The sequence below is a fragment of the Bos indicus x Bos taurus genome, chromosome 16 (assembly GCF_003369695.1).
Source record: "Bos indicus x Bos taurus breed Angus x Brahman F1 hybrid chromosome 16, Bos_hybrid_MaternalHap_v2.0, whole genome shotgun sequence".
In the NCBI taxonomy this organism is placed as follows: domain Eukaryota; kingdom Metazoa; phylum Chordata; class Mammalia; order Artiodactyla; family Bovidae; genus Bos; species Bos indicus x Bos taurus.
In genome coordinates, this window is record NC_040091.1 from 28,836,827 (window position 1) to 28,958,722 (window position 121,896).

Here is a 121,896-nt window from a genome sequence, read left to right on the forward strand (position 1 = left end):
TGCCCACCTGATCATGCCTATATTCAGGCCCAGCAACTCCTGGGAGCTTGCCACGTGACACCCACTGTGCTAGATCCCAGGCTTCAGAAACGAACACTACAGGCTACATACTAAGTGCTATGCAGAGCTTAAATAAACGAACGAGGTACCGGCCATTCACCCCTCCCTCCCCTCACACCAGCCCCTCTGCTATCTTGCGTTGGGATACCCCTACCTATTATGGTTTATGATCCTTGTTCCCACATAGAAGCTGAGAGAGAGGAGGACCCATGTCACACAGGGCTGGTGCCTACACAAAAAGGCAAGGGGCTGTTGGCAAAGAGGGGGCTTTGACCCTCCCGGAAGGTGATCCATCCTCGGGGAGAGAGGGCTCTTCACGGCTGAGGCAGGGGGTGGTACAGCAGGGTTCCTGAGCACAAGCCAAGGACAGGCCACTAGTATCTGGGTAGGGTTGGGGCTAGCCTGGGGGTGGGGGTGAGCAGGTTCTCTCTGCCCTGAGGACAAGAGGTCTACGGTTCTTTGGGTGACAGCCAGACATTCACTTCATGGAACAGGCTCTATCCATGGGATTCTCCAGGCAAGAATACTGGAGGGGGTTGCCATTTACTACTTCAGGAGATCTTCCCAAGCCAGGGACCAAACCGGTGTTTTCTGTGTCTCCTGCATTGCAGGCAGATTCTTTACCCACTGAGTCATGGGGGAAGCTGTTTCAAATGGACACTTACGTTAGAGTTGATTTTTTTTTTTTTTTTTTCTTTTTGAAGAGTTTTTCAAATGCACATACTTTAGTGGACCATCTCATCTGTCTTCCCATCTACCTACCTATCTAAGGTTCAAGGAGGGATCATGACTCAGATCTGGTCACCCTGCTGAAACTGACAGGGTACGATCTGCCACGTCTGAAAGAATAAAAACCGTATGCCTGGCAGCACTGCACTTATAAACTCAATGTTGTTGTTGGTAATAGGGATGAGAAAGCTTCTTGTACCTTTGAAATGGAGATAATTACTTGATTTTCTAATACTGATAATTTGTAAAACAATACTTGTACCCGGTGCCTGAGGCTGAGGTCACAAGTCGACCACATCCTTTTAGAGACGCCCGCGTCACGGCCTGCCTGTCCACCTGTGTCCTCGGTGTGGTGCACCCGCAGGAAGGCAAGCAAGATGGCCCACGTGTACACAGAGCCGGTCTGCTTCTCCCATGAGGGATGTAAATAGATGAGGCTGCATTTTCTACTTGTCAAGCACTAAAGCTTAATTGGGCCAGAAATACTCTCTTGGTTCTTGATTCTCGCAGACAGATCTCAGCCTTCACTAAGCATCTGTGGTGCCCGGAAGGGACGAGTGAAGTTCTGTAGGCTGGAGGCTCTGAGAAGGAGATTTTTACCTCTGTGCCAATTATGTGCAGGGCGTTTGGTTTTCTTTGTCTGAACCATCACGTCTGAACCTCTGGCCCCGGGGCTGACATTGGTGTACATCTTAGGCCCCAGAACTGCTACTGCTGTGTCCCTAAGGGAAGCCAGTGACTGAAGCCTGGTCCTGCAGGCATTAGAGTGAAGAGGGGGCTCAGAGCTGGGGAGGCCTCCAGAGGCAGGTGAGGGGAAACCTGAAGAGGTGACGATCTTGGATCTTGCAGGGAGGTGGAGGCAACAGCGGAGCCATGAGCACTGAGGCACGGGGTTATCTGTGGAGGACTCACTGTGTATTGCAATGATCAGGGTGGACCCTGATCCTGCCGTCTGAGAGGGTAGACAGACGGATAGCAAACTCACAGACTTGGTGGTGTCTGGTGGTGAAGTGGGCTTTGAAGAAAAATAAAAGAGGGTAATAGGAGAGAGAGGGAATAGGAAGCTGGTTTGGAGGTGGCAGAAATAGTGGCAGGCCTGAAGGGGGCTGCCAGACTAGCAAGGTGTTTGGAGGACAGGGGAGGGGGCGGTTAGCAGGCTGTAGTTCTGGGAATGGGATATAGGCTGTAGAGTTATGGGCTTGACGGGCAGTGTGGGGTCCTTACTGACGTTACCCACAGGCCAGGGAGGGTAATGCCAGGTGTTTGGATGAGCCCTCTACTTTGTGAAGGAAGTGTTACTTTATTCCACCCAAACCCTCCAAGTCAGCCCAGAGGTGTCCATCTATGACAGCATCTAATGAGCCTACCACTATTTAATGGAGGAGCGAACTGAACCCAGAGAAGGGAAGTGACTCACTCAAAGCCACTGGCTCAGAGAGCTGCCTTTGCCCCGGGGGTGGGAGAAAAGGCTCTGCTGGCCTCGCTCATCTTCAGAAGGTGGGGAGGGAGGGGAGTGGCTGTTCTGGGGCCTGGGGACAGTTTTGGATGGGGGTACAGCTTGGCGTTGCTTGGGGTGAGCTTCCCCATTGGACAAGAGGACCTTCCCTGGTCACCTGCCCTCTGACCTTTGACTTCCTTAATTCTTGCCTTTTCCTCTTCTCTCTAAAGCCCCTTCCTGCATATCCCACCTGAGCGCCCATGGGTATGGTATGGTGGGTCCAACACGTGACTGGATTCCCTTGGTCCCTCTGTGAGGAAAGTCCCAGATTCTGGGACTTTTCTGAGGGGAGGGTCTGCCAGGAAATGCCAGCCCCACCCTGGGCCAAGGAGGAGACTGTCCCTGGCGAGTCTGCAGCCCTGCGTGAATGGTATAGAGTTCCAGGGGTGTGCATATTCCTGGCAGGTAGAGGATTAGACTTTTTCTCTTTATTAACTCCCACGGGGGCCATTGAACAGAAGACCGACTCTGGTAGAAATTGCCGGTGTCTTGAAGGGCCAAAGAATTGATGCTCTTGAACTGTGGTGTTGGAGAAGACTCTTGAGAGTCCCTTGGACTGCAAGGAGATCCAACCAGCCCATTCTAAAGGAGATCAGTCCTGGGTGTTCTTTGGAAGGACTGAAGCTAAAGCTGAAACTCCAATACTTTGGCCACCTGATGTGAAGAGCTGACTCATTTGAAAAGACCCTGATGCTGGGAAAGATTGCAGGCAGGAGGAGAAGGGGATGACAGTGGATGAGATGGTTGGATGGCATCACCGACTCGATGGACATGAGTTTAAGTGAACTCTGGGTGCTGGTGATGGACAGGGAGGCCTGGCGTGCTGCAATTCATGGGGTCGCAAAGAGTCGGACACGACTGAGTGACTGAACTGATCTGAACTGAAGGGCCTTATTGATGCTGCCACAGGCCAAAGGCAGGCAGTCACTGGCATTGTAGCTGCCCACTGGGGTGATCCTTCAATCCACATGAAAGTCGCAAAGCCTCTCCTTTGAGACATTCATTAGCCTTCCATTAATGTAAGACAGAAGCTCACCCTGGAGCGAGCAGGGTTCACTTGAGATCTGGAGCCTGTCCCTCACCCACATGCAAGGGGCCCAGCGAATCATGACAAGGTCTCAGTCCTTCCTTATCAAAACAGCCACATAACTGAATGCCAAACTTAAAGGGCCTTTGGAGGTTCATTTACGTCTTAGGCCTGTCATTGGAGAGTCCTATCACCGTGGCCCAGCCGTGTCTCCGGCTTTATCCCCGCTCCTCATTGTGGCCTCACCCCAGCACGCAGACAGTCCTCCTGTGCAGCAGCTCAGGGCTTTAATTAGCAGCTCTGGAACTAATTAATGCAATGGAGATGGCAAGGTTTCCCTAAGAATTATCCTTAGCGGATTGTACCAGGGTATCTGAGGTGAGTGGTGCTGTTGCAGTGACCTCTCTGTCCCCAAGAAGAGGACCTTGCTGGCCAGTGTAGGCAGCTGGGGTGTGAGTGGGGAAGAGAAACCAAGATGTGGTTCCTAAGTGGGCTTCCGTTCACACCTCAGCAGCCCTGGGGTTGTGAGATACTAGGGGACGAAACAATGAATCAAGTCGCCATTGAGGAGGGCAGTCAGCCCTACTCAGAAACGACACGGGGAGGCGGAGGCCGATGGCAGAGCCTCATACCACCTCTGCTCTGGGAGGACAGGATGAAGTCGGCCAGCTCACTCAGCCCTTCTTTCTCTTTATCTCACCCCAGGACTGTGCTCTCAGGACCCCGGTCTGCCGGGGTGCAGGGAAGAGGGAGCAGGAGCCCGAGATTCTGTCTCCACTGTGGACAGAGGTGCAGCGCATGTTCTTTCCCACCGGCTCCTGTCCCAGCAACCCAGACGGAAAGAGGCTGTGGGGCGGGAACGGGGCAGGGCCTCTAAACGCATTAATAGTTAAAGGCATAGAAGTGGGAATGGGAAAAAGGAAAAGGCCAGGACAATGAAAGGACAGGGTGTGTGTGAGACCACATCCTCCCGCCCCGACTCTCACTAGCACTCCAACACGCACACGCCCGCAGCTGTGCACACACTGCATACATGGATGTGCACATGCGCACGTCCTCAGATACAGAGAGGGGGGAGGGAGGAGTGCGAAAAAAGACAGGAGGAGGATGGAAGGCAGCATGACGGGAAAACACTTGTTCCTCAACAGTCACTCAAGCTCCAAAAACACAGCAAATGTGGCCCCTTTATCAGTGCTTTTGAAATATGATTGTAGGTAGCAAACATCAGGAGTCTTCTAGGCTGGCCTGCTAAGAGCTGGGTAAAAGAGAGCTGCCCTGAAGCCATTTGCAGTCTCTCTGGGGGAGAACTGTCCGTGGAGAGTTAAAACAAGTCCTCTACATTCGAACAAGTTCCCATCTGAGTCCAGCTTGTTTGTAAGTGCAACAAAGTTACCTTAGATACCCAACTAACACCATCTACTATATAGTATGGTATTGTAATAGGTTCATAATCGTCTTCACACAAATAATACATAAAAACAAACACGAAAAATGAAGAAAACGTTTTAAATTTTACAGCACAGTACCTTGAGAAGTACGGTAGAGTACCAGTTACATCACTGATGCTTTTATGCTTGCTTCCAGACATCCTAGGCTTGAAATAAAGATACTGAACTCTATACAATACGTATAGTAAAGCACACAAAGCACAGCCACTTGTAGAGGATGCACATGTGTGACACTGAACGCCAGACAGGTGAACTAACTTACTTGATTGGACGTGCATCTTTGAAAGTTCTCACCTTGAAGGTTCGTATATAGGGAGTTTATTGTCTGTTGAGTGCTGAACAAGTGAGGCTTAATCAACTGAAATCATGACTTGTGCATTGAAAAATAGCTTGTCTGTTTGCATTTTAATATTTGTGGCATTTAGTTTTGAATTAGAGATTTATTTTTCAATTGAATTCTAAAGAAAGGTTTGGGTTTAGGTAGTTTTCTTGGGCTGGGAGAGCCTGGGGCATTTCCCTTATTGTCATAACACTGCAGGTGTCTCAAAGCCAAGGACAGGGTGGGGGGAGTTGGGGGGGTGGCTGGGCTGAGTGTTCTCTGTCACCACCTTTAGGGTTCAGGTCATTGGTGGCCCCAGAATTTGAAAAGGGAAGGGGAATCACCTCATTTAGAATTACCTCCACTTTCTCTTATCTTGCAGCCAGATAATTTAATCCCCCCCCAATTATTTCATCTCTTAAATACTGTCAGCATGGGACTTCCAAACAGCTTCTCATCTTACAAATACAGATCCCACAGCACTTAGGCAGTCAGCCTTATTGCTCAGATGAAGTGTGCCAAATCTTGTGCAGGCTGACTGGAGGACATTTCTACTATTTAAAAAAACCTGGGAGTATATAGTGATGCTGCATGTGCAAGAAGCTATGTGAATAAATCATAAGAGATTTGCAGATTACGAATGTAATAAACACAGATTAATACATACATTTTAAATAAATTCAAATACATTTACAAGTGTAATAAAGAACCCTAGTTAAAACTAGAGTTGGGATAAGTCTGTAGGGATGCTCTCACCCCTCACCATGCATCCTCAATTACTCCAAACAGGAAGAGATGTACAGTTATGTCACACAGGAAGGTCTTGCCTACTTTACTTTCTAGCAGAAAGAAGACAATTTCTCTTCACTGGAGGACAATCAAGCCAATCAAAGACTGCAGCAGTCCAACCAATGGGAATCCTGCATACTTTGGACTCCTGTCTCCTCCAATGGACCCTTTGGTTATTACAGTCTCTTCTAAACTCCTGGTCTCTGTATAAAAGCAAGCTCCCCTTCCTGTTCTCTGGGTTTGTCTATGGTCCGCCATAGTTTGTTCTCTGGCTGTTTGTGAATAAGCTCATTTTTCCTGGTGAAATAACTGGCTTCTGTATTGTTAAATGGGACAAAAGCAATGCAACAGCATTATTCTAACACGTATTCAATGATGTGTGTGTGCGTGTGTGACCGTAATAGAAAATTTCATGTGTTTAGTTCAGTACTTTAATCCTCACCCTAGGGGTCATTTAGTCTCCTTCACAGGTTCCTGTCATGCCCTACCCTCTGGGCTTGATCTGTCTTGTTCTGGGTTGGGGTGTGTCTAGAGCTTGGATGCTAGTGCAGGGACCCCCCTCCAAATTGGATCCGGGTTCTGGAACATGCCCCCGCTGTTCCTGAGCTCAGGGGTCTCTTGTAAGGTGAGTTAGTAGTTAATTTTCATTATTGATGAAATTGTCTGATAACCTTGTTGTGTGGCAGTCCCAGGGCAGAAGCCTTTCTGTTTTTTTTTTTTTTTAACAACTAATTTATCTTTTAATTGAAGGTTAATCGCTTTACAGAATTTTGTTGTTTCTGTCAAACCTCAACATGAATCAGCCATAGGTATACATATGTCCCCTCACTTTTGAATGGGAGGAAGCCTTTCTTCTCTATTGCCAATCCCTTGCTTAGTCCTTAAACACCCCTCTTGCCCCCTCCTCAGTCCTGAGACCCTGTGGCCAGTGGAGGACAGGTTTCTTCCCTGAGGATGTCTGAATGTTGCCTCACCTCCTGGAGGCAACCCCATGCCTGTTCACCTACACCTGTTTGCAGTGACATTATCTTCATTTTGGGGGATATGCCTGCTTGCCTGGGCTCTGCTCTGTGCTCAGCAGCTGAGCTGGGCTTCTTTTCTCTGCCTGTGCTTTGACCACTGGGCCTAGTCCAGTCCTCTTGGGTGGTACCTGATCCAGCTTTTGCAAGTCCTTCCTTCCCGGAGAATTAGATGCCACCTTCCTCATGCCTGAGTCTGCAACTCGGGTCTGATGGTGGTGACGATGGCAACTACCACTGTGCATACATCGATTTGTTTTTCATTCTCTTATGAAAAAATTTTAAAAGAGAGAGACTAGTAACAAACAGCCGTGTGTCCATTACCTAACTTCAACAGCTATCAACTCATGGACAATCTTGTTTTTATTCTGTTGACTTTGGTTGCTTCCTCATTTGTTTACTGGCATATTTTAAAACAAATCCTAGGTGTCACGTCATTTCAGTCATAAACAATTTTAGTCATTTTGAACTGATTTTATTTTTGTTCAGACACCAAATTGTGTCTGACTCTTGCGACCCCATGGACTGCAGCATGCCTGGCTTCCCTGTCCTCTACTATGTCCCACAGTTTGCTCAAATTCATGTCCATTGAGTCAGTGATGCTATCTAAACATCTCATCCTTTGCTGCCCCCTTCTCATCTTGCCTTCAGTCTTTCCCAGCATCAGAATCTTTTCCAATGAGTTGTCTCTTTGCATCAGGTGGCCAAAGTATTGGAGCTTCAGCTTTAGCCTCAGTTCTTCCAATGAATATTCGGGGTTGATTTCCTTTAAGATTCACTGGCTTGACCTCCTTGCAGTCCAAGGGACTCTCAAGAGTCTTCTCCAGCACCACAATTTGAAAGCATCAGTTCTTTAGTGCTCAGCTTTCCTCATGGTCTAATTCTCACATCTGTACGTGACTATGGAGAAAGCATAGCTTTGACTATACGGACCTTTGTCAACAAAGTGATGTCTTTGCTTTTTAATATGCTGTCTAGGTTTGTCGTAGCTTTCCTCCCATAGCGTCTTTTAATTTTATGGCTGCAGTCACCATCCAGTTATTTCGGAGCTCAAGAAAATAAAAGTTGTCACTGCTTCCACTTTTTCTCTTTGCATTTGCCATGAAGTGATGGGACCGGATACCATGATCTTAGTTTTTTGAAAGAGATTATTATATATATGAGACTTTATATACACATATAAAAATATATCCATCATGTCCTTATCACAGCTAGCATAGTTAATTACCTTTCTATGATTATCTTTAACCAGTTGGTTTGTCCAAATCAGGAGCTATGTGGTCTGCATATTCGTCCATTTAGTTAAGTCTCCTTAGATGCCTCCATTCCTCTGTCTGTAACAACCCCCTTTCCCTTCCTTCCATGCTTTTGGTTGCTAGAGAACCTGGGTGATTTGTCAAGTAGAACGCTCCTTATTCTAGATTGGGATGAATGCTTCCTTATGATGTCATTTAATTTGTTCTCCCATATTCTGTATTTTCTGTAAACTGTTATTTATTCTACAAACTTGATTCGTTTCAGGCAATGGTGTATCAAGGACAGAGAACCATTAGGAACAGACAGCTGGGAGGAAAGGGATATTTTATCACTGACACTGTTTCAAATTGCTGATGTCTGGCAGTCACAAAAAGCAGACTGACTTTTAGTTGGTTTTATTATTGGTTTAAAATTCTCTTCAAAGTAACACTGCACACAGGTGGACACTTGCCTCTCCCAACCTCTTCTTTGACAGGCCACTGGATTCCTTTTTTTAGGCAAAAATATTTCAAAGGTGGTGCTCTACACTTAAAATTGCATGACTGCATTAAGGCATCGGGTCTGGTTTGTTTCTTTCTGTTACCAAGTGGGTTCAAGTGGTGCAACCTGATTGTGGTAGCAGGTCAGATTCATTATTTTAAGGGTTGTGAAGTAGTGATTTTTCAATTTTATCATCTCTTCTGATTTATTATCTAAGAGTGAATGTCGACATTCTAGGAATCAGCGAACTGAAATGGACTGGAATGGGTGAATTTAACTCAGATAACCATTATATCTACTACTGTGGGCCAGAATCTCTCAGAAGAAATGGAGTGGCCATCATGGTCAACAAAAGAGTCCGAAATGCAGTACTTGGATGCAATCTCAAAAACGACAGAATGATCTCTGTTCGTTTCCAAGGCAAACCGTTCAATATCACAGTAATCCAAGTCTATGCCCCAACCAGTAACGCTGAAGAAACTGAAGTTGAACGGTTCTATGAAGACCTACAAGACCTTTTAGAACTAACCCCCAAAAAAGATGTCCTTTTCATTATAGGGGACTGGAATGCAAAAGTAGGAAGTCAAGAAACACCTGGAGTAACAGGCAAATTTGGCCTTGGAATACGGAATGAAGCAGGGCAAAGACTAATAGAATTTTGCCAAGAAAATGCACTGGTCATAACAAACACCCTCTTCCAACAACACAAGAGAAGACTCTATACGTGGACATCACCAGATGGTCAACACCGAAATCAGATTGATTATATTCTTTGCAGCCAAAGATGGAGAAGCTCTATACAGTCAGCAAAAACAAGACCGGGAGCTGACTGTGGCTCAGACCATGAACTCCTTATTGCCAAATTCAGACTTCAATTGAAGAAAGTTGGGAAAACCACTAGACCATGCAGGTATGACCTAAATCAAATCCCTTATGATTATACAGTGGAAGTGAGAAATAGATTTAAGGGCCTAGATCTGATAGATAGAGTGTCTGATGAACTATGGACGGAGGTTCGTGACATTGTACAGGAGACAGGGATCAAGACCATTCCCATAGAAAAGAAATGCAAAAAAGCAAAATGGCTGTCTGGGGAGGCCCAAAAATAGCTGTGAAAAGAAGAGAAGCGAAAAGCAAAGGAGAAAAGGAAAGATACAAACATCTGAATGCAGAGTTCCAAAGAATAGCAAGAAGAGATAAGAAAGCCTTCTTCAGTGATCAATGCAAAGAAATAGAGGAAAACAATAGAATGGGGAAGACTAGCCATCTCTTCAAGAAAATCAGAGATACCAAAGGAACATTTCATGCAAAGATGAGCTCGATAAAGGACAGAAATGGTATGGACCTAACAGAAGCAGAAGATATTAAGAAGAGGTGGCAAGAATACAAGAAGAACTGTACAAAAAAGATGTTCACGACCAAGATAATCATGATGGTGTGATCACTGACCTAGATCCAGACATCCTGGAATGTGAAGTCAAGTGGGCCTTAGAGAGCATCACTATGAACAAAACTAGTGAAAGCAATGGAATTCCAGTTGAGCTATTCCAAATCCTGAATGATGATGCTGTGAAAGTGCTGCACTCAATATGCCAGCAAATTTGGAAAACTCAGCAGTGGCCACAGGACTGGAAAAAGTCAGTTTTCATTCCAATCCCAAAGAAAGGCAATGCCAAAGAATGCTCAAACTACCGCACAATTGCATTCATCTCACACGCTAGTAAAGTAATGCTCAAAATTCTCCAAGCCAGGCTTCAGCAATACGTGAACCATGAACTTCCTGATGTTCAAGCTGGTTTTAGAAAAGGCAGAGGAACCAGAGATCAAATTGCCAACATCTGCTGGATCATGGAAAAAGCAAGAGAGTTCCAGGAAAACATCTATTTGTGCTTTATTGACTATGCCAAAGCCTTTGACTATGTGGATCACAATAAACTGTGGAAAATTCTGAAAGAGATGGGAATACCAGACCACCTGACCTGCCTCTTGAGAAATCTGTATGCAGGTCAGGAAGCAACAGTTAGAACTGTACATGGAACAACAGACTGGTTCCAAATAGGAAAAGGAGTACCTCAAGGCTGTATATTGTCACCCTGCATATTAACTTATATGCAGAGTACATCATGAGAAACGCTGGACTGGAAGAAGCACAAGCTGGAATCAAGATTGCCGGGAGAAATATCAATAACCTCAGATATGCAGATGACACCACCTTTATGGCAGAAAGTGAAGAGGAACTAAAAAGCCTCTTGATGAAAGTGAAAGTGGAGAGTGAAAAAGTTGGCTTAAAGCTCAACATTCAGGAAACTAAGATCATGGCATCCGGTCCCACCACTTCATGGGAAATAGATGGGGAAACAGTGGAAACAGTGTCAGACTTTATTTTTCTGGGCTCCAAAATCACTACAGATGGTGACTGCAGCCACGAAATTAAAAGACGCTTACTCCTTGGAAGAAAAGTTATGACCCACCTAGATAGCATATTCAAAAGCAGAATTATTACTTTGCCAACAAAGGTTCATCTAGTCAAGGCTATAGTTTTTCCAGTGGTCATGTATGGATGTGACAGTTGGACTGGCTGAGCGCCGAAGAATGGATGCTTTTGAACTGTGGTGTTGGAGAAGACTCTTGAGAGTCCCTTGGACTGCAAGGAGATCCAACCAGTCCATTCTGAAGGAGATCAGCCCTGGGATTTCTTTGGAAGGAATGATGCTGAAGCTGAAACTCCAGTACTTTGGCCACCTCATGCGAAGAGTTGACTCATTGGAAAAGACTCTGATGCTGGGAGGGATTGGGGGCAGGAGGAGAAGGGGATGACAGAGGATGAGATGGCTGGATAGGATCACTGACTCGATGGACGTGAGTTTGAGTGAACTCCGGGAGTTGGTGATAGACAGGGAGGCCTGGCGTGCTGCGATTCATGGGGTCACAGAGTTGGACATGACTGAGCAACTGATCTGATCTGATAAAGAAGGATTTCTCTCCTTTCAGTCAGTTATCTGAGTAAGGAGTTGGTGCCTTGAAAGTGAAAATGTTAGTCGCTCAGTTGTGTCTGACTCCTTGTGATCCCATGGACAGTAACCCACAAGACTCCTCTGTGTATGGAATTCTCCAGGCCAGAATACTGGAGTGAGTAGCTCTTCCCTTTTCCAGGGGATCTTCCCAACCCAGAGATCAAACCCAGGTCTCCTGCATTGCAGTCAGATTCTTTACTATCTGAGCCACTAGGGAAGCCCAGGAATACTGGAGTGGGTAACCATGCCCTTCTCCAGGGGATCTTCCCGATTTAGGGATTAAACCCGGGTCTCCTGCATTGCAGGAAGACTCTACCATCTGAATCACCAGGGAAGCTCTGTGCTGGATTAGAGAGGCAACAAATTCTTTGTTGCTCTCCCCATTGAGAGATGAAGTGTCCTCCCACTCCCCTTGGACTTGAGTTGATCCTGTGACTGCCTTAACCAATAGAATGCAGGGGAAGTGACCCTCTGCCAGTTCTAGGCCTATGGGGACTGTCAGCTTTCATTTCCTCTTTGGCATCTTCACCCTTGGGATTTAGGATTCAGTTGCCAAAATAAAAGTCCAAGCCAGTCATGTGGAGATCGAGAAGTCCAAGCCCCTTATCCATCCCACCAACACTAAACATATGAGTGTGGGACATCTTGGACCATTCAGCTCAGCAGCCATTTGACTGTGGCGGCAGGAGAATCTACCTCCCTCCCCTCCACACCTCCCCCACCCAGGAAAAAAATACAGAAGAATCACTCAGTGAACTCACAGATTCATGAGAGATAATCTAATATTTGTTGATGTGTTAAACCATTAAGTTTTGGGAGGCTTTGTTGTACATTAGTAGATAACCTCCTTGGAAGGAAAGTTATGACCAACCTAGACAGCATATTAAAAAGCAGAGACATTACTTTGTCAACAAAGGTCCGTATAGTCAAGGCTATGGTTTTTCCAGTAGTCACGTATGGATGTGAGAGTTGGACCATAAAGAAAGCTGAGTGCTGAAGAAGTGACGCTTTTGAACTGTGGTGTTGGAGAAGACTCTTGAGAGTCCCTTGGACTGCAAGGAGATATAACCAGTCCATCCTAAAGGAGATCAGTCTTGAGTGTTCATTGGAAGGACTGATGCTGAAGCTGAAACTCCAAAACTTTGACCACCTGATGCGAAGAGCTGACTCATTTGAAAAGACCCTGATGCTGGGAAAGATTGAAGGCAGGAGGACAAGGGGACAACAGAGGATGAGGTGGTTGGATGGCATCACCAACTCAATGGACATGAGTTTGGGTAAACTCTGGGAGTTGGTGATGGACAGGGAGGCCTGGTGTGCTGCAGTCTATGGGGTCGCAAAGAGGCAGACACGACTGAGCGACTGAACTGAGTAGATAACCAAAATATCTTTTTCACGCAGAGGAAGCATTCTAGCTATGCTACTTTGCACCTTGATTTAACCATTTACTGAATGCTGCGCATGCATGCTCAGTCGTTCAGTCGTGTCTGACTCTTCGTGATCCCCATGGACTGTATCCCACCAGGCTCCTCTGTCCATGGGATTTGCCAGCAAGGATACTGGAGTGGGTTGCCATTCCCTTCTCCAGGGGATCTTCCCAACCCAGAGATTAATCCCATATCTCCTGCATTGGCAGGTAGGTTCTTTACCACTGAGCCACCTGGGAAGCCCAATGAATGCTAGATATCACTATGTATCACTTACATTGATTCTTATCTTTGTGATGACTCAGCTTGTGTATGGAGATCTGAGGTTCCAAAAGGGTGAATGACTTGCCCAAGGCTGCACAGCTATTGTATTAGTTTGCTAGGCCTGCCATGACAAAATACCCACCAGCCTGGGTGACTAACCAACAGCAATTTATTTTCTCAGTTCCAGAGGCTGGAAGCCCAGGTCTGAGGTGTCAGCAGGTTTTCTTTCTCCTGAGTACTCTCCCCTGGCCTTGCAGATGGCTGCTTTTCCCCATGGTCTTTCCCGTGCATGGGCACATCCCTGGTATCGGTGTGTGTCCAAACCTCCTCTTCTTACAAAGACATCAGTCATATTGAATTCGGGCTTAAACTAATGACCTCATTTTAACTGAATCACCACTTTAACAGCCCTGCCTCCAACACAGTTACTTTCTGGGGAACTGGAGGTTAGGAATTCAACAGGTGAATTTTGGGGGGGACATAAAAGTCTGTCCAAGAATTTGTGACCATCTTCAGTCTGCCACATTGGGTTTAGACTTGCACATTTGCATAAGACCTGCTTTTTGTGAGGCTATTGGAGATATTAGAGAATGAAATTGTAATCTCTCAAAGTAATATGCTTATGATGCAAAAGAAGTCAAATAATAAAGAATTGATTCGGAAAGCATGGGAAGAGAGAGTGAGAGACTCTCCCCTCACCATATGATAATAGTTAAAGAGAATGAATTTCAGGGAAAACTTACCTGGGAGGTTAAGAAGGACAGTTTCACTGAGAATATCTCTGTGTTGTGATCCTTGCCATTTTACTTAACACCTATTTACCTCTATCCTCTTAAAGCAGAAGAAAGCAAAAGATGTTAAGTGGGGCATACGTGTTCCCCAAAATATTAATGTCAGTTGTCTCTGAGTAGTCAACCTCGGGTAAATTCTTTTTTAAAACTTTCCTGTACTTTTCCATGCTTTCTCTGAGTATTTCCTTCTTCCATAAGGGAAAAAAATAAACATCACAGACGTGTTTTGAGACTGATGGGACCATTCCCTTTGCCATTCTTTTGTGCTGACGAAGTCTGCTGAGAGAACCCACAAATAGCACCTGGCCCACAGCGTATCATAAAACCCCAGGGCCAGGGTGACTGTGGTGACGGGGAATCCTGGTCAGGAAACCAGGGCTGTGACGGATGCCTTCATGGAGGGAGCTAGTCGCGCTTATCCAGCACAAAGCAGCCTTGGCCGTCCCAGGGAGCGTGTCCAGGGCCCCTTGCTTTGTGGCAGCTCAGGGCAGCCCGCGGCCAGGGCGTGGCATGTCCACTGAGCTGCCAAACGTTAACTGGCTTTGACCCCTGCAGCCAGCTTGCCTTCCCACCCTCAGAGCTGCCTCAGTTTCCTCAAACTACCCTGACTCCTGAATCCTTCCTGTTTTCATAGGAATTCAAGATGCAGGGTTTTATTTGCTTGACGTTTTCTCCCTCCCTTCCTTTTTCCTTCCCTCTTTCCCCTGTTCCCACTTCCCTTTCGCCCTTTCTCCTTCCTTTCTAGTGGGGAAGGAGGGAAAGGAGAGAGAATGGGTAAGCAGACAAAGCACAAACCCTTTCTCTGTAGGGAACTGGCCATCTAACCTTACGATCCCTCTGACCCGGTGCTCAGACATCCCTTAGGGTCTTGTCGAGAGAGCTTCCCCATGTTTAATCCAGAGCAGGGGCTGGCTGGCCTATCCAGCAGAAGGGGCCTCCGTGACTTTCCCCGTGGGAGCCAGGAGGGGCCCCATGTGATGGCGAGGCAGCCTGTCCAGTTCAGGCCCGTGCAGCCAGAACAGGAAAGGAGCAAAGGCAGGGATGCTGTGCTGGGAGGCACCAGGTGCACAGGATTTCTTATTTTTGAACTTCGCAGCTGGACCTCACTCTGCGCCGAGGGGCTCCTGGAGCCCACCTGCTCACTGCCGGGAGCAATGGAGGAGCTGGGCTGGGAGGATGAGCAGAGCACGCTGATGGAGGTGAGGCCCTGCTGGAGGGGATAGCTGGCCACGAGCTGCTCCCGCCAGCTGTGACAGCGATGCCTTGCTCCTGAGAGGTGCTGCCTGGCCATCAAGGGCTCTCACATTGGGCTGCCTGCCCAGAAGCAAATCTAGAAAGTTCTGTTTGAATGACAACATGAGTGCACTCACCAGGAGTCCACAACTCATGATGTCTTTGATGTAAAATTTTTCTAAGAAACTTGGGAACTTCTCGGGCTGTGTAGAAAGCACGTGTCACACACCTGCTGGCTTGGGCCTCTCGGGAGCCACATCCTTGGTCGTGGGCAAGGTCGTGGCAGCACAGGTGTGCTGGGGGCGCCATGGTCCAGGCCGTGAGGCAGGGTTGCAGGAGCACAGGTGTGCAGGGGGCACTGTGGCCCACGGACTCTGAGGAACGGGAGCAAGCAGGGAAGGTGCTGGAGGAGTGGAGCCGGGCAAACCCATCCAGCTCTTTTTAAAGGGAAAAAGATGGATTTTAACATCTACATTGACTACGATGTCAAGCCACAAGAAAATGCTACCAAATATTGCTAAGTTAGTTGATTTTTTTAAAGTACTTAGTGGGTAAAAATCAGTCCTCTCTAGGTACCACTAATTAATAAAAATAAGCTTTCAAAGATTTCTGTGTAAAGATGTTAAAGCCAGATTACAGCATCTTCCTTTTCCAAAACTGATACCAAAACCAAAGATTTTATCAGGAATGAAAATCATGGGCCCAGTTCACTCATGAATACAGATATGAGAACACTAAACAAAATACTGGCAAATAAAATACCAGCAGGGCATTAAAAAATGCCACATTTAGTTGGGTATAATGGCAGATGTTCAGTTCAGTTCAGTTCAGTCGCTCAGTCGTGTCTGACTCTTTGCGACCCCATGAACCACAGCACACCAGGCCTCCCTGTCCACCACCAACTCCCAGATTCACTCAAACTCACGTCCATCGAGTCGGTGATGCCATCCAGCCATCTCATCCTCTGTCGTCCCCTTCTCCTCCTGCCCCCAATCCCTCCCAGCATCAGACTCTTTTCCAATGAGTCAACTCTTCTCATGAGGTGGCCAAAGTACTGGAGTTTCAGCTTTAGCATCAGTCCTTCCAAAGAACACCCAGGACTGATCTCCTTTAGAATGGACTGGTTGGATCTCCCTGCAGTCCAAGGGACTCTCAAGAATCTTCTCCAAAACCACAGTTCAAAAGCATCAATTCTTCGGTGCTCAGCTTTCTTCACAGTCCAACTCTCACAACCATACATGACCACTGGAAAAACCATAGCCTTGACTAGATGAACCTTTGTTGACAAAGTAATGTCTCTGCTTTTGAATATGCTATCTAGGTTGGTCATAACTTTCCTTCCAAGGAGTAAGCGTCTTTTAATTTCATGGCTGCAATCACCATCTGCAGTGATTTTGGAGCCCAGAAAAATAAAGTCTGACACTGTTTCCACTGTTTCCCCATCTATTTCCCATGAAGTGGTGGGACCGGATGCCATGATCTTAGTTTCCTGAATGTTGAGCTTTAAGCCAACTTTTCCACTCTCCTCTTTCACTTTCATCAAGAGGCTCTTTAGTTCCTCTTCACTTTCTGCCGTAAGGGTGGTGTCATCTGCATATCTGAGGTTATTGATATTTCTCCCGGCAATCTTGATTCCAGCTTGTGCTTCTTCCAGCCCAGAGTTTCTCATGATGTACTCTCATATAAGTTAATATGCAGGGTGACAATATACAGCCTTGACGTTCTCCTTTTCCTATTTGGAACCAGTCTGTTGTTCCATGTACAGTTCTAACTGTTGCTTCTTGATCTGCGTATAGGTTTCTCAAGAGGCAGGTCAGGTGGTCTGGTATTCCCATCTCTTTCAGAATTTTCCACAGTTTATTGTGATCCACATAGTCAAAGGCTTTGGCATAGTCAATAAAGCAGAAATAGATGTTTTTCTGGAACTCTCTTGCTTTTTCCATGATCCAGCAGATGTTGGCAATTTGATCTCTGGTTCCTCTGCCTTTTCTGAGACCAACTTGAACATCTGGAAGTTCACGGTTCATGTATTGCTGAAGCCTGGCTTGGAGAATTTTGAGCATTACTTTACTAGTGTGTGAGATAAGTGCAGCTGTACGGTAGTTTGAGCATTCTTTGGCATTGCCTTTCTTTGGGATTGGAATGAAAACTGACCTTTTCCAGTCCTGTGGCCACTGCTGAGTTTTCCAAATTTGCTGGCATATTGAGTGCAGCACTTTCACAGCATCATCTTTCAGGATTTGAAATAGCTCAACTGGAACTCCATCACCTCCACTAGCTTTGTTCATAGTGATGCTTTCTAAGGCCCACTTGACTTCACATTCCAGGATGTCTGGCTCTAGGTGAGTGATCACAGCATCATGATTATCTTGGTCGTGAACATCTTTTTTGTACAGTTCTTCTGTGTATTCTTGCCACCTCTTCTTAATATCTTCTGCTTCTGTTAGGTCCATACCATTTCTGTCCTTTATTGAGCCCATCTTTGCATGAAATGTTCCCTTGGTATCTCTAATTTTCTTGAAGAGATCTCTAGCCTTTCCCATTCTGTTGTTTTCCTCTATTTCTTTGCATTGATCACTGAAGAAGGCTTTCTTATCTCTTCTTGCTATTCTTTGGAACTCTGCATTCAGATGTTTGTACCTTTCCTTTTCTCCTTTGCTTTTCGCTTCTCTTCTTTTCACAGCTATTTGTAAGGCCTCCCCAGACAGCCAGTTTGCTTTTTTGCATTTCTTTTCTATGGGAATGGTCTTGATCCCTGTCTCCTGTACAATGTCACGAACCTCCGTCCATAGTTCATCAGACACTCTATCTATCAGATCTAGTCCCTTAAATCTATTTCTCACTTCCACTGTATAATCATAAGGGATTTGATTTAAGTCATACCTGAATGGTCTAGTGGTTTTCCCTACTTTCTTCAATTTAAGTCTGAATTTGGCAATAAGGAGTTCATGATCTGAGCCACAGTCAGCTCCCGGTCTTGTTTTTGCTGACTGTATAGAGCTTCTCCATCTTTGGCTGCAAAGAATATAATCAATCTGATTTCGGTGTTGACCATCTGGTGATGTCCACGTATAGAGTCTTCTCTTGTGTTGTTGGAAGAGGGTGTTTGCTATGACCAGTGCATTTTCTTGGCAAAACTCTTTTAGTCTTTGCCCTGCTTCATTCCGTATTCCAAGGCCAAATTTTCCTGTTACTCCAGGCGTTTCTTGACTTCCTACTTTTGCATTCCAGTCCCCTATAATGAAAAGGACATCTTTTTTGGGGGTTAGCTCTAAAAAATCTCGTAGGTCTTCATAGAACCGTTCAACTTCAGCTTCTTCAGCGTTACTGGTTGGGGCATAGACTTGGATTACTGTGATATTGAATGGTTTGCCTTGGAAACGAACAGAGATCATTCTGTCATTTTTGAGATTGCATCCAAGTACTGCATTTCGGAGTCTTTTGTTGACCATGATGGCTACTACATTTCTTCTAAGGGATTCCTGTCTGCAGTAGTAGATATAATGGTCATCTGAGTTAAAATCATCCATTCCAGTCCACTTTAGTTCGTTGATTCCTAGAATGTCGACGTTCACCCTTGCCATCTCTTGTTTGACCACTTCGAATTTGCCTTGATTCATGGACCTGACATTCCAGGTTCCTATGCAATATTGCTCTTTACAGCATCGGACCTTGCTTCTATTACCAGTCACATCCACAGCTGGGTATTGTTTTTGCTTTGGCTCCATCCCTTCATTCTTTCTGGAGTTATTTCTCCACTGATCTCCAGTAGCATATTGGGCACCTACTGACCTGGGGAGTTCCTCTTTCAGTATCCTATCATTTTGCCTTTTCATACTGTTCATAGGGTTCTCAAGGCAAGAATACTGAAGTGGTCTGCCATTCCCTTCTCCAGTGGACCACATTCTGTCAGACCTCTCCACCATGACCTGCCCGTCTTGGGTTGCCCCACGGGCATGGCTTAGTTTCATTGCGTTAGACAAGGCTGGTCCTAGTGTGATTAGATTGACTAGTTTTCCATGAGTATGCTTTCTGTGTGTCTGCCCTCCGATACCTTCTTGCAACACTTACCATCTTACTTGGGTTTCTCTTACCTTGTACGTGGGGTATCTCTTCACGGCTGCTCCAGCAAAGCGCAGCTATTGCTCCTTACCTTGGATGAGGGGTATCTGCTCACCGCCACCCCTCCTGACCTTGAACGTGGAGTAGCTCCTCTTGGCCCTCCTGTGCCCGTGCAGCCACTGCTCCTTGGATATGGGGTTGTTCCTCTCGGTTGCCGCCCCTGACCTCGGGCGTGGGGTAGCTTCTCTCGGCCACGATTCCAGATGTTAGGGATGTCTTTTTTACTAGAACATGGCATATACAATTTATCATATTAACAGATTGAAAGAGAAAAACCATCTAATCATCTCAAGGGGTGCAATAGATTTAGTTTTGATGAATTTGAGCACTTTCAAAAGGCAATGGCACCCCACTCCAGTACTCTTGCCTGGAAAATCCCATGGACAGAGGAGCCTGGTGGGGTGCAGTCCATGGGGTTCCGAAGAGTCGGACACGACTGAATGACTTCACTCTCATTTTTCACTTTCCTGGATTGGAGAAGGAAATGGCAACCCACTCCAGTGTTCTTGCCTGGAGAATCCCAGGGATGGTGGAGCCTGGTGGGCTGCCATCTCTGGGGTCACACAGAGTCGGACACGACTGAAGTGACTTAGCAGCAGCAGTGGCAGCAGCATGTTAAAAACTGTTTCTAAAGTAAAGACAATTTTTTTCCTGGAAATAAATATCCATGAAAACTAAACAGATAAAATCCTAATATAGGAAATATAAGAAGCACTTCCTTTTAAATTGAAGTATTGTTGATTCATAACGTTGTATTAATTTTGGCTGTATAGCAAAGTCACTGAGTCCACTTCTTAAACATCTCTCAGAGCTGCCCTCCCCAGCTTCTCCCCCTTGCCCCCTGCTATTCAGGGCTGTATCATCTTTTACCTGGATTTTTGCATGATCCCTTACCAGACTTCCTGGCCTCTAATTTCTGCCTTTACACTCTCTTTCCCGTGTTGCCATCTGAACTTTAAAATTTTTATTTTATTTTATTTACTTACTTGGCTCCATTGGGTCTTAGGTGCAGTACATGGGGTCTTGCTGCATCATCTCAGCTCTTTTGTTTTGGTACATGGACTGTAGTTGTGGCATGCAGGCTGAGTTGCTTTGGGGCATGTGGAATTTTTCCAGACCAGGGATCCAACTCTTGTCCCCTGCCTAACAAGGTGGATTCTTAACCATTGGACTACAAGGGAAGTCCCACCATCTGAATTTTTTTTAAATGTGCATCTGGTTAAGGACCATCTGCATCTATGGAGTGGGGATCCATTGTCCCTAAAAGGGACAGGGAAACATGCTAGGAAAACACTACAGTTCACAGCAGAAGGAAAGAGTCCTATATATAGTGGAATATTATTCAACCATAAAAAGAATGCAATAATGCTACTTGCAGTAACATGAGCGGACCTAGAGATTATCAAATTAAGTGAAGTGAGTTAGACAGAGAAAGACAAATATCATATGACATCATTTACATGCGGAATTTTAAAAAATGGTACCGAAAATTGGTATACTTACAGAACAGAAATAGATTCACAGACAGATAACAAACTTATGGTTGCTAAAGGAGAAATGGGACAGAGAGGGGTAAATTAGGAGTTGGGGATTAGCAGATACACACTACTATATATGTAGCAGATAAACAACAAGGGCCTACTGTAAAGCGCAGGGAACTATACTCACTGTCTTGTGCTAGCCTATAATGAGAAAAAAAGACACACAGAGACTGTCAGTAGGGAGCTCTCAGAGACTAGAGACCACGTGAAGATGAGAAAGTCAAGGAGAAGCCTCCTGTCTTGCTTGAGAAGTTCAGAGAATGACCTATAATTTTATAGCCCTTTCTTTTCTACCTCCCTCTTTGCTGTTTCCATCGGCTTCCCTGATGGCTCATCAAGTAAAGAATTTGCCTGCAATGCAGGAGACACAGGAGATGTGGGTTCAATCCCTGGGTCAGGAAGGCCTCCTGGAGAGTGAGATGGAAACCCACTCCAGTATTCTTGCCTGGAAAATCCCAAGGACAGAGGAGCCTGGTGGGGTATAGCCCAAAGGGTCTCAAGACCAAGAGTTGGACAAGACTAAGTTTGCAGGCATGTCTTTGCTGTTTGTTTCTGAGACATTCAGTTCTAGTTAACCTTTCTGCTGGGTGAAGGGAAAGTGAGAAAAATGGTGGGGGAAAAAAAGAATTAAGTTAATTAAGATCGGTTAACTAGGATAGCCATCATTAGAGGGGCTTTAGAAGAGTTACTGTAGCAGCTATTGCTAGATGTGGAAAGCTGGAGGGTTCCAGTCCTGGCTTCGCTGTGGACCCTGTGGCCACCAGATACGAAGAGCCCACTTGTTGGAAAAGACCCTGATGCTGGGAAAGATTGAAGGCAAAAGGAGAAGGAGTTGGCAGAGGATAAGCTGGTTAGATAGCATCACTGACTCAGTGGACATGAATTTGAGCAAACTCTGGGAGATAGTGGAGAGAGGAGCCTGGCATGCTGCAGTCCATGGGGTCGAAAAGAGTTGGACAAGACTTAGCAACGGAACAACTACAACCGTGGTCTTAGGAGGGTGCTCATCCACTCCTATGTCCCCGAAGATACTTGGCCCTTCCTTGCATCATCAGCGAGTCCGTGAGAAATGAGCATAGATGGCTGTTACAGTCTTCCTGTGAGGATGTTTTTGAAGCTTTACTTTCAAAAGCAAAGCATTTGGAAAAAAAATTTGACTCTTATTTTTTTTAGTAAAAATATCATAACATGCCTGGGTCTGGGACTCAGAACAGAGAGTGACTTGCAGTTGTTCATAGGGATCTTTTCCAGGTAAGGACAATGACCTAAAATCCAATCGTGGTGACAGTTGCACAATTGTTACTCAAAGCCATTGAATACAACGCAAATGATACTTCTACAAAGCAGTTAAAAATGATGACAAAATTCTGGAAACATCGACCTTAAATGACTCGATTGCCTTACAGATAAGGCAGTTTGTGGCAGGCGTTCTGGGCAGGCAGTGCCAGCAGACTGTTAAAGAGCTGGTCAGTTATCCCGGGAAGGGAGGGGGCGTGAATTGCTCTGGCACATGAAGCATGTGGTTAAATGGGACCAAAGAGGTGAAAATCAGGAAGAGGGCCTTTAGGAGGTTTTGATGGGATATGGGATCCAAATGCAGACAAGAATGCCAGGCTGATCATGTGAGGGGCTGGAGACAGAAAAAGGAGGACAGTCACACACAGCCCATAGAGAATCAGGAAAGGCAGGGCTGGGGGACACCTGTGTAGGTTAGATAGTCCCTCCTCCTCAGCACCTGGTGACCCAGCTGGAACAGATGGGCCCCGAGTGGCCACGGGAGGTCACACAGTCACTGGCCATTTGGAGTGCCTGCAAGGCTGGGCTTCAAAACAGGACGGACCAACACAACATGCCTGTGTGCTAAGTTGCTTCAGTCGTGTCCAACTCTGCAACCCCATGGACTGCAGCCCACCAAGCTCCTCTGTCCATGGGAATCCCCAGGCTAGAATACTGGAGTGAGTTGCCATGCCCTCCTCCAGGGGATCATCCCAACTCAGGGATCGAACCCACTTCTCTTATGTCTCCTGTATTGGCAGGCAGATTCTTTACCACTAGTAGCACCTGGGAAGCCCAACCAATGTAACATTTTAAAGCAATTACCTTCCAATTAAAAAAAAAAAAACTGGGGAGGATGCGGTTTTGCCACTTACTAGCTGCTGCTGCTGCTAAGTTGCTTTAGTCATGTCCGACTCTGTGTGATCCCATAGACGGCAGCCCACCAGGCTCCCCCGTCCCTGGGATTCTCCAGGCAAGAACACTGGAGTGGGTTGCCATTTCCTTCTCCAATGCATGAAAGTGAAAAGTGAAAGTGAAGTCACTCAGTCTGACTCTTCGAGACCCCATGGACTGCAGCCTACCAGGCTCCTCCATCCATGGGATTTTCCAGGCAAGAGTACTGGAGTGGGGTGCCATTACCTTCTCCATCCCTCCTGCAGGCTGTCCTTTCTCTTATTTACTTGAAGAATTCTCATTCCCTTATTTAGCATGACGACACACATTGACTACATTCTAGAGTCAGTGTTCAGTCATGGCTCGATGTTCACACTTATCCTGGAACTGGCGAGGGTTCCCAGACAGGGGTACCAGTGTTGGGCACAGCACTCCCCTCTCCTGGGTATTCTGGGGAGACAAATTGGGCAGGAAGGCCTCGGACGAGCCCACAGGGATCTGGAGAGCGGTGTTACACCCCCGCTTCATGTGAGGGTCACGATTTGTCCCTCGCTTATCCTCATGTCCCTGGCACCTGACGCAGCACACCTGGAGCCTCTATGAGTGAAGCAGAGTGGCCAATGGGAGAGGCTGGTTCAGGGAGATGCCCCCACCTCATTCATACTCCAGAGCAGCTCAGCGGCTGTCTCCTGGGCTACATAACGCTGCTCAGCTGGCACCGAAACAGAGAAAATTCATCCCTGCTCTCTGCATTCTAAAATCCTATGTCGGGAGATGAAACTCAAAATGCAGGCCATTCAGTCCTTTACAGGGAAGTTTCCATGGTGACGGCAGTCCTTGCTGAGTCGGGGCAGCCTGCCTCCCTGGAGCAGGCCTGAGTCCCACCTGTGATAGCAAGGGCCCCCTGTCTCTCTCCACTAGGGCAGGTGTTCACACGTTTCCAAGTCTCTTGTCTCCTACTCCACACACTGAATAGCAGTTAAGACCGTGAACTTCCCTCCAGAGTCGAGAGCTTGGGACAGGGTGGCACTAACCTTGAGAGACAGGCCTGCCTCCACACACACTAGACTCCCGGGCTCTTGTTGCAGCGCCGCCTTCAACACCATGTGACCCGGCTGGAGCCAGGGGTCGTTCAGCCTTTTCTTCTGTGATGTGTCAACCTAATTTTCACATGTTTCGCACCTCTAGCCCATCCCTCTGGGACACGAGTGAGCTCTGTGGAGAACTGGCCCTTTGGGGTCTGAATAGTCTCATCTGAACCTTAAAAGTGTCAGACGCAATGTTAGCAAATTGTAATTACACTGTATTTCCATGTCTGCCAGCTCCCTTTCTACCTCCCTTCCTCCCCACGCTGCTCCCTCCTCTTTACTGTCCCTGCTTCCCCACGCCCAACCTTCCTGCCCATCTCCCTTTCCTATCCTACTGGCTCCAGGTGGCCCAGACCTTCTAGTTCTGCCCACTGACCTCCCAGCCTCTCAGGAGTGAGATCCTGGGAGTCTCTTCGTCTTTCTCCTGGGTGTTTGGACCCCAGTCCATCCTCAAATGAAGAAGAGGCTAAGGGAGGACAGTGAACAGACCAGGCTGGTACCTGGCCAAGGTGCCCACCAAATTATAAAGAAATCTCTCAAGGTGCCTGCCCCTCAACCCCAACTCAATTACGCCTCTTTCTCTTGCCTTTCTCCACCATCTCCTGTCACAGCGTGCCCTACCTGCAGGCTCTCTTGCTGGTCATTAATTCCGCAGGGGCCAGCTCAGCACCCCTCTCTCAGGGATGTTTGTCCTGTGAGTCTGGTTGCTTTCAGTTCCTACCTTACATGGTCTAAGAAGATTAAATGCAATGTTGCTTATTGGGTGCCAGCTCAGGGCTAGGGAATGGAGCCTGGCACTCAGTGGACAGGAGCTCTCACTATTTGGCATCCTCTTACAGGTAGGTTTAAAGCTTTGGTGGAAGAGCATGTCTCAGACCACCCTGCCACCCCCCCACCCCAGGGCCAGGAAGTCCCCCTTGAAGACCGTTTTGGGGATGGAGGCTGAAAGAGAAGCGAAGGGCCATGGGGCTGGGGGACAGGGGGCAAAGGCAGACACAGCCAGGATGCCTGAGATGGACTTGAGCCGCTCTATCTCACCATGGCTCTGTGTGACCTCTGGGCACTGTATCTTCTTCCTCTGTAGAAAAAGCAGATATACCCACTTCACATTGTTGTCTAGACAGAGACTTAACAAGATGACAATGAGAAAGCACCAGGCATAAAACCAATGTCTGAAGCCCAGCTTTTAAACTTCTTCTCTGAGAGGAAGGTTTCAGAGAAGACATGAGCCAGGGGACACCCTCAGGGGCTCAGCAATTTCTCCAGCCCCAGGGGATCCCCCAGCCCACGTGGAGACCCGGCACAAGAGAGAGTGGCAAAGCAAAAGCCAGTGGCCCTGAGTGAGAACCGGGGTGGCCCCCAACTTGGAAATTCACAGCCTCCCGCTCATGTCATGACTGCTCAGCTGTCTCTTGTTCAGGTCTTGTCCACTCTGTAATGATTGGCTGCTCCAGCCTCTCCCACAATTATATCCCATTTCACAGCTGAGCAAACCGAGGCACAGAGAAATTAAGTAACTTGCAACTAGTAATTGGCAGAGCTGGGATTCAACCAAGTCTGTCTGATTTCAGCACTGACGATCTTAACCACTATGATATTTTGCCTCTGCTTTAAAAAAAAAAAAAAAGGCTAAAAAGAAATTCCCTTTTCCCGGCTTCATCCCTGAGTCTCTTTTCCTTCTCTGACTTTCCTGCTGGTTCTCTCAGCAGAGGCTGGCTGAACTTTCCCTCCTCCAGGCTTTGCAGTTTGGGGACAACCCATGACCTCTGGCGAAGTATATGGCAACCCACTCCAGTATTCTTGCCTGGAGAATCCCAGGGACGGCGGAGCCTTGCAGGCTACGGTCTGGGGTCTCAAAGAATCAGACACAATTGAGTAACTGACAACCAACAACCAACGTGACTTTCCTGAATCAACTCCTTTGAAGGATATTCAAAGTCTTTTAAAGTCTGCAAACTGCAAAACCCAATGGTTTTGCTCAGTTCTCATCCTTCCCAAGGAAGTGGCATCTTCTTTGCCTCACCCAGCATTGTGTAAAAGAGCTCGTTGGACTCCGAGAACATGCCCACATGCTTTCTGGAATATTCTTGCTGCTATCCTCTGCCATGCATCCCTCACTCTCTTCAGCATGGTGTTTTCTCTGGAGGACTATATCCTAAGAAGCCCTGCTTGCTCTGGCCCACAGAGACCCCCCAGCTGACCAGCAAGGACAGTATAAGTTGTGGTTCCCAGTGCTGGAGTGAAAAACGGCTGCTTTTCCTGTTTCCATGACATCAGAGTCATCACAGACTAAACTCCTTCTCCTCTTCGTCCCCCTCCTCCTCCTCCTCTTTCTTCTTTTGCATCCTGGGATATATTTACTCAGAACAGGGTGGTTTCTTTCTATCCTTATCTCCTCCTTGAGCTTTCCCTTTTGTTTGTTAGTTTCAAAATAATGAATCAGTTTATTAGCATCCTCAGCGGATAACCAATGAGTTTCTCTTTTTAAAAAGATATCACTACAGACTCGAAGACTTAAATATATTTTACTTGTTTCAATCTCTCAAGGTCACTGTCCTTACTGACACACACTGTTGTGTCTCTGCCAGAGACAGCCTTTCAGCCTGGCTTCCAAGTCCTTCAGCCCTGGCTCTCATGGTCTTTGTTGCTCAAGGCTGCATCATTTTCAGGGGCCTCTTCTGCCAGTGATGGTGGGAGGCACCTAATTGAGTTTTCAAAGGAGTTTCTTATAACATTCTTTCCCCTGGGGGCAGGGAGAAGGGATTAAAAAGTGGGAAGAAAATATCTTTTGTGATTGAAACTTACTCAGGAGATTCAAGCTGAGTTCCTTTGGGTTGGAGGAGGGGCCAGAGCTGATGCTAGGAAGGGTTGGTCCAGAAGGAGGTGAGGAAGTTTCCCCAAGGAAGGTGAGGGGCTGTGTTTGGGGATTTCTGAGGGTGGTGGGGAGCAAGGCCTGCTCCCCTTGGAGTCTGGGTGCTGTCAACCTCTGCAAGGGAGGCTCACGGTTGCAAGAGGCTGTTGACAGTGAGCTGTGGACCTAGGCTTCTCCATGAGCATCCTCGTTCCCAGGCTTTGCTGGGCAGAGATGAAGCTGCCCATGGACCATGCCAGCCTGGCAGTGGGCATCTCAGATATACTACCTCAGTGGAAAGCTAGAGTTCTTGCTGGTTTTCTGCAAGTTCTGTTCTCTAATTTTTTGCCTCCCTTGGGAAAGGGAGGTTGGTGACACAACCCTGGAAAGGGGCTCAGAGCTACATTGAATGCAGCTTAGAAGTCATGAGGGCAGTCATCTGTGTCCAGGTCTCCAACTTTGAGACACACTCTTTGACTTTGGACTTTTTGTTTCTGAGAAATGGACCATTTCCTGCCATATCAGAAAACAAAGGATGTCACATGCGTGCATTCATGCTAAGTCACTTCAGTCATGTCCGATTGTTTGTGACCCTAAGGGTGCATCAGAAATTGCAGTCACCACAGAAGGTGAGCTGGTGAGCCCTGGGGGGAACTCAGGAAGGAAAGAAGCCCTGCTATCTAGCAGCTGTCAAACTGCAGCCATTCCCTACGGCAAGCCCCGAGGAAACTCAGAATGTGAAAATCATAAGATACTGGCCCCAGATAGCTGAGGTGCATATCAAAGGGATGATTTCAGTGAGTCCAGACTCTTGCATCTTCCATATCTGTTAGGACTTGCGATGCTGCAACAACATGTCGCTCAGTCGTGTCCTACTCTTTGCGACCCCATGGACTACCAGGCTTCTCCGTCCATGGGATTTTCCAGGCAAGAGTGCTGGAGTGGGTTGCCATTTCCTTCTTCAAGATTCTTTTATCTTCCATATCTGTTAGAACTTGTGATGCTGCAACAACAAAACCAATAAGTAGTTTGAATACGGCATTTATTTCTCTTGCACGTGAAAGAAAGTACATGGGGGGCTACATGGGAGGCTCTCCAGGGCCAGCCCAGCTGCCTCACAGTTGTCAGTGGCCCAGACTCCTTCTAACTTTCCGTTCTACCATTCTCAGCAGTTGGTTTTCATCCTCAAGTTTGCTTGATGGTAAAAAATGGCTGCTGGGATTCCAGCCATCAGGTACATGTTCTGGGCAGGTCCTAAGTGAGACAGAATTTCTTCCAAGAATCTGTATAAACTTCCATTTCTATCTCATTATTCATTACTAGTACAAGGGAGTGTTTTAGCTGGACACGTTGCACACCATGACAAGGTGATAGTCTAATCATAAGGACGTGACGGATGGATATTGGACAGGAACTAGTAATCTTTGCCACTCAACATTCTTTCTCTTTGTTCAGCTATCCTATTGACCCTTTGTTCTCAGCTTAGGTAGAGCTTCTTTAGGCGTCAGCCTTCTTCTAGCTGCTTCCCCAACCCCAACTCACCTGTTATCACACCACACTGCATCTGCTGGTTCACCTGTCAGTCTTTCCTCTCGAATAGAGAGCTCTGGGAAGGCAGGGACTATAGGTGCTCAAATAATGCTTATGGAGTGCATGGAGGTTGAGGAAGCGTTCATTCTAGAACATTTTACCCTGATTTCCCCTATTCAGAATGCTGTTATAATCCCCAATTGATCTTGCTGTTTTTTTCTACTTCTAAGTCATTACCACAACATGTACCCAAATTGCTTTTTTGGAAAGAGAAGGCATTTCTTCCCAAACCACTGGGGATGGCACATGATTTGCACCTTCACAGCTTTGGAAAGAAACTGGCGTATCCAAAACAACATTCAAGCCTGGCTGGATGGCGGTTTGGAAGGTAATAAAATGAAAAGCAATTTATAAGTGGCAAAGAATTTGAGCCGAAACATAATTCCATTTTGTGCAGAAAGCCAAGCTGTTCTGTATAATTTGTCATCCAGCCAGGGCTCTCTGACTTGCTCAAACCAAAGGCTCCTACTTCCTCCCCTCCTCTGACCTGTTCCTTCTAATTTAATTCCAAGTGGCAGGACTCCCAGTATTCCCAGTGAAGATGCTTGTTATCTCGTAGCTGAGCCAGCTGGTCTCTGTTCTTTGTAAATGTCTGACCTGGGATGAAGAATCTTGGCTATTCTGTTTCAGAAACTTATTCCCAGAAAAAGCCTATTGGTGGTTTTCAGTTACCTCTCACTGCATAACAACCACTCCAAAAAGTAGTGGCTTAAAGGAATGATTTATTATATCTCACGGTTCCGTGGGTTGGCTAAGCTCAGCTAGGCAGTGCTGCTCCATGTGTCCTGTTTAGGTCACTCATGTGGTGGCACTTAGCTGGATGCCCACCTATGGCTGGAACATCCAACGTGGTGTCCTGTCCTCCAGAGCTTCTCTCCTCGTGGCCTTGCGTCATTCAATAACCTATCTTGTGCTTCTGTCAGCGTGGTAGCTGGCTTCTAAGAAGGAACTTTGTAAGAAGGCAAGCCCCAATTTGCAAGCACTAATCAAACTTCATGTAGCTAATATCTCAATTGGTCTAAGCAAGTCACATGGCCAATCTGAGAGTCAGTGAGACAAGATGTACCGGCCACGGATACTGGGAGATGTGGTTCCTTGGGCCACCAATGCACCAGTCTATACAGATGTCTCTGAGGAGAGTGGTGTAGGAGAGGAACAGACTGCCCTGAGTGAGCTATGTTCCTCTTAGTAAAGGTTACATAACTTATTCTTTGAGCTCCAGATGCAGGACCATTGGGGGAGTGGTACAGGGAGACCAACTGGAGTTTTAATAGGAGCTGCCCAACAGGGAGATGCCTGCTTTGTGAGATAGTGAACTTCCCATCATGGGAGGTGTCCAAAGAGAGTCTGGCGGGGATGTATAGTGAATTCTTTCCTGAGTTGGGAGTTGGGCTAAGTAATCATATGCTTCCTTCCAACTCTGAATCTATTTAAAACTGTCCTTGGCAGGTCAGGAAGGACATTTGTCTCATAGATAACAAGTTCAGGTGTCAGGCCACCTGTGAGGCAGGTGAGGGGACAGGGATCATAATCTTCCACATGAAAAATACCTTTTTTTAAAATTTAAGTATAGTTGATTCACAATGTTGTGTTAATTTCTGCTGTGTGGCAAAGTGATTCACTTATATATGTGCGTGTATGTGTACATTTTTTCATATTCTTTTCTATTATGGTTTATCCCAGGAGACTGGATATAGTTCCCTGTGCTACACAGTAAGCTCTTGTGTTTATCCATTCTTAATGTAGTAGCTTGTATCTGCTTACCTTAAACTCCCAGTTCATCCTTCTCCCTCGCTACTCCCCCCTGGCAATCACAAGTCTGCTCTCTATGGGTCTGTTCTCTCTGTCTGTGAGTCTGTTCTCTCTGTCTATGAGTCTGTTCTCTATGTCTGTGAGTCTCTTTCTGTTTTGTAGAAATGTTCATTTCTGCCATATTTTAGATTCTACATATAAGTGCTAACATATGGTATTTGTCTTTCTCTTCCTGACTTACTTCATTTAATATGATAATCTCTAGTTGCATCCATGTTGCTGCAAATCGCATTATTAGGTTGAGTAGTATCCCATTGTATATGTATACTACCTCTTCTTTTCCGTCCATTTGCTGATGGACATATGTTCTGGCTATTGTGAATAGTGGTGTTATGAACATAGGGTGCATATATTTTTTTGAATTACAGTTTTGTCCGGGTATATGCCCAGAAGTCGGATTGCTGGCTCATATGGTAATTCTATTTTTAATTTTCTGAGGAACCTCTAGAGTACTTTCCACAGTGGCTGTACCAACTTACATTCCCACCAGGTGGAAAATATCTTAATGGCTGTTTATTTAGGGACTCAGTCTTTATGGACTGGGAACGTTCTTTGTGTTTACTGATTGACAGTTGTCCTGGGGATGAGAGGGTGGAACTTCCTGTCCTGGCCAGCCCTGCAGAAGACAAACAGGGAGTCCTGACTGCGTCCTGGGCAGGAGGGTCTAAACAACCTTCCAAGAAGCACTTCAGCTGAAGTTGGGGAGGGGACAGGACTGTGTGTGGCCTCTACCCACTCACCTCCCTTCACTCAACCAGAGTTGCTCCACTTTTGTGTCCTTGAAGACTGAGTTTTCTAGTATGATTTTGTGTATGTGTGTGGAGAAAGGCTTCTAAGGCTAAGAAAATAAAAGCTTAAAAATCACTCAGAGAGATTTCGTCCATAAGAAATATGAAGTCAGGTCAAGGGCAATGCTGCCTGTGGGGACACAGGATGGGGTGGTGTCATATTCAGGGTCCGGCGTGGGAAGCAGGCTGCACAGGTCTTTGCCATGGAGGCAGGGAGGGAGGCAGCTGAGGTGAGCAGGGTCCAGTGTCAGCTCCAGAACCAAGGCTGAGGGTACAGTCTCCGTGACTTACCCAGGGGTTAGTACAGGGGGACTTACCCAGGGGTGGCCTTGTGTCTACCTAAAGGTGGTGTGAGGTCTCAGGTGACAGAGCCCCAGGCCAGCATTGCTAGGATGACCACTCCCTGGGAGCACGGACACGGAGGGAGGCCACTGCCCTGGGACCAGGTCTGACTTGGAGAATGTGTAGCTCCCCCTGAGCCCCCAGCACCTCCCTCCCTGGGTGAGCCTGGCAGTGCGGGCACTTTACCTCAGAGCATTGGGCTTTCCCTCAGAGCAAGAGGTATTGGCGGTGTGACTTCGGGGGCCAATCTCCTCATAGCAGATTCAGGCAAGGGTCCTTAGAGGAGCAGGCCCCACAGACACGGTCCCTTTCCATCTCAAGTCAAAAATAGAGTGGGGCCAGGAAGGTGATCAGGGTTCAATATCTTGGCCCAAGCTGGCACTTCTTGGAGTGTTACAGTTGGAGGCTGTCTTCGGCTCCATGACATTTCCCTCCGTGATGTTAATTTTCTGTCAACCATCACAGATCACACAAGTTTAGCAAGATGAACAACACACACTACTCTATCACAATGTTCATGGCTCAGGAGGCTGCATGTGGCCCAACTGGGTTCTTTGCTCAGGGGGCCCATTGGGCTGCAACCCAGGTGTTGGCTGGCCTCATTCTCCTGCAGAGGATCAACTGGGGAAGAACCCACTTCCAAGTTCACTTGAGCTGTTGGCAAGGTTTATTTCCTTGCAGTGATATGATCGAGGCTTCCTGCTTTTTGCTGACTTTGCAGCCTGCAGGCCCTAGAAGGTCAGCTCCTGCCACGGTGGCCTTGTCAACTTGGTCACTGACTTCACCTCCCCAGGCTATAGGGAGAGCTCTCACCTCGCTTGGGCAGGGCCCAGTCCCCCTTTAAGGGTTTCCACCTGATTAAGTTAGGTTCACCCAGGACAATCTTCCTTTTATTCAAAATCAACTGATTTGGGACCTTAGTTCCATCTACAAAATCCCTTCACCTTGAGCTAGAATAACTCACAGTTCTCATCCAGGCTCAAAGAGCAGCATCAACAGCAGGGGGCGGGAATCATGGAGGCCACCCTGGACTGTGTCCCCTACACCCTCTTTTGGAAACTCCAGGCTCCATGACTTAGCTTGCTGGGATCCATACTCTCCCCACCCCCAACTCTACCCCCACACCCACCCCACCATGCCCAACTCCAGACCTGCTCTTCTCAGCTGGTAATCAAAGACTCAGCCCTCATCTTAGTCCAGCACAATTTTTCTCCCTGCTGCCTGACTAGGCATCAGTGATCAGATCAAAGATGAAAGTCCCCCAAAGATGACTCAAGGCCTTTTCTTTGTCTGGGGATCTGGACAAAGATCCCTAAGAAGTGAACTGTGATGGACATTTTAGGGACCCATGACTAGTGAATGATAAAGATGGTTTATTGAGATGCCGGGAAGGTCACTCTTAATTACTCGCTTAGATCACCACCTACTTTGCTACTTTATAGGATCATCTCTTATAGGGTTCTATGGTCATGTCTCCCTCCTCCCACCTCTCGAGAGGACAATGGGCATGATAAATCACCTGGACTTGTGAGCTTGTATTTTGGAAATAGGATGACTAGCACTAACTGGTATCTGTCCCTCCTGGAAAGTGTCAGTAATGATAATAGTAATAAATACAATTTATCGAGCACTTGCTATGTGCAGGCGTTGTGCTAAGCCTTCTTTCTGCAGCCCTCGGGGCAACCTTATGAGGTGAATACTATTACTGGCTCTGTTTTACAGCTGTGGAAACAGAGTCTCTGAGAGTCTGTCTCTTGCTGTGAGTTGCACAGTTGGTAGGTGACAGAGGTAGGGTTGTCCTTCCCTGGAATGTCCAACTCCAGACCCCATGGGACAGTGCCTCTCAGGGACTCTAGCATGTCCCTTCCTGGTATCTGGTGTGTGTGTGAGCCTCCCCTGGGGCTCTCCAAGGCTCCCCCGGGGCCCTGGGAGAGTAGGGGTGGGGAATAGGGCCCAGGCCTGAGGGCCTCCTGGGGCTACTCTTTGTAGCATGAAGGCAGCACTGCCGTAAGTGCTGGGTGGTTTAGGGAGAAACAAGGCAACCTACGCCCAGGAACTAAGTGCAGAGGGAGACCAGCCTGTGGTGCCTGCCAGAACAACAGAGCTTCTTGTCCCCATGTGTCATCACAGGAAGCGTGAGACCAGGCAACTGTGCAAAGCAGCCTGGGCCCGGGGAGGGGTCCCTCGAAAGGGAAAAGTGGGCAGTGGGGAGCGGGAGCCGGCCAGCTGGGCTGCTGGTGAGGGGCTGCTGGGCTCGTCCTCCCAGGTTTAGGGCTGAGGGAATTCAGTTGACGGGCATGGACGCAGCTCGGTAGAAGACACAGGGTCTCTACCTGGTATTGCGTGTGCGTGGTTTGAGGGTGTCCAGGGCTGATAGTGCCTGCCTGGTAGGTTGGCTGGACTTTGGGGTTGTGTTCCTCTGTTTTGTTTCCTAGTCTGTTACTCTCTTAGTTGTGAGTATAAGGGCACACGATTCACCCTTTGCCCTGGCTCAGCTCACCTTTTAGGTGAAAGGCAAGATCTCTCCATCTCTGTCTCACCTTTCCTCTCCAAACCCTCCTCTCTCTTCTTCCCTTTTTCTCTTTTGATTCCTCCTGGTTTCTCATCCTTTAGCAAGTTATCAGTCCTAGGACTCCTACTGCTTCCGAAAAGACATCAGTGAATTGGGGAATGTCTGGGACAGCTGAATAATAAAAACTGCATGTGGATATATGAGTTGATCAGCGCCTGAATGAGTAGGCGATTCAATTCGCATTGATTGAACACCCAGGATGCACCAGCCTCTGTATATGGGTGTGGGAGGGTATTGCAAGGAAGAGGAGTTGCGGGTGGGGTGGGGGAGGTGAAGGCTACCGAAATCTAAGCTTGATGGTGAGGAACCTCACAGGACGTGGGAAGAAAGGCCAGCATCCCTGCCTGGACCAAGTCCTCTTGCGCCAACCCCGCTTGGGCCCCTGGAAAGAAAGGAGAGGCAGATGGATTGTCAGTCTCCAAGGCATCTCCACCACCTGGCAGCCTAGCACCCCTCCCCCATCTTTGGTCTCCACTGTCACGCGCACTGCTGCCTACCATCTCCTTCTGATTCTGCCAAAAATAGCCAAAATCAAGTGCAGAGTTTCCAGACTAGTTAGGGGACTGACACTCCTCAAAAAGACCCCCTCTCTCCCACTTTACCCAAGTGTAGGGAGAGAAACCCCAGGAAACTAAAGGAGGGAGAAATTACCCAGACCCACAGGAGGAGAGAGGATGCGTAGTTAGATGAGCGCTCTGGAAGATTCTTGCACATCTTGCAGACCCCCTTTTTCTGTGACCTTCAGGATCTTGACCTCCAGCCCAAGGTCAGAGGTCTGGTCTGGATCTCACACCCTCAGCCTTGGGGATGGGGGGGAGGGGTGCAGCAGCGAGGCAGGTCATCTGTGGTTGGGGCCTGGCCGGATAGACCACAGGAGAGGAGACGCAAGGTGTTTTGAGGTAACCCCATTCTTTCTGTCAGTCAGTTTGATTCATTGCCTAGGTCTTCAGCTATAATTACAGAGAAACGCAAACCTAATCCCCACCAGGTTTCCTCAGGAGAGCTGATATACAGATTGATTACAACTTCACAGATTTATTAGGAGCTGAGTGAAGCCAGCCTGTTACACTGGGAGACAGAAAAGAATAACAGCCTAAAATCCAGGGGAGGGAAGATGGGTTAGGCTGGGAAGAGACAGGCAGAGAAGAGAATCTGAGGAGAAGGAGAGACCTGGGCTGGTGGGGGAGAGGAAGAAGCAGGTGAAACTTAGTGACTGTGGGGAGAAAGCTTTCAGGACCAATGCAGTCCAGCTCATTATTCAACTTTTCTGAGTCACCATGTCCTCATCTGTCATATAGGTACAATTAATACCTCCCTCACAAGGTGGCTGTGATGGTAAAATGAGATTGTGTATGTGAAATTGGGGCATATGGGGCCTGCTGTGTAGAAGGGGGTGCTGCAGGGAGTGGGGTAGAAGGAAGAGGGAGGAAACAGGAAAGAAGGATGGAGAACAGAGAGAAGGTTACAAGAAGGAGAGAAAACTGGAAGAAATGGATTCCAGGGTTACTCACAGAACTGCCACGGAAGAGATGGCTACATGCCCCCAACATCCATGCACTCTTTCTCTCATAAGAATAAACTTTTAATTTTTGACCAGAATAGAATTTCCCAGCTTCCCTTGTAGTTAGGTGAGGCCATGAGAAAAAATGGGGCCAATGGATTAAGTGGAAGTGATCGATGCTGGCCTAGGTGATGCCTTTCAAAGGATGGGGATGCTCATCCTCATTCCTCTTCCCCCGCTGGGGCACGGTTCTCAACCCTGTGGACCAGGAAACACCCTGCTGTGGCAGAGCATCAGGATGGAAGGATCCAGGGTCCCTCACTCTGTGGACACCACATGAGCATAATCAGTCTTGATGACTCTGGGGAACTGAGCTACGTTACTGACATAGAATTTTATAAAAGAGGGAAGTAGGTGGGGAAACAGTGGAAACAGTGTCAAAAATTAGGGTTAGGGTTAGTGAACTCCGGGAGTTGGTGATGGACAGGGAGGCCTGGCATACTGCGATTCATGGGGTCGCAAAGAGTCAGACACGACTGAGCGGCTGAACTGAACTGAAACTAGTATCTTGGTTAAACCACTGGGTGTTCCATCTTTTAAACATTCAGCTCAATCCTATTCTAACTCAGTGCTGTCCAAACTTTCTGGGATGAGGAAAATGTTCTCTAGCCACATCATCCAGGTGGCCATTGAGTACCCAAAATGAGACTAGTGCAGCTGAGAAACTGAAGTTTAAGTTTTGCTGAATTGTAAAGAGCTTTAAGTAGCCACAGGTAGCTATAGCTCCTATTTGGGCAGGATGTTAGCTGTTTCGTGTCTGAGGTGGGCTCCAGGTTGCTCAGTCCTCTCTGGAGAAACCTTTTTACCTTTACAACTACTTCCCCATGTACAGAAGAGGTCCCTGGGGTAGGGTTCTCTCTTACTCTTGTGGTTCAGAATTTGGCCCATTTTTCAGCGTGCAGGAGTCTAGGAGTGCTTGGTTCTTAAGAGGGTGTAGATCTGCCTACTTTTAGATCAGGAAGGCCTTTGCTAGCTCTTCTGGTCTCTCTCTTAACAGCATTCTGCATTTTTCTTAGTAACCTGGCCTGCAGCACAGCCTGACCAACTTTAGAAAACTGTAAAAGTGTTTGCACAAGAAATAGGACTTGCCAAGGTAAAGCTCTGGCTACAAGTGTCTGCTGAGGACTCTTAAAGAGATATGGCAGTCTCCTTAGGACTTCCTTGGTGGCCCAGTAGTTGAAACTCCACGCTTCCAATGCAGAGAGTGTGGGTTTGATCCCTGGTGGGGGAACTAAGATCCACATGCTGTGTGTTGTGGCCAAATTTTTTTTGTTTTAAAGAGAGATAGCAATCTGTTCCCTCCCCAAGTCTTGATTGAGTTCATCTTAACATGTTTTTTTTTTTTTTTTCAGATCATCAAGACTCTAAATTCAATTATGATAATAATTCTTCCCTTGATCCTTAAAGACTGTGTAGGGCAAGGAGCAAGATTGTTTAACAGTAATTCTGAGTTCCAGGTCCTTCTTTCCCCACTTGGAGATGCTGTACCCAAGCTCACCTTCCCACCTGGGGGATAAGTAGCTTCTGCCATGCTTTACCCTTCCCTGTGAGAGGGTGACTTCCTAAGAGCACTAGGTTTCCAAATTTTGTAAACAGTCTCCAAATCTAGACAGCCTGGTCTGGTTATCCCTCCATGGTCAAAGTTTCTACTGTTACCCTTTTAAATAAAAAGAATACCCATGATGGGGTGGACCCCTCCACTAGAACAAGAACCCTCACTGGATCCCAGCAGAGAATACTGCTTCCAGCATGGGAAGATGGGAGAGTGGGGAAGCCCATGCCCCCACTTCTCTGTTTGACCTTGGCATTACAAACATTCCTTTTCTCTCATTATGTTCCTTTGCAAACATTATACCATTATGGCTTCAGGGGAGGAGTAGGGAGGGCAAATGTCACTTTAGGAAGGAGGATGAGAAGTTCCATCCACAGAGGAAGCAGGGAAGTGATCCACCTGATCCCAAGACTTGAAATACTACTGCTGTTCCATGCCTGGTCTTTTAGAGTGAGAAAGGTGGGCATGAATATTCCTATTCAATAAATGGGTAAATGGAGGCACAGAGAGATGACCTGCTCTGATCGAGAGCACATGGTTGGGTAGAAGTACAGTTATGAGTAGATGCCAGGCTGGGCTCTGTCTTTAAGACCACACGTCACAGGAGTGTATTGTGCCTGGGAAAAGCAACAAGAAGTGTCAGTGGAAGTCAGCTTGTGGATGGAAGTTCAAACACATGACTCAAGTAGATAAAGATCAGTGATTTAGAAGGCTCATCACCAAGAATTCCACTAACCATCTTTGTGGTGGGCTGTGGTTACTACAGCTATGTTTGTCTAATAGGCATCCCCAGACACCTGTTCTGGTTACAGTAGCACCTCTTTTAGGGGGAGGTGCTTCTACCCACTCTTTAAGGCTTGCTGAGAGAATCCTACCTCTCACAAGCCTGGTCAAATTTAACACAGTATCCTGGCAACAGTGACTAATCCAAGAGGTGGGCCAATCAGAACCCCTTCTGTGGGAAAGAAAGAAGTGTCTTTCTGCTTGGCTTGATTGGGAAGATGTGACTGTAAAGCGTTCAGAGGCCATCTTCCTCACCACATGGGAAGCACCAGCCTACAGAATGAAGCCCCCTCACACGGAGGGAAGCAGAGCTGAGAGATGGAGGGGGGTGGGAAATTGATTAGATGACTCATTGTTATAGTTTGAGTCCTTCTCTGGACTTCCTAGACTTGCAATCCCATTTTATCAGTTGGGGTTCAACCAGAGAAGTAGAACCAGCAGAATCATAGATGATTGATAGATAAAGGATGTAAATATGGACTTATTACAAGGAATTGGCTTGCACAGCTATAGGGACTGTCTAAGCAAATCTGGTAGATGCAGGTTCAACCCCTGGGTCGGGAAGATCCCCTCGAGGAAGAAATGGCAACCCACTCCAATATTTTTGCCTGGGAAATCCCATGGGCAGAGGAGACTGGCAGGCTACAGTCCATACAGTTGCAAAGAGTGGGACATGACTGAGCACACACAAGCAAATCTAAAGTCCAGGCAGACAGGGAGAGAAGATCACAAGCAAGAGCTGAACCTTGATGTTCACAGGTTTCAGTCACAGAGGAGGATCTAGAAGGAAGGGAGAGCAATTGCTGCCCTAACAGTCACTGTGAGTTTCTCCCTCAGATGAGGCCTTAAAGCACTTGTAATTGATGAAGTCAGGCCCAGCCAGGACACTCTCTCATAGATTAACTTAAGGTTGGCTGATTAGGGACTTTAATCACATACGCAGAATTCCTTTATCACAACACCTAGATTAACATTTGATGAAATGCCTCAGAGAAGGTGCGTGTATGGTATGAAGTAGCCACTGACTGCTTCTGTCCTTCAGTTCTTGAGAGAGTTCATCACCTTTAATCCACTCTAAATGGAAACAAATTAGAAAGGGAATTCTGGAAGCTGAAATTCAGCTTTGCCAAATTCATATATCAAAAAGCCATCATACCCATAAACACCTTGCCTTCCCTGTAAGCTAAATTTGAGTTAGGATTTTCTATTTTTGCTGTTTAGTGGCTAAGGTGTGTCTGACTCTTTGTGACCCCATGGGCTGTTGCCTGCCAGGCTCCTGTGTCGATGGGATTTCCCAGGCAAGAATACTGGAATGAGTTGCCCTTTCCTTTTCCAGGGGATCTTCCCAACCCAGGGATTGAACCCTTGTCAGCTTGGCAGGCAGATTCTTTACTGTTGAGCCACCAAGGTATTCCTGGGAATGAAAGGCTTCTGACTCAGTGGCCATTTATTGAGTAGCTTGCACATATTTTCTCCCTTAATCCTGACATGTACACCAATGAGATAAGTATTATTTACAATTGTGGAGACCGAGGCTCAGAGAGGTTAAGAAATCATTCAGACACAGAGCTCCAAATAAGGTCTGTCTTTCTACTGCCAAAGCTACAATATAATCTTTGCCAAAAGGAGCCATCCTGGTTGATATATGAACTCCTTGTACAGTTTGGAAGCTGACTTAAGCAAAAAAAAAAAAAGTTTTTGGCTAAAAAGAGGTCCAAAGCTGAAGTACTTTATTCAGCTGATGACAGAACAAGGCCAAACAACAGATTTTATCTTGATGACCCAATGCCTGGCCCAGATATATCTGGCTGATGCAATCAACTGATTTTTTTCTGTTGTTATATTTGTGTCTGATTTTGGGGGGAGATAATTTTTTAAGGTTTTAACCTTTTTGGAGACCTCTTCCTACGTGAAATAACTTAGATCTTAAACTCTGCTTCAAATACAAGTTGTGGTCACAATGTCAAACAGAAAAATCCCTTGCAAGAGGGATTAAGAAAAAAGAGAAAGCACAAATATCAGGACTGAAAGAGGAGACATCATCACAGATTTCACAGACATTAAAAAGACAATAAAAGAATATTATGAATAATTTTATCCTAGCAAATTCAACAGTTTAAATGAAATGGACAAATTCCTTAAAAACAGACACAGTGGGTGAGATGTTAGAGTTGGGATTCCAGGGAGCTGAACCTCCTAACTGCCAAACCCCATAGGTAATTTTGAGGTCTTCCTTGGTCCTTCCATGGCATTTGACACTGCTGACCACTCCTCCTTAAAAATCTTCCTTTTTGGCTTCCATGAAACATTCCTAGTGTTTCTTCTTTAAAAACCTTCTCCTTCCTCCTTCCTTTCTGCTTAATTTCAGTAACTTCTGATGGCTCTCCTAGGTCCTCCACTCTTCTTACTCCACGTCTGTTTTACTCCACAGGGCTTTAACTGTTATTCGTACGCTGATGGCTCCCAAAGCTGCAACCCAAACTGCTTTACTGAGCCTCATGTTGACTGACAGTCAAGACAGCTGGTTATTTAATCAGCAAGTGCCCACCACCCCTTGGCCGCCCTCAGTCCCTCAAACTCAACTTTTCCTTTTGGTCTATTAATAAAAACTATTCCTGCCCTATTCACCATAGGGGAAAGGTCGGGAAGAGTTTCCCCTCTCATTGAGATCTAATTTTACACCGTCAAATGAAAAAAAAAAAAAAAAAAGAACCTCAACCAACCAAACAACAACAACAACAAAAAAAAAAAAAACAAAAAACGGCACAACCTGAAAGTTGAGAGTTGTGTTGTATTAGGGGACTTTACTGAGAACTAAAACCTGGGAAATAACCTCTCAGATAACTCTGAAAAACTGTTCCGAAGAGGTAAGGGAGGAGCAAGGATATATAGGATTTTTTGCTAAATAAACAAATGTAGTTGAACATCAAAAGATTATGGCAAATCACACACACACACAAAAGGGATCTAGAGTTAATAATTTTAGTGCTTATCTATATATGGAAGATGCAAGAGTCTGGGTTCATTGAAATTACTCCCTTGTTATGCATCTTAACTATCCAGGGCCAGTATCTCGCTTTTTCTTGATCCTGAATCCTCAGGGCACACCATCAGGTCGCTGCAGTAGCTGCCCACTTGATGGAGATCAGCGTTTGTTGTTGACTGAAAAGGCAGGCAACATTTTTTTTTTTTTTTTGTCCACAATCCCCTAGAATCCAACCTCCACACAGTTGACTGAGCAGTCCTTCCACCAAACCATATCTCATTGGTTGCTCTTGTTTAGTCGCTAATTCATGTCTGACTCTTTGGTCTGCAGCACGCCAGGGTTTCCTATCCTTCACTGACTCCTGGAGTTTGTTCAAACACATCTCCATTGAGTCAGTGATGCTATTTAACCATTTTACCCTCTGCTGCTCCCTTCTCCTTCTACCCTCAATCTTCCCCAGCATCAGAGTTTTTTCCAATGAGTCAGCTCTTTGTACCAGGTGGCCAAAGTACTGGAGCTTCAGTTTCAGCAACAGTCCTTCTAATGAATATTGATTTCCTTTAGGATTGACTGGTTGGATCTCCTTGCAGTGTACAAGGGACTCTCAAGAGTCTTCTCCAGCACCATAGTTCTAAAGCATAAATTCTTTGGCACTCAGCCTTCTTTATCATCCAACTCACATCCATACATGACTACTGGAAAAACCACAGCTTTGACTATACAGAACTTTGTCAGCATATCTCATTAGAGTGGCTTTCAAATCAGGGCTCAAATTCTTGACGTTACTCCATTGAGAGGTGGGGTGTCCTCCATTTGAATCTAAGCAGGTTTGTGACAGCTTTGATGAATACAGCCCATAGAACTGATGCTGCGTGATTTCTGATGTTAGGGCACTGGTCCTGCCATGCCCTTTCTGGGGAAGTTTCCTCTCAGAAACCAGGCTCCACATTGTGAAAAGTCCAAGTCATGTAGAAAGGCCCTGTGTAGGGGCTCTACAGAACAGCCCCAGCAGAGCCAGCTGTCAAGTCATCCCAGTCAAGATATCAGAGTTGAGGATCCTTTTGGAAGTGGATCCTCTAGCCATGGCTATTCCAGCTGTCACTGTTTGAGTCCTCTCAGCTCTAGACATATTTTAAAGCAATGAAGAGCTGTCTCAGCTCTGTTCTGTCCAATCTGACCCAAAGAATCTGTCATCATAATGAAATAGCTGTGTCTGGGGGTAGTTTGTTACATAGTAACTGTAACACTCAGGTCATGCCACATGCCTGCTTAGAATGTTGCACTGATTCCATACAATCCAAACTGTTGGAGATCATTACTTAGTTCTTGCCCATCCCGCACCACCATCTCCAGCCCCTGCCCACGCCAGTCCTCGTCCTGACACACTCCTATTTCTGGAACGTTCCTACAAGTCTAGGTTTCCATGCTTTTGTACATGCTGTTGCTCTATCTATATATCTTTCTGACATCCAGATATTAAGCACATCATCTAGAAAATCGGAAGATGTAAATCCATTTCCCTCCCTGAAATCCTTTCAGTGGCCCTCAAACCATTCAGGTACTCCGTGAAAAAACGTCCAGAGAATCCTTACTTAACCTCTCTGTGTACCAATGACCCCACTGGTAAAATGGGGTAATGAATAATACAAGATAGAGTGTGCTGCTGCTGCTGCTGCTAAGTTGCTTCAGTCGTGTCCAATGCTGTGCGACCCCATAGACGGCAGCCCACCAGGCTCCGATGTCCCTGGGATTCTCCTGGCAAGAACACTGGAGTGGGTTGCCATTTCCTTCTCCAATAAGATAGAATGTAGTAAGGCTTACATGAGTTAAAATGTGTAAAGTGCACAGCGCCTGGTAGAGGGCTTGGATAAATGTGTTTGTTTAAAATAAAATAAATGTCCTGCAAGCAATTAACTGTAGTCATTTCGCAAGTCTCATCCACTATCACCTTCTTTGGGAGATATTCTGACGCCTCCCTTCTCTAGCTGGTTTCACAGATGGGTCCATGTTTTCTCAGCACTTTCTGCTTAACGCAGCTACAGCACTCATCACCATCTATAATTCTGCCCTTGTAGTTGTTAGTATCTGTCAGTTCATCTATTAGACCCTTGAAGTCAGGGTCTGGGTTTTACCTCTCTCCAGAATCCAAGTCATATTAGACCCCTGATAAATGCATATTAAACTGAATATTGATTTGAATCACAGTAACTCAAGCCCATAAAAAGCTTGATGAGTTCTTTTGAGTCATACAGGTAGTTAGTGGTCAGACAGAACAAGTATTTCAGTTTTGTTTACTTATGATTGCCAGGCCTAACTAGTTACTAGTATGTGCTCACTAGTATCACCACTATCCCCTGCTGACCATCTGCTTTTAAAATTATTCTATTCAGGGACTTCCCTGGTGGTGGTCCAGTGGCTAACACTCCTCCTTCCCAATGCAGGGGGCCCGAGTTCCCTCCCTGGTCAGAGAACTAGAGTCCATATTCCACAACCTAAGATCCACTCCCAGTCGACCAGCCCTCCCCGCCCGGCCCCAACCCCTCACGCCCCCTACCCCGCCCCACTGCAACTAAGACCTGCCCCAGCCAAATAAATATTTTTTAAAAATAAAATAAAATAATTTAATTCAGATACCTCCAAAATAATACACGGTTTTTTAGTATCCTTCCTCAGAGTCTCTGGGCTGTTTGGGGATTATTCAATCACCATTTTTCCTGGAGAAAGAGGGTTGCTGGGAAGCAAGTGGATTTGCATCCTTCCAATTATTCAGACGATTTGCTGAGTATCAGGATAATTCTGATGCATTGAATCCCTCCCTAACGTAAGTGGCGGTTGCTTGCATCCCTTCACTTTTTCCAGGTGTGGAGGTGAAGGGGGCGATATTCAGAAAATCTGATTAAATATGGGGCCTCCTGTTAACCGCTTGCACACGGCTGGCCAAATCCCGCTTCTACCAACTGCTGCATGTCAACACCAGAGGGCGCTGTGTCTTCGTTGGCTTCTTAACCACCAGGCCAGCTCACAAAAAGCCCAGGTTTTCCCCAGAACTGCTCGGGGACAGTTCCCAACATCCCCCCTTCGAGCAACAGGCTCATTTCTTTTAGTTTTCGCGTCTCTCCCTCCCTCTCTCTCTTTCTGTGTGTGTGTGTGTGTGTGTGTGTGTGTGTGTGTGTAAGGAAGGGTTCCATTTTAACTAGCCTCATGGAGACCTGTTTGAATAGCTGGGTCTCCTGCTTTCAGCTCGATCGATCCTAAAATCGCTTTTTCACTGACTTGAGATCCATTCAAATCAGAATGAATTTAAAGCACAGGAGGCAGCAGGCGCGGCGCGTTCCTTGCCTCCATCTCCCTAGCGTTAAAACACAACCTCCAGATTAGAAGACTCAGTCTCGAAGCCTTTCCCCTCCGGGCCAGCCAAACGCACGCGCCCAATTCACGGTGTCCTCGGCGGAGGTCCCCGCCCCGTTCACCTGTCTGGGGCGAGAGAGGTGTGTCCATGCCTCCCAGTATCTGGACAGCCAGCTCCCTCCGCGGTCCTCTTCTACTTGCTTCCCTCCGCCCAGATTTTAATGGTATTTGGGGGGCGGGGGGATGTGGGGGAGTGGAAGGGAGGGCGGGGAAGGGGCCTCGCGGGGAGGGGCGTCGGAGCGCTGTCAGCGGGTGTCACGCCGCCCTCCCCGCCCCTCCGCCGGGGGCGTGGGAGCGCAGCCGAGCGCGCGGCAGAGGGCCGGGCGCTTGGGGACGCGGGCGTGCGGGGTTCCGGGCGAGCCGCGCCGCACCCGGAGCGCGCTGGCCGCCTGAGCTCGGCGCGGATCCCAGTGCCCGGAAAGCCGCCCGCCACCCGCCCCCTGTGCATTGGGCGGCAGCCCCGGCCGCGGCAGCCCGGCTCCCGGGGAGGGGAGCGCGCCCGGCCATGGAGCCTTCGCACAAGGACGCCGAGACGGCGGCGGCGGCGGCGGCTGTGGCTGCGGCGGAGCGGGGGGCGTCCTCGTCCAGCGGGGTGGTGGTGCAAGTCCGCGAGAAGAAGGGCCCTCTGCGCGCCGCCATCCCCTACATGCCCTTCCCGGTGGCCGTCATCTGCCTCTTCCTCAACACTTTCGTGCCGGGACTGGGTAAGACGCGACGGCCGCGACCCCTTGCGCCCCGGGCCCCGGGAGCTGAGGACGGCAGGGGAGGGGTCAGGGAGGGACCCTCGGGCCGCGCCCACGGGCTGCAAGCGCCGCGCCGGCGCTCCTAGCGCCCTCTGGCAGGTGGCAGAAGCGCGTGGAGGGGGCGCCCGGAGAGAGGCGCAGGGCTCCCTGACACTCCTTTCACCTTCTCCGACCTGGGAGCCAGATGATCCGGCCTCGAGGAGCCGGAAACTTTGACGGGAATGTTGGAGTCTGCCGGCAAGCCCCACGGGCGGCTCTCTCGGCCCCGGCTACTCCTGCCTCTTCTCTCCGCCGTGCGCGCCCTCCCACGAGCTCCATCCTCCGAGGGGCGCGGGGCCCCAGCAAGACCAGCGTTGGGGCCGCCAGTGACCAAGCTCCTGGGCATTGGAGAAGTCGGTCGAGCTGGGGAAAAAAGAGAGATGAGTTGGGACAGAAGACACCCCGCAGCCCCGCCTGCGTTCTCGCAGTGAGGGGCGTGTGGAGGCGAGAGCTCTTTAGCCAGAGTCTCCTCCACCGCCTTCCGGCGTGCCAGCGATTCCACTAGCACTCCCCGCAGGACGCCGAGGAGAAGGGACGATTTTATTAGTTTAGATGCCTGTGGGTTTGAACCGCACTTGGCCAGAGCTGACCCCATAACTCCCCCCATCGCTTCCGTTCCTGAGAACGTGGAGTGCCCGCGGGTGTAATTCTGTGTTGGACTTTGGCGGCCTGGACGGTCCCTGATGGCACCTGTGTCCCAAATTTTAAAACAGAGGCCCATCACAGAGATAGGAGTGCCCAGTGGGGGCATAAAGAGAGGAAATGCGAAGTTTTCTTGACCCTCCCTCTCCTAACCCCACACCCAAATATGTCTGCATCCCCTCCCCGCTCACTCCCAACTTGCCAACTTGGCACCGGCTCTTCTTCCGAGTTAAGAGCACCCCACGCCCCAATTCCGCGTGGGACTGGAGAGGCAGGCACCTCTGTGCCCAGGAGAAAAGCTTGCCGCTGCAAGGCTCCAAGTTCCCAAGAACAGAGGTCAGCTAGAAGTGGCTTTCTGTTTTGCTTTGGCCTTTCTCACGCCCCGCTCTTAACCAGCTTTGCAGGGGCTTCTGGGGTGCTGATAGGTAAGATCGCACCCATCCACGCAGGTCGGGTTCCCTTTCCCCTTCCTGCTCATCTTTCTGCCCCCTAGGGGGAGGTGGGGGGATGCTGCTGGAGAAGTGTATGTGTCTGAGCAGAAAGCTAGGTGGCCTTCAGGTGGGCGTCCCCTTGTCGTGCCTTCAGCAGCCTGGTAGGTGTCCTCAGGCCGGGTCTCTCTGCACATGTGGACCCTGTGAGAAGGCAAGCCGAGGCCAATGTAGCTGTGTCAGAAATTCCCACCTGCTGGAGTGAAAAACTCACTGCCTGTCCATCTCCCTGGGGATGTGAAGATCACCGGCAGGGATGTGTCTTGATTCTCCTTTTCTTAAGGTGGTGAAGTAAATGCCATCTTATGGTCTTTGAGGAAAGACGCACATTGTTTGCCAGGTGGGCAGAGCTACACCGAGTCTCTGCTGGGTCAGCCCCTGTTCATCTGGGCACCTCCTAGGTCTGCTTCACTAGGTCCCTTTCTCACCCTTAGGCCCGCTGCCACACCCCCTGCCCTCCTGCCAACTCCTCCCACCTTCCCCCAGTTTTTCTGTCTTTACATAGGTGGCTGGGTGATAAAGAATCTACCTACCAATGCAGGAGGCACAGTAGATGGGGTTCCATCCCTGGGTTGGAAAGATACCCTGGAGGAGGAGATGGCAACCCGCTCCAGTATTCTTGACTAGAGAATCCCATGGACAGAGGACCCTGGCCAGCTATAGTCCAGAGGGTCACAAAGAGTCAGACATGACTGAGCATGCATGCCCATGCCCTTTATAACATTTTGTTGCTGTTATTGTTAGATCAGAATCCTATGGGATTTTTGTAAGAAACCTTTCTAAGAAGACAGAATAAAAGAAAGAGAGAGAAAAAAAGCAAACTACAAAAGTAATAAAACAGGCTGAGGTGAGCCATGGGTACATAGACTTCTGAATTTTCAGTGACTGAAAATCCAGGCATTTTATTGTTTTGTATTGGCTGTCATTGTACAACTGACTGGGTGCATGGGCTCCTGCCTCCCACCCCCAACCCTCCACGCCCCCACACACACTGAAGGGAGTTCTTGATCCTTGCTGGTATTTCTCATCTGTCAGTCAGGGATGCCTGTCCCTCCGGGATGCTGGGAGGATAAAATGAGATTACATAAAGCTTGGGGTCTGGCCATTAGAGAGTGTTGTGGAGACCGTGGGTCCGTCTTGCTCTTTGACCCTCTGCAAAGCTGAGCCCTGGTCCCATCTCTGGTGTATTGGGGTGGGGGGCTGCCCTCTGGGACCTTTCTTCTGAGTATGTATTGACCTCTCTGCTTCCCTTGACCTGCAGTGGAATCCTGGACAACAAAACAGCCCAGGCAAAATCTCCAGGCTTTTTTTTTTTTTTTTGCCACCCACTCCCCGCCCTGCCCCCTGCAACTGACCCTGTTGGGGTTTGAATGGCCCCAGCACTTAGAAAATTTTCCCTTAGCCCAGATCCACTTCTCCAGGTCCTCCAGCATATCTGATGCTCCTGTGAAAACTGAATATTCATGTCTGGCCCTGCCCTTTGAGGAAATGAAGCTTCTTTTAATCTGTTCACTCTTTCATTCAACAAACACAGAGCACCCACTGTGTGCCCGGCACTGGGGATGTGATGATGAATAAATCAGTCAAGATGTCATGTATTGTTAAGGAAAATTGATGCAAACGTTGTTTAAATTTGTTATTGCTATAATGGCAGCAGGAACAGTATTTGAGCAGTAATTGATTCTTCCAGGGCTGGGATGGGAGTTCAGAGGATGCCTCCCTGAAGGAGTAGTATTAGGTTAGACCCTGCTAAAAGTTTCCATCATGTGGCTCCAAGCACTTGCCATCCTCACATCACTCCTGCTCTCTGGAAACTGGTAGCAGCACGGGCCCAAAGAGCTCTTCTTTTTTCTGGAAACTTCCTTACCTGCAAGTGTTCTCCTCATTCGCAAATGGGATGGGAGTGCCAGTGCTGGGCTGAATGAAGGCACCATTTTTCTCTGACAGCACTTCAGGTTCATCCAGTCTGCAGGACCCACCATGGAGACGCCCAGTCCTTACAATTCCCTGGTGCTGCCTTGGTCCAAGCAGAAGGGCTGTTGGGGTAACATACCATCAGAGGGATGTTTCCTCTCTTGGGGAGTCAATGGGAAGGGAAGTGATTTATGGTCATTCTGGATCCTCATTGGAACAATACAAAATGAACTCGAATAATGGATGATGGTAGTTTCCTGTTCAGTGAAACTCTGCTAACAGAGACCATGGCCAACACTTTCATAGTCCAACAGGTATGGCATTTATAAGTATACACAATTACTTATACATGTAGTGGAAGTTCACTGTTATGCCCCAAAGTGGCCAAAGGGTTTATCTATTTGTTATGAGAAAAACTATACTTTCATATTTGAAAATTGTTTCTATCTTGATTGACTTGGTGAAATGAAAATGTTGATAACTCTGTGGCAGGGAAAGTGGGACAGAGGAGAACTTTCACTGACTGTTAACTATTCCATCAGATTAATGTTGGCTATTAATCTACTGTTGAATATTCATAAATAATTAATCCCCCCCTAATATACTGCCTGCTCTTTGGCACTCAGCTAAGATCTCCTTTCCCTGGTCAGCACATCACAGGCTGGCTCAGCTTCTCTCTCTTTCCTTTAAGTCTGAGCCTCTAGTTGATGATGAATCATGCCCTGCCTTGTGGCATCTTTTGTATTGTTGCCTTTTTATTACTGTTACAAGAGTTTATTCTTTGTCTATCCAAGTAGATTGTAAGTTCCTTAGAGCAAGAACCATTTAAAGTCTCTCCTTGATATAGGATACTATTTATAGAATGCACACTGACCAACAGAATTATATTCCTTGAATAGGCATTAGAGATCATCTGGTCCAAGGCCTTTATTCTATATAGAAGTGAGGCAGTCCTAAGGGTGAAAGAACCAATAACGTTTACATCCTAGTCCGTCTTTTTAAGGAAATCATTTGAGGATGTATCTCAGCAAAACAAGAGAGTAAACCAAAAAAGAAGGTATGAGATCCAGGGAATAGTATATCCAGTTGAAAGCAGCCATGAAAAGCAACCCAGGATAAAATTGTTCAGCAGGCCTGGAGAGCAGTCAGTCTTCATTACTATAGGAGGGTAGAAGGCTCCAGGAATGAGGTTTCTGAGGAAGTTGGGAGAAAGGGACATTCCACAGAGTAGAGAGTATTATTGGTACACTGTAAGAGATTAAAGTGGTGATACAAAACAGAAAGCAAGAAAAACAGAAGGCAATTAGTAACTGCAGTAAAGACAAAAAGCTGTGTAAAAGTGTTAAGATCTCCAAATGAAGCAAACTATCCAATTATATCAGGAGGTCAGTAGGCTTCAAAAAGAATAGAGGATTCCAAACACTAAATGAAAAAGAATTTGAGGATATTAGGGATGTGTGTAGAAGGCAGATGTTTCTTCTATCAACAATTTAAAAAAAGAAAAAAGTAACAACTTCAGGAAAAACAAAAAACACTGTATTAAAGGTATAGCTTAAATAGGAAGCAAATCAAACTGTGACCTGGTTTTAGGCAAGTGGTGGAATATAAGAAAAGCTCTTTTAAGTGCATAGAGTCGGTCTGTGAATAGTGGTGCACAATATGGGTCTCTTTGATTCTGTAGTGAAGAGTATTTGCTTAGTCATAATGATATAAATGCATCTCAGTGGTTTTTAGCTTCTAACACCAACCACAGGCAAAGCACTGAAGACTACTTAATAATAGCTATAAAGGTGGATATAAGATTTTTTTCCCTTGGCAGTATAAAATTAAAAAAAAAAACAGCTTATAGAAATTGACAGGTAAATTGTGATAGAATAAATTGTTATTTCCATTTATCCACTGAAAGATAAGCTATGACTTTATGGATAAGCTATGACCAACCTAGACAGCATATTAAAAAGCAGAGACATTACTTTAACAACAAAGGTCCGTCTAGTTAAAGCTATGGTTTTTCCAGTAGTCATGTATGGATGTGAGAGTTGGACTATATAGAAAGCTGAGCACTGAAGAATTGATGCTTTTGAACTGTGGTGTTGGAGAAGACTCTTGAGAGACCCCTGGACTGCAAGTAAATCCAACCAATCAATCCTATAGGAAATCAGTCCTAAATATTCATTGGAAGGACTGATGCTGAAGCTGAAACTCCAATACTTTGGCCACCTGGTGCAAAGAACCGACTCATTGGAAAAGACCTTGATGCTGGGAGGGATTGAAGGTGGGAGGAGAAGGGGATGGCAGAGGATGAGGTGGATGGACAGCATCAGCGACTCGATGGACATGAATTTGAGTAGGCTCTGGGAATTGGTGATGGAGAGGGAAGCCTGCCTGCAGTCCATGGGGTTGCAAAGAGTCAGACAAACTGAGCGACTGAACTGAAAGATGATGTCACATACCCACTTAATGCCATGATTCCTGTGGGAGGAGACTATTTCCTTCCCTGCCCAACGTTATCAGGCTTGGCCATGTGACTCATTTTGGCCAGCTGAGTGAGTGGAAGTGACATATGCTGGGCCTGAGCAGACATTTTCAGAGGCTTTGTGAGGTTCTGCCACCGTTCTTTTCTTTCTCTCATGAGAACGGCAGGTCTCAGATGTGCTCTTCTACCTGGTTCTCAGAATAAAGAGAACAATGGAAGCAGGGCATGACATGTCACACGAGTGAGAAATAAATCTGAGTCATTGAGATTTTTCTGCTGTTGTGTTAGTGTTATTTCCCAGCACAACCTACCACAACTGACTAATTTGTAGAGGGTAGGGTAGAGGTGTGAATACCCTCCTCGTGTGAAGTAAGTGATCAAGACATGCTGTCTGAAGTTGATAGACCAAGAAATAAAGGCTACCAAGGAAATCAGCAGAGACACTGAGATAGTAATGTATCAGGACAATGGGGTCATGTTGAGATAAGAGTGGAAAGAAATGATGAATGATAAAAGTAAGCTAGCTCTTACGCATCATAACAAGAGTCAATAAATGACATCTGTAGTTGATAAGACAGAAAACGCAATATAAGCATACTCTGGAGATTAGGAAAACACCAGAAGAGTTGCCACTCTTTCTGATATCATCGGTTTTCTTTTGTTGAATGACTCATTCTTAGCACATATACATGCTAAAATTGTCTCTCATCTTTTTAAAATGGGCTCTCTTGACCCTACCCTCACCTCTGCCCGTTGCCCATTGCTCTGTTCCCCTTTATGGTGCGGCTCCCTGGGTGGGTTGTCTACATTTGTTGTCATCAATCCCCCTTCAGCCCACTCTAAGCATGTTTTTACCTCCATCACTTGCCTAAACTGTGTTTATCAGGATCGCCAGTCTCCTCCAGATTTGCTGAATCCAGTGGTCAGTTCTGTCTTCAGACTTTGCAGTCGCTTTGGACACAATTGCTCACTCCTTCCTTGAAAACACTGTCTTTACTTGGCTTCTGGAACACTACACTCCCTAGTTTTCTTTATACCTTGTGAAGCCGTCTCCGTTTCCTTTGCTCATCTCATCAGTTTTTTAAACTTGGGAGTTCCCCAGGCACTCGATCTTCTTGATCTTGATTTTCTCTTTGATCTTGTTCTCTTTTCCGCCCCCACTCACCCCTCTGATGTTCTCGCTCAGTCTCCTGGCTGTAAATTAAATCCTCGTGATGATGACTCCCAGATCCAGATCTCCAGCTCAGACTCTCCCCTGACCTCCAGACTCTTATATCCAACTGATTTCTTCTCAACATCTCTCCTTGGAAACCAAAGGGCATCATAGACTTAACTTACCCAAAAACAGCCTTCTGATTTTCTTCCCCAAATCTACTCCCTCATCTCTCCCCATCTTAGCAATGGCATCCTTCCAGTAGCTCAGGCCAGAGTCTGGGATTCATCCTTGACTCCTCTTTTTCTCACACCCCACGCCCAGTCTGTCAGGAAATACTTGGCTCCGTTTTCAAAATATAGTCAGTATCTGATCACTTCTGCCTACCTTGGGTCTGCCTTGCTGGCCCAATCCTCCATCTTCTCCAGAATGCAATGGCCTCTTAATGGGCTGCTTGCCTTTATTGACCTTGTTCATAGTCTGTCCTCAGTATGGCAATAAGAGTGATCCTTTTAAAAACCCAAGTGAGTCAGATCCTGTCACTTGGAAACCCTTCAATGGCTGTCATATCATTCGAGTAAAAGCTCATGTTCTCATGATGACCCACCAGACCCTGGGCCAGAAATTTTCAAAAGAAATACAACATGAGCCACAAGTATAATCTAAAATTTTCTAGTGCCTATGTTATAAAAAAGGAAAAGGTGAAATTAACTTTATTAGTATATTGTACTTAACTGAGTGTATCCAAAATTTTATCGTTCAATGTATATCAATATAAAAATTATTGACAAGATATTTTATGCTTCTTTTATTGTGTACTAGGTTCTCAAAAATCTGTTGTGAATTTTACACTGGCATTGAATCTCAGTTTGGACTAACCCCATTCAAGTGCCCACTAGCCACAGTGGCCATCATATTGGATAACACAGCACCACTGTGGGCTGGGGGACAGCATCTCTCCCACTGTCTTTCTGATTTCATCTCCTCTCCTTCTTGCTTACTGTACCCCAGCCCACTGGCCTCTTCATTGTTTCCTGACTGTTCTGGAAGCATCTTCTCACCTCAAGGCTTTTGCATGTGCTGGAGTACTTGTTCCACAGACATCTGTGTGGATTCCTTGTTCCTATCCTGTACTTTGCTCAAGTGTCACCAGCTCACTGGGCCTGTATTGGTTTGTTAGGGCTGCCATAACACATACCATGGACCAGGTGGCTTCAAGATGAGAAATTGTTACAGATCAAGGTGTTAGCAGCACTGGTTTCTCCTGAATTCTCTCTCCTTGGCTTGTAGGTGACTACTTTTTCCGTGCGTCTTCACAGGATTTTCCTTTTGTGTGTCTTTGTGTCCACATCTCTCTTCTTATAAGGATACCAGTCATATTGAGCTACAGCCCATCCTAAAAGCCTCGATTTCAGTTATTTGCCTCTTTAAAGACCTTATCTCCAAACACAGTCATGTGTGGAGGCACTGGGAGGAGGACTTCTGAGGGGACACTCTTCAGCCCATAACACCTTCCAGATGATCTTAAGACTGTGGCTTTCTCCATCCTCCCCAGACTTCCTTTCTTTGGCGAGTTTGTGTTCCTTAAGAGGACTGTCTCTGTCAAACATATGGTGTACAGGGACCTCATCTCCTTTGACTTTGCATCTCAGCTGGAGCACAGACCTGCCAACAGCAGGAGGGGCGTGCTGTAGAAGGCAGCGCGTCAGTTCTCTGCTCGGCACGCTCCTGGGTCTACGCTGAGTCTGACACCAACTTCCTCAGGGTCACCTGCTGGCTGACCGTGGCTGCTCCCCACAGCAGCTCCAATTCTTGCAACATCTCAGAAGATATGTGGATGCAATTCATGTTATTGAACCTAACCTGGTCACTCCTCAGTGTCACTGCCCAGGCTGTGACCCCACTCACGAAAGGATATGTTCCACGGGAGACTCGCTGAACAGGTGTCACTTGACACAGTGACTTTTATACATTGGCTTGTAAGTGGTCTTGCAATGCACAGGTCGAGGGGGAGGGTGAATACAGTGGGTGACCTAGAGGGCACTGGACTAAGTCACATCTCTAGTGCATCAGATTCACAAAGCCCCAGGGAGTTAGGAGGCCCCAGAGCTTGGTCTGGTTCTTCACATGTGTGTAGTTCTGAGCCCCTTCCTCTCTGAGCCTGTTTCCCCATCTGTGAAATGGAAATAACTCCTGCTCTACCATCTCATAAGGCTACTGTGTTCTGTTTAACCACGAAGCACTCCACGGTCAGAAAGGGGGTTATCACTCCCAGTTAACATGAACGAAATTTCCTTTGTTTCCAAGATCAGTCCTGGAGTTTCCCTCTCAGTGTCATTAAGGCGGGCAGCAGAGCCCTAAGCAGGGAGGTTTTTTCAGCCTCTGGTGCCACGTAGCTCAGAGCCAAGACCTGGGACCTCCTGCTGGGCCCTGCCTGGACCTCACACACTTGACATGCTGGAGGCGAGGGAGTGCCTGGCCTCTAGGGCTTGGTTTACCATTTATGAGAAGGTTCTGCCATTACAACCCCCAAACCCTGGGCCTCTGCGAGGGATATGTCTCTGAGGACAACTTTACTGTTTGCTAAGAGGCTATAGGAGCATCAGGTTGGTGTGTGAGTGTGCATGCAAGTGTGCGCACACACACAGGCACACACACAAATGCCCTTTAAATTTTACCTGTCATTATCTTACTACAAAAGTTAGGCAGTTCTTAGGTTTGTGTTTGAACTTCCCAGCTCACGAGTCCAAGGAAACCATTCATTCATCTTGGAGGCCATACTGGTGGTTTGTAGCCTTGAAACCCCATCACCTGGGCAAAAGGTGGGCTTGGCCTTGGGAGAGTGTATTTTTATTGAAGTATAGCAGATTTATAATATTATATTAGTTTCAGGTGTACAAAATAGTGATTCAGTGTATTTATAGATCATACTCCATTTAAAATCATTACAAAGTGTTAGCTGTATTCCCTGTGCTGTACAACACATCCTTGTAGCTTATTTTATACATAGCAGTTTGTATCTCTTAATCCCCTGCCCCTATCTTGCCCCTCTCCCTTTCCCTCTCTCCACGAATAACCACTAGTTTGTTCCCTCTGTGTTTCTGTTTTGTTACGTTCATTCATTCCTTTTTTTAGATTCCACATATAAGTGATAATCATACAGTATTTATCTTTGACGTTTCACTAAGCGTAATAACCTTCAGGTCAGTCCACACTGTTGAAAATGACAGAATTTCATTTTTTAAATTAATTTTATTGAAGTATAATTGATTTACAATGTTGTGTTAATTTCTGATGTACAGCAAAATGATTCAAGTGTGTGTGTGTATATATATATATATTCTTTTTTCACATTCTTTTCCATTATGGTTTATCAGAAGATATTGAATATAGTTCTCTGTGCTACACAGTAGGGCCTTGCTGTTTATCCATCCTATATTTAATAATTTGTAACTGCTAACTCCAAACTCCCAAGCCTCTGCACAGCCCCCAGGAAACCACAAGTCAGTTCTCCGTCTGGTGGATATGTCTGATAGATACGTTTATTTGTGTTGTATTTTAGATTCCACATATTAGTGATATCATATGGTATTTGTTGTCCTCTTTCTTACCTACTTCGCTTAGTATGACAATCTCTAGGTCCATCCCTGTTGCTGCAAATGGCATATTTCATTCTTTTCTTGTGGCTGAGTAATATCCCTTCCTATATATATACCACATCTTCATCCATTCGTCTGTGGATGGATACTTATATGCGTTTATTTTATGAAAGGTCTTAAGTTCATTGAATAAGTCATTTTTCTTGAAAAGAATAAAATAACATGAGACCAGGGCTGTCCTAGAACCTGGAATGTGTAGGGTCCATGGCCAGGCCTCCTGTAGGCTTTGATCTTCACTGACTGAGAAGTTTAACCCTGAAGCCAAGAATGATTTGGTGCTTGCAGAGAAGAGCCTGTCACTTGTCCTGAAACTTCAATAAAGAAAATGGTCCACCTTTCCCAGGGTCAGGAAGCTTTAGGGCCATCTGACGACTTCATTTTACAGAGAACAGGCCTCCTCCAGGACCTGAGGCTCTTCCCCACAACCTCACATCACTTTCCTAGCCCCAGACCTTCCACCCTGGTGCCTCGAACTTGTGTGTGTGTGTGTGTGTGTACATGCACGCACGTGCTCACACGCTTGTTCAGTTGTGTCCAACTCTTTGCAACCCCATGGACTATAACCTGCCAGACTCCTTTGTCTATGGAATTTTCCAGGCAAGAATACTAGAGTGGGTCGCCATTTCCTTCTCTAGGAGATCTCAACCCAGGGATCGAATACACGTCTCCAGAGTCTCCTGCATTGGCAGACAAACTCTTTACGCTGTACCACCTGGGAAGCCCTGTACTAGAGGGTTAATTACTTATTTGTTAAGTTAAACGACTGTGCAGGTATTATATAGACTTGATGAGGGCTGCAGGGGACACCACGTGACTCATCAGTGACCACATCCAGTCCCATCACCCAGAGTCCCTTCTTCTCACGGCCCCAGCCTTCCCCCTCATAAGCTCTACTGAGATCTAGCTACATACCATAAATATCACTTTCAGAATGCGCAGCTCGGTGGTGTTTAGCAAATCCAGAGCCTCTTGCTCCTCTTCCTGCCCTGCCTTCCAGCCTCAGCATTTGGCCACTTTCTGTTCAGAACCTCGGGAGCTTCCTGTGACAGGAACACCTTCAGGCAGGTGCTTCTGAGGAAGGGAGATTGTTGGGGCACCTTTTGATCACGACTGCCTCCAAGTTCTGCTAGTCAGGGATCTGCGTCTCAGAAGGCGAGGCCCAGATGGGTGAGATGCGAGCCACCTGGAGGCTTCCGGAACAAACATTGTTTGGGAGGTTGTCATGTTTTATTTTCTGTTTTGTTTTAAAAAGAAACATCTCAGCAAGAAGGAAAACTTTCTCAGTGAAAACACAAAAACATGGCACTGGTGGTATAAGCTGAAATGTGGGCCATTTCTGAGGTGGAAATGTCCCCTCTCCCTGGGGACGCGTGGCCCTGGTCGTGGATATTGCATAGGCCTGAGAGTCACCCTTCGGCCAGGCGGCAGAAAGCCACGCCCATAGCACCTCAGATGGACGTGGGTCTTCTGGGCTACAGCTCAGTGCTCCTATGGTTTTAATAGAATTTCCATGTTAGCAGATTAAGCCCATCTCTGCCCATAGCTCAGCTCTGCTGATTTCTTTCTGCTTCTCTGAAACCTGCAATAGCTCTCTATTGTCCATGGACTAAGCTCACGTTCCACATTGGACCCACCAGGATTCAACAAACTTCGCTTCTTCTTTCCCTCCCTTTAATTTAGTCGAACTGAAGCACATGGTTTTATGGTGCCCCTCTGGATCCCTGCCTGGAGCATCCTCCTGCACCATCAGGTCTAAATCCTGCCCACCTCCCAGGCCCATCTCCAAGGCCCTGCTCTTCCAACCCCTTTTTGACCATTCCCATGTGGAGCACCTTCCAGGGACTGTCAGGCCATTTAGGACATTTCTCTTGTTTTCATTAAATTCTGTTCTTCTGTTGTCTTAATCTTTGTACTGGAATCATCTCCTTGAAGGGTGGGGCCATGCTACATCACCTTCCACCTCCCACAGCACCTGGCAGGGTCCAGTAGGCACTTGTCGGGGGGGAGGTGTGTGTGCAGCTGACTTCTGGTTGTGAAGGTGGGGTCAAGAGCACATCCTTACTCCCTTACCCTAGTAAGTGTGTCCCTCAGCCGAGGGACACAGCGTTCATGTCAGTTCTTAGCCTTCCTGACTCAGTAGGAAGGGATTCCGTTCCCAGGTCTGAGACGGCACTAGAGCAGGGCTGTGCCACAGCAAGGTGTCTCTTGAGGGTCCTTGGTGTTTCAGCTCCTCAGGAGAGGGATGTGGGGCAGAGGCAGGATGTTGGCCTCCCCATCTGTGGGCCAGAGGGCTTGCTCTGTGGCGGATTCATTGAGGACAGCCACCGTGGGACTGGGAATAGCCAGGTCGACAGCCAACAACAGCTAAGTGTAGGTGGGGATGGAGGGGGGAGCAGTGGAGGCAAATCAATCTTAGTAAACCATTTTAATAAAGATTTGTTTGGGCAATAGCCATCAAATTAAATCTAGGGGGATATTTTGATGAGAAGCAGGATATCTGCATGATCTTAAAGTGTTTCTCCACAGAATGCTTCTTAATTGCAAGGGGAAGAATCATACAGTGGAGAAACCAGACAGCCTCTTGGCTGGGTGAACAAAATAACATTACCTAGACCTTGAAAACCTGCTAGAAGAAAGAAGCCAGTCACCAAGAACCATACACTATGTGATTCCATTTGTATGATATGTCCAGAATAGGCCAATCCGTAGAGACAGGAGATAGTTGTGGGGGAAGAGTGATACGGTTGGGAGGTCAGGGGGAATAATTGGTAATGAGCATAGAGTTTCTTTTGGGAGTGATGAAAACATTCTAAAATTGATCAGTGGTGATGGTGGCACCACCTGAATATGCTGAAAGCCATTGCATGATTAAATGGGTGAACGCCACAGTATGTGACTTATATCTCAATAAAGCTGTTTAAAAAATTAGCATCATCAAGGATGGACAGACAGACGTTGCATGCCTCTGGACGTGATATCTTGAGAGGGACGCAACATTACTTTTGTGGTATTCTAACCAGGGGTGTATAATCTGAATCTATTCATGAGGAAATATCAGATAAGCCCCAAATTGAGGGACAGTCTACAAAATACCTGTCATGTGGTATCATCACAATATCATCATTGTGAAAATTAAAGGATACAAAAAAGCATGATCATTAAATATAAAGTATAATCTTAAGGGTATTGGATTCTGTACTGGAGGGAAAAAGAATACCAATAAGGACATTAGTGGGACAATTGAAAAAATTGGAATGTGGACTGTAGATTAGAAAAAAACATTGTATCCATATTGTGTTTCCTAAAATGGGTAACAGTGCTGTGGAAATGTAAGAGAATATTTTGTCTTTGGAAACACACTGAAGTATTAAGGAATAAAAAATCATGATGTATGCAGCCTGTTTACAAATGGTTCAGAATAAAAGATAATAATATGTAAAGATAAAGAGAGAGAAGGACAAAACAAATCTGGTCCACTGTTAAAAAACTGGCAATCTGGGTAAAGGGTAGACAGGATTTTTCTGTATTATTCTTGAAACTTGTCTGTTAGGTTTGAAAGTATTTTAAAATCAGAAGTTAAAAATTATATGGTTAAAAGTCAAAAATTCTGAACTCATAGTTTAGGTATACCTGCTGCTGCTAAGTCGCTTCAGTCGTGTCCCACTCTGTGTCCAGCCCCATAGACGGCAGCCCAGCAGGCTCCCCCGTCCCTGGGATTCTCCAAGCAAGAACACTGGAGTGGGTTGCCATTTCCTTCTCCAATGCATGAAAGTGAAAAGTCAAAGTGAAGCTGGTCAGTCCTGTCTGACTCCTAGCAACCCCATGGACAGCAGCCTACCAGGCTCCTCTGTCCATGGGATTTTCCAGGCAAGAGTACTGGAGTGGGGTGCCATTGCCTTCCCAACTGCACCTAAATCCAAGTGGCTACACCCAATGTAAGTGCTTTCCTATCACTTGAGGTCTACCAGCTCTACCTCAGTCAGGGACCACCTGGGGACATGGGAAAAAAAAAGTCATGGTATAAGGTGGCATTGGCTTGCAGGGCCCAGACGCCCAAGAGGGATTTTCTCAGGAATGCCAAACATTAAAACCCCAAGGTGGTGCAGAAGCTTACTGCAGCCATTTGGAACTGTGAACCATTTCTCTGCTCCATCAACGTATCTATCAAAAAATACAGGCTAGATTATAATGAAGTGAGTTTCTGGGGAGGCTGAAGCCAGTGGGCAGTGCACATAACTGGCCTGCCCTGCAGTGGCTGATTGAGACTGACCCGGCTGCCTTCCCAGCCTTCCCTGGGGGCCCGTCAGGCATCTGAATGCTTCAGCCAGAGCTGGAGTAGGTCCCAGTGCTGCAGAGCTATTTTGGAGAAGTCTTTCTGGTATTGGTAATTCCTCTTTTTGACATCTCAGAGTCAAGTTCAAGAATCACTTGTGGGCCTCAAAGAAACCAGCCTCAAGCCAACAATCAATGATTGCACCATGCTGGGAGGGCATGGGAGAGCCGCCCTTCGCCCTTCGGCCTGGGCTGCTCTGAGAGGTCATATGGATTGAACCTAGAAGTGGAATCTTTCCAGGGATCGCGCTGTGGCCTGACTCAGAGAGGAGAAAAATAAACATAACCATCTTAGGTCCTATAGCTGGGGTTCTGTGGTTCGAGGCAGAGAGGGGGACAAGTGGCTGATATGCCAAAACTCCCAGGTTGGGCATGGCCAGGTTTCCAAGGTCTGGGCCCTCAGTGCCTGTGGCTGGACTCTGAGTCCATTCCGAGGAGAGGTGTCTAACCCTGGGGCTTGGGAATCGATTTGGGGTAAAGGAAAGCAAAGAAAAGCCATGACCTTGGCAAGATCCCTGATTGCTTGGGCCCACACTTGGATGGGATGGCTGTGCGTTTTATTTTCCCTGCCGGCTTCTCCTCTGAGCTTAATGCAGAACCTCCCACAAGGTACCATCAGTGTTCCTGTGTGGGCTCCCCTGAGGACTGAGAGCTGGTCTTCCCTGTGCCAGGATGTAAGGACTTGGAGGTAGACTCACGCGCTCCTTAAAGGTAGACCCAGGAAGGAAGGAGTGAGCAGTTACATCTCCCCAATGCTGTTTGCGTCCCATCATTTCATAGTCTGCATGGAGTCCCTCACCCACCACCCCTAGGCATCAGGGCATTGGCACTACCACCAACCGTGGGGGAGATGCACGTGGTTCTTACTGTAAGTCTGGAGATGGTGAACACAGACTGGAGGGAGAGGATAGGGTTGACGGGTAGAATATGCATTAAAATCGAGAATTTATTTACTCTTTTGGACTTCCTGGCCTACCCGTCACTCAAGCTTTGGGTTTTTTAATCTATCACATGCCGACATAGTCAAAGCTATGGTTTTTCCAATAGTCACGTATAGATGTAAGAGATGGACTGTAAAGAAGGCTGAGTGCTGAAGAATTCATGCTTTCAAACTGTGGTGTTGGAGAAGACTCTTGAGAGTTCCTTGGACTGCAAGGACATCCAACCAGTCAATCCTAAAGAAAGTCAACCCTGAATATTCATTGGAAGGACTGATGCTGAAGCTGAAGCTCCAATATTTGGCCGCCTGATGTGAAGAACCGACTCACTGGAAAAGACCCTGATGGTGGGAAATATTGAAGGCAAAAGAGAAAGGGGTGCAGAGGGTGAGATGTTAGATAGCATCACCGACTCAATGGACATGAATTTGAGCAAACTCTGAGAGACAGTGGAAGACAGAGGAGCCTGGCATGCTGCAGTCCATGGGGTCACGGAGTCAGACATGACTTAGCAATTGAACACCAAGAAATCTATCACATGGGTTAGTCTTGTCTCCTCAACTACTCCTCTCTTGTGTCCCCTGGAGTGTGGCCCAGCCCACAGCATGGAGCAGGAGCCCAGCCACACCTGCTGACTGATAATGAGCTGGGAAGGAGCATGGCCCCTGCCAGGCTGCGATCCCAAATCCTGGCTTCTGGTTCCAGACCTGTGTAACAGCACCCTTGGCCCAGTGGTCTTCACCCACCCACACCCCACCCTCCCCACCACCACCATGGGCCCCACTTTGTACTCATCCAAAGGAAAGTGATTATTGTTCTTGCCTCCTTGTTTGTGCTGAGATAGTTAATGAAATAAGATCAAGCTCCCACGACCATGTCCCTATCAGTCAGGAAGTGAATGGGGGCTCTGTTCCAGCAGCTTGTCTGGCTCCTCTCACTCCTGCCACCTGGCTCATCTCCTGCTTTCATGCTCTGAGGGCCTGAGTGAGGCTTGCCCTTGCTGAGGTGGGCAGGAGGGGAGGCTACCCCCTCCTCTTCCCCCACCCACCATCCATTCTCCACCCATCCCTGGCCTGGAGGCTGAGCTCCATGTGACCTCACCTGCTCCAGGTGTGTCGGCCAATGGGAGGCACTGGCAGAGGTCAGAGGAAAGGAAGAGAGAGGTTGGGTGTTGGCCCTTCCAGCTCCTTCTGGCTTGGCTGTGACTGCAGCTTCAGGCCAGTACTCCCTCTTCCTGCACCCAGCCCTCTCCAGACTCAGACAACACCGCCCTTCCTGCTCCTTCTGTTGCAAAACGTCAGCATTTCACTCTCCCTGGTGGTCCTCCTGGTCCTGCCCAGACCTCTGTCAATAGTCACTGACCCCGACTGGCACAGAGACCCCCACCTGGGCTGTGGAACCTGTACCACCAGCTTGGCACCACTACCGCCTCTGTCCACACCCCGCCCCCTCCACAGCCCAGTTTTGCTAAGAAGTTGGTTTCTAACACAGTCTTCCTCCTGGAAGCTCTGGAACAGCCAGTACACGAAGCCAGAAAAGAGTGGGCGTCCAGCTTCCAAATGGCTCTCGTGCTCGTGAGATGCCACATTCCTGAGAGTGCCGGGGGAGGGGGTGGGCCAGGGAGGGGATGCTGACACCGTGCTGAGCGGCACCCCCCCACCCCCACCCCAGGGCCAGGAATCTTCCTTCTGTGTTTTCCTTTATGGGATTTCATCAACAGACACCAGCCCCAGCTCCCTCCTGGACAGTCCCGGGCCCTGGTTCAGAGATCTCTGGGCTGCCCCTCCTTCCCCAGTGGCAGAAGCCAGGGTTCTACCTTCCCCTCACCCCCACCTCCCACCCCTCCCCACCCTCGGTCCCCTTCGCAGACTCTGATTGCTGGAAGCATCATCGCTGCCTCGAGAGCCACCGCCCTCCTTCACACTGGAGCCTGTTGGCCACTCGGCCCGCTTTCTCTCTCTCCCTCTTTTCCTGATGTGAGTCTGAATACCGTCTGCCTTTTAAGAACTAGCTCCCATTCACAAGCAACTTTTTGCTATTTCTCCATCTTTATGATCACTTTGGAAGTTGCAGCGTCAGGCCAGGCTGTTGTAACAGCTATTTTACCTCACTGTCCTGTGAAAGTCGTTCAGTCGTGTCCGACTCTTTGTGACCCCATGGATGGTAGCCCGCCAAGTTCCTCTGTCCGTGGAATTCTCCAGGCCAGGATACTGGAGTGGGTAGTGATTCCCTTCTCCACTTTAGGCTTCACGGAGAGCAAATGTGTGTTCTGCTCTGGAAGACACATCATCTTGCTTTTGCCCACCCCCCTCACCTCACAATTTCCTTTGTCTATCCCTGCTCCCCTCCACCACACTTTGGAGGATGAGACCAACTAAAGAAAGAAGTTGTCAGGTACATGGTTTGATTGTTCTTCCTCCACTCTCAAAAAGAACCTCCACTGTTTGAGTTGTTAAAACCCTCAACGATTCCTTGTTATGAGAAGAGTCATCAAAATACGCCTATTGCGTTTTAAGTCTTTACAAAAGACTCCAAAAATTAGTGCATCATCTGCTTAAAAGGATCCCCTTTGATAGCCATACCAATTACATTTTTAAAAAGAAAAAAGGTTTTGGTTGGATACCTCTGAATCTGGTTTTTTTATCCCCTCCTCCTCTGTGATTTGTGTGCAGACTTTTGAGAAGCAGGTTTTATAATAGAGATTCAGCCAGGCTAAATCACAGCGGCAGAAGCTTATGCAACTGTTAAAAACCTATGAGTTAAAAATGGAATAGTCTTGCAGAGTGGGGAAGGTAATAATATCAGTGATGTGAAAATAGAAAGTAAGAAATTAGTATTTCAGCAATTCAGATCTGTTACCCATATTTTTCTGCACCAGAAGATCTTGGTGTTATTTTCCAGAATATATCCAAGGTGCAACCTCTTATTAGAAAAATCAAACTTTGCTCTCACAGATCTCACAGATCTGTCCCCAGTTAATCCAAGATCAGGAGCACTTTTTACAGACATTCGGCCATCATGTCACAAAACACATTTGGTATTTGTTAGAATCTGTGTGTTCACTAATGCCCATCAAGGAACAGATTTTAGATTTTTATGAGTGGGTTTTGTTAATTTGCTATTTTAAAAATACTTGTGAGACCTTTACAGTTGCCATGGCGATATAATTTCCATAAACATGATTTTTTGTGGAGATTTTTGCACATTGAAGGCTGAGGTTGATATGGCTGGGGGAAAGTAGGAGGTGAATTTGGCAGCCACCGGTGGCTGCTCCCTCAAATGCTACAAATCTGATTCCAAGAATCCATGTGATGGCAGAGACCTGGGTCTCTAAACAATGCAATTGACTTGAGAGGCTTCTGGAAAGTGGATGTGATTAGCAGAAAAGGAGGCCAGTCTGCTCTCCAGATGAAACCAGTGCAGTGCCGGACCGTGGGCATGGTCTCTGCTAGTTAATGGTCCTGTCCGGGTCGCACTGACCTGCAGTCTCTCTAAATGTGGATTTCATAAAACCTTTAAGAACTAGACACTCTGGAGCTGCCCAAGGAATGGTGAAGAGCCTGAGGGCTCTTTTATTCCTTTTAATCAGATTTGTTAAAAATAAAAAATCCCATTTAATGTATAATACTGTTAAAATGCTGAAGTCTGTAATGGAAAATAGTAGGAAATCAAAGCAATATTCCTGTTAAACAAAAGAAGAACATATTGAACCAGAAATAGTTTTATAGTCATCTTGAACACTAGCAGTTAAGGAAAAGCAGATTTAATTAGAAGAAGAGGTAGAGGGTCCCAGTGGCACCCAACTTTTTACCAATAATGCTAGATATTTGTTCAGTTCACAAACGGAGGGGCTTCTCAGTGAAACTTCATCTCCCAGAAAATGAAATATACAAAGCCATCGAGGGAGAAGCAGAATGAATAAGAGAGGATTTTCTAGAAACTAAAAATATTTTGGAAGAGAAATGACCAGTAAGAGGAGTTAAAAGTGGAAGTGTGTCAGTGTGAGATGAATTCCACTGAGGGCTCTCTAGTGAGCAGGCTGGGCACTCGGTGCCAGGAGCCGCCTAATCGAGCACCTGGACACAGCCGAGGGGTTTGAATCATACAGAATTATGAATCATAAGAAATTATGAATTACTAGAAAGCCATTGTGTTGACTGTTATTATTTATGTAGCACCGGAAATACGAACAGGGCCACCCAGGGGACGTGCCAGACTCCCTGTCTGGCAGCATGCTGATCTCCATTCCTTGAAAGTGAACTGTGATACCCGGAGGGGGCTATGTCTGCTCATCCAGCGTGTGCACACGTGAGTCTGCACGGTGGTGCCCCCAGTGTGCAGAGGACAGGGGCACATTCCGGTTTGCACAGGTTGGAAAGGTGCGGAGCCCCAGCTACACCACTCATAGTCTCCCCCTCACCCAGTAGACCGTCTGTGTAGACTGGAGATAGCAACTGCTGCTCTCTTGCTGTTAAGGGTGTTTATTGAAAAAGAATGTGAAGGAGAGATGTGAGGCGCCCTTTGGTGCTTCTAGAGTAAGCGAGCCTTGGGGCGAGGCTCCTTCTGGGGGTGACCTGGGCTGGGTCCACCTGTGGATGCCAGGCGGAAAGCTGGCACCTTTGTGGCTGGGACTTTCCTGTCGGGTGCCTGGGATGTGTCTGGCCATCAACCGTGGGTGGAGTGACTTGTTTAGGACCAGGGGAGTCTCCTGCAGTGATGCCTTCCAGGACTGCCCAGAGGGCTTCCCAGACATTCTTATTTGCCCTGAAATAGCCTAGAGGAATTTGGCATAGAGAGTGCTGGAAAGTGGCTCACTGCCCCGTCCCATCCAGAGTAGGAATCAGAACCAGGACGGTGCCCGGAGCGCTGTTCCAGCCTCTTCCCTTAGCATATATTTAATTTAGAGGTTTTTTTTTTTTTTTCTTTTTTCTCCTTTTCTTTTAACAATGCATCAGTAGCAGGCAGCATGGCAGGGGCTGGTGGGCGGCTCGGAGAGGGTAGGAGCCTGCTGAGCCAAGAACACAGCAGCCGCGGGACCTGAGCCTTTCTGCCTGTGGCCCCCTCTAGCGGCTGCTGCCCTGCTGTGGAGTGGAGGCCCAGGTGTGCACTGTAGTGGGGAGCTTTGCCCTGGGGCATTGCCATCTGAGATGCTCAGGGTGCAGGAAGGCCAGGCTGGCCCTTACTCTCCCTGCCAGGAATGGGAAGATTTCACTCTCAGGGTGCGAAAAATAAATTAGAAGCAGAACCACCTGCTACACTGCCCAGAAATGGGGGTGTGGGAGGGAGAGGCCCCCTTTGGGTTTGGGAACAAGAAGGGCATTTGATGATGGGGAGTTGGGGATCCCCAATTTATTGTGTGTGCTTTCCCGAATCCCAGTGATCCTTTTCAGGGTATTGCTTCTTTATTTTGCTGAGGGCCAAGATTCCACTCTACCATGTGATAGCTGTGTGACATTGAGCAAGTTACTTAAAGGCTTGTGCCTCAGTTTCTTCATCTGCAAAATGGGGATAATCATAGTACCTACTTTGTAGAAGATGAAATGAGCTATAACATATAAAGTCTTAGAACTGTGCTTGGAACACAGTGAGGATTACATTTTCCCCCAAGCTATAAAGGGATTAATGTCTTTCACCTCTCCTTTTCTCCTATGGCCCAGGCTTTGGTAACTACCATTCTACTCTCTTTTACTAGGAATTTGGCTTTTAGTTTTTTTGTGATTCCGTGCGTGAGACCATACGACATTTGCTTTCCTGTGTCTGGCTTATTTCACTCAGCATAGTGCCTTCATGTTCCATCCATGTTGTCACAAATGGCAGGATTTCCTTCTTTTTTAAAGGCTCAATAACATTCATATATATGTGAATATATATATGACATTTTCTCATCTATTCACTCACTGACAGACATTTAGGCCCTTTTCATATCTTGACTATAATACTGTGATGAATATGAGAATGCAGCTATCTCTTTGAGATAATGATTTTATTTCCTTCAGATAAAAACACTGAAGTGGAATCGCTGGATCATATGGTAGTTCTATTTTTAATTTTTTGAGGAACCTTCATACTGTTATCCCTAGTAACTGCACCAATTTATATTCCCAAGAGTGATCGAGGGTTCCCTTTTCTTCACACCCTCTCCAACACTTGTTATCTCCTGTCTTCATGATAACAGACACTCTGACAGGTGTGAGGTGATATCTCATTGATTTGCATTTTCCTGATTATTAGGGATGTTCAGCACTTTTTTGCTGTACCTGCTGGCCATTTGTTTGTCTTCTTTGGAGAAATCTCTATTTAAGTTTTTTTGCCTATTTTTAAATTGCTTAACAAAATAAATATTATCGTCCTTGGAATTTGTACTGGGATGAAGCCAGTCCTCCCATTCTAGCCCTGAGAGGACCGATGCTGTGTGAGCCAGCAGGGCCTCTAAATTGTGAGCCTATTGAACATAGAACCAGTCTTCACTCAGCTCTGCCCTCTGGGGCTGGTATAATGCCCGGCTCCCAGCAGGTCCTCAGTAATTTAATATCAGGACAGCCAGCTGGCGACATGGCTGGTGCATGGTCTTATACGGTGGTTCTTCAACTTCAGGGTGTATCAGAAACCCTGCAAAGCTTGTTAGCTGTCACATCCCAACTCTTATTCCCAGAGAGTTTTCGTTAGTATTAGTAGGAGTCGGGTGGGACTGGAGAAGTTGCATTTTTAAAACAGAACCCCATTGATAAACTCCTGCTGCTAAGTCACGTCAGTCGTGTCCAACTCTGGGTGACCCCAGAGACGGCAGCCCACCAGGCTCCCCTGTCCCTGGGATTCTCCAGGCAAGAACACTGGAGTGGGTTGCCATTTCCTTCTCCAATGCATGAAAGTGAAAAGTGAAAGTGAAGTCGCTCAGTCGTGTCCGACTCTTAGCGACCCCATGGACTGCAGCCTATCAGGCTCCTCCGTCCATGGGATTTTCCAGGCAAGAGTACTGGAGTGGGGTGCCATTGCTTTCTCCGTGATAAACTCCTGGGCAGCCTCAATCTGTGGTGTCCCCAGAGCCAGGCCTAGGGGAAAAGAAGGGAACCAGGGGTGACCACTACCAGCAGGGCCTGCCTGCGGGGCCTCCCTGCTTTTGGGGCTGGGAGGGGAAGGTGGTGTCCCTTTCTGGAGCCCTTGCTCTGTGCTGGCTGGTGGACACACCAGGGAAGACTGGAGCCTTCCAGGTAGAGAGAGGCTTTTTAAGTTGAAACTGCTCTGCAGGAAATGGTGAGGTCAGGGGTTTCTAGAAATCCTAAAAGGAGCCCCCAGCATGTAGGTGGGTATGTGGGTCCCTCAAGGCACTTCTGCACGTCATGGCCCTGTTTGTCCCTTCAACCTGTGCTGATCCCTCCAAGGAGACCTTCCTTCACCAGCTGCCAGCTTGGAGTCTGCAGGAAGCTTTGGCCAGGGTGGTGCCCTCCTTTCTGCCCAGGGCCACCACCCCGAGCACTGAACGCGGCCCCCCTGTTGGGTCATTGGAGCAGTTCAAAGGGTTATCCTTGAGGCTCAAAATGAAGCCTTTGGAAAACAGCTGCTAGTTGAACCTAAGCAGCCCCGAGAAGAGACACCCTGGAGTCGAGCAAGGAGGAATGTGCTTTTACGGGGCTGTGTGTTTAAAGATACCTCTGGGGTTTGTTTCTTAGCAACAGGGCTCATCCAGAACACGCTGGCAGTGTCAGAACATCCAACGATGCCCACAAGCACCGTAGAAAACACAATAAAAATCTGTAGAGTACACGAGAAAAGTCTGAGCACAGCACCTCCAGTGGGCAGAGAAACTCGGAGCCCGGAACAGACGCAGCAGCCCTTGGTTTCGATTGGAGAGCTCCGAGGGAGAAAAGTTCCTACCCGGGGACACCAAGCCACCTTCCTCCAGGCCGCTTCCTTCTGGGCATTGGAACAAACATCACCTGGGAGGCTCGCCTCTCCTCACACCTCCCTCCTTCCCCGCCACCTGGAGACCCAGCATCCAGTCAAATGGCCTTCTATAGTGTGTAATTGGAGAGTGGCAGATTTGCGCCTGGAGGGGATATTAGACCCAGATCCAGGGGTTCTGAAGCCATTGGACCCTTTAGCAGTCTGGTAAAACCTTCGATTCCCTCTCAAAATAATTGTAATACACTTTTAGTACGCAGACATATAAAGAAAACAGTGATATTAAAAAACAGTTATCAAAATATTAAAACAAATCTGTGTAGAGAAACAGCATGCTTCTGTATTAATACACTAAATAAAAAGATCCAGCAGTGAGTCTAATAAGGGCTATAACTTTGAAATAGTAATAACTGTCAGTGATAGTTTGAAAAATCTACTTCTCAGCCTCAGTGTGGTATGGAACTATCCGTGATTTCGATTGGTGATGAAGACCAGGTTCTGCTAATATTATTGTAGCTGTCACCTACGTTTATAATGAAAGGAAAAGCTAAAATTAAGTTAAAGGTTAGTGAAAATAAAGAAGTAAGTTTTTCCAGTCCTAGTTCATGGATCCCCAGAGGGTTTGTAGCCCCCAGTTCACCCCTGAGAACCTCTTCCCTTTCTAATCTTCCTACTTTGCCCTTCTGTGTATAAGCAGCAAGACACTTAAACAAACAGTGAATAAGTAAGTGTTGATGTCATGGCGGTGTTAGGGCTGCTATGAGAACCTGTGACCTGTGTCATCACGGAGGCCGGCGCCCTCACTTTCCTCTACCGAGGGGCATTTGCAGCACAGGTGTTCCGGGTCAAGGTCATTGGGATGTAATTTGACCTTGGAAAGAGGAGAGCTTTTGACTATGAGATTCTTGAGGGACAGGGTATGGGGCTTTTTCAGTTTTCTCTAATATTTACTATATGCATTTAACAGTTTTGAATATGTGTGTATGAAGTGCCAAAAATTTAGTCACTCAAATAATTCCTGGGTCTGCAGTGCTGGTCTCATGAGACCAGTGCTGGTCTCATGAAGCTAGGTTTCAGTTCTCCAGGGGATCTTCTTCTTCAGTGAATCCTCCTGACTCAGGGATCAAACCTGTGTCTCTTGCATTGGCAGGTGGGTCCTTTACCAGCTGAGCCATTGGGAAGGCCCCTGGATTTCAGTGGAAACCAGGAAAACCAAGGTGGGGAGGTTGACAGCACTATGCGGCCACGTGCCACCAGGAGATGGAGAACACAGCCAGTCAGGAGGCACCGGCATCAGACCCTGCCCACGGCAGAGCCCCTGACACCTCGGGGTCAGAGGGGGAGATGCTCTCTTTTGGGCCATGCCCAGTGCACAGGCCTGCAGGCAGGTTAGGTGGGCAGGGAAACCTCTCCGTGTTCCCAGAGTCCCTGAGTCAGCCACTGGGCAGAGTTCCTGGGGCCCAGGTACTCTCTGCCAGCCACAGGAAAAACCCACATGTAGGTAACCCCACCAACCTCTGAGAAAATGTGCAAAAGCACCCCTCCCCACCCCAGTGGTTCTGCCCCATCACTCAGAAGCAAAGTCATGGGCCCCATGCTGTCGGTTCTGCCAGAACAGCTTTCTTCAGTTTCACAGGACCAGGGCCACCGAAGTTAGACCTGAAAGGGTTCTTGGGGAACATGCTGTCCAAGCATCTCAATTTACAGACTCAGACACCAAGGCTCAGAGGTGAGAGGGACTCTTCCAAGCTGTGGGGCAGTGGCAGGAGGCAGGGAGAGAGCCCAAGGCCCCTGACTACGAGCCCTGAGCAGTGTGGTGTGACCACATCTTCCTTCTCTTGCCCCACAGGGATGCAGGATGGAGGTCATGCCTGAGTCCTGGGCCTTTTGAAGGTTATAAAGTTCAGCTTGTTGTTCTAATACAACTATCTGAGAGTCAGTTCAGCACCCGCAACACTGTTACGTGGGCAGTTCTGATAAGGTGATCTGGATTGCCACCTTGGTTACTTATTGCATACTGAGGTTCTCCCAAGTGGTGCTTCAGCCCTCCATTCCTGACTGCTCTTCCTAACCTCATGCGGGTCAGTTAAGTTCTTTGTGCCTCAGTTCAAACAACTTGATGTTACTAGTACCTACGTCATAGGCTTCGTGTCATACGTGAGGTAATACACATAGAGCTCTTGGAACACATGGTGGTGGGTTACTATCTTTCAATCAGAAATATCAAAAAGCCAATTCAGCTGGCTTAAGAAGAAGAGAAAATGTGTTGCCTCGTAGAACTGTGGAATCTTGGGGTACAGTGGATTTCAGGCCTTGTTGGATCCAGGTGCTCAAAGATGTTCTCAGGACTCAGTTTCTCTTCCCCACTTTGGCCCTAATTCCATTCCTCTATGTTTGATTTTTAGGTGGGTTCTTTCTACACGGTAGCTCTCGGTTTTCCACATTGATGTCTTTTACACTAGCAATTCCAGTCAAAAGAGGGTTTTTTCCTCCCGGTTGGTAGTAATCTCCTGGAACTGAATCTTATGGACCTGGTTTGAGTCATGTGCCCATCTCTGTAGCCCAGGGAGTAGAATGTCTGGATGGTCCAGCTCTGTAACACCCTTCTGCCTTGGGAGTTTGGGAGGGGTAGTCAAGGTTAGTCCCATCCTAACTTCAAGGCCTGAGTGTAGGAGAGAGGAAGGCCCCAGAGGAAGCTATGGGCACTGTTTCCAGAAGAGGAACTGATATGAAGTAGGTAAAAGTTACAGATGAGCCAACAGGTGAGGGATGTTGCGACCTCACAGAAACATGTTCATCTCGGGGTGCGAGGGTGGGGACGTTACCACTTGCAACATTCAGAATGGAGAGAGCTGAGTGGAAGAAGGGGCCACAGTGGCTGCAACCGACTTGCAGGCCAAGCCAAAGGACAAAGTATTAGAGAAATTGCCCCTGATGTAAACCCGAGGCAAGGTTGAGGGTTTCCTTGGGGAGTTACTCATGTTGATTAGTAGATTTGGGTCCATAAGTCCGGTCCTGTCTACCAGTCTGTGCCCTGTGTGCCAGGAAGCACCTTTCTGGAGGAGCTATGGGGCAGGCAGCCAGTGGGGTGTGCTTCAGAAATCTGTTATGGAGTCTGAAGACTAAACATCCCCAGGGCTGCACCTGAGCTGGGGCTGCGAGAGGACCCCTGAAGCCCAGAGCGGGTAGGAGTCAGGCTCTGACAGTGAATGAGTCAGAGAAATGGAAGGGGGCACCCGGCTGGGTATCAGGGGACCCTGGGTCTGCAGATCTCATCACCCTCCAGGGGAAGGCCTGCCGGGCACTCACAGGGGACAAGCTCACAGAACAGGTATGGACTGTCACCCCCCATCCCATGTTATGAGCAGGGTGGAGACTGTGCCAGGCCTGGCTCAGGTGAACCCCAGGTGAAGGTGAGCACTGCCCTACCCCATTGCACATGGGATGGGGAGATGCAGGAAGGGCAGCAGGAAGTTAGCAAGCACCCCGGCTGGGAGCTGAGGGTTCTCAGAGAGACAGATTGGCCTGGCCTGGGTCTCTCACAGGCCACTCTCCAGCCCCCACCCCAGCAGTGCACTCAGGGTGGGTAGCATGAGAGAGAGGCAGGACAGAAGAGAGCCAGGCCCCTGCACTCAGCTGCCAGGCCTGGCTGGCCCTTGGGTAGCAAAGTAGGGATGGCTCAGAGGCAACAGGGAAGTTTGGGGCAGCGGCCTTGGGCCAGCCTCTGCCTGTACCACTCCTGCTGGGGAGATGGAATGGGGATTCCTGGGAGTCCATCAGATACAAAGTTTCCCAAAGTGCTAGTTCGGAAGGAAAAAAGCAACCAGCTGTTTCTACAGAGCTGTATGCCTTACTCACCCGTTTTCCAGCCCCCTTTTAGGTGACTGGGACCTACAGTGGCTAGTTTGAACTTCCAAAATATCAGAGGCAACTACATTGTGACCACAGATCCGGCCTTTCACATCTGCAGAGCCTTCTTGCCCTAATAGGCAAAGTCTGGTGGTGAGCTCTCCCCAGAGCCTGCCTGAGAGCTGGCCTGGGGCCGAGTCCCACCCCCCAGCTCCTGGGCTGCCAACTCCATCATTCTGCTTGTTTAGACCGGAAAAGAGAACCTTCTACTGAGGATGCAAAGCCGCAGATAAGACTCCTTCCACATAATGACTTTTGCTCCCAGAAATCCATGAGCTGTGGAAGCAACTCGTCTGACCCTGTGCTTCTCTCCTTGGCTCGGTAGTCAGACGGGGATCACCGGAAAAGAACACAACTCCTCTCCCAGCCGCCCTTGGCAGGTAGACTGATGGTCTCTTCTTACCCCGGGTCTCAGAAGCACCTCATTAAAGGGAGTGACGTTCCGTCTCCTGGAGCCTCTGAGTAGGGTGACTGCAGGGGAAGAGTTAGAGGGACTGCGTTGTACTAGGGGGCAGGGGGCAGGCCGTATGTCCTGGGGTCCCCAAGCTGTGAGTGCCCCTATCTAGGGGCCCTCATTTTGGCATTCACATGCTGCCTCCCTGTGGGTTGGGCCTCTTTAATCAGCATGGCATTCAAATCAGAGAAGAAAAAGGGGTTCTTCCCGTATGCCCAAAGCCGTAATGAAGTTAAATCATGGCAAGATTACACAGGATCAAAGCTCTCAAGTGGTTGCTCTGTGGGGTGTGAATGTCCTTGGTAAAGACTCTATTCTCACTAAGGCTGCCAGCAACTAGTGAGTTAGTAGACATCCAGAGCGCACTTTTCTTGTTCTGGTAAAATATCCATAAGATTGACCATATTAACTATTTTTACATGTACAACCCTGCAGCAGTAAGTATATTCACGATGCCCTGCAACCTTCACCGCTCTCCATCTCTAGAACTTTATCATCTGAAAGCGAAACTCAGTCTCCATTCAACAGTTCCTCCCCATTCCCGCTCCCTCCCCTCCCTGGTAACCTCTGTTCTACTCTCTGCCTCTGTGTGGAATCATACCATATTTGTCCTTTTGCAACTGGGCTTCCTTAGCGGCTCAGACGCTAAAGGATCTGCCTGTAATGCAGAAGACCCGGCTTTGATCCCTGGCTCAGGAAGGTCCCTTGGAGAAGGGAATGGCTACCCACTCCAGTGTTCTTGCCTGGAGAATCCCATGGACAGAGGAGCCTGTCGGGCTGTAGTCCACAGGGGTCACCAAGAGTTGGACACCACTGAGCGACTAACACTTATTCAACTTAGCATGATGTCGTCAAGGTTTATCCATGTCATAGCACGTGTCAGCATTTCCTTCCTTTTTAAGACTGAATGACATTCCACTGTAAATACTCCACATTTTGTGCCTCCATTCATCAGTGATGGACACTCGGGCAGGACATTTTTGAAATGCAGTGGTTGTTCTGAGGGACTCTCTAGACATTCGGCTGTGACATTGCTCCCAGTGGTCTCTGGGGTTGATTTGGAGCATCTGGCTGCCTGGGAGGAGGTATGCCCAGAGGTGAAGAGGAGAGAGGCCCACTGTTCCCAGGTAAAGGCCTAGTGTGATGGGCAGGAAGGTTGACCCCGAGCATCCTTTCCACCAAGATGACTCATTCAAAGCCAGTTTTGTGACTCCAACCTCTTATGGGTGACTGGTTCAGAAATTGACAGGTGACTCAATGATCATTAATCAGGGAAGTGTTTCCTCATGCCTGAAACAGGGCTACAGGAAGAGGCTCTCTTTATTCTTGCAGACATTATCATGTCTGGATGGAGATTCCTGGAACTGCTACAGCCGTCTGGGTATGGACTTGGGTTAAAGTGTGGCCGTGCAGAGATGGGAAGAGCCTTGGGGACACAACTGAACTTCTTTGGACTTCTTATCAGTTGCGATGATGTCACTCAGGCTAGTTTGAGTTGGCTTTGTGTCACATTCAGCCCAAAGCAAATCAAGAGGTACCATCTCTGGTATATGAGATGTTCCTCAACTAGACTTTCCAAGTGGTTATCCTTGGAAACAAAGCATACAGGGAAATTTACAAGCCTCAAGAATGACATGAGCCTGCCATTAACTGTTCAGTTCAGTTCAGTCGCTCAGTCATGTCCGACTCTTTGCGACCCCATGAATCGCAGCATGCCAGGCCTCCCTGTCCATCACCAACTCCCGGAGTTCACTCAAACTCTGGTCCATCGAGTCGGTGATGCCATCCAGCCATCTCATCCTCTGTCGTCCCCTTCTCCTCCTGCCCCCAATCCCTCCCAGCATCAGGGTCTTTTCCAATGAGTCAACTCTTTGCATGAGGTGGCCAAAGTACTGGACTTTCAGCTTTAGCATCATTCCTTCCAAAGAAATCCCAGGGCTGATCTCCTTCAGAATGGATTGGTTGGATCTCCTTGCAGTCCAAGGGACTCTCAAGAGTCTTCTCCAACACCACAGTTCAAAAGCATCAATTCTTCGGCGCTCAGCCTTCTTCACAGTCCAACGCTTACATCCATACATGACCACTGGAAAAACCATAGCCTTGACTAGACGGACCTGTGTTGGCAAAGTAACATCTCTGCTTTTGAATATGCTCTCTAGGTTGGTCATAACTTTCCTTCCAAGGAGTAAGCGTCTTTTAATTTCATGCCATTAACTGCAGACATAGATATACTGTAACAAATAACCACTTGTGGTTGGTACCTCACGTTGCACTGTCTGCCCACTGTGGTATCCACAGGACCTTGGCTGGTGTGCCTGCCATTCCGTCAGCCTGGGTTGGATCCCTGGGTCAGGAAGATCCCTTGGAGAAGGGGATGGTTACCCACTCCAGTATTCTTACCTGGGGAATTTCATGGACAGAGGAGGCTGGTGGGCTTCTCTCCATTTGCACCTGCTTCTCCCAACCCTGTGGAGGTGGGCTGGATCACTGCAACAGGTAATGTCCTGGGTCTCGGAGTGCAGTATAAACCTGACTCTGTGCTGATTTCACCTCTAGAGATGAGGTGGGTGATGCTGAAGTTGGCAACTGCCCTTCAGCATCCAAATGTCCAGGTGCCTGTCTCCGCTGATGAAGCACAGGAAAGGGACATAAGGGAACAGGACTGCATTTTTAACCAACACTTTGTGCTCTGCTTTGGGACACCATTGCGTTTGAGGGGGTGGCTGGGAAGTGAAATACGTTCTTCTTTGTTTATGGGGGATTCTCTTGTCCTGCATGTCATCGATCTCCGTGGGGTGGCTGCCGCTCAGAGCAAGCTCATCCCCAGGGATCTGCTCTTCAGGTCACAAGCACATTAATTTTTTTTTTTTTAATTTCAAATCACTCCCAGAAAGCACACTCAAAGAGGGTGAAATTCATTTCTGGAAAGAGCCAATTTGCAGCCCAGTGAATCAGTGAATAAAGCGGGTGATGGAACCAAGTACCCTGACTTCTATCAGGGTGAACTGTGGCCAGGACCCATGCGTCTAAATCCCGATGTGGATTCTGGGGGTCTGCTGCTGCAGAGGTCGCGCCCTGGCAGTGTGGGTGCAGGAGTCACAGCCTTGCAGGGGAGGAAACACGTCCTTTGGGGCTACTGTCTATGTGGCATGGTTGTTCACATATCTTGAAATGTTCCTGGCATTTCATTGGTGGGAGGGGGCTGTGGTCCACTAAACCCTTTAAGGACATTTTTCCTGATGTGTGCTTGGGTCTGTTTGTGTTCACTTTGGGGGTGTGGGGTGCTCTGGGACACAAACTCCTTCTACTTCTCTTGTAGCTCATTCTCAACAGGGCTTTGGTCTCTTGTTGTCAGGCTGTTCCCCGAGGGCTTCTGTCCTTTCCCTGTTCTGTTCTCAGACCCTGATGGGTCTGCAGGAAGAATGGGAAGATACTTCGTGAACTGCACAACCCCAAGAAGCTGGGTCGTTTCCGTTTCAGAAGGCAAAGTGTTTAGTGTCCTGGGGACTGAATCCTGCAGGTGCCAAAGACAAGAACATCAGTAATAACAACCACCCCGAGAGTGGAAGGGTGCTCAGAGACAAGAAGTGCTGGCTGAGGTCCCACAGTGAGTGCTAAGTGCCCAAGCAGGGCTGGAAGGCCACAGTATGACTCTGCTCTCCTTTACCACTTGGCCTTTCCTAAGGAGTTTGGAGCACGTGTAGGCAGCTGCTTTGTCTTCCCAGGACCTCAGCCTATCTCTTATCCATAGGGGCTGTGAAAGGCAGATCTGTCTCCTCGGCTTGTGTAACCATCAGTTTCTCAGCTAAGGCGGTCCTGCAAGGGCTCTGCTTTAATGTGAGCTGTGTACACACAGAAGCAGGTCAGGGTGTGGGATGGGAACCCAGTGCAGATGGACTTACCTGTAAGCTAACCACCCAGGCTTGCCCTCAAGCAGCTCATGGTCCATTCAAGGTCAACCACATGACCCCTGAGAAAAGACAGGAGGGCAGCAGAAACAGCAGAAATCTACAAACACACCTTGCCCAGTTCTTTAGACACACGTCTTTGGGCCTTAGTTGATGCCTCTGTGGAGATCTATTTATGTAATAAACTCTTACTAAAGGCCTGCCACGTGCCAGGCATTGTACCAGTGCCTGGAAAATAGAGGGGAGAAAAATGCAAACCCTATTTCTAGTGTACTGATAGTTACAGCACTTTCATAGCACTTACTGGAGCACCACAGAACTGATGCTTTCAAACTGTGGTGCTGGAGAAGACTCTTGAGAGCCCCTTGGACAGCAAGGAGATCCAACCAGTCAATCCCAAAGGAGTCAACCCTGAATATTCATTGGAAGGACTGATGCTGAAGCTGAAATGCCAGGACTTTGGCCACCTGCTGCGAAGAACTGACTCATTGGAAAAGACCCTGATGCTGGGAAAGATTGAAGGCGGGAGAAGAAGGGGGTGACAGAGGATGAGATGGTTGGATGGCATCACTGACTCAATGGACATGGGTTTGAGCAAACTCTGGGAAATAGTAAAGGACAAGAAAGCCTGGTGTGCTGCAGTCCATGGTGTCGCAAAGAGTCACACATGACTAAGTGACTGAACCACAGCAATGAGTGGGTGCCCTGCACTGTTCTAAGCACCAAACGCTTCCTGTAAAGTTGATGACAACACAGGAGAGGTAGAGATTATTGCTCTCATTTTCAGACAAAGAAACTGAGGCCCAGAGAGGTTAAGAGATTGTCCAGGGTCACACTGGTGGTAAGGGGCAGAGCCATGGCTCAGACCCAAGGAGGCTGGGTTCAGAGTCAGCTTTCTTACCTTTTGGCTACACCCTTCAAAATGCTTGTAGCTTGCGCAGGGGGAGAGTGTACCTTCCTAGGACCACTCTCCACCCAGGAATTGTCTTCCATTCAGATTCATCAGGTACTTGAGTACCTGCTATGAGCCGATTATGCTTCTAGGCAATGTAGAGACCTCAAAGGTGGACGAGACGAGGCTGGGGCCCCCGAAGGCCTTTCACTGTGGCGAGAGAGCTACATGCAAGTAGCACATAGTGGCAACCAGAGGCCCGTGGGGGCCTGGGTGGAGCATGGGCTGGCACCGCTGTGCTCCGAGCTGGAGTGCTCGGGGAGATTGTACAGCAGGAGGGAGCGTAAGCAGAGAAGATGGTCGGGGAAGATGGACAGCCAGCTAGTGGGCGGGTGAAGAATAGGCAACCAGCAAAATCAGATGAGAAGAGGTGGCTGGTGAGTAGGAAGCGAGCATGCGGGGAGGAGCCAGTGCTGCGGGGCTTGCCACCCATTAGTAAGTTCCCTCCTGAGCCTGGCCTGGCCCCCTCCGGTCACAGTGGCTTGGGCAGAGCCTTCTCTGGACTGATCACGGCCAGTCTCCTGGTTGGTAACATGGACATCCCCTCCACAGCTGCTGAGGTTTCTCTGAGATTCCACTGAAATCTCATTTCCATTTTCAACCTCCTAGCTCCTGCCTTTCCCTCCCTCCCCACTCACGTGTCTGCCCCATTGAGCATCACAGCTTCCACGTCCCTTCCCCATGCCCCCCCTCGGCTGAGTCAGCCTACAGCCACCATAGAAGTTCCCAACCTTCTCTTGGAAGCTCTGGTCCCAGGGGTGCAGCTGCAACCCCACTTATACCAAGGCTGCAGCTGGGACGACTATGTGACGCCTTGCACTGCAGGGGTCAGGTCCAAGCCTCCCAGACCTACAGGAAGGCCTCCATCAGGCCAGCTGGTTTAAATTCTTGGCCCTTGCCTGAAATAAGTAGATTTATCAAATCCATTGTGCTCCTTGCCCCTTTAAGAAACTAGCAAGTGGTACAAAGTGCAGCCCCAGAGGTAGTCTCTCTAGAGAATGATCCAGGGGGAGGCTAATTTTCTGGAAAGGCTTTCTCAGGTCCTAGGAGAGGGTCTGCAGCCAAAACCCGAATCCAATCCCTCCCTCCTGTTCTCTTGATGGAGTGAAGGGTCTCCAGTCCTCCAGCCTCTCATTCCCCTTTCCTGGTAGCCACTGGGTTTCTGAAAACAGGCCCAGTTGGTGTTTAGCTAGCTTTTGCTGTATAAGAAACCTCCCCTAGATGTAGTGGCTTAAAACAGCAGCCTGTGGGATGTGATGTGGGCTGGGTTCAGGAGGGCTGCATGGCTGGAGCCTCCTCCATGTGCTCACATCCCCCAACAGATGGGCTGGGCCTGTTCATGTGGTGCCTGGACAGAGCTGTACGAGAGCAAGTGCAGGCGCCTGTGGTTCTTGCTCTCGGCTCACAACTGGTATGATGCCACTTCTAGCACATGTATCGGCCCGTGAAAGTCACAAGGCCAGTCTGGATTCAAAGGGTGGGGAAACAGGTTCTTTTCATGGGAGGAGTTGCAAAGCACATTGCAAAAGACATGGGTTCAGAGAGAATTGGGGCCCCTCCACTGCTGAGGTGTCTCTGAGATTCCACTGAAATCTCATTTGCATTTTCAACGCCCTGGCTCCTGCCTTCTGCAGCTGACTACAGTTGGTTGTGTGTGTGTTAGTTGCTCCCAGTCGTGTCTGATTCTTTGTGACTCCATGGACTATAGCCCACTGGGCTCCTCTGTCCAAGGAATTCTCCAGGCAAGAACGCTGGAATGAGTTGCCATTCCCTTTGCCAGGGGATCTTCCCAACCCAGGGATCAAACCTAGGTCACCTGCATTGCAGACAGATTCTTTACTATCTGAGCCACCAGGGAAGCTCGTCTACAGTTGGTTAATGCACCTTTACTCTAGGTCCTGTCTGTTAAAAGAGGATAAAGATGTGGATTGTTGTGGGAATCGGGTGAGGTAATACAGTAAAATGTTAATCTCTAATGCATGCTTGATACATTATAGATCCATCATCAGAGCCATAGTAATGAATGTTGGAGGGCTGGGAAGGGATCTGTCTTTAGACGTCAAGCACACATGTCTGGCCGAAAGGAAAGTAGAGGCAGTTCTCTCTTCTTCCCCCTCCAAGCTTATTAGTGTGTCCTTGTCCACCTGGAGTGGTCCTCAGGGAGCCCCTCCTCACTGGCCCCTTCCTCTGTCTTTCCCCGTGGCCTTGTGGTCACCATAGTCCTCCTCTCTGTCTCTGACTCAGCCTGGCATCCCTCAATGGGAGGTGGGACAAGAGACATTAGTTCTGTGTCCAGGAGGCACAGAAGTCAGATGGCCCTGCTACAGAGCCAATGAGCCTTTCTCGTCCTAGGCTGCTGCCTCCAGTTGTGTGGGTCAAAGGTGATACCACACGTGGTTGGCAGCTCTGTGCTTTGATAATAACATGTTTTGTTGGCCAGCCACAGAGCACAGTTTAAGACAAAGGAATGTAGACCTCCGCTCCTTGATGGAAGAATGTCAAAGAATTTGGGGCTACCTTTTGAAATCACACCTTCATTTCAAAACAGATGGTCCAGTCTGTCATTTCTCTGCTGGATTTTGTAACACATTTCTCCTCTGTTAGTGAACATCATGGACAATTTACCAGCCCCATATTACCCCTTTTTCACTCTCTGCCCCCAAACTAAGATTTTCACTCAGGAATCCACATCCCAATGCAATCTGGGCATTATAAAGAAAGCTGACCCTACTTTTGGCTCCAGGGGCGAGCCCAATTGCTTAAGACAGCAAGTACCTTCTGCCAAATCGTTGGTTCAAAGGCAGGCATGTGACAGCCCACTCTGGGTTAATCTCAGGACTCTTGATTGGAATAGTAGGATGGAAATGTTCTGTCTTCTCTGGACAAGTGCTATGTGGACGTGAAAACCGGAACTGCTACGATCATTTTGTCACCATGAGAGAAGTAGGTCTTGTGATAAAGCTGATGCCATGGAAGACAGAGAGGTGGAAGACATTGGGTCTGTGTTGAACCATTGAGTCACGGAATCAAACTAATCCTGAATTCTTATTAATAATAATACAGTAAACAGTGGTTAAGGACTTAGTGTGTTCCAGGCACTTTAAATGCATAATTTCTATTAAGCCTTACAAAGAGCCTGCATAAGGGTATTATTATAACTCCTACCTTACAGATGAAGAAATAGGTCAACAAATTTTTGATGAGGAGACAGGCCTCTGGAGGCAGAGTAATTTGCCCACGTCCCCACAGCCAGTAAATGATAATCAGGAATTGCGCTCAGCAGTCTGACCCTCGAGCCCACTTTTTCTAACCACTGCCCACACTGCGTTTCTGAACTTTTCCAATTTATGTGAGCCAATGACTCCCTTTGTCATTTGAGCCTATTGAGTTGCTTACTTCCGAAATGAAGAACCGCAGCAGACACCCTCTCTCTGCAGGTGTGGTGTGCTTCCATGACATGAGCTGCAACATCAGCCCTGCGTGGAGAGAGCCAACCTGAGCCCAGCCCCAGGAGCTCCAGTAGGAAGCTGTCCCTGGCACGAAGCACACACTGGGGCCACTCCACGAGGCCTGGCTCCAGGAAGGAGCAGGTGTGTCTGACTGCCGGGCCTATGGGGAGGCCCCAGCCAGACAGGGAGCACCTGAGCACCAACCCCAAACAGGCCTCCTGCTGCCCTCCCTCCTCCTCCCTGGCCCTCTGGGAGGCTGGGGCACCAGCTCAGCCACCTCCTTTTCCACTGTTACTGTCGTGTGACTGCTGAAGCCACCATGGCTTCTCCAGGTCTCTTGGGACTAGAGTCCTTTCCTGGCTTCCAAACAGGAACCCTCAGCTTCCTCCTTCTCCTCCCACCTCCAACAAGTGAGCCCGACCCTCCCATCTAAGAATCCGGCTTTGCCAGCTTCACTGGGAAAGATGCTCTACTGGGGGCTGCATTCCAGAGATGTTCCTGGATGTTCAGGGACTTTTGTTGCAGCCCAGGTGTTGTCACACAGCATCATTTCTTTTCTGTGTTAGGTGTCTGCATGTCATCTGTCCTCTGGTTTGATTGACTGCAATGTGATTTTCTCTGTCACCAATCATGTTAGCGAAGGGAATATGTGAGGTCTGGATGCTTGCTGTTCAAAAGCCAATAAACAGGCCAGGTTGGTGGAAAGGAAAGTTCACTTTACTTCAGATGCCGGCAACTGAGTTGGGGGTAGAGAATGGTGGACATCTGCCCGAAGGCCGATTCTCCCTGCACACCACACTCCCACCACCTGCCACAGCAACCAGCGGGGCAAGAGCTTTTGTAGACAGAAGTGGAGGGGGAGACTACATGCAGAAACAATACAGTCATCTCTGACCATCATCTTCAAGTTGGTCATCAGTGGTCTGACCAGTGTCATCTTGATTATTTTAGATACAGTTAATCTTCAGTTCTAGGGCCCGTTTGTTCCCATGTCTCTGAGGCCAATTCTCAGAATTGTGGCAGCTTATGTCATGAGTACAGTCTGATCATCATGTAGTTAACTTCTCCTGGTGTTTTAGTATCTGTAAGACAGCTCACAGGATATGGCTCAGAATATTAGCTATAGCCCTTGAGAGCTGAAGGCCCTTGACTGTGCTTAATGACTACATTTTTATTATTATTTAGTCTCCTTTGACTGTTTTCTTTGTTCCGTATTTCTCACTTCTCGGTTAAACTTGTTCTTTGATTTAAGTGTTCCTCAGGCAAAAGGCAGGTAGATGATATGGAGGGATTGCAAGGACCATAGAGCCCTGCTCCGTTTCAGTAAGATGCTGTTTGGTGGGCCACAGAATCGGATCTTAACAGGTGCCTGAAACTTTTTCTAACTGAAAAAAGGATTTGTTTTTAATTATTTATTTTGGCTGTGCTAGATTTTCATTGCTGTGTGTAGGCTCTTCTCTAGTTGCAGCAACCAGAGGCTACTCTTCATTGAAGTGCTCCGACTTCTCATTGCAGTGACTTCTCTTGTTTCAGAGCACAGACTCTAGGCATGTGGGCTTCAGTAGCGATAGCACACGGGCTCAGCAGTTGTGGAATCTTCCCGTACCAGGAATCCAACCTGGGTCCCCTGCATTGGCAGGTGGCTTCTTATTCACTGAGCCACCAAGGAAGTTCCAAGAGAATTTGGTTTTGAAAATAGAGAAAAAGTTACCTCAAATTCTTCCATGGGCTTTCTTGGTGGCCCAGATGGTAAAGAATCCACCTGCAATGTGGAAGACCTGGGTTCAATCTCTGGGTTGGAAAGATCCCCTGGAGGAGGGCATGGCAACCCACTCCAGTAGTCTTGCCTGGAAAATCCCCATGGACAGAGGAGCCTAGTGGGCTACAGTCCATGGGGTCTCAAAGAGTCAGACACAGCTGAGCAACTAAGCGCAATTCTGCCACAGCAAAACAATTCCCATCTGCTTAATACACTCCAATCCTTGTCCACAGATGTGAATATTTTTAAATAGTCCGCTGTACAGTATACATACTATTTTTGTAGTTTCACTTAAAGCACTTGTCTGGCTTGCTGCAGAGTCATCATAATTGTAATTTTACTGGCCGCAGAGTACTATGACATATGGATGCATACAGAGCCTCCGTCTCCATGAGGCTGACATAGTGAACTTAGAAGTTATAATAAATCGTGTTTTAAGGTGGAATGAAGAGTAGTACCATTGGCTACAAGCCACTAGGAGAGCAGGATTCATTTAGATTTTCAGCTTCATTCATGTTCAAGAATAACTCTTTGTTCGTCAGGATTCTGCTCTGGCATCACCTCCTGGGGAAGATTCTCTGGGTCTCCCTACTTGGGGTGAAGGTTCTCCCCTTGCTCCCATGAGGGCTCCCTGTGTCCCGTGTACTTTACATGCTCGAATTCAGTCCTCATGTCCCTGTGAGGCAGTCTACTATTGCTACCTTAGCTTCACAGATGGGGAAACTGAAGCCTAAAGAGGTTCAGTCACTTGTCAGGATCTCATGGCTTCTTTGGGGGGCGGGGGTGGGGGTTGCAGCCATTCTGGCTTCAGAGTCCCTTTTATAATGTGGGGTCCCCTCCCTTGGCCCTATCCCCCAGGACTGACCTCACGGATTGTTCATGGCTTCTGTCTCTCGCCACCTTGTGAGATTCTTCAGGGCTGGGACACTCCTGTTTGTTTGGTGCACCTGGTTTTAGCCCAGTTCTTGGCACCCAGCAGGTGCTTCATAAATGCTGCCTGAATACGTGGAGGCAATGAGTGGATGAGATGAATCGGTGTGATTTTAAGGAAGGGGCAACTTTGCACCCAGGAATGCATACTTCCAGGCCTGGGTGTTCTGATGGGGGCTGTTCCGCCACCACCTGTGGTGCACAGGTCGGGGGTCCCCAAGGCCTCTGCTGCCGAGGGCTTCAGGCAGGGTGCCAGGCCGAGGTGCCCTCCCTCCTGCCCCGTCTGGGGGGCCACCACTCGGGGCACCTGGGTCAGCTCCCCCAGCATCCCAGCGATGAGCGCCCTCGGGTGCTGGCACACCTGGCCTCCCACTCACTTGGGTGCCACAGGTTCAGGGCAGCCTCATCCTCTCACTTGTCTCAGTGAAGAGAGAGTGACTCCAATTCAAGAATCTCAGTGCAAGCAGATGGCAGCCGCTACAAAGATGTTACTTGTCATTTGGGTGATCGAATGAGGGTCAGTCGCGAGCCCAGAGGCCTTGCCCATGTGGGTGAGACGCCCACTGGGTTCAGGGGTGGATGCTGGGCTCTAGTTCCCGAGTCTGTTGCTGCAGCAGTGTCCCCAGAGCAGCGCCTCGGGTTTCACCTCATTGCGGGTTCTCACTGCAGTGATCTCAGAAGGGCTCCCCGGAAGCTCTGACCTTGGGCAGAGCCCCTCTCTGTTTTTAATCTCAGTGTCTACCCATCCATGGAAATTGCATCTTGTCAGGTTGCGAATTCTGAAGAGATGGAAGCGGTGTTGTCTCCTCCAGCAAATGTCACTGCTGCTGCCCTTGTCCGTCTGTCCACCTGACTGACCACCCTGAACGCTGGACCTGCTGGAAGGCAGGAGGGACGAAACTTGGTCCCCTGGGGCCTCTGTGCCAGCTTGGGCTCCTTGCCCTGGTCAGTACACAGCCGCCTTCCTGGTCCCATCCCCACTTCCTCGGTTTATCCTCTGCCATTTAAGGCAGAATCTGTTGTGACAGGGCTCAAAACTGAGGAACTGAGAAATTGCATGTGTTTATATTTCTGTTCGTAGAAGGCAATGGCACCCCACTCCAGTACTCTTGCCTGGAAAATCCCATGGACGGAGGAGCCTGGTGGGTTGCAGTCCATGGGGCCACTAAGAGTCGGACACGACTGAGCGACTTCACTTTCACTTTTCACTTTCATGCATTGGAGAAGGAAATGGCAACCCACTCCAGTGTTCTTGCCTGGAGAATCCCAGGGACGGGGGAGCCTGGTGAGCTGCGGTCTATGGGGTCGCACAGAGTTGGACACAACTGAAGCGACTTAGTAGCAGCAGCAGCAGCAGCATATTTCTGCTTAGGCTGAAGATCTGCCCCAGGCTTTCCTGGGGCCCCCGAGAGTCCAAGGGGTCCAGTTCAGTCCTGCAGCTTGTCCAGGGCTGGGAGTGTGTTTTGGAGCTGAGAGCAGAGGAGGTTTGCTAACAAGCACAGGGAGGCTGATGCAGTGCCCATTGCCATTAAATTATCAGTTGCAGTCAACCTGCCCCCTCACCCCCATCAGCCTGATGTCACAGTGGCCGCAGTAAGAGGGACAGAGGAGGGAGCTGGTCTTGTTTTCTCTGTCCTCAAAGGAAGGACGACAGATTTATTCGTGGTAGCCATGGGGTCTTCCTGTTCTCCTTCCTTGAAACCATGGAGCTGTTTCCATTGGAAAATCTAAGGCCCCACAGTGGCTGTAGTCTCGAACCAGGACTGTTACCTGCGGAGGTCTCACTTGTAAACCCCCTTATCCACCCGAAGGCTTCTTCCTGGCTGCCTTTCCTGGAGCTCCTCAATCCTTGAATCCCTCAGTGACTCCTCAGAGTTTGCCTGAGGCCCAGGGAGGAGTACAGAGTGGGTGTCCTAGTCCTTTCTGACTAGGGAGAGGGGAGAGGAGAGGGGCACCGGGTGTGGGGTAGCAGTTGGGGCTGAGGGCAAAGTGGTTCTGGGTACCTCACACCTTCTCTTTACTGGGGGGACAGAAAGCTCACCTGTCCACCCTTCATTATTTTTCTTCCTTGAAATTGATGCTCAGAAAGGTTTAAGTTGTAATAAACTCACTTTCCCATCTCTAATTGGTCAGAGATGGATAGAATGTCTGCTCAGAGCTGCTGACAACAGGAGCACCCCTCGCCCCCCCCACCCCGTTACTGCACTGAAATGATGAGCTTCCAACTTATAAGCCACCTTCTGATGAACTGCTGCCACCTCATTAGGGGTCTTTGTGCTGTCTGGAATGGTGAGAACAATTCATAAAGCCTTTTGCCACAAGTCCAGGATCGATGGGGCAAAGACACTGGCAGATTTTTTTAATGTATTTTTATTTCTGTTGTATTGAGATATAACTGACATACAGTACTGTGTAATGATTTGACTTACACACATCATGAAATGAACATCCATCCTCTCATAAAGAAACAAAATTAAAGAAATAGGAAAAAAATTTCCTTTGTGATGAGAACGCTTAGGATTTATTCTCTCAACAACTTTCATATACAACATGTTGTTGTTGTTTAGTCGCTACGTTGTGTCCAACTCTGCAATCCCATGGACTGCAGCCCACCAGGCTCCTCTGTCCATGGGATTTTCCAGGCAAGAATACTGGAGTGGGTTGCCATTTCCTTCTCTAGGGGATCTTCCTGACCTGGAGATGAAACCTGCTTCTCCTGCATCTCCTGCATTGGCAGGTGGATTTTTTACCACTGAGCCACATGGGAAGCCCCATATATAACATCAGTTCAGTTCAGTTCAGCCGCTCAGTCGTGTCCGACTCTTTGTGACCCCATGAATCACAGCATGTCAGGCCTCCCTGTCCATCACCATCTCCTGGAGTTCACTCAAACTCACATCCATCAAGTCGGTGATGGCATCCAGCCATCTCATCCTCTGTCGTCCCCTTCTCCTCCTGACCCCAATCCCTCCCAACATCAGAGTTTTTCCAATGAGTCAACTCTTCACATGAGGTGGCCAAAGTACTGGAGTTTCAGCTTTAGCATCATTCCTTCCAAAGAAATCCCAGGGCTGATCTCCTTCAGAATGGACTGGTTGGATCTCCTTGCAGTCCAAGGGACTCTCAAGAGTCTCCAACACCACAGTTCAAAAGCATCCATTCTTCGGCGCTCAGCTTTCTTTATAGACCGACTCTCACATCCATACATGACTACCGGAAAAACCATAGCCTTGACTAGATGGACCTTTTTTGGCAAAATAATGTCTCTGCTTTTCAATATGCTACCTAGGTTGGTCATAACTTTCCTTCCAAGGAGTAAGCGTCTTTTAATTTCATGGCTGCAGTCACCATCTGCAGTGATTTTGGAGCCCCAAAAATAAAGTCTGCCACTGTTTCCACTGTTTCCCCATCTATTTCCCATAAAGTGATGGGATCAGATGCCATGATCTTCGTTTTCTGAATGTTGAGCTTTAAGCCAACTTTTTCATTCTCCTCTTTCACTTTCATCAAGAGGCTTTTTAGTTCCTCTTCACTTTCTGCCATAAGGGTGGTGTCATCTGCATATCTGAGGTTATTGATATTTCTCCCAGCAATCTTGATTCCAGCTTGCGCTTCTTCCAACCCAGCATTTCTCATGATGTACTCTGCATATAAGTTAAATAAGCATAGAGCAGGGTTAATTATATTTATCACATTGTACATTGCATCCCTACTACTTATAACTGACTGGAATTTGGTACCTTTTGACTACCTTCATGCAGTTCCACCTTCTCCCACCCTGTCTCTGTAACCACAAATCCCGTCTCTTTTTCTGTGAATGTGTTTGTTTTTGAAGTATAATTGACCTATAACACTATGTTAGTTCCTGTTACACAACATAGTGATTTGATATTTCTTACATTTCAAAATGATCATGGTAAGTCTAGTTACCATCTGTTGCCATATAAAGATATTATATAATTACTGGTTGTATTACCTACAATGTACATTTCATACCAATGACTCACTTATTTTGCAACTGGAAGTTTGTACCTCTTAATGTCCCTCACTTATTTCTCTCCTCCCGCTCTGGCAACCACCAGTTTGTTCTCTGTATTTTTGTCTCTGTCTCTGTTTTATTATGTTTGTTCATTTGTTTTGTTTTTTATATTCTACATATAAGTGAAATCACTCAGCATTTGGCTTTCTCTGACTTATTTTACTTAGCATTAATACCTTCTAGGTTTATTCATTTTGATACAAATGGCAAGATTGCATTCTCTTTTTATAGCTGAGTAGTATTCAATTTATCCATTCCTCATCCATTCATCTATTGGTGGACACCTAGGTTGCTTCTTTACCTTGGCTATTGTAAATAATGCTGCAATGAACATAGACTATATCTTTTCTAATTAGTGTTTTCATTTTCTTCAGATAAATACTCGTAAGTGGAAAATATGGTAGTTTTATTTTTAAGTTTTTGAGGATCTTCCATACTGTCTTTCACAGTGGCTGTATCAATTTGCATTCTCACAAAGAGTTCATGGGCGTTTCCTTTTCTCCACATCCTCACCAGCACTTGCTTTTTTTTTTTTTTTTTCCTGATGATAGCCATTCTGACAGGTTTGAGGTGATATCTCATTGTGGTTTTGATTTGCATTTCCCTGATGGTTAGTGATGTTGAGCATCTTTCCATGTGCCTGTTGGCCATCTGTATATCTTCTTTGGAATTCAATCTGTCCAGGAATTTCCCAGGTAAGAATACTAAAGTGGGTTGCCATTTCCTGACCCAGGGATCGAACCCACATCTCCTGCATTGGCAGGTGGGTTCTTTATCACTGAGCCACCAGGGAAGCCCTACTTTGAAACTATCTTGATTCTGTCTTCCTAGGGCTTTTGTCCAGTTTCCAGTTGAAATGATTGCATAATGATGAAAACTTGATGACTAGACTGGCTGAATTAGAATCTCAGTGTTGTTTGACCCAGGAAGATGTATTTTTTAGTACAATTTCCATTGCTTCTTATGCCACCCCCCATCAGGTTTGAGAAATGGAATCTTATAGAACTGAGTTTGACCCTGAACGTGATCTCCCATTTATCTCACTCTGGCTCTGACTTGGACACAGTTAGCAGTGGGATGTGTTCTGTAAGGTGTGGCTTGTCCTGTCATTAGGCTGTGAAGTCCAGACCAAGGCTTCTCTTACATTTCCTTCTTGAGACTCACACTCCTAGAGGAGTGATGGAGGGCATCCAGGTGTGAGTCTCAGCCACTGATGAGCAGCACATCTTAATGACCACAGAGGCAGCTGCAGGTGATGCCTGGAATCCAACTGGACTGCCTGGCCTTCGTCCCAGGGGAGCACATTTTCTCTGGAGCAGCTGCTTCAGAGGAAAGCTCTACCCTTCTCCCTGTTGTGACCCTCCCCATCCCCCCCTCCCCTGCCTTAAGCTCAGAACCTTCCACTACTCCCTTGTGAGTCAAGAGAAAACCTGAGCCGGAAGGGGCTCGAGAAGGATGATTTCAGCCCTCAGGCTCTGTCCTGATGGGAGACTGCCAGCTCGCGTGTTGCCCTGCTTCTCCTCCTCCTGTCCCCACCACCTCCTCAGGACCCTTTGGGACATCCAGGATGGAAGTGAAAGAGTCCTTCCGCTCCCACTGCCCGTTCCTGGAGCCTCAGCCCTAGCTCCTTGGGGAAGCCAGTGACCTCAGCAGAGCCCTGGTGGCCAGAGGGGGCTGTGACTGCAAAGCCCTCTGGCGTCTTTGCTGTAAGCCTCTGTGGGGTGGGGCCAGGGTCCTCCTCAGGCTTCCCCTGCCCATCTCTCTCCCTTGGGGTCATAGGGACACAGAATGCATATGTCTGCACCTAGGTCCCAGGTGTCTTTCAGCACACTGATTATGGTAGTTGACAGTTCAGTTCATTACCATCATTTTGTGCCAGTTAGTGTTTGGCTGAACCTTGTTGCTGTTTAATCAGTCAATCACGTCTAACTCTTTGTGACCTCATGGACTATAGCCAGCCAGGCTCCTCTGTTCTACGGGATTCTGCAGGCAAGAATACTAGAGTGGGTTGTCATTTCCTTCTCCTGGGAATCTTCCCAACCCATGAATCGAACCTGCATCACCTACATTACACGTGGGTTCTTTACCACTGACCCACCAGGGAAGCCCTGATTGGACCTTGGCCCCCGCCAGAAACATTGTGGCCAGGCCCCTGCCTCTCCTGTGGAGGACAGCTTCCCTGACTCAGCTCTAAGTCTTGTGGGGGATGCTATGGGACAGAGTAAAAGGCAAGAATTGTGGGCTAATTTCCTACAAGGTTGTGTGGTTTTCTGGTTCTCTATCTGAGAGGCCAATCTCTCCACCTATCAGAGAAGGATTCTCAAGCCTGATTGTGTGTTAGAATCAGTTGGGGGAATGTTTCTTTTCTGTTTTCAAACAAGCAGTCCTTGGACCCATCCCTGTGCCTCTGGTGGCCTGGAGGTACCCTGCAATCTGCATTAGTATAAACCTCAGTTCAGTTCAGTTCAGTCACTCAGTTGTGTCTGAACCTTTGCGACCCCATGGACTGCAGCACGCCAGGCTTCCCTGTCCAACACCAACTCCCAGAGCTTGCTCAAACTCATGACCATAGAGTCAATGATGCCATCCAACCATCTCATCCTCTGTCGTCCCCTGCTCCTCTTGCCTTCAATCTTTCCCAGCATCAAGGTCTTTTCCAATGAGTCAGTTCTTCGCGTCATGTGGGCCAAGTGTTTGAGTTTCAGCTTCAGCATCAGTCCTTCCAATGAATATTCAGGACTGATATCCTTTAGGATGGACTGGTTTGATCTCCTTGCAGTCCAAGGGACTCTCAACAGTCTTTTCCAACACCACAGTTCAAAAGCATCAATTCTTCGGGACTCAGCTTTCTTTATAGTCCAACTCTCACATCCATACATGACTACCGGAAAAACCATAGCTTTGACTAGATGGACTTTTGTTGACAAAGTAATGTCTCTGCTTGTTAATATGCTGTCTAGGTTGGTCATAGCTTTTCTTCCCAGGAGTAAACATCTTTTAATTTCATGGCTGCAGTCAACATCTGCAGTGGTTTTGGAGCCCCCCAAAATAAAATCTGTCACTGTTTCCATTGTTTCCCCATCTATTTGCCATGAAGATGGGACTGGATGCCATGATCTTAGTTTTTTGAATGTTGAGTTTTAAGCCAACTTTTTCACTCTCCTCTTTCACTTTCATCAAGAGGCTCTTTAATTTTTCTTCGCTTTCTGCCATAAGGGTGGTGTCATCTGCGTATCTGAGATTATTGATATTTCTCCTGGCAATTTTGATTCCAACTTTTGCTTCATCCAGCCCAGCATTTTGCATGATGTACTCTGCAATTGAAGTTAAATAAGCAGGATGACAATATACAGCCTTGACATACTCCTTTCCCAATTTGGAAATAAATTTCCTAGTTTGAAATACATAAACCTCAGTTGGAGAATTCTAATGTGCAAACCAGTTTGGAAAATCTGCAGTAGATCCCCCTACCCCTCACCTTCTCGAGAACCTTGCTACCCGCATCCTCTGGTCTGGTTATATCCTCATCCTCTCCCTCCCTGCTGGCTTCTCCTCAGCAACCAAACAAGCTTGAGTTTCTCCCAAGGAGAGAGGGGTCCTCTCCCATGTGCTCGAATCCTCACCTCTTTCTCTCCCTGAAACTCTGATGTCCTGCTCCCTGCTCTCAGCCCCTCAGCTTCTCAGACTCTCCCCGAGGCCACTGGTAACTTAATTCATCCCAGGGCCTGCCTGTCCCCACTCCATCTCTGCAGCAGGTGACCCTGTCCACCAGCTCCTCTTCCCTGAGACTCCTCTGTGTCTGGGACACACGCTCTCACCTCTCTCTGATTGGCCCCCCTCTGTCCCCTTTGTGGCCTTGATGTCCCCTGGGTCTTCCCTTGAATTCCACCCCCTCCTGGGTGACCTTATTCACTTTGACGACTTCTGCTACCTGCAGGCGACCCTCCTGAGCCTGTCTCCAGCTCGGCTCTGCTCAGCCCATGAGTACCACCCTCACTGGGGTCCCCACCTGGTCTGTGGCTCCACATTCACCACATAGTGTGGGAAACCAGATACCCAGAGCCAACTGTGCCCCCTTCTCTCTTCTCTGAAATGAACAGGCCCCTCAATCTCCAGGACACCCTGCCCCTCCTCCTGGGGTTCCTTCTCTCCCCTGCACCCACTACCATGCTTCCCTGCCTGCCTCATCTCATCTCACCTCCCAGACTCTGCCTTATCCCTTGTGCCCTGTCCTCCCCTTGGGAGTCACAACCCTGACCTGTGATTCCCCACTGAAACCAGCCTTCCCAGGGGCTGCCTGGTTGCCTGGAAGAGGAAGCCAGGCCCCATAACAAGGCCCTCAGGGCCCCCCCTAGTCTGACAGCTGCCCACCTCCAGCCCCGTTTTTCATCCCTGCCCCGCACACGGCACCCTCAAGGTCCCCTGCCACCCTCTGGGCTTCTGGACGGACATTCTAGGTTGTCTTGGGGATGTTCTTCACCCCCTCCCCTTGACTATTTCCCATTGGCTTTCTATACCTTTCCCCTCATCACATTTGCTTCTGTGAAGTCTTTCCTGATAAACCAAACTTGATTCGTCACTGTTCTTTCTGGAACCCAGTATCCCCACCAGAGCATGAGCTCCCCACAAGGGACCCAGCCAAGTCTCCACCACCAGCCTGCACTCTCTGTTTCAGGGCCTGGCACTGGCTCAGGGTTGGTGCTCATGGAATAACTGGTTGGACTGGTAGGACTAACTGGTTGCTGTTGGGAGTGGGGGCTCTTTCTTTAGCAAGTAAGACTCATTTAAAATAATACCTCTTCATATGCAACTGGAGAAGGAAATGGCAACCCACTCCAGTGTTCTTGCCTGCAGAATCCCAGAGACGGCGGAGCCTGGTGAGCTGCTGTCTATGGGGTCGCACAGAGTCAGACACGACTGAAGCGACTTAGCAGCAGCAGCAGCAGCAGTGCTAAAATCATTTTTTAAATTTCCTGTTGAGTAGATTAAAACGATGTCTGTATATTATAAATCCATTCACTTGATGCTTACCTTCGATAGCATGTGCGGGCATGTGTGCCAAGTCGCTTCAGTTGTGTCCAACTTTGCAACACTATGGACTGTAACCCACCAGGCTCCTCTGTCCATGGGATTCTCCAGGCAAGAATATGGCAGTGGGTTGTCAAGCCCTCCTCCGGGGGATCTTCCCAGCCCAGGGATCCAACCCACATCTCTTGTCTCCTACACTGGCAGGTGGATTCTTTACCACTAGTGCCACCTGGGAAACCCTTCTGTGGCATATATTACCTTATATGGCAAAAGGGATGACATCACTGACTTGGTGGACGTGAGTCTGAGCAAACTCCAGGAGATGATGAAGGACAGGGCAGCCTGGTGTGCTGGCAGCCCATGGGGGTCGCAAAGTGTTGGACATGACTGAGTGACTGAACAAAAACAACAAATGGCTAAAGGGACCTATCACCACTGTTTCCTAGTAAATGAAATTATTTATCCAAATTAACAACTAATTTGTAATTTATCCAGATTGATGCAACTGCAGGTAATATATGTACCTATTGTACAGGTTGGTATGTGACTAATGTGCTTTTATTTTTATACATGTCTTAGTTTGTCAATGTGGGTAAAAGAATAGTGCCCGAAAGTCCCTCCCACACCACACGCATGTTGTCAGCCCAGCTTCCCCAGCAGGTAAGCCTTCCTCTTTGCTGATGTTTCCTGTCCCCAGAGCAGCAGGCTGGCTAGGTCTCCCTGCCTCCCTGGCAAGCAACTAGATGCATGAAGAGGCTCACTGGCCTCTAATCAGTTTGGTAATTCTGGTGATATGCTGTTTTTGGGCAGAGGATGGGTTAGTTAACTAAGAATCTCTGAGTTCAGGGGTTTCCTTATGCTCAAATTTTTCATATCAGCTACATGTTAGCCTGAGCCATATGAAATTGCTGTTATTCAGCTACTCTGACCTACCAAGATGGCGATTTCTTATGGTTCAGTCTAGTAAGAACTTGTTCCCATTTCCTAGGCAGGATGACCATGGCGAGGCCACAGCTACAAAGAGACAGGGGGTCACAGAACCTCAGCCAGATCCCACTGAGTCAGGACACTGTTGGCCAGAGTCAGGGCACCGTCTGTGTCTGTGAAGGACATTGGCCTGGGCAGGGGTGGGGGAATGTGGAAAGGTTCAAGAATATTTTGAAAATCATTAAGGATGAAGTTTCTTTCCTTTTTCCCTCCAATTCTTTTTATTGTAGTAAACTACACAGAATGTGAAATTTGTCGTCTTATCCGTTCTTAAGTGCACAATTCATGGGCATGAAGCACATTCAAATTGCTGTGCACCCATCACCACCATCTGTCTCCAGAACTCTTTCATCTTACAATACTGAGGCTGTACACATTAAACAATAGCTCCTCGTAACCTCCTCCCCCCAGACCTTGGCAACCAGCATCCTATTTCCTATTCCTATGATTCTGACTACTCTAGGTAACTCATATAAGTGAAATAATACATTTGGTTTTTTGTAACTGGCTTATTTCACTTAACGTAATGTCATCAGGGCTCATCTGTGTTGTAGCACGTGTCAGAATTTCCTCCCTTTTTAAGGATGTATACTATTCCATGATATGTACAGATCCTATTTTGCTTGTCCATTCATCCATCTATAGACACTTGGGTTGCCTCCATGTTTCAGCTATTGTGAATAATACTGCAATGAACATAGGCATACTAATATCTCTTTGAGACCTTACTTTCAATTCTTTTGGGTATATACCCAGAAGTAGAATTCCTGGATTATATGGCAACTCTATTTTTAATTTTATTGAGGAAGGGCCATACTGTTTTCCTTAATTTTTAATGTAAGGCTGAAACACCCTAGACTGAAAAGAGCTCAGGTTTCCGCTCTGGACAAATCTGGGTTTAAATCTGGGCTCTAGTCTGTGGACAAGTCATTTAGCCTCTTTGATCTTTGGTCTCCCCATCTGTAAAGTGGGGATAATGATAACCATCATGAACTGTCATAAGAATTAGAGGCAGTGTGAGTAGGAGAGGGTGGTCAGATCAGATCAGATCAGATCAGTCACTCAGTCGTGTCTGACTCTGCAACCCCATGAATCGCAGCATGCCAGGCCTCCCTGTCCATCACCAACTCCCGGAGTTCACTCAGACTCATGTCCATCGAGTCAGTGATGCCATCCAGCCATCTCATCCTCTGTCGTCCCCTTCTCCTCTTGCCCCCAATCCCTCCCAACATTAGAGTCTTTTCCAATGAGTCAACTCTTCGCATGAGGTGGCCAAAGTACTGGAGTTTCAGCTTTAGCATCATTCCTTCCAAAGAAATCCCAGGGCTGATCTCCTTGCAGTCCAAGGGACTCTCAAGAGTCTTCTCCAACACCACAGTTCAAAAGCATCAATTCTTCGGTGCTCAGCCTTCTTCACAGTCCAACTCTCACATCCATACATGACCACTGGAAAAACCATAGCCTTGACTAGACGAACCTTTGTTGGCAAAGTAATGTCTCTGCTTTTGAATATGCTGTCTAGGTTGGTCATAACTTTCTTTCCAAGGAGTAAGCGTCTTTTAATTTCATGGCTGCAGTCACCATCTGTAGTGATTTTGGAGAAAAATAAAGTCTGACACTGTTTCCACTGTTTCCCCATCTATTTCCCATGAAGTGATGGGACCAGATGCCATGATCTTCGTTTTCTGAATGTTGAGCTTTAAGCCAACTTTTTCACTCTCCACTTTCACTTTCATCAAGAGGCTTTTGAGTTCCTCTTCACTTTCTGCCATAAGGGTGGTGTCATCTGCATATCTGAGGTTATTGATATTTCTCTCGGCAGTCTTGATTCCAGCTTGTGCTTCTTCCAGCCCAGCGTTTCTCATGATGTACTCTGCATATAAGTTAAATAAACAGGGTGACAATATACAGCTTTGATGAACTCCTTTTCCTATTTGGTACCAGTCTGTTGTTTCATGTCCAGTTCTAACTGTTGCTTCCTGACCTGCATACAAATTTCTCAAGAGGCAGATCAGGTGGTCTGGTATTCCCATCTCTTTCAGAATTTTCCACAGTTTATTGTGATCCACACAGTCAAAGGCTTTGGCATAGTCAATAAAGCAGAAATAGATGTTTTTCTGGAACTCTCTTGCTTTTTCCATGATCCAGCAGATGTTGGCAATTTGATCTCTGGTTCCTCTGCCTTTTCTAAAACCAGCTTGAACATCAGGAAGTTCATGGTTCACATATTGCTGAAGCCTGGCTTGGAGAATTTTGAGCATTACTTTACTAGTGTGTGAGATGAGTGCAATTGTGCAGTAGTTTGAGCATTCTTTGGCATTGCCTTTCTTTGGGATTGGAATGAAAACTGACCTTTTCCAGTCCTGTGGCCACTGCTGAGTTTTCCAAATTTGCTGGCATATTGAGTGCAGCACTTTCACAGCATCATCTTTCAGGATTTGGAAGAGCTCAACTGGAATTCCATCACCTCCACTAGCTTTGTTCGTAGTGATGCTTTCTAAGGCCCACTTGACTTCACATTCCAGGATGTCTAGCTCTAGGTCAGTGATCATGCCATCGTGATTATCTTGGTCGTGAAGATCTTTTTTGTACAGTTCTTCTGTGTATTCTTGCCATCTCTTCTTAATATCTTCTGTTTCTGTTAGGACCATACCATTTCTGTCCTTTATCGAGCTCATCTTTGCATGAAATGTTCCTTTGGTATCTCTGATTTTCTTGAAGAGATCTCTAGTCTTTCCCATTCTGTTGTTTTCCTCTATTTCTTTGCACTGATCACTGAAGAAGGCTTTCTTATCTCTTCTTGCTATTCTTTGGAACTCTGCATTCAGATGTTTGTATCTTTCCTTTTCTCCTTTGCTTTTCGCTTCTCTTCTTTTCACAGCTATTTGTAAGGCCTCCCCAGACAGCCATTTTGCTTCTTTGCATTTCTTTTCCATGGGGATGGTCCCTGGAGAGGGTGGTAGTGTGTTGTAATGCACTATAGGGATGCGGTAAGTGGCACCTGTGTTAATTTTACTTAGTATTTCCCCCACATGCTCCTGTTCATCTTCTACCATCTTTCCGCTTTGGCTGTGTTTTTTAAATGGTATCATCTAGTGTTTATCTCATGCCTCACAGCATGATACATAAGCAGAGGCAGTGGATGGTGACATATACATTCTAATGGTCCCTATGTCCTATTTCCTTCCATGTCTGCTACTAAGCCCTGAATTCATGTCCCTATCATTTTTCAGTTCTCCTTTCTCCAAGTTTGTCTTTCTCATCAGACAGTGGTGGGGTCAATGCCTACCCATGCGTGAGAACTTGGACAAGATACTTAATCCTCTTTTTAAAATTAATTAATTAATTTATTTTTGGCTGTGCTGGGTCTCTCTGAGATACTTAATTCTTGACTCTGAGTGTATGTGTGCACTTTAAAATGTAGGTTTTGTTATTATTAATAGTGAGCTATGGTGAGGCCAACAGATCAGGAAATGACAGCCATTGAAAAGGTAGTTTGTTACTCGCAGTTCCTAAGAGGAGAGGGCATACCACACTTTGGAGGTGCACATGTGGAAGGATCAGGGTCCATTAGGAGGCAGAGGAAGTTAGGGGGAGACATGGGTGGGAGCCTTTGCTGTGATTTCCATGGGAAGGAATGTCAAGACAGGTCAAGCAGGCTTAGGATGGGCTAGTGCTCCCCAGGGTGTCAGGACTGCCTGAGCTGTCTGGTGCCTGGCTCTGAGTGATTAGGGCAGAAGAGAGTGACCCAGAGGGTGAGAGTCTATAAAAGAGCAGTCTGGGTGTGCATTCTCGATTGTTTGTCTTGCATAAGAAAGTCATTTGCTATCCCTAGGAACTGGCTAGCCCTGGGAGGGGGATCTCTACAGAGTCAGCAAGTCTCCAGATACCAAAGCATCAGAAACACCAGGTTAATGCAATATGTAAGATAGTATGATAGACAGAATGATGCCCACCCCCAGAGATGTCCATATCCTGATCCCAGAACCTGCAAAGATGCTACCTTACATAAAAAGGAACGACTTTTCAGATGTGACTAATTTAAGGATCTTAAAAATATGGGGCTTACCCTGGATTATCCAGTGGGCCCAGGATAATCAGAAGGGTCCCTATAAGAGGGAGACAGGGGGATCATAGTCAGAGGGAGAGGATGTAAGGATGGAAGCTGAGGTCTGAGAGGAGAGAAGATGTTCAGCTCCTGGCTTTGATGACGAAGGAAGGGGCCATCAGCCAAGGAATGTGGGCAACCTTGAGAAACTGGAAAAGGCAAGGAAACCATTGTCCCCCAGAGCCTCCAGAAAGGAGCCAGCCCCAAGGACCCATTTCAGACTTCTGACCTCCAGCACTGGAGGAAGGGCCATACTGTTTTCCTTAATTGTTGCTTTAATTGTGTTGCTTTAAGTCACTAAGTTTGCAGTAACTTGTTACAGCAGCCATAGGGAACTTACACAGATAGGAGGAACGCCAACTAACCTGCAGGGTTGTTATGGGGCTCAGAGCCTGTGTAGAGAAGAGCCTGGCTTGAGAAAAGTGTCAATAAAAATGTAGTGATATTATTAATACCTGCAGGGCTCTGGGAAGTTTGGGATGAAGTAAGGACCACAGACACACCCACCACGTTGCTTTGTGCCTTGTGGCTGCTCAGAAAATCTCGGGGTCTCTGTCCCTCCTCTTACAGGTCTGGGGTGTCTGGGAGAGCCCCTTGAAGGAAGGGTTCTGGGAGATGCACCCTGGCCTGAGCTTACTCCCCTCTGCAGGCACCGTGGTCAGTGTGTGTGCTGGGGGTCATTTCCTGAATTTACCCTCTGGGTGGCTTCCCTGTCCCTTCAACGACTCCAGCTCCTACCTCTGAACTCTTAGGCCCTAAGGAGCTTTGCCACACGAGGTTGGCGTCCTTTCTACCTGCTGCCTGTTGTCCTTTCAAGTGGCTGCATTGTTGCTCCTTAATGGCAGGAATGGATTGTTAGGTGACATCTGTGTTCCCCTGAGGCCTCAGGACTGTGCTGGGTCCTTGGCCGCCCAGGGCTGTGCCTCCTCCAGGCTGGTACATTGGCATTTCTAGCATGGGCGCCAGTGGTCTGAGCAGCAAAGTGCTGGACCTGAGTTGTTCCTCTCGGAGCTCCTGGAGGGCGAGCCACTGGGCCCCAGCTCATGATGGGCACACGTGCCGCTGCGTCTCCCAGCGCCCTCCAAAGGCTGTCCCCTCCGGCCTCTCACAGGGACGTTCGTCTCGGCCTTCACCGTGCTGTGTGGCGCCCGCACGGACCTCCCGGACAGGCACGTGTGCTGTGTCTTCTGGCTGAACATCGCCGCAGCCCTCATCCAGATCCTCACAGCCATCGTCATGGTGGGCTGGATCATGAGCATCTTCTGGGGCATGGACATGGTCATCCTCGCCAGTGAGTAGCTGTGGGGCTGGGGCTGGGCCGGGATGAGGGGAGCAGGGCTGGAGGAGGGGTGGGGGCCAGGATGGGCCGGGAGTTTGTTTGTGATCCTGTTGGGGGTCAGGTGGGGGCTTTGCAGGGAGATCTGCACAGCTGGGCCTGCTCCTCCTCCAGGGGCTCCCTGGTGTCCCTGGCCGCCTGGCCTGGGGGACTCTCCCCGCATGCCCAGCCCTGGGGCCTGCAGGGTATCACGAGAGCACCAGTCAGGGACCTGAGCCAGAGGCATGAATAAGGAAGGGAGAGAGCACCTGTTTAGCTCAGACACACCAGGCATCACGTTTGTCAAGGAAACAGCTGGGTTGATAACACCGGGGTAGCAAGGTGTGGCCCTCGTGAGCTCAGTCCCTTGTGCCTCCATCATGCCATTTCCAGAAAGAAGGAAAAGCCCACCGGGCATACTTGTGCTCAGGAAACCCTGTAACTGCTTTTTATTTAACAGCCAGAGCCCCATAATTTCAACTTCTTTTAAAGTAAGTTCTTTGTTCCTTGGTGCTGAAGCCTTCCTCTTCCTGATTTGTATTCAGCGGACCTTCACCAGTCACTTAACACAAACTTGATCCCGACACAAAACTGCCGAAGAAGACTTGATTAACATTTTAAAAATAACCCGGCGAGATCTTAAGACAGACACCTATTTTAAGCAGCCGCGCTCCTCACCCTGTGCCCCCCGTGCCCCCGTGCACGTCCCTGTATTGTCACACGTTCTGTCTACCTCATTAGGCCGAAGCTCCTCACTCACACGGAGCACATCCTCACAGGCCCTTTGCCCTTCTCCCCACACCCCACGCAGAGAAGGCAATGGCACCCCACTCCAGTACTCTTGCCTGGAAAATCCCATGGACGGAGGAGCCTGGTAGGCTGCAGTCCATGGGGTTGTGAAGAGTCGGACACGACTGAGCGACTTCACTTTCACTTTTCACTTTCATGCATTGGAGAAGGAAATGGCAACCCACTCCAGTGTTCTTGCCTGGAGAATCCCAGGGACGGGGGAGCCTGGTGAGCTGCCGTCTATGGGGTCACACAGAATCGGACACGACTGAAGCGACTTAGCAGCAGCAGCAGTAGCAGCACACCCCACGCTCCTCCTGTGCCCCACACCTGACAAGACCATTTGCAGGTGGAGTGCCTGTGCCAGAGGTGAGCTGTGTCAGGGAAGAAGAGCGGGGGCAAGAGGGGAAGCCCAAGGGTCAGGGGGCTCTAGAATGATCTAGAATGATTCCTAGTTGACTCAGTCTGAGTTCAGAATCCTGTGAGCATCCAAGACCCAAGGCTCACTCAGATACCAGGGCCCAGCAAGGTTAGGGTCAGTGACCAATCAAACCACCAGGCCAGAGAAAAGGCAGGTCCCTGAGCCTAAGCGAGCCCAGCAGGGCCGGTGGGTTGGTTAGACAGGCTGGTGGAAGCGGCTCCTTTCCCTGCCGGGGTGCTGGACTGCCAGGGCATCTCAGAATTAGAGCCAGGAGACAGGGGTGGCCAGAGAATGGGGAGGGGAACACTGGGGGGAGCTGAGGAACAGTTGGATGGTGTCCAGTCCCTCCTGGGACAGCTGGTCCCAGGGCAGGGGCTGCCCGTCAGCAAGGGGGTCAGAGAGCCTGCAGAGCAGGCAGAGACCGAGGCATGTGCATCCAGCCCCCTCAGGGGAGCCCCGCCCCGGGAAAGGTCCACGGACCATTTCCATTTGTGGGGAGTGGGCAGAGCATCGCTGATAAGACAGACATGCTGCCAGTCATCCTGTGAGTCTGGAGAAGCCAAGTCTGACCATTTCCCAGAGGGAGTTTGGTGCTTCTCTGAGAGGCCTGTTCCCAGCTGGAACCTGGAAGGGGCCCTCTGCTCTCAGAGGCTTCCTCAGTGGCTGATGGAAAGCCTGGGAAGGCTGCCCCATCTCTGCCCAGTATGAGCCCCAGGCCCCTCTTACTGAGTCATCTCCTCGTCACACAGGTGTTGGGCCAGGCCCTGGGGCATGTTAGTGAGGAGACTTTCTGTTATAGCGGCACAAAGCTGTGTCGCAATAAATGTGTTGATGCCTAGCCTGATGCCTAGAGCTTTCTGGTATTCTCTTTCTGGGTGACGCTTGATATCAGACCCCACAGGGTCTGTATCTTAGAGATAGCTTCAAGAACTCCCCTTCATCACCTCCTAGAGGAGGACACAGAGACCCGAGAAGGCAGATGGGAACCTATCGCTTCCTCACTTTCCGCCACCCTAGCTGTTAACTCCGCATCAACCGCTCTCTCATGGCTGGTGTGGGGGCTGTAGCTGGGCTGCAGGCTACTCAAGTGCTGGAACCCACCACCCCTCCTTTCCTGCCCCCTCCTCCCAGCCCACACCTTCACGGTGGGTCACCTCCTTGGTTTCAGGAGTGCTGTATTTGTGTCAGACTTTTTAGAACACTGTTTGAGAAATAGACTTGAGGGCTGCACCAGAAAACCCACCACACCTCACTGCTACCCACTTATCCCACCTAGGCACCAGACTCGCTCATCCGTGTCAGCAATGGTGCCTTTGCCCCTTTCTCCAGAAAGTAAACCCACCTGCAAAGGATCAATAATTGCCACGGTTGAGATGGTGCTGTGGGCTGAGATCACCCCAAGCAACAATGGAGTGTGCATGTCTTAGGAACACTACATTGAAAAGAATTGTCACAATGGACTGTCCTAGCACGATGTCTGGAGAAGGCAATGGCACCCCACTCCAGTACTCTTGCCTGGAAAATCCCATGGACGGAGGAGCCTGGTGGGCCGAAGTCCATGGGGTCGCTAAGAGTCAGACAAGACTCAGCGACTTCACTTTCACTTTTCACTTTCATGCATTGGAGAAGGAAATGGCAACCCACTCCAGTGTTCTTGCCTGGGGAATCCCAGGGACAGGGGAGCCTTGTGGGCTGCTGTCTATGGGGTCGCACAGAGTCGGACATGACTGAAGCGACTTAGCAGCAGCACAATGTCTGCCCTCGTAGATAGCTGGATAAGGGGCTGTTGTTTCTCGTGTCACTCCAACCTCTTCCTGTAAAAATGAAGGAGACTTTCCAATTGTAACAACACAGGGTAATTTTTTTTACCTAGCATTACGTGAGTGTCACCAAGAAACGTACCATGGGGAAGAATAGATTGGGAGTTTGGAATTGACATGTACATACTACTAGATTTAAAATAGATTACCAACAAGGACCTACTATAAAGAATTTATTAATTAATTAAAACAATAACAACAAAAGAAACATACCATCAAGAAAAACCTCCTAAGGGGGAAATCAGAGAACTCTAAATCAAAGTTAAAATCAGGAACTCGCAAGGCTGCTGCTCTGCTTATATGAATAAAAATAATCAGTAAGTTAACGATAGTCTGTACTGGTGTGGCGGAGAAGGCAATGGCACCCCACTCCAGTACTCTTGCCTGGAAAATCTCATGGATGGAGGAGCCTGGTGGGCTGCAGTCCATGGGGTCGCTAAGAGTCGGACTCGACTGAGCGACTTCACTTTCACTTTTCACTTTCATGCATTGGAGAAGGAAATGGCAACCCACTCCAGTGTTCTTGCCTGGAGAATCCCAGGGACGGGGAGCCTGATGGGCTGCCGTCTCTGGGGTCGCACAGAGTCGGACACGACTGAAGCGACTTAGCAGCAGCAGCAGCAGTACTGGTGTGGGTCAATAAATATTTGGTAATTGTACAGGAGCCTTTTTCAGCTATAACCAACCTAGATAGAATATTGAAAAGCAGAGACACTACTTTGCCAATAAAGGTCCGTCTAGTCAAGGCTATGGTTTTTCCAGTGGTCATGTATGGATGTGAGAGTTGGACTGTGAAGAAAGCTGAGCGCCAAAGAATTGATGCTTTTGAACTGTGGTGTTGGAGAAGACTCTTGAAAGTCCCTTGGACTGCAAGGAGATCCAACCAGTCCATTCTGAAGGAGATCAGCCCTGGGTGTTCATTGGAAGGACTGATGCTAAAGCTGAAACTCCAGTACTCTGGCCACCTCATGCGAAGAGTTGACTCATTGGAAAAGACTCTGATGCTGGGAGGGATTGGGGGCAGGAGGGAAAGGGGACAACAGAGGATGAGATGACTGGATGGCATCACCAACTTGATGGACATGAGTTTGAGTGAACTCCAGGAGATGGTGATGGACAGGGAGGCCTGACATGCTGCGATTCATGGGGTCACAAAGAGTCGGACACGACTGAGCGACTGAACTGAACTGACTGACCCTTGGCAGACATTGCTAATCTATCTTGACACTTTCTGATGAATAGTCTTACCCGTTTTCAATACAGGGCTTCAGGCAGTCACTACTAATGGGTCCAAGATGTCTACAAGATAAAAGTCTGTTTGCCATTCCCTGCCTGAGTCTTTCCCAAAGCATTAGGTTTTATATATGTGACTCCTGTCCACATAAAAGGTGAACCCCATGGCTTAGATAGGGGCCAGGATGGGTCACTTCAACATCTTTAGGTTGTCACAGTCAAACCTGTCCTGTAGCTGTCCCTCCTTGGAGCCATCCAGAATTCGTCTTGAGGCAAAGATGGGTTGGGGGAAGAAAAGTGAGGAGCAGAAGGTGAGCAGAAGAGCGACCTTGGCTGAGATTCGGAGGGAAGAGGAGAGAGCTTCTTGGCGGTGTCTCATGGAGAGTGACCACCCCAGGGAGGGGAGAATGCTCTGCACTCCTGAGCCGAAGCCCACACACCCTCTGGGGCTGCCCACTGGCCACAGTGGCTGGTCACTGTGAATGCAGACTGCAGACCCCTTCCATCTCCCAATCCCCAGCATGCAGCCTCTCCCTTTTTATGTTTCAGGCAGTCTCTCTGTTACCGACCAGGGTTCTTGGCCTCCTTAATCAGTAGAGACTGATAGGAAGCCAGATGAGAAATCAGGCAAGGTTTATTGGGGGCCCCTGTTGCAGTAGAGGGGAGTGAGAACAAGTAACAGGTTCCCTTGGTCGCTCCCTGAGCAGAACGGTGAACTGATTCCTTATATGGGGTGAAGGAAGGGGCAGGTCCAGGGGTCTGACTGGAGGGGTGCCTTAGGTGGTGCTGTGTGCTGGGGACATGCATGACACCCTGCTTTTGCTCCAGGCGCTTCAGAAGTGACAGTTGGTTCTTTTGGTCTTTTTGTATCTTCTTGTCCATAATTTGCCCCTACTGCTCATGCACATGCATGCAGTTATTTTTGATCCGTCATAGTTCCATGGATAGAGGAGCCCGGTGGGCTACAGTCCATGGGGTCACAAAGAGTCGGACACAACTGAGTGACTTCACGACGATGAGTTTCTTTGTATTTTGTTGCTCAGAGAGGGTTTGTCCGGGTGCAAGCACTGCAGCAAAGGGTCCCAGGTGCCAGGTCCCAGCTGGTCTCATGTCTGGCTTCTCTTTTTAGACTGTTTTCTCTTTCTCTTTTTCTCCTCTTCCTCATGCTGCCTCATATTCCTGTGTTTCTCCGAAGTTTCTCAAGGTGAGTCTGTTGGGGTGTGCACAGTTCTCATGCCTGGGCTTCCTGGACCCTCCCCTTCACTGCCCTTACCCTACCCCACGCTGCTCCCCTACCCGTCCCCCGCCTACCCCCCACTTCCTGCACACAAACACCCCGTTTCCAGTTGGCCAACAAGCTTCTATTTTTAGTTTTTTATTTTGGAAAATGTTTAAACATAGACACAAATAGAAGGCCTAGTATAGCGAGTCTCTAAACGCCTAGACCAGCTTCAGCCATCCTCCACTCACGGCCGCTCTGTTTTCTTCTATTACTGCCTGCATCTGCCTCCACCCCCAACACCTTAACTTGATAAGTAACCTGGTAAATAAAGGGAGAAAAAAAAACAAACGCAAGTCCACTGATGCTCCTCTGTGGGCTGACTTACCAGCTAATAGGGGTAACTACTCGGCAAACCCAGATGACAATTTCACCCTTAAATATCCCAGTAGATGTCTTAAAAAATAAAGGAACCGCAGTACCTTTTCATGCTCAAATAAACTAGCATCAGTTCCTTAACATCAACAGTGATCAAGTTTTTCTCATGTCCTCATAGTCACCACCAAGCCTTTAAAGGCTCGAAGCCAGCGGTCACCTTGGCCTGTGTCACAGGTTCACAGGTGTCCAACTGATGGAGCACGCCGGCCTGGCTCCTCCCTTCTGTATGCTGTCTTCCTTTTCTCTTCCTTCCTCCTCTCCATCCACACGTACCAGATGCCCATCACTTGGGGAAGTCTTCCTGGCACCTTCTCCCAAGGCGCCGCGTTAAGAAATGGCAGCAGGCCAGTCTGCCGGGGCCACGTTTGTGCAGTGGCTTCAGGGGTGTGGATTCAGGAGCACATTGATAACCTTTCAACCCCCAGCAGGTCTGTAACAGAAATTCTCCTCTCATGTCTCCCCGACTAAACCCCAAAATCCACTCTCTTCATTCATACCCTGTTTCCCATTAAGAAGACAGCGCCCTTGGGAAAAGCTGGGCCACGGCTATAGCAGTCATTCACACGTCTGTGTGAATAAGTTCTAGCATATTCAAGTCCGGAGGCACTGCCTGGAGAAATGGTGAGGGAAGTGGGTGTCTGACCATCTCTCCTCTGCTTCTCCCTCACAGGCTACAAGGAGCAGGGCATCCCACAGCAGCTGTGAGCCCGGGCGAGCCGCTGAGAAGCCCGGTGCCCAGGAGGGCCACGTCAGGCAGCGGCCGGCCCGGGGTCTTCACGTGTTCTCTTCTGCCGCTTCCTGGGTTTGGAGTGGAAAGAAGGGCATTTGAGAATACTATTTATTTTGAAAACGCACCTGCTTTTCTCAGCAGGCTCTGAGAGCTGCCAGCTCCTCCTGCTGCTCCAGAGAGTCCTGTAGCACAGACACCCAGAGGGTATCTGGGTTGGGTGGGGAGTGGGGTGGAGGCGGGGATGCTGATGCAAGAAGCTGGAGTGCCCCAGGCTCGGGCCACCTCGCCTTGTCTGCTGCCCACCGTGAGGGTGTGCGGGGCGGCCAGGCCAGGCAGCAGTGACCCCGTCCAGGCGAGCAGGGCTCGTCAAGGGGCAGGACTGCAGTGGACACCTCCTCTGGGCCCCTGTGGGAGTGGTCTCCTGGGGCCAACATCCAGGCATGAGTAAGGATAGACAGATTCCTGCCTGGTGTGGAAAAGCCTGCTGTGCCCTCCTCTGTCGGCAGGGATGGGTCCCTATGGGTGTCTGCTGGCCCCATGGCTGCCCCCATCTCCTCGCTACTGAAGTCTCCAGGTCTGGGCGGATCTGACCTTTGTTTCCCTGGGAAGAAGGCAGTGGCTCCATTCCTGGGGCAAAATTGCTGGAATTGCCAGATGTTCATGTACAAGTTCACCAACCCAGGTCCACATGGGCAGCCTTCCCCATTACACTCAACACTGTCTGGGGCCCGTACTCCTTTCTCTGAAATCCTTAGGGCCGACAGGTCTCTGACTTCACACATTTTAGATCTGAGGAAGAGAAGAAACGTTTGCCATCCATTTCGTGACAGCCTGGCGGAGTCTGGACCTGCTCACACCATGAAACACGGGACCACTTCTGTAGAGGAGCATGTGAATAATCAGACTTATTAGAATCAATAAAACTGTAAATAGCTTCGCCTCAGTACAGGTCAGATTTTGCCACTAAATACGTAAGGGGAGAAAACTCACCATTTGAGAGCTTTAGGGGTTTTAGAATTGCAAATAATAATAATAATAATAATTGTGGACCCCTCTCTGAAAATCCTTCTTCTGCAAAAATCCTGCCAACAGAGGCATTCGGGTGACCTTGCTGGTGTTACACGGGGATTCCTCCTGTTGCAAAGGGATGATCGGGGCCTTTTCGACGCCCAAGTGATTGTTACAGTCACAACCACCCGAAGATGTCTGATTCAAGATCAATCAGCAATTAAGAGAAAGGAGATCTGAATGACAGTGACAAAGGAGACATTCACATGTCTGCTTTCTTTTCGTTTTCATTCTAACGTAGGGGTTGTTAAAATGTGGGACTGGCCCAAAGCCAAGTTTCTGGCCTCGCTGGACTGTGTGCCACGGGGTGTGTTTCTCTCCAAGGGGCTTTTCCTATCTATCAAGGACTCAGTCAGAATTTGGCCAGGGATGGAAGAGCGGCCTGTGGCGCTAGTGGTAACGAATCCACCTGCCAATGCAGGAGACAGAGACGCAGTTTCGATCCCTGAGTTGGGGGGTATCCCCTGGAGGAGGACACAGCAACCTACTCCAGTATTCTTGCCTGGAGAATCCCATGGACAGAGGAGCCTGGGGGCTATGGTCCATAGGGTCACAGAGAGTTGGACATGGCTGAAGCGAAGCAGCACAGAAGAGTGGCCTTTTCTGGTCGTTTTTCCCTTAATGGATGGAAAGGCTTGGGGAACCGGCAGCTGGGTAGGCCCCTCGCTCCACCGTGCGCCCCTTTGGGGGCCACTGCGTGCTTAGTCTCCGTTCCTATACTCTCCACCTGGGGCAGTGGCCCACCCACCCCATCCACCGAACTTTCTAGTTACAGTCCTGCTGGGAGGTGGGTCTCAGGCTCCCTGTGGCCTGGATAGCAAACCGGCATCCTTGAAGAAATGGAACTCCCTGAGCCACTTGCTGCCCCCCACCTCCACCCCGGGCCCTGAATCAGAGGTGGGCTCTCCACTCCTTGGCCTGATCCTACCCACCTCCCACCACCCCGTCCATCCCTTAGTTCTGAGGAGCTGCCTGGGGCCAGGTTACATGTTCTGGACACCTGGCAGTGTCTGTCTCTTACCCCTCCTTTCTTCCTGGCCTCAACCCAAGCCTTTGCAGCTTCTTTTCACGTTTAGAAGCCTCTGTGTTGTCAAGGCGTGGGATCGGATTTGGCTTTATCCAGAAAGTCAGAACCTTCTGCTGTGAGAAGACAGCATCCCCCAGGCCAAGAGGAGGGCAGGCTGGCGGCTGGTTGCTCTCGAGGAAGTGGCGTCGGAGCGCGGAGCCTCCCCTGGAGTCGGATAAAAACAGCTCCAGCAGAGGGAAGGAAGGACAGCCCACAGCCCGGCACCCCCAGATAGCTCCCCAGAGTTCGCAGTGACAGGTGTCAGGTGGAGGCAGCGCCCATAGGGAGAGGTGGGGCTTATTTTCCTGGCATGGCTGGGGGCGGCTGTGAGGGGGGTAAAGAAGAGCTAGCAATTTATGTCTCATGTTTACTGACACAATTCAGACATGAGGGGAGTTTTCTTGAGTGACAGGTGTCACCACGAGTCCCAGTGTGGGCTGGCTTCATGCAGGGGTGTGTGTGCCTGGAAGGACATCTCCCGTCCTACGCCCCCTCCCCCAGATCCTTCCCTTACCTGTGGCTGCTTCTCCCAACTTGAGAACACACCAGCCTCGGGAGGCAGGCCCTTTCCAGGTAGACCCCTGCCCATCTTCTGAACAATGAGTCTGTGAGGACTGCCCAAAATAGTGTGGATCAGCTCAAAATAGTTTCGTCATTGTCATTAGATAAGGAACAGCGGCCAGTGTACTCCAAGTCCTCTGAGCTGGCCGCTCAGGTGGTTAGCTTGTCCAGTTGCCAAGTTGTGTCTGACTCTTTGCAACCTTGTGGACTGCAACACGCCAGGCTTCCCTGTCCTTCACCATCTCCTGGAGTTTGCTCAAAGTCATGTCCACTGACCGTTAGATGGCCAGAGTTAATCTATGAAGCACCGGCCAACTGAAAAGCAGGAACCTTGTACGAGCAAGTGCTTGGTTGACACCCAACACTTTGGTTGGGTCTTGTCTCAAGGGTAATAGTCCAAAAACCCCAGGGTGCATTTCAGGTCCAGCCATAGATCAGTCAGAATTCCGTAGGACATTCCTAGGCCATGGGTACTCGGATCACAGGCACACAGAGAACCTCACAGTGAATGAGAAACTTGGATCAGAGTGGCAATTCCCTCGGGCTAGAGCAGGATCCTACAGCCAGCATGAGCCACCTGGCGGCCAGGGAGTGTCCTGTGGACAGTGGAGACAGTCCCCCTGGATCTTAAGATCTGAGTCCCCGACAAGACTTAGGGAAGGGCGCGGTCCCTGTGGGAGCCACAGGGACAGATGGCTCCTGGCTCCAGTCGGCACCCCTCCTGCCTTCTGTGGTGCTGGGGCAACAGGCAGGAGCCACCCCGCTGTGGCCTCGAAGCCAGCCTCTGGCTGTACGTGAGGGGAGGTGAGGAAGGGACATAGTGCCCTCCCGCTGCTGCCCTGGACCCAAGTGTCCGCCTGCTTGACAAGGACAGCCTCCAGACGCTGGGCCCTTGCCAGGCACTGTGTGGTGCATTTTGATCTCCCGTGACCCTTACCGAGTGGCGGGGGAGGTGGGGTGGGGATGGGGTGAAATTTCAGTGTGCCGGGTTTTCAAACGTCAGAACTGAGGCACCAAGAGAGGAGGCCACGGGTCCTGCATCACACGCTCATGGCATGGAGCTGACTTTAGTGGCTGAGAGGGAGTCCTCGGCAGTGGGGTGGGTGGTATCTGGCCCACTCAGCAGTAATAGGGCACCACCCTGCTGTCACCACCCCAGGCGGCCCCCAGACCCACGCTCCTCATTGAAGGCAGGCCCGAAGGGCGCCCCGCACTGCAGTGTAAGAGAACGGTGGAGCCGATGGGAGGGGCTGCCTCCTAACAGGCAGGAGTTTTCTCGCTTTTCAGCTTGCCTGAGTCCCTGGGCCTGAGCTGGGGCGGATCCCCTCCTGGGAGGAGAGCAGGCTGTGGGCTGCGGGCCCACCTCGGGATTTAATATACCAGCTGTTTTTATCACGTTAGTGACATGGCAAAGAAAGCCTCTTGTGCTGTGTAAACCACTTGGGGATGTAGAATTTAGATGTAAATTCTCCAGTTAGTGTCTGCAGGAGGTGTTCACTGTTACATTCCTCCCTGTTGCTGGTTGGTTTAGAGGATTTTCAACAGGCAGGGTGGAGGTGGCTGAGCCCTTTTTTGCTATGTTTTTTAAATTTTATTTATTTTTAATTGAAGGATAATTGCTTTACAATATTGTGTTGGTTTCTGCCAAACATCAACATGAATCAGCCATGGATATACCTATGTCCCCTCCCTCTTGAACCTTCTCCCACCGCCTTCTGCATCCCAAGGTGGCAGAGCACTTTTAAAGGACCAGTCCCCACTCCCCAGAGACCATGACCTCGTCTCTAGGATGAGCAGTTTGAAGCAGTTGCTGACCATTTGCTGACACACGCTCCTCCATGGAACCCAGCCTTTGTCTCCATGGGCTCCCTGTGCCAGCTTCCTGCAGTCCTATGAGTGGGGGCACCTGTTTTGATTTTGTGCATCAGCAAGCCCTCAGTGGGCACCAAATGGGCCAAGTAGGTCCTGAGCGTGGCTTTGGAGAAGCTGATCGAAGGTGCTGTCTTCCTGGCGAGCAGCATCCCAGGTGGGACGGCGAGGTGAGTGGAGATCGGAGAAGGGAGATGCTCTCCAAGGCCTAGGGCTGAGCCCCCAGAGAGCTTGGCATGTGCTGGAGGAGATAGGAAGCCAGGCTGTCAGCAGAAGGGAGGCTGAGGTCAGCATGAGTAGGTGGCGATGCTTGGGGGCCTGTATTTTTCATCACTTTTGTTCCCTTCAGATTCTTAGAACTTTAGAAAATTCTTGAACTCACAGAGCATGGAGGATTATGCTCAGATTCTCATAGATCCACCCCAAATCCCCTGTGGAGAGAGGACGAGCCCCTCGGGTGATGGGTGGGGAAAACCCCAAACCAAGGTGACCCCAAATGCCCCACAAGCCTGGAGAGGGTGAGTTCCACCCTCAGCACTCTGTCTTTCCTACTGCCTTGTGCCTCAGTTTAACCATCTGTAGCTTGGGTACAAGAAGGGGCTGGGCAACTGCCGTTCTTCCCATTTCTTTTGGAGCCAAAGGGCTTGGAGGCTGAGCCTTGCCAGGTGAGGGACAGGGAGAGGGAGCAGCAGGCCCCATGGATTCTTCCTAGTAAAACCGAAATACTGCCTGCCCTCCCCCGACAAATTCCACTCTCCCTTCCTGATCCTGTCCAGGGCAGGGAAGGGGGAGGTTGACGACAGGGTCCCACTCGTGTGTCCTGATTTCTGGTACAGGTTGCCTCTTGCCTTGGATCTAGCTGTGAAATCTCCATTCCCCACCCCTCTTCATCCCTTCCTGGATTTGTCCAAATGCCAACCACCCAGGCTGGTCCAGACTCCACGGTCCGCCTTCGCACCTGCACTTTCACCCTGGAGCGAGCAGAAGCACAGACACACGCACACCCCCGCCTGTGCACACACTCACACCCACACATAGCACACATGTGCACACACAGCTCCCTTCAGGCTGGGAGGAGGCAGGCCAGGGTCTGTCTGGAGACTCAGGGTTGGAAATTAATGTCTCCAGAGGAGCCCAGTGCCCCATCCGGGAACCGTCTCCCTCCAGCATGGGCTCTGGTGGATGGCACATTTGGCCTCATCCCATGCCCAGATACCCATGCTTTTTCTTCTCTCTCCAGGACCCCTGGTCTTGTATCTCTTCCTCCTAGGGTCCATGGGCTTAGCATCCCCACCCTACCAAACCTGGCTGTGCCCATCCCCACACTCAGTTTGGCCTCCTGTGGGGGGGTGGGGGGTCTGCTCAGAGAGAAGGAGACAATGGTCTCTTTCCCAGCTCTTGTAGGGCTGCATACAACCCTCTCTTTAAGGTCCTTTTCTGTTCCCACCTCCCCACTGCCAGCAGCCCAGGTACAGGAACCAGTAAGAAGAGAAGGGGGACAGAGGTCACATCTGCCCCCACTTTCTGGGTTAGCACTTGACCCCTGTGCCAAGCAGGGAGAGGGTGTTGGTGGTTGTAGGTGGCCTGGACAGCCTGTGGTAGCATGTGGCTGCCCCCCCTACACAGGCTAAGCTCCATATTGCTGTATGTGGTACCATTTAAAAAAAAAAAAACATATATAGAAAAAAGACAGATTCTGTGTGTCTCAGCAGAATTCATAACGAATACGTGTTGTATTTGATTTATAATTTCTGATACCATGACTGGCTTTGTTTGGGTCTCTCTTCTTTATGTTAGATGAATCACCGTACATTTCCATTGTTCTCCAGCAAGATCCACTCTCTGATCTCCCAGGGCTTTCTTGTCTCTCTTCCGTCCAGACAACTGGGAGCCTACCCCACCACCACAGACTTCCCCTGGGATCCAGTGCTCCTATATTTTCCAGCCCACTGCAACGACTGCAGCTTTCCTCCCTTCTGAGAGAGGAAGAAAGCTTTAATGTCACAGACCTAGGGAAGTTTCCAGACTTACCTTGGCCCAAACCTTGCAGTCTGGGGCCCAGCCCTGCCTGCAACTTAGCTCCCCCATATCCTCATAACCGTGCCCACCTCCCCAGTGCCCACCTTGGCAGACCTGCCTGACCTGGCTGAGTCTCCACAGCACCGTCTAGGCGCTCACTGAGGAGGGTTCCAATTTCTCCAGCCTTCTCCCGGCTTTAAATGCGTCCTTCAAGCACCATTACTGTACATGTATTGAAAAATACCATGTATGACAATAAAAACTTGTGTACATATCTCCATGTACATATTTATATATTCCTATTATAAATATAGAAAGCATGGCATCTCTTTGACATTCCAAGTTTGTGGTTTTTTTTTTTTAATCCCCAAACGATGGCTTTGGAAACCTTTTCTTCCTTTCCTTCTTTTCTATGTAATAAACATTCATGTGACCTTTCTGATGGCTTCTCACCTGCCTGTGTCCTCTCGAGCTCATAACTGGACAGACCTCTGGCCCTGGAGTGCCTCCCTCCCATTCCCTCGGCAGTGTTTGCGGCTGGCGTCCTTCCTGCTGTGAAGGTTGCCCTTCTCCAAGATGGGCCTTGCCTTCCTTTAGACTTCTTCCTCAACCCCTTTTCCTGGGAGGGTTGGGCAAGTTAGTTCTCAAAGGCCCACATGTTTGGTAATCTGATCCCTTTGTAACCGCAAGTTGGTGAGTTAAATTGAGCACGGTGCCCAGACTGGGCTCACCAAGAATGGGGGCACAGATGAAACTCATTTCCTTCTCTTGATTGGAGACCAGTTGATGAGGGACATGTGTGTGGCATACTCATTCGTCCAAGTCTCCTATGTAAATGAGAAGCAGAATAGGGGTGCTTAGGGGAACTTACAACTCGCTGTTAAGCTGCAGCAAGGGCCTGGTTGAACCAATGTTACTTACCTTGGAGGGAATTTCAGGGCACGGCCGGTGGCCCTGCCTATGTTCTCTGTAATAATTGGATGAAGACCTGCAGAGCTTATCAAATTTGTGGATGAAGGGAACTAAATCTATTAGACAAATCAGAATTCAAAAAGCTCTTGGCAGGCAGAGGCCATATAACAAGATGAAATCTAATAACGTTAAATGAGGAAGTCGTGCTTGGAATTAAGAAGGCTCCAGACTCTCCCTGGTGCCCAGGGAGGCATACGACAGGTGGCTCGACATTCAGGAGCACTGAGTGTGGATGATGGAACAGACTGTCTGATTTCACATGCCTTGGGAGCAGCAGAGAAACCCCGCATCTGTAGAGCTGCATTCAGTCCCGGGGGGCATGGGAGGCGAGTCCCCGGGTGTCACCCCAGTACTCACACCCAAGGGCAAGGCCTTGCTTCTCTCACTGTTTCCTCACATCACTCCAGGACCCCACGGGTCACCAATCTGGTCCTGGTCCTCTGGCTGGGGCTATTCTTGTGTGGCTACTGAGAGATGCTGCCATCTCAGGGCCTCGGTGATGCTGTTGCCCCAAAGAGTGAATATGCCACAAAGTACAACCTTGCAGGGAGACGTCAGTCTCAACCTCAGGGACCCTTCAAGGCCCCAGAAATGGCATCTGAGCCTAAGGGTTGGCTTTTGTTTGCTGTTGTTTAGTTGCTAAGTCATGTCTTTGCAACCCCTTGGACGGTAGCCCACCAGGCTCCTCTGTCCATGGGATTTCTCAGGCAAGAATACTGGAGCAGGTTATTATTTCCTTCTCCAGGGGAATCTTCTTGACCCAAGGATCGAACCCATATTTTCTGCATTGGCAGGCAGATTCTTTACCACTGAGCCACCTGGGAAGCCCAAGGGTTGACTTTAGTCACTGCTAAAACCAGGATGCAAAGCCTGAGGTAACATAATGACCCAAGATATTCACGGTCACCCAGACCCCGCCTAAGGGGCATTTCTTGACCATGTGCATCTTCTGGTACTTGCTGTGCTCAACTTATGCCAGAAATGCTCTTGGCCAGAGACTTCTTCCTGCAGAGGGTTCCGGCTTCAGACCGGCTGATGGGAAGGTGCAGTGGAGATGAAGCTAGCAGCACCCTCCAGCCCTGCTGCGTCACAGGAAAGAACCCTCAGGGGCACCGAGATCTCCTCTCCCCTCCCAGCCCCCATCTGCTCATGTTCAGGAGGGGTGACCTGGTTGAAGCCTCCAGCGCTTCTCCTAGAGGGTGAGGAAAGGGGTCCCCCACAGAGATAGTTCTCCTCAGACCCAGAAGGAAGGGGCTGTGACAAACATAAAGGCAACCACTCCCCAGAAATCTCCGCATTCTCAGACCGAAGGCTCTGAGACAGGTTTGCAGTTGCTGTGGTCAGTCCCAGCAGGGGATGTGGGAAGATGCTCTGGGGATGGGAGGCAGGGTGGGTGGGAGGGCCGTGGCTGGGTTTATAGACTGGGTTTCGGATCTATTCTGAAGATGCGTGGCCCACGGAGCCGGAAGGGAACAGAAACCTAGGGCAGAGTGTCCTGGGAGCAAGGACTTGGCTAAGATTTGTTATTACCAGTAAGAGGGACTCCACTTATATCAGTTTATGGGAAAGAAGAGTGGAGTGGAGGGAGGGAGGGTAGAAAGCAGCAGGCCTGGGCAGCTCCTTGAGCGGGAAGGTGTGGCCTAAATGCACAGCTCCTCTTTCAGTCCCCAGCTGGCCAGTGGCCTGAGGTGCTGGAGGATGGCTGCCAGCTGGGTCACTGAGACCTTCTCACACAGCAACATAAACTGGGAATTACTGAAATGGTCACTTGGCTGGTAGGAGGAGGAGAAGTGGGACCTTCCCTCCAAAAAAGGAGACAGCAGTGTCTGGCCATGTGAGTGGGGTACTCTTTCAGAGTAGCCCCCTCGTCCTGGGCTCAGGACACCTTGGGCACTTCTGGTGTCCACCCACTTCCTGGCTCCTCCAGGGCACAGCTGTGCAGCTGTTCCTGTGGCCTTGCGGCCCTGAGTGTCCTTGTGGAAAGCCTGGAAACCTGAATGGGCCCTGGAGTAGTGCCCCCTCCAGCCACAAGTCTGAGTCCAGGCCCCCTGATGGGTTCTGGCTGGCTCTGTGGAGGGTAATGGGGGGGTGGAGGCTGTGCTCAGAGCAGGAGCCGGCAGCTGTCTCTCCAGTCAGCCTGGTGGATATTTATACTTTCATCAAAAATAGCTACGTTAAAAAAAAAAAAAGACTCTAGAAAGCAAAGAAACTTTTAAAACTGGGAATGTTGTCAGTGGAGGAAATAAGCACTTTCCAAACACTTAGAAGCTGTCTCCATCTCCTGAGGTTCCAGGCCAGGAGGGGAACCCAGCAGTCAGGGGAAAGAGCATCACCTCTGCTGTTGGTTTCAAGTTTCTGGGGAAACTTGACACATGTCCAGAATCTTTTTGAAGGAGCTGAGGTGGTGACATATAGATTTTATTGCGAAGAGATCAGTTCTGTGGCTTTAGGCATGGCAGTGCCCCTAGAGTCTGCAGCCTGCTCCCTCTCTCTGAGTGGAGGACAGCCCTCCTCCTCTCTCCATTCAAATCCTCCCTGGCTCTCAGGGCCCAGCTCAGGAACCACATCCATCGTGGTGGAGGATGCAAGACTGGGATCTTGTTTGCTCTGCTGTCCACCCGCCCTTCCCAGGGGCCAGCTCCTCCCCCGCTTGGCCCATGGGATTCTGGGAAAGACGTTCACTCACAAAATCACCCCACCCCAGACAGGCCTGTCCTGCGGGTTAGGGACAGGCTATGGTGGATTAATCCGCAGAAATCCAGGTCCTTCCTGCCCGGGGCCCTCAGCAGTGAAAGTGTGGAGTTCTAACCACTGAACGGCCGAGGAATCCCCCTGAGATCTTCCTAACTAGAGTACTGCTGCTAAGTCGCTTCAGTCGTGTCCGACTCTGTGCGACCCCATAGACGGCAGCTCACCAGGCTCCCCCATCCATGGGATTTTCTAGGCAAAAGTACTGGAGTGGGGTGCCATTGCCTTCTCCGAACTAGAGTACAGGAAAGCTTTTTCCCCTCTTTGGTCTTGAGGCAGTGGTTTGTCAGCCCAAAGCGACCAATGGCCAAGGTCCCCCACCCGCCCCCTCAACATGGAGTCATGAGAATGAAGCAAGACGTCAGCAACAAGGGGAAGAGCGGAGATGAGAGAGGGATGGAGGGTGTCACCCCCATCACCTCCAGGCAGCAGCGGCCCTGCCCACAGGACAGTTTAAATGCGTGAGCCACCTGTGAGGTCCTCACAGATGAGGAGGAGCTTGAGCTCCTCTCCCTCCCCGACTCCTTGCATTTTTTTCCTTTTTTCCTTTCCATAAACTGGTCCAAGTTGAGGTTCTCTAACAAGAAAAAAACCCTACGTAAATATTTGTTCCCAAAGCCTCGTGTGACTCATCCTGTCCTCACTGATCTTCCCAACTATGAAGAGCCACCCTCTATGGAGCTTCTACAACGTCTCACACACAGACAAAATCCTTACATACGTCACACGCTCACACACACACATGAGCCCACACCAGGCCTGAGCACACGTGTGGTTGCCTCCTCCTTCTGACAAGTGGTGTGTCTAGCTCTTACAGGTTTTCATCTCTTCCAGCCCTGTTCTCCCGGATTCCCACTCCCCCCGACCCCACCTATCTCAACAGTGACGGAGAACAGTCTTTATACGAAAAAAATGTAGGTGTAAATATGCACATGATTTTAATGAAAACTTTTTCACTTCAGTGAAAAGTTCCAGGGAATTCCCTGGTGGTCCAATGGTTAGGGCTTGGTGCTTTTACTACCAGGATTCAGGTTCAAGCCCTGGTCAGGGAACTAAGATACTGCAAAAATCGAGGTGCTGCCGAATCAATCATCAATAAACAAATAAAAATGAAAAGTTCCAGAAAAGGTTAACACACATGCAAAAAAACCCTTTTCTCTTCCCACCTAGGAAGGATTGTAAGTGTGGACCCTCCGGGTGGATGCAGGGCCTTTGAGCACGTGACGAGGCACCAAAAGCATGCTGGGAGTTGCTCTCTGGTTACCAAGAGGCCAGTTAAGGAATAAGAAACTAAGGCTGAAGGCTCAGGACTTAGGTCTAAGCTCCTCCTTATTAGTCCTTGTGAAGACAGAACACAGAGGTTAGTTTCCCAAAGTCCCTGGGAATTCTCTGCGATTGTAGACACTCAGCTACTGTCCTGCCATCCAGCCCCACAAAATTCTCCGCAAAGCGAAGCCAGTGGCCCCAGTCACTTCACAGAGGGAGCTAGGTTTCTCAGACATGACACTCTCCCCCAAATAACACCAGCTCCAGTAATATTTTTATTTCTCGCATGCCATCTCTGGCCCTGTTCCAGGGAGATTTCATTGCATGGGGAAGGTGGAATTAGAAGCAGCAAGTTGTTAATTGACATGAAGCACACCTGCATATTGGCCCCCTCTTCCCACCTCCCACCTTCTACCTAAAAAAGGAAATATTCTGTGCCAAAGATCCTCTCAGAACCCAGTACAGAAGTAAAGTTTGTGTCCATTGGCTTCCTGCCCATCTGAAGTGCTGGATGCTAGCCATGAAAATAAGAACAAACCAACAGGCCTAGGGGCTCAAAGAATTTCATTTGGACAGGAACGAATCGAGACCAAAAGACAGCAAACATATGGAAGAAGGTCAACAGCCAAGCATCAGGAAGCAGTGGTGGCCTGACAAGGATTTCCAAAATGTCTCTCAACTTCGGAGAAAGCATTACCTACAGGCTCTGTTCTCTCTTTGTTGTGCAACCCAAAAGGCATTGTTTGCTGTAGCCGTATGGCAGCCCCGAGTCGTGAAGCCCCGGGTCACTGGAGGCGAATCTGGGAACTTCTAAGGGAGTCACACTTTGCACAGGTGGGGAGTGCTGCGTGTGCCAAGGACCACAAAAGAAGATCATTGGCCTCGCCTGCTGCCTTGGCCTTGAGGTCTCAGCCTGGCAATTGGTCTAGCCTGCACCAGGGAGGAGGCCTGCCCTGAGCACCCAGTTGGAATGATCTAATTCTCTACTGACAGTAGTGTGGTTTGAGTGGTGAAAGTCAAGACTATCCCATTCAGTCTTCCCTGGTGGCACAGTGGATAAGAACCTGCCTGCCAATGCAAGAGACACGGGTTCAATCCCTGGTCCGGGAAGATTCCACATGCCTTGGAGCTAAGCCCATGAGCCACAACTACTTAGCCTGCGTGCTGCAATTACTGAAGCTCACTCGCCTAGAGCCTGTGCTCCACAACAAGAGAAGACACACCGGTGAGAAGCCTGCGCACTGCAACGAAGAATATCCCCTGCTCACTACAACTGGAGAGAGCCTGAGCAAAGTAATGAAGGCCCAGCTCAACCAAAAAAATCAAATAAATAAAAATTTTTAAAAAGACCATCCTATTCAAAATTCACCTCCCCAGATTGCTTTCCAGATTCACTTCCTGTCAGTCACTCCATATCACATCCTCCCCTGGATCCAGGCAGCCCTACTGGTTTTGCAGGATTTGATGTATAAAACTTGAGCCTTTAAGTGTATCTTTTTCAGTATAAGGCAGGTAAACATGAAAGCATATTTGTTAGTTGAAAACTATGAATGTCAAGTGGCTCTTTGTAAAATCTTAGAGTTGGGAGGGAGCTTGGAGGTCATGGTGCCCAATCCCCTACCTTTTCTAAGAATTCCTGCCTCCCATCTGCCAGATGATTGGTCAAGGGACTTTTATGTAAATTCCTCTAATGACCAGGGACTCACTAGCTTGTTCCTCTGGGGGATGGAAAGAGTTGGTTGAGTCATAACCTACTTCCCTGTAACTTCTCCCCATCAGTTCCAGTGGTCCCTCCAGAACTAAAGAATGGGGATGAGATGGGATGCAGGAGGTCCTCTCCCTCTTCGACGAGACAGGCAGCCCCTCAGTCATCTGAGGGTGTCTCTCTTGTCTCTATCTCCCCTTCTCTTCTCTTCTGCAGAGTATGTGCCTTTGGTCCTTTCAACCAACACCCACATGACCTGGATTTCTGGACATGCCCATATTTTGAACAAGAAATCCTAGTTCCTCAAAAAAAATGTGTTTGGGGCTTCCCTGGTGGCTCAGTGGTAAAGAATTTGCCTGCCAATGCAGGAGATGGGAGTTTAACCCCTGACCCAAGAAGATCCCACATGCCTTGGAGCAACTAAGCCCGTGTGCCACAACTTTTGAGCCTGTGCTCTAGCACCCAGGAGCCGCAACTACTGAGCCCATGTGCCGTAACTACTGAAGCTTGCATGTCCTAGAAACTGGGCTCCGCAACAAGAGAAGTCACTGCGGTGAGAATTCTGCACACTGAAACTAGAGAGTAGCTCCCACTCGCCACAACTAGAGAAAAGCCCCAGCAGCAACGAAGACCCAGCGCAGCTCCCCCCAAAACAAATAAATAAAATTATTTTTTTAATGTGTTTTGATTGCTGTTGAACATGTGTGTGTGTGTGTGTCAGTGTATGGATTGCGTGTCTCACCAACACGGTTGCAAGCCCCAGTGCCCCACCACCCAGTGCCTTGAGATTAGAAAAGAGCCAGGGAACCCACAGCTCTGTCCTTACAACTCTCACCTCACTGCCCAACACAGATTTAGATACACCCATGAAATAATGAGTCCCTGGCACCCACCTTGGCTTCCCTTCCTGAGTGATTGGAACCCCAGTTCAAAGCAGGTGCAGGTCTAAGACCCTACACACCCAACACCCCCAGCTCTGAGGGGCCTGAGCCTGCAGGTGCTAGAACTTTCAGACCTGCCACTTCCGGGACCTTCACTTTGTTCTCTCCTGAGTGAACTGGTCAACAGAAGGAGCCTCTTCCACAGCCACTGTCGCCTACCAGAGGCGGTGAGAAAAGAGAGACAGTGGAGGAGGGCGATGATGGTCGGGAGGACTCCGGGTCGTTTCTGGAAGGCCCTGCTGCGGGAAAGCCCGTGGCTATTTCATCAGAGAAGGGGCTCTAGTCAATCTAGTGCAAGGGGAGCCAGACACTGGGTGGGGAGAAGAGAGGAAGAAGCTTAAAGTAAAGAAGGGGCCCCAGAGAGAGAATTCATGGCCAGAGATTTTGCGGAGGAAATAGGGTAGGAGGGAGAGAGGGAATGTCCAGGATCCTATTCCTTTCTTTTCTAAACTTAGAAGCAAGTCAAAATGTTCCTTTCTAATAATCTGAAAGAGAAGACAGGTTGAAGTGTGAATGAGGTGACCAATCTGGGACTAAACTCCCTGAATCAGATTGTTTCAACTTCACAGCAGAGAAATGTTAGTACCTCCTTACTGGCTCCAAGATAATTCTGATGTCAACTCTAGAAAAGGAGCTCGAGGGGGGAAAATTGTATTCAGGCATTCATCACAGACAAATATGCCCAATTCTCAACTACAGAATTGTGTAGTATTTTAACAATGTAAATGCAATTCATTTAAATAAATAAAAGAAGGAGGCATATACAAAACAAACAAAACCCCCAAATGTTCTTCTCTCCTGTCTCTGATTGGGGTAACGCAGTGGGAAAGAGCAGGACCCCTGAGCTACTAACTCGCTGGGTAAGCCGATGCCTGTCTGTGATGTCTCTGAGTATTGGTGTATCTTTCAGGCGTACCAACCAGAGAAGCCGAACCAGTGGGACACATAGTTAGCAAGGAATTGGCTCAGGCGACTGTGGCAAATCTCATCATTTTGGGGCTGGCCACCCGGAAGGGCAGGCTGGAGCTCTTGGGCATGAGCGGAAACTGCCACAGGTGACGTTTCTTTCCCTGGAAGTCTCAGTTCTGCTCCTCCGGCCTGTCAACTGATGGAAACTGGCCCTCCCAGGTTATCCCTGGGGGACCACTTGGCAACCCACTCCAGTATTCTTGCCTGGAGAATCCCCGGGAACAGAAGAGACTGGCAGGCCACAGTCCATGGGGTGACAGAGTCAGTTACGACTGACGCAACTTAGCACACACCCAGGTCATCGAGGATAGTCTTCCTTACTTTAAGGTTCACCGATGATGGAATTTAAACACAGCTATAAAATACCTTCACAGAAACATGAGGTAGCCTCACAGAATTTGGTTTCTGTAATTAATAACTG

The 121,896-nt window shown here is 48.5% G+C and overlaps 1 protein-coding gene across 4 annotated transcripts; it reads left to right on the top strand.

Moving 5' to 3' along the window:
- Window positions 1-44,225: 44,225 nt before the first annotated feature.
- On the top strand, window positions 44,226-119,937 carry STUM (stum, mechanosensory transduction mediator homolog). 4 transcript variants are annotated; one of them, XM_027564620.1, is made up of 4 exons: window positions 44,827-45,224; window positions 99,438-99,617; window positions 105,100-105,108; window positions 106,232-107,338. In XM_027564620.1, the coding sequence occupies exons 1-4, from the start codon at window positions 45,026-45,028 to the stop codon at window positions 106,264-106,266; spliced, it is 423 nt and encodes a 140-aa protein (XP_027420421.1). In that variant the 5' UTR covers window positions 44,827-45,025; the 3' UTR covers window positions 106,267-107,338. The 4 variants fall into 4 exon arrangements, with proteins under 4 accessions (XP_027420423.1, XP_027420420.1, XP_027420421.1 ...); XM_027564622.1 differs by lacking the exons at window positions 44,827-45,224; window positions 105,100-105,108; window positions 106,232-107,338 and adding exons at window positions 44,226-44,684; window positions 119,782-119,937; XM_027564619.1 differs by lacking the exons at window positions 105,100-105,108; window positions 106,232-107,338 and adding an exon at window positions 119,782-119,937 and having other exon boundaries at window positions 44,823-45,224.
- Window positions 119,938-121,896: the final 1,959 nt, after the last annotated feature.

Coding starts and splice junctions, on each gene's coding strand:
- STUM (XM_027564619.1), top strand. CDS start 45,026: ATGGAGCCTTCGCACAAGGACGCCGAGACGGCGGCGGCGGCGGCGGCT. Junction 45,225..99,437: donor CACTTTCGTGCCGGGACTGG/GTAAGACGCGAC, acceptor GGCCTCTCACAG/GGACGTTCGTCTCGGCCTTC. Junction 99,618..119,781: donor GGACATGGTCATCCTCGCCA/GTGAGTAGCTGT, acceptor TCTCTTCTGCAG/AGTATGTGCCTTTGGTCCTT.